This window comes from Myripristis murdjan, chromosome 23 (genome assembly GCF_902150065.1).
Source record: "Myripristis murdjan chromosome 23, fMyrMur1.1, whole genome shotgun sequence".
Taxonomy (NCBI): Eukaryota; Metazoa; Chordata; class Actinopteri; order Holocentriformes; family Holocentridae; genus Myripristis; species Myripristis murdjan.
In genome coordinates, this window is record NC_044002.1 from 14,472,745 (window position 1) to 14,616,923 (window position 144,179).

At 41.7% G+C, this 144,179-nt stretch overlaps 6 protein-coding genes across 13 annotated transcripts; 5 read left to right on the forward strand and 1 right to left on the reverse strand.

The window, feature by feature from the left end:
- Nucleotides 1–3,777: 3,777 nt before the first annotated feature.
- On the forward strand, nt 3,778–41,814 carry prickle1b (prickle homolog 1b). Of its 2 annotated transcripts, none has more exons than XM_030045536.1 (8): nt 3,778–4,004; nt 29,617–29,814; nt 32,687–32,800; nt 34,409–34,546; nt 37,220–37,423; nt 37,777–37,963; nt 38,250–39,242; nt 39,366–41,814. In XM_030045536.1, exons 2-8 carry the CDS (start codon nt 29,629–29,631, stop codon nt 40,361–40,363), a joined length of 2,820 nt encoding a protein of 939 aa, XP_029901396.1. In that variant the 5' UTR covers nt 3,778–4,004; nt 29,617–29,628; the 3' UTR covers nt 40,364–41,814. The 2 variants fall into 2 exon arrangements, with proteins under 2 accessions (XP_029901396.1, XP_029901395.1); XM_030045535.1 differs by lacking the exon at nt 3,778–4,004 and adding an exon at nt 24,754–25,022.
- Nucleotides 41,815–42,391: 577 nt separating this feature from the next.
- Nucleotides 42,392–71,135, reverse strand: pphln1 (periphilin 1). Of its 6 annotated transcripts, none has more exons than XM_030045538.1 (12): nt 70,722–70,827; nt 70,117–70,169; nt 69,910–69,975; nt 69,209–69,273; nt 66,517–66,735; nt 64,796–64,857; nt 62,623–62,739; nt 61,853–62,025; nt 60,804–60,890; nt 57,327–57,382; nt 51,179–51,316; nt 42,392–43,434 (listed from the first exon to the last, which is right to left on the reverse strand). In XM_030045538.1, coding segments are annotated over exons 3-12 (1,113 nt in total). In that variant the 5' UTR covers nt 69,911–69,975; nt 70,117–70,169; nt 70,722–70,827; the 3' UTR covers nt 42,392–43,239. The 6 variants fall into 6 exon arrangements, with proteins under 6 accessions (XP_029901398.1, XP_029901399.1, XP_029901397.1 ...); XM_030045542.1 differs by lacking the exons at nt 70,117–70,169; nt 70,722–70,827 and adding exons at nt 58,391–58,467; nt 71,015–71,135 and having other exon boundaries at nt 43,298–43,434; XM_030045539.1 differs by lacking the exons at nt 70,117–70,169; nt 70,722–70,827 and adding an exon at nt 71,015–71,135 and having other exon boundaries at nt 61,859–62,025.
- On the forward strand, nt 70,683–74,694 carry zcrb1 (zinc finger CCHC-type and RNA binding motif 1). The gene is made up of 8 exons (XM_030045543.1): nt 70,683–71,148; nt 71,334–71,445; nt 72,043–72,071; nt 72,251–72,362; nt 72,526–72,633; nt 72,893–73,002; nt 73,104–73,176; nt 73,840–74,694. Exons 2-8 carry the CDS (start codon nt 71,362–71,364, stop codon nt 73,987–73,989), a joined length of 666 nt encoding a protein of 221 aa, XP_029901403.1. The 5' UTR covers nt 70,683–71,148; nt 71,334–71,361; the 3' UTR covers nt 73,990–74,694.
- A 1,339-nt stretch (nt 74,695–76,033) lies between these two features.
- yaf2 (YY1 associated factor 2) lies at nt 76,034–95,585 on the forward strand. The gene is made up of 4 exons (XM_030046128.1): nt 76,034–76,201; nt 76,600–76,725; nt 92,335–92,490; nt 92,929–95,585. The coding sequence occupies exons 1-4, from the start codon at nt 76,176–76,178 to the stop codon at nt 93,182–93,184; spliced, it is 564 nt and encodes a 187-aa protein (XP_029901988.1). The 5' UTR covers nt 76,034–76,175; the 3' UTR covers nt 93,185–95,585.
- A 1,301-nt stretch (nt 95,586–96,886) lies between these two features.
- gxylt1b (glucoside xylosyltransferase 1b) lies at nt 96,887–110,553 on the forward strand. 2 transcript variants are annotated; one of them, XM_030046354.1, is made up of 7 exons: nt 96,887–96,988; nt 99,266–99,470; nt 101,893–102,024; nt 102,540–102,791; nt 103,347–103,470; nt 103,656–103,828; nt 109,132–110,553. In XM_030046354.1, exons 1-7 carry the CDS (start codon nt 96,984–96,986, stop codon nt 109,291–109,293), a joined length of 1,053 nt encoding a protein of 350 aa, XP_029902214.1. In that variant the 5' UTR covers nt 96,887–96,983; the 3' UTR covers nt 109,294–110,553. The 2 variants fall into 2 exon arrangements, with proteins under 2 accessions (XP_029902214.1, XP_029902213.1); XM_030046353.1 differs by lacking the exon at nt 96,887–96,988 and adding an exon at nt 97,361–97,613.
- Nucleotides 110,554–135,353: 24,800 nt separating this feature from the next.
- On the forward strand, nt 135,354–138,568 carry LOC115355283 (uncharacterized). The gene is made up of 7 exons (XM_030046023.1): nt 135,354–135,531; nt 136,034–136,194; nt 136,307–136,403; nt 136,712–137,047; nt 137,190–137,343; nt 137,603–137,712; nt 138,206–138,568. The coding sequence occupies exons 1-7, from the start codon at nt 135,475–135,477 to the stop codon at nt 138,530–138,532; spliced, it is 1,242 nt and encodes a 413-aa protein (XP_029901883.1). The 5' UTR covers nt 135,354–135,474; the 3' UTR covers nt 138,533–138,568.
- Nucleotides 138,569–144,179: the final 5,611 nt, after the last annotated feature.

Genomic DNA, 144,179 nt, shown 5'->3' on the forward strand with positions numbered 1-144,179 from the left:
ATAAAAACTACAAGGGGTTATATCAAATGCTTGGTATCATTAGTTTCAAAACACCCTGATTTTCAATACTAGGGGTTTTGATCCAGCGTGAGTCTGTTGTTGAAATAAAATCAATGTTGTCTACCAGCTCAAGTTAAGGTAAATTTGTGTGAAATAAAAAAAAAATAAAAAAAAAATGGATTTTGTCATGTGTAGCCACATGTCTTGACAGTTTCCACAACAAAATTTTGTGTCTCCATCTCTAACAGAAAAAAAAAATTTCTTCAGGGCTTTTCCTTAACACTAAATATAATATTACTAAATATAGTCGTTGGTCACAGCTTTTTTGCAGCATGCTGCAGGGCTGATTTGTCCTCAATAGTTCCCTGTTTAAATTTGCATTTACATTTTTGGCATTTGGTTGAGAAAATAAGCTCCAATTCCAAGATCACAGACTAAAGTCAAGAGGACAGGTTAAATTCAAAGACCAAGTCATGATGATAGATGATAATAATTCCATTTGTGAAGTCCAAATCATTCATTTTCATATTTATTTTCGCCAGTTAGGTCCAACAAATATAATAAACATGGGATATCTAACCAAGTTGGATCATAACAAATGAGCTCAGTGGACACGAGATAAGCTGAGTAAAGAAGTGCTCGAGATTTTATTGTTTCCAGTGATCAGATACTCTGATTTTGCAGATAACAAACTTCTCCTCCACGCGGTGTGCGGCCATTCATAACTCACATCCTCCACAAAGCAAACAATCCCACAAGGGTTGCTTTCAAAACATCATTTCCAAAGAAAAGAGAAGAAAAGGAGCGCGGAGTGAGATAAACGACAGGCTCAGCAGTGACAATGTGATGTATGAGGTGCTGTTTCTCTGACACTTTCATCAACCGCGCAGCATTCCCTTGCACCATAAGGTGACAGGGGTAGGATTTACTGACCCAGAGGCCCTTTTTTTATGCTCTCCATGCTGCACTGATCCTCGCTTCCTCCCGGGCTGCATGTGCAGGCCTATAGGCTTACCTTTTATACCCCCTCTCTCTCTCTGCTGTAAATAGGCTTAATGTTACAGATGTCTGCGAGTGTGCACAAAGACGCGAGGCAAAGCACAGAGACGGGCTCTATTCTGCACACAGGCGAATAGAACAGGTGGAAAGAGAGCAATCGGGACACAGAAGATGATCAGATTTCTCGTTAGAAGTGCAGCGGTGTGTGTATGTGTGTGTGTGTGTGTGTGTGAGCATGTGTGTATGTGATGTGGTGCACAACAGGTGAATTCACGGTGAGATTAGCTGCTCAATCAAAGAGGTGACGGCAACAGAAAGGAGAGAGACAAATTTTGATGTTGTCTCTTTATTTTTCTCCATGCCTTCTTTTATTAACCTTAACATCTTTTCCACATCTTTTTTGTCACATCTTTTGTCATGGCCCTGGCCCTTGTTTTGTTTCTTTTTATGTTGGTGATCGACAAACTGAAGGTGATTCCACTGCCGCACTCATAGCAAGTCTCCCCGAATATGAACATCAGCGAAATGTCTCAAGTGTGAAGTGTAAATGTAAGCTGTAAATCATGCTGTCAGGATGTCAGAGCAGCAGCCAGCAGGGTGAACGGGGGCGTGCAGGGGTCCCTCACTGTGTGGGCTGCCTGGCTGGCAGGGAGGCACAATAAGCCATACTGTTTGACCTGCCCTGTCACACTGCCAGGCTCACAGACATTTCAAATGGCCCTCTTCACTTCAACTCCACAGCGCAGCCTGACAGATCCAATTTTTGAAACAAAATATTACTTTAGCTTTATCAATCGATATGTTTAAAGTGTGGACTGCCCTGTATGAAGCTGATGCTAACCAAGAACTCAGGTCACCTACTCTCCTTTCCAGTTGTGGCATGATTTGTTTTCAGTAATGTAGTGAAAGTAGGCATCACATTTCTTTTCATTTGGCAGATGTTTTACTCTGAATTGAAACCTTAAATTGAAAGCCACCTTCTTCAGAGAGTGCATGAAGTAATACAAGACTCCGCTTTTCAAGTAGTATACACTGATCTAAACCATGAGTCGGGACTCCGATTTAGTTTTATGCCCATTCTGGTTTGATCACAACAGCAACATTAATATAGCATATGCTGTTTAATGAACGCCTTTATCTAATGCCATGCAATACTCTGTTGCAACACCATCAGTGCATATACAGTATGGTCAAGCAAAGGTGGCTTAAGAGATTATCAGATCTCTAATTCTCCCATTGTTAGAATTATGCACTACCTATTGAGACTGAATGGTTTGTAGAAGCCACGGGACCAATGGATCCGGTGAATATGCTACATCTATTGTTCCTCTAAAGATCATGGCAGATTAGAAAGTAATAAAACAGGTCTGAACGCTTTAAGTGTATCATGGTTTATTGTATATGAGGAGCATCTGGGCAACATGTCAAGAGATAAAATGATTTCTTTGGGTCACTGGCAAAGACGTTAAACCCCCGCTGAGAAGCAGCCAGCACAAGAGGAAACTATTTTGCAACTTTTATTTATACAGGAAAGGACCTGCAGAATACCGATGCTGCTTTTCTCCTTTGCCCTGTTTCATATTCATACAGCTACACACCGTTACACCAGGGAGCTGTCCACTGCAACCATTTTGGTGCTGTCGTCTGAAATGTCACATTGGAGCGGCTGGTTGTTGAGTGTACCGCTCAGTGACTCCCATCAGTAGATGCTGAGGGGGGGTGACCTTGGTCTGAATATGGCAGCTGGTGAACGTGTGTTTATACGCCTGTATTCCCAGCCTCTGAACTACTGTCACCAAGTAAAGGAAGCTGTTTTGGACTATTGAGATACATCCATGGTATCCAGTGTCAGGCATGGCTTGGAAACACATGCCTGATACTTCCACGCAGCTTCACAACCTATCAGGTTTGAGTCTCAGAAGGCCTTGGGGTGATGCCTGCACATGTGAACATGTGTTACTTCACAGCCAGGAGAGAAAAGAAGCCTTTTTCTTCACTAGCCACAGTGGCCGGTGCTTTCCAAATTTCACAAGCCACTTTAATGGTTTACCCAGTGGGTTTGATCACTGGATGTTGTACATCTCTTTATTTCCTATGATGGCCTCCATACAGCAACTCTGATCTTGCCATTGGGTGTCCGATTTTTACTCATCATACCAATATTGCTATTGTACTCTTATAGTGTTTATAGTGGTACTAAATGGTGACTTTTTGATCACTTTTTTCTAATTCAACCTATGTTTTTTTTTTTTTTTTAACCCACTATAATGTCCCTATAGTTTTCAAATTAGGACTTGATGGTCTGTAGTAGGTTACAGTGACCTTTATCTTACATCCAATGGAATACCACTGTTATTACTGCAAAATTCCCGTCTGGGGTTATGCAGTATATTTATATGACGTCCCTTTTTAAAGTTTATTATAGCTTTACATTTTGTTTTATTCGTTGGAGAACTGTGACAATTAATAGCACAACAGGCTACTTGTGCTTTCTGACGCCTCTGAAATGTATCCAAAATGTCACGGTGCTGATGTGCACAGTATGCCGTCCATGTGTAAGTGAGAAGGAAAGGCAGACAAGTCGTGTTTTCTAGACTGCCAAGAATGTGTGTGTGTGTGTGTGTGTGTGTGTGTGTGTGTGTGTGTGTGTGTGTGTGTGTGTGTGTGTGTGTGTGTGTGTGGGGGGGAGGGGGGTGCTTGTTTAAGCCAATAGGCAAAGAGCAGCGCTAATGTCATTTCTAGGCGCTTTAACTTGCTCCCAGAGCTGCGCAGCGCTCAGCACTGGTGCGCGTCTTTCTCGCTCTCTCTCCCTCTCTCTCTCTCTCTCTCTCCATGACCATGCACTGAAAGACCGTCAACTGATTCGATATCGGACTTGCAACGCCATTTGATGGTATCTGATGATCTGACGATTGCAGCCTGCCCGGATGCCTTCACAGTCGTGATTTTATTCTAATAAAGGGAATATTCAACCCGACCCCGGACCAGCTTACTGCGTGTGAGAGGTCAGTTACAAGTTTTTAAAACAGACCCATCGTTATCTTTGCTGAATGTTAAGGCTATTTTAATATTTGTTTTTACTATTTTTCATTTTCCGAATGTTGCTCCCACGCCTTTGGCTATGTAGTACCTATAATGCACATCGGAACGTATGCATTTAGCAATTTGCATTGTCTGACTGTGCTAAGTGTATTCAGAATGGCAACAAACTGCAGTGTGCCTGGTTCAAAGGAGTTTGTTTGTCTTCATCTTGCAAAGACAAAAACTTCATTTATTGCAGCAGTCAGAATAAGTAGGGATGGGAAATGAGTCTCGCCGTGAATTAATGGCAGCGGTTGAATTCTGCAAGGCGAAAGCGGACAGAAAGAGTCAGTTGTTCGGCCTGTGACATTCATTGCCCGGCGAGCACCGAAGGAGAGAAAAAAGTGAAATCGGGGCTGCGTTGAGGGGCTTTGGGCTTGGAAAGTGTGTGCGTAAAGACGCACTAATGGAGGGTTACATTTTGGTTTCCAGATGTGTGGACTCAGCTGTTGCCTGTCACTCAGGTGGTCTCTCTCTCTCTCTCTCTCTCTCTCTCTCTCTCTCTCTCTCTCTCTCTCTCGTCTCACCTTTTCTGCCTTTAAAGACCCCTTTGAGCGTCTTTCAGGCAGCTCTTTAACTCTTCAAAAATACGCTTTTATCAGTGTTGACAGACCGTAGGCCATATACACAGAAACATGACAGAGTCAAGCCACATCACTTGAACCACACGGGTCAGTTGAAGGGAACTATAAGCACACTGAAAAAAAAAAAAAATCATCTCACCAACTCATTTTAGTCTCGAATTCAGCCATCAAGTCGTACATTTTCTAAAACAACTGAAAGAAATATGCGATACAACATTTCATGTTTCCAAGTGTATTAAAATTCTGTCAAATGTTCTTCAAAATGTGTGTTTAATCATTAGTTGCCTTGTTCTGACGACACTTCCCATTGAAAATATTAATATTCCATCAGCAAGAAGTTGAATCAGTCCCGCCTATGGCATTTTTTCTGTTGCATTAAGAAAAAAAAAAGATTTGGAGACTGAAAATGAGACTAAATGACGTGTTAGGATGGACATTTTTGCAGTGCAGTGCGATCTGTACTGAGGCCAGTGGTGTCACCTAGCGGTGGGAGAGATTTATGAAGATGCCCCAGTGAGAGCAACAGAACAGTTACAAATTAATGCATCGCCTTAATGTTATACTCTGTAATCTTTCCACCTCTTATAGCTCCACTTCATGAAAAACTGAAATTTGAAAATCGTCCCAGATGAGAACACTGTACAAAAGTCAGTTTTAGATATAGTTTTGGGTGAAAAAAGGTGAAGAAAGCTGCACCTGGAATGAGAAATGTTCACTTTTTGTAAATTATTTCACAAATTCTCTTGAAAAACATATCGACATCACCCTGTCAGTATGGACATTCTTATATACTGTACGTTTTGCAATCAAGAGAAACTATCTCACCATATGAGTGGTGTTTTTTTTTTTTTTTTTTTCTTAAAGCTAAATTTTCATACTCATACTTGGCAACCTGCTAAGATGGAGCTAGTTGGAGGTGTGTTTTCCCTGGCAGTGTTCTCTATCAGCTATTTGTCATTAGCTTGAGCTTTCATCTGAATGCCATGCAGTCTCCCTCTCTGTGGAAATGAATGACAAGCTGCTGTGTAGTTAGCTGATCCAGGGCAGCAGAGGATCAGGTGACTGGTGTGTCTTCCCCTCCGTGGGGGGCCAAGCGGGCAGCCAGCCAGACTATGCTGCACTTTGCTGGGGGCATACACACTGCAGTGCTAAGCTCTTGTTAATGAGTATGTATAAGTGTGTGTGTGTGTGTGTGTGTGTGTGTGTGTCCTTGTCTATCCTGTGTATGGTTTTGGATGCATGTCTGCTTTTATATCTGTATATTGTTTTCTTTGGATGCCTGTGTGTGCATGGGCATGTATGTTTTTGTGTCTCTGAGTGCTTGTGTGTGAGTGTGTGCAGCTGTACATGTCCGTGTGTGTGTGTGTGTGTGTGTGTGTGTGTGTGTGTGTGTGTCAGCTAGGTGTTTGAGTGGCCTACCAAGTTAAGCTGCTGTTAATTGGTCAGCCATTCGAGCCACATGGGAGAGTAATGTCTACTGGTGTTGCACATAACATTGATTTAGATGATTATTCTTTGACTGGCTGCAAAACACAGTGTCTCTGTTTGCATCACATTTCACATTACATTGCATTTTAAGCATTTAGCTGATGCTCTTATCCATAGTGACTTGCATTGGGTACAGCAGTAGAATAAAACAGCTCTTTCACACCAAGCAGCTAGTCATAAAAAAAAGTGCAGGGAAGATGTAACAAAGGAGAGAAGTGGGGAGGTTGAACAGCTATTTCTTTGCTCCCAGAATGGAAAATCTGATGAAGTTAATACTTACAAGGTGAGGCAATATGAACCAAGGTGAAAAGGTTCCTTTTTTAAAACAAATCAAAGCAAGACGAGGAGGAAAATGTTACAGAGGAGGAGGATGTGATTCAGAGGATGTGAAGTATTTACTGAAGAGATGAGTTTTCATGTTGCAGCTAAAGAGAGGGAGTGACTCCTCATGCAAAGGCAAACGGTTGTGAGTCCAGCGTTGGCAGAATAATGCAATGCAAATGTGTCTGCATATTAAGAGCACTATAATAAAAACATCCCTGGCTCTTTGTTTGGTTGCATTTGAGAGCGCCCCGCTGACTTCCAGGGAAACCTGTTTTGTGCATCGACAACTTCTACATCAACACAGACGCAGTTTTAGATCGGTGTCGCTACATTAGAAGCATGAGGTTACATCCTCCAGGCCTTCGTTTTCTCATATGCAGCCCAGATTCTCATTCTGCAGTGGGGTTTTAGTGCCAGAGAGGAAATCCAGCCTGGAGATTGTTTTGATATTGTTGGACTCCCTCCTGGAAAACCTTTTTGCTCAGCGACTTAGGGTGTTCTGGATTTAGAGCCATTGGCCCTGCGCGTGAGTCCTCAGCTAAAACACCTCATCTGATTACAGCAGTAAAACTGTGAAGGGCTCAGGATGTACAGTGTTTCAAATGTTTTTGCCTCGAGTTGAAGAGTTTGATTCCAAAAAAAGATACCAGCTCGAAACAAATGACACCTCCCGTTAGAACATGAGCAACAGCTGAGAATGAAAACAAATTATAGACATTTAAAATGAAGCTTAAATCCCTGGTTGACAGTTATTTTTAGTTAAAGATTTATTTATTTATTTATTTGCAGGAGTGTTTTCCATTTACAGCACATGTACCAGTGTTTCATTTTTCAGTTGCAGTTAGTAGGGGTTGGAAACATGAATTGCTGATACATTTGGGACGGGTTGCTTCTGGTCAAATAAGACACTCTGTTTCAGGGAAGTTATGCAGCATCCATGGATTTCTTGTGTCCAGTTGTTTGGGTTGGAGCAAGGATTGGCATGACATTAAATAAGTGGAACCAATATGAAACATAAACATGAATATGAAGTGTGTGTGTGTGTTTGTATTTGCATGGCTGTATGAACGTGTCCGCATATATATACAGTATGTGTATTAGAAAGTGTGTGTGTGTGTGTGTGTGTGTGTGTGTGTGTGTGACCATCCATCCATTAGTGAGTCAACACTGTTCTGTCTGTATTCCTCTGTCAGTCTGCTACCTCCGACCAATATGCGTACACACAGGCATGTTTGTGCTGTCATACAGGAATTAATGGAGCACGGGGCCGTGTAAATCACTCCAAACCTCCGAAAACACACAAACACGCATGCCCACACACTTGCCAAGCGGCCTGTAGTTGTGCATCAGGGCTGAGTCGTGATGGGCCAAACAAGGATTGGGATACACGGTAAGCAATAAGAAAAAAAACAGACAAGCATTTTGAAATCCTCAACATCAGGCTCATACAGCCAAAAGCTGTGGGTGTTGATTTGATGCAGCCAAAAAATGAATAAAATATGATGAAATGTAAACTTGGAAACATATTTTCTTACTCTTATTCATCCATGGAAGGCCTATTGAGCATGCATGCTTTTTTCAGCAACTCCCTGCTTCACATTCATCCAGTCACTGAATTTCACCCAGCTTTATGCAAGTTCCATTGTAAGCTCGCTGTAACATTAACCTGAAAAGCAAATGTATTTATCTACATGTATACACACAAAACATAGTAATACATACCTTTAACAATGAAGATGCAGGTTATTGTAGCTGGATGTGACTGTTATTCTCGAAGTGATGAACCTCATGATGTTGCCATGACTTATGTGTTAAAGTTTTTATGCTTTTCATTGGACTCAGCTACATGTATACCAAGTTATGGCCATATCATTCTAGTTGTAAATACTCAGAGCGATTGTTCATGTCTTCTCCCTTGTGGTATTTACTACTTGGAAACTGCGGATTTGCTACTTCCGCATGATTTCTTCCGCTTAACCACCCAACGTCGTTAACACGGAAGATTGTGAAAGCCACAGAGCTCATCATGGAATTGTCCTCGGTACAATACTCATCATGGGTTGCTGAACATTTTATATGAGCTTCTCTACACTTTCACGCACATTTATTCAGTTCATTCAGTATGATATCATTACCTGTGACAATCCCACAACAGCAAACACGTGAACACTCTGAAGTTGTCAAGACGAGTTAACTTGGATCTCCAACCTTTCCAATTTGGTGTGAATTCAGTATTAGTAACTTATGTGCCTGACACAAGGCTTTACAAGTTCAGACAGTCCCTAGCTTTAAGTAGAACAATTTAATTTTTAGTTTAAATCGAAATTAGTATGATCTTTACATGCAAACATAACAGATTTATAAGCAGCTAAAGCAATTCTACCCTGGAAACCACCCAGTGCTACCACAGTTTTAGCAGCATCACATCGCTGGAGCAACTGAAAGTTAAATGCCTCACTCAAGGGCACTAAGGATAGTAAGGTAGCGAACTGTGAATTCAAACAAGCAACCCTTCGGCTCGCAGCGGCCATAAATTGTGGCCACAAGCTGAGGTGAGGTTGAGGGGTCGGGGGGGGGCAGCAGAGACGGGACCCACTGATCTAAGACAGAACCCTAATCATGATCCCTGCGCTCATTGCGTGGTTAAAGACCAAACCCAGCAGCCCGCATTGGCTCACCAAGCCTGGTATTATGGTCAGCTTGCGGAGAGGAAAAGTAATCCAAGGCTTAGAAATATATCAGACACTGAATAATGGACTCTGGATGGGAGTTCCTCTGAATTCTGTGTCAAAACTTGTAGCAGGGCTTAGCCGAAGTTGCCCGCAGCACTTGCTAAGCGATGCACGGCGGAGATGTTTTTGAGAGTTCCTGACTCGTGCCTGTGAGTGAGAGTCGATTTGGCACCACCTTAATTACCTGTACACACAGCTCTATTTGATGATGATTAAAGCCACACACATGCACATACACACATACATACACCTGCCCAGACACTGCCAGTCGCCAGCCACAGTGGTTGTGGAGACATTAAAGATGATGATTATTAGAGGATAATAATTAAAAGGCTCTAAAGCTGGTGCTAAGGTAAACAGTATAGATAGACACACTGTCTCATAAGGGAAGACACGCTCGCTGTATGACAAACCACGTAATTATTCTCAGTCAAATGACCACCCTGAGGCAGAGGGAACAAAGTAGCATAAATGATAGCTTCTTGGGTTTTTCTTTTGATAGGGCAAAACATGAAAGGTCTCCCTATCGAGTAAGATTGGTATCTGTATTTATCTGTTGGGTGTAATTTCTATACATCACTCATACAATTTGCCTTGTTTATCCCTGTTGTGATGTGAGCTCCTTGTAGCTCCAGTTATGTCAATTCATGTTTTCACTTCAAATGAAAGATTACACGTCCCTCCGAGGCTGAGAAAATTCTCCAACTTCCCGGGCTTGTGAAAAGCTTTTCGGGACCCACCAACGTTACATGGGAGACTCTTTCACACGACAAGATTGTGTGCAGCTGAGATTGCAACTGCACCGTGTGTCACCCCTTGTAATTACCTGAAACCTTTTCGTGAAACTAAGTTGCATCGAGCTGAAACTTGTTTGAACTTTCTGCAACAAGGTTCATGCAACAACCAATCAGAGTGCAGAGTGCATGTGACATCACTCCTTAGTTTGACAGCTCTGGCCTCTTATGTTTGGTTTTCCAAACAACAATGGACTTGCCAACATGGGCCTTGAACAAGGAAGACTATTCACCAACTGTGTTTATTACCATGTAACATTAATTAACAGTAATTGTGGACAGTTAAGTGTGTTTTAAGGTTAAGGTAACTTCATAGCCTGCAATTTAAAGTAACATTGACTTGCACTTTTAAAGAAAGAACATATTGTCATCAAGCCAGAAACAATCCAGTTCGTTGAAGTTCCTCTGAAGGTCGAGGCAGATGGCCGCCCACCCAGAGCCGTGTTTCTCAAGCTTCTTGCCTTGTTAAAAGGACTTTCTCCTCCCCACTGTCACCAAGTACCTGCTCAAGGGGGAGATTCTGGTTCATGGAAGGAGCCAAAATCTGTTTAGTCTCCGTAAAGCTCCTTGACATCACCTATGATATGATGCTATACAAATAAAATTGAACTGAGGGTAAACATTAATATAAATTGAGATAAAACAAGTGACTATGTGCAAAGCGCCATCTTGCCTGACCAGAACAGCTAAAGTTGTTACTGTTTGCCTCATACCAAAAGGATGTGTTGAAAATGTTCTTTGTGAAACAATCGTGCAAAAAAAGCTACTCTTACAAAGTTAATTCTGGCATGAAAGCAAACCATATCATGGGGTTAAAATAAGTTATGACCTACTTTAAATCATTTGCTCACACACTATGTGTTTAGGGACATATATGTGTGTTTAAAATACTGCATACTGCCTAAAGACTCGTAATGGTTTAGAAATGTCCAAACTAGAATGAAGCCCTTATTTCCAAGTTAGTGTTGACCATGTGCATGAGGAAAACATGACTTAGCTTCTGCTGCCTTCTCTCCTGAAATTGGTCTCATGTGGTCGACGTGACGCTCCTGAGGCTAAAGAGAGCTCAAGAGCTGCGTGTCTCAACTCAGGCCTAATCAGGGACATTCTGCTCTTTTTCTTTTTCTTCCTCTTCCTCCTCCTCCTCCTCTCAGTGAGCACGTTTACATGCACACCTTATTCCTGTATTAACCGGAATATTCGCAATATTCCGGTTGCGCACGTGTCATGTAAACACGCACCGAACCCGATTAAGGTCATATTCCGGTTGGAGAGAATTCCGAATAAGCCCCCTGGAATATTCCTGTTCCAACCGGAATATTGGGGCATGTAACCACCTTAGTCGGAAAACTCCCCGAACCGGAATATTCAGTCACGACTGCGCATGCTCGACTCACAAGGCGTCTTTGTTGCTATGGTTACCTGCAAGCGGGGAAAACGGCAGGGCGAACAGCAGCAAGAGCCAGGAGACTGCAGTCCACCTTCAGCTGGTCAGAGACTGAAAATATCACGGAGTATATCGATGGGAAAAAACATAGAAATAGCGACAGAAGAAGAAAAAGAAGAAGAAGACGAGGAAGAAGACTTCTTCGTCTGTTTTTGCCGGCAGACCAGACGCCTACACGCGCACTGCTGCCCCCCGCGGCTGAGTGTCGCATTACGTCAGAGAGTGGAATACACCGAAACACGGGGGCATGCCAAGTAACATGTAAACGGAATATTCCAGTTGCCGCGGCGCAGTTACCTTAACCGGAATATTGAGCCGAACCGGAATATGGTGTGCATGTAAACGTACTCACTGTGTTTCCCTCTCTCCCACATGCTAACACATCTCCCTGTCTCCCTGACACGCATGCATGAATCCTCAGATGACATCTTTTGCACCACACGTTCTCATGTGTCTGCCTCTGTTTTTCCTGTCCCAGTCTCTCCCAGCTTGATTTTTTCCTCTCTGAAATCCACGCATCTGCAAAAATCAGTGGCTCCAGAAACGAAGAAAGGAATGGGCAACTTGTTGATGCCCTTATATGTTTGACGTTTGTACAAAATATCAGGCGTTGACATTTTCAGGTACACCGATGAGGTCGATCCAGGTCAAAGCTACTTTCTTATTTATTTTCTTATTAATTCCTCAGTGAATTTGATTGATCAGTTCTTATTGAATTTCCTTATTAAACCTGTTTGCTTATTGATTTATGCTATTACATTAGACAAGGATAAAGAGAAGCAGATGAGTTAGAGAGGAATTTCTAAGCTTTGGGACAACTGAGACGTGGACTGTAGAAAAAGGGGTTTCATGTTGGGAATGTGTCCCTGATAATTTACATTCAGCAAACATGGAGACAGTCAAGTAAGAGTCACAAATTACAGATTCATTCTTATCTGCTCTTCTTCTCGTTTTCTCTCACCCTCGACCATTTTGCCTCTCCTCACCCCATGGCTGTTGGGTGGTCCTCGGTCTCGGCCCGGTGGTCATTGGGGAGATGCCCTATCTGTCACTGTATCTCCATGATGTCTCAGATTTTCCCAGCGGAGCCACAGCCTCTGATTCATCCACAGGGGAAATGACCCCATCCAATCTGATGCCACTCAGACTCAGGAAATGGCTTGTTGCGATAAATTTTGGCGATACACGGGAGGGTGGAGGGGAGAGCGCAGGATTCTCACCGCTCTCCAAATTCACTAAAAACTCCCGAGCGTCTCCGTGTTTTGCATTTCACAGCGGATTTCAAACTTTTGCCGTCGCCTGAGCATTAAGGGAAGGCCTGCTTTGAGTACAAGACACGCTTTGTGCTGAAACGCCATCGTCACTGGATAACAATTTCCAGCAAAATTCAATTTGGGCGTACCCAGCTGAACCGTGTCAGGCACTTCACGGCGATATGTTTGCTGTTAGAGAGGTATTTCTCAAAGCGAAAGCCACTCTTTGTAATGAGAGGTATAGCCGCTTCTTATATAACCCCCTCCCCCCTCCTCCTCCCCCCTCCTTTAAACAAGCTCCAACTGCCTTTTGTGCTCTGTGGTTTGTAATCAAGTACCAGCGTATCCTTCAGCTAGGACAATTTTATCTCCGAGCAGAGGGAGAATGTAAAAGATATTCACTCGTAGTGGTTAGCTGATGAAAGCTCGGGGCTTTCCAAGCGCTCTTCGAAAAAACCAATACAAACAGTGATTTGACTGTCGTCTTGGTTTCGGGTGGCGCTATGAGATCCGCTGTTCATTTTTTTTTTTTTTTTTTTTCGTGAGAGGGAGCTTAAATTGCCACTTGCATTAATGAGGTAGTAAATAAATGTCTTTTGTGTTTACACTAATGACCTCAAAAACCAGACAGTAAACTGGGGGCTAAATTGCATCAGGGAGGCTTTCATTATCTTCATGCAGCCACCCGTGAAATCCAACATGTGAGGGCTTGCATGTGTGTGTGTGTGTGTGTCCATGCATTGCGTGCATTTGTTTGTATGCATGTTTTTATGCATACAAGACCTTTCGTTGGGGTGTGTTTGCTAGTGTGTGTGTGTGTGTGTGTGTGTGTGTGTGTGTGTGTGTGTATAAGCAAAGGGTGTGCGCATTTCCTCCAGAGAAAGAGCGAAAGCCCTGCTGGAATCCCCCTCGGGGCCTTTCAGACATCTGGTTGCGGATGGAGAGCTTATATCTCCCAGTAATATGTCCCGTTAAGCCCTTGGGAGCCGCCGCAGCGCACATCATTACAACCCTCCCGTGGCTCTGCTCGGAACTGCGATGAAACCCTATCGTTTTGTTCAGAGGGCTACAAATATGCTGTGTATCCTTTATACCACTTCCTCCTCCATCCCGTCTCCCATCTGTTGCAGATTAGTCTTCAGTGTGTTTAGAGAGCTGAGCCCGTCGCCGAGCGGGACTGATAGTAAACTCAGAAGGTTAGGCAGAGCTGTCAGGTAGGTCTGAATTAACAGAGAGGCCAACTGAGGATATGGCTGGCTGCAAGGAAGGAGGGCAGGAGAGAAAGAGAGAGAAAGGGAGAGAGGCCTGAAATTAGACAGCAAGCCCACCAAACGGTTTATCTGTTTACCCATGAACCTCAGGCCCGCTACTCGAGGGTCAGTGTGGAATGCCGCAGCGGTGGCCCGGCCAAATTCAGCTGCAGCCTCTGAGGAGAGGAGGGTCCCAAACGCCCGGCGAAACAGCCAATCACGCCGCTGTCGCCGTGATAGCGAGTGCATTTGAGTATCGAGCTACATGCCTCGTTTCAAAGCAGCGTTCATATAACACACAGGCTCGATATCTGCCGCCCATGTGCCATCCAAACCCGCCACCAAAAAGTTACGATCACTGTGCTGAGCTAAGATATCACTGCACCGTTTTATTAACTCTCTCTCTCTCTCTCTCTGAGCTGGTTTCCCAGTGTATCCCGCCATTCGACATCTTTACAAGTCATTTAGTCTCAAATTCAGCGTTAAAATCATTTTTCTTCAATCAAGTGAAGAAAAAAATATGCACAGGATGAGATAATCCCACTTGTTTCCAACGCTAATCAACCTGTTTCTGTAAAATTATTGAATCAAGTCTCAGTGTCTTGATGCGAGTTGTTGGCTCTGCCTCATTCTGCCTTGTTTCAACATATTTATATACACAACAAGTCAAACTGCACCGGAAACAAGTACAATATCTCATCCCAGTGGCAAAGAGTTTAACACAGACTACATGATTAAATTACATTTTTTTTTTTTTTTTTTGGGTTTTGCACTTTTCCCTGTCAGTCCTAGGCTCAGTAACCCATATAGAACCAAACAAAACAAAACGCTTGGGGAATTGTCTCTGACACTGAGGGCTATATGGTTTCACACACACACCCTGCTGCAACATTAGTTCACCTTGAGAATTGTGCCAGCCCATGTAGGCCAAACTCCAGCCCGAGTGTGACAAAGCGCCTGGAGCAGCGAGCTGGGTTAGACCTACCGTTCCCTGCTCTTGTTGTGTTTCCAGCCGTAAATTGTGGGAAAGCGATTCTGGTTGTTGTGTAATATGCAAGCAGTGTTTGTATATTTGGTGTGTGTGTGTGTGTGTGTGTGTGTGTGGAGGTTGTTCCGCTTGACTGATATGCCATCTCCCCGGGGGGCTGTCATTAAGCCCCTGTACACACAACCCCATTCCCAGGCCTACATCTATCTTTTACACAAAATACATATGGGAATTACACATAAACACACACACACATATCATCATAACCAGCAAACTCACTTTCCCATATTGAGTGTGATGCAACCCAAACCTTCCTCTTGCACGATATGTCATCAGATCTCCAACATTAGGTTTCTCACATACTCTCAGTTTCTCATTCACAGGTGACACTTATATTTACAAAGTTGGAATGGCACATCTCATTAAATGCCCTAACCTACTGTTTCTTTTGGCTTGAACATGTGACACACTGTAAATCACTTTTGAGTCATTCGGATAGCTCGGTAGATAAATAGACAAAGAGAGAGCGTGGGATGCCATCAACAGTGGCGCAACTTTTCCCCAGTCCTCTTATCAGTCAGCAACAACATCCAATGAATGCCTTCGCTGCAGCTGCAGTGTGTCATTTTTATTTTCCTGTTAACATGAACAAGACCGACTGGTTTCTTATCTTTACTTTTATTAAAGTCTCATGGGCTCTCCATCACTGGCCTTAATAATAAAGGTCTAATATCGCTTCAAACAGAACAGCTGGAGGAAGCCACTATTTTTCCTCTTAACAAGCACACAAGCTGGTTCTGCTCCTTTGTGAAAATTATTATTGTTTGTCGGACTTCCATCTGTGCCCCGATCGTAAATAATTAATGCAATCTCTTCCTGTCTTGCGATTCCAGCAAAGACTTTTTCTTGTCAACAAGAGCAAGATAAACAGGTTCCTGACTGTTTTTGTGGTTTCTGTCTATCCGCCTTTCATCTCTGAGTCAACCGGAAATATCTAATAAGTCTGCTCTTTCTCTGCTCTAGAAGAAGAGTTTGTCCATTAAGGCAACAAGCGCGCACACACACACACACACACACACACACACACACACACACACACACACATATGAGCTCACCTTTCACAGTGGTGGTTACAGTGACCTCTGGGTTTTATTAAAGAAGGAATGCATCACTTAACAATGTCAAATTAGTGTGTGTGTGTGTGTGTGTGTGTGTGTGTGTGGGAGGGTGCACAAGGCACTCTAACTCTCTCTCTGTCTCTCTCTCTCTCTCTCTCTCTGTCTCTCTCTCTCTCTCTCTCACTCACACACACACACACACACACACACACACACACACACACACACACTGTATTGTAGCTACAACAGGACTCTATTGTTTCCTAATAGGTATTAGAGCAGTGTGATGGTGTGTTTCCCACCTATAGTCCAGGTTCTCAATGAGGCGGTGAGCGAGTGTGAAATTTCTCCCTCAATCCATCCTAATTCCTGTTATTATAAAGGTTTTTCGAGGAAGTGTTAAAAGAGGTCTTGTTTCCTGCGGCCTCAAGATTTCAGTATTCACATTCATTTCGTTTTGCCACGTTAAGTGGATATGCTTGAATCTGTCTTGGCATTGGAGCAGGAAGTAATTATCTCATTATTTGGCAAGTAAAACATTGGAGTTTGCTGTGCTAATGTAGGTGTAGATGCATATCAGTGACTAATGTAGTTATCTAAGTACATGCAAACACATGCCTGTATGCATATAGTGGAGGAATAATAAGGGAGAGTGACAGACACATATTGTACAGGGAAATGTGCATGCTGAATATTACTCCACATAATGTCCACCATCAGCAGTAACAGATGATTTGCAAAATGATCCATTAAGCACTCGGGAAAAAAAAAAAAACAGCTTTGCATAATGACTTGAAAATGACAGGGCATTTAACTTCATGTTACGATCTGTTACCTCAAGATACGTGATCTGATACTGATACTTAATCCGATCAGCAATGGTTTTGAAATACTTATGCATTTTAACATTGCAATATAATCCCTCAATTGCCTGTTGGGAGGCTGAAATAGCATCACAGCAGCCAAGAGGATATGTTACCTTTAGCCTACAGGGACAGGTAGGAGACGTGTGCACTTGGATTCGGGTGGAGACAAGTATAAGTAGTCTAAAGTGTCGTTCACCAGGCCAAATCATGACAGATGTTAAAGATGGCCTACCTCTGGACACGTGCAAAAGAAGCCTCTGTACTATTTTGACAAGCCTTTTATGCTCAAAATAGCATAATTCTTCAACATACTCTAATCTGCTTGTAAGTAGTCAAGGGATTTATGGAAAATCCAGTTGAAGCTCAGAATAATTCCCTGCATATCCAGGGACAGAGGCGGAGCCAAAAGCAGGACGAAGATTGACAGATACGCATGTGCGGCAGAATGGCAACTTATCATTTTCAATTTGAGATGGTTTGCTCCAAATTAAGTTACCCAAAATTTGAAAAAAAAAAAAAAAAAAATCACACGTACTATTTCCACTTTGACATCTTGAATGTTGGTCTAGTGGTAATGGCTGCAAAATAGATTCATGGATTCATGGCATTTTCGAGAAGAATGCTTAAATGAAATGAGAAAGCAGCTTTTTATTATTGCATTTACTCCGTTAAGGCTGTGTCCGTGAAATATGCACATTAATATACCCCAAGACAAGCCCTGGATGGTTTTCACTGTTGGCATCCACTATTTCATTCAAGTAACAGAAAATCAGCTGAAACCAATTTCTTTGAAACCAATTTCTTTGAGTTAAAGGCAGCTCTTTTCTAAAGAGAGGTATGGAAAATCCCAATCCCCGTGCACTTACTGCTGAGAAGTCTTCCAAGGAGCACGGGCTACAAAAAAGGTGATTTCAGTATTTTGGAAGCACAATAGTAAGACTTAATCACCTATGGAGTCCAAGTCTGCAGATGGGTAAAAGTTCCCACAGAGGTTTTTGCCTCATCTGAGGAACATTCTCATGACGTAAGTGCAGCTGTAGCATCCAAACTCTTAACAAACCCAGATAACCTCTTAGTCCTTCAATAAATGACAAAAAAACTAGAATTTAGGATGCATGTTTCATGTCCAAAGGTTATTAGTCTATGCGGGGAGGACTCTTGTAAAAGCAGGGTCAGTTAAAGGTGACACTGAGAAAAGCTATACATGTGGCACATCCCATGAATCCCACATCCCGGAGCTGAGCACAGTGTTGTGATGTCAAGATCATTGTCTCTGGATGTTATGTGCACCTCTGCTAGTTTACAATTGCCTTCTCCTCCGTGTAAGCCCTACTTTGTCTCTGTATTCCTACTGTTTTAATAAAGGAAAAAAAATCAAAGTGAAAGGGCTGCCCATTGTTCTCTTAAGGAAAACAGGCTAATATCACAGGCTATGTCCATGTGACGCAGGGTGAATTTGAGAACACATAATTTTTCTACATTTTGTCTTCCTGTCCATACTAAACAAGTGCTTTCCAGAGAGTGTGGAAATTTGGAAACACTCTCCCAGTGTGATAAACGATGATCTGATTGTCATGTGATCTAGGCGGTAGTCTAATATCGAGCATGCACATCAGGTGTGCTTGCTGAATAGTGGGCAGGGGCGTTTCAATATGGACGATGAGCATTTGAAGAATGATCTGGAAATACTATGAACATGCTAGTGAGGATGAAACAGCAAAACTTCATTAGTCAACAGCATGGGTAAAGTTTAGGGAATGCGCACCGTTGACAAGAATAACAAGGACAAGAATAATCTGCACTGAGGGCAGTGCTTCCCAGCCTAATCCCCACCAAGAATCTCATCACAGGTAGTTGACAATTTCCTGCTTTTTATAGCACTTTTATTGCGGCTCCTATTGTTCCAGAGGTGTGTAGGTGACACCCTGTGGCGGTTAACAAACTTTGGCACAGGGCTTTTTTATGACTAGAAACCTCAATCACACCCGGCCTGGAAGTGTCGAGGAATATTAACGCTGAACTGGTAAGACTACCGAGCAACACTTCTGAGGCCCTGATATGCAGCAGCGAGGCTTTAGAAATTGGCGGTCGGCGGGTCTTGTTAGTGAGGCCTAGAGATCCATTTCCTGGTGTGAATGGCTGCTGAGAGGCGTCTGTCAGTGTGTGAATGGGGCAGAATGAGGAATCGTAATGGATGTGAATTGAGATACGGATCTGTGGCCTTGCTGTGAGGTGGGCTGGTGTGTGTGTGTGTGTGTGTGTGTGTGTGTGTGTGTGTGTGTGTGTGTGTGTGTGTAGAAAGAGTTGTTTGTGACTTTGCATGCAAGCAAGCATCTGTTCAGGTGGGTTTGGACCTATGTACATTTGCGTGTGTGTGTGTGTGTGTGTGAGAGAGAGAGAGAGAGAGAGAGAGAGAGCTGCTTTGATAGTCTGCACTGCAAGAGAATCCAAAGTTATTATCATATTCAGTGAATTTTGTTTTGGGAAAAATCTGCCAGTTGGATGAGATAACCGAACTTGTTTCCAAGGCTAATCAACGTGTTTCCAGAATCTTCTTGAGTCAAGAGTAATTTTCTTGATCCTAGTGGGCTTATCTCCTTGTCTCAGCATAAGTATACTTACTCTCAGGAAAAAAATGACACAAGTCAAGTCAAAATGCATTGGAAAGAAATGTGATTTTTCCCATTGGTTTGAGAAGAGAAAAGCATGATTTTAAAATAGAATACACGCATTAATTTGGAGAATTTTTCACTGTTTCCCATTGCCATTACAGTTAAAAAGAACTTTGCGGATCAGAATCTGAACTGAACACAGTAAAACACATCCATGCATGCATAGAGACAACAGGACCTCACAATAAGTGTAACACAAACAGCCGACAGTGGAGCAGAGGTAACAGAGGTGTTGGTTCACTGCAGTAAGAGGTGAAAAATAAGTGATTTGAAATATCATCTGCATCACAAAGTAACTCCTGGAAGGCGGCGCTTGTTAGGGAAATATCAGGGTTAAGTAGTTCTGTCAGGTCATGGCTCTGGCAGGGAGCCAAGCAACTGTTTGAAATACCCCCATGGTACATTATTTGTCTGGGCTTGTCAGCTTGAGCTCAGCAGTGCTTTTTTTTTTTTTTTTTAGGTTAGTAAGTGTGCTTTTTTGCATTTCACTTTTGGCTGATGCTCTTCTCCATGGTGATTTACAGTGGGTGTGCAGGTCGGGGTTAAGTGCCTTGCTAAAAGACGTTGCAACAGGACACATGACTGTTGATGCGGCTGTTGAGAGATCAAACCTGTGGCCTTCAGGATGCGTGACGCCGTCGCCTCTGGGTCACTGCTGCCCACCGTACCAATTGTAATCAGAGTTCTTTAATTTTGGGTTCCTGGAACTGTTTAAACTACAGAAGGGCTATTGTAGCTGCAAACCTGGGTAAAGAGGATGTTTGCACAATCTCGCACTACTCATCTTGTCTGCCAAGGGCTTTGTACTCTACGCTACTTTAACATCAGGAATTATGTCCACGCTCCACTTAGGTTTGGTTTTACTATGATGAGCTGTCCCGCTAGATGCAGCAAGTTGGGACATGCCCTTGTCGTTGCTGATTTGCCATTTGAAAAACCAGCAGGATGTTTCCTCTGACATTTGCATTCTAAGGGAAGACAGAGGGATCGTTCAATTCCAAATGGCCCGGGGATCAATCAGTCAAGCGGTCTGTCTGTCTGCCTCTCTGTGTCAGAAAACGATGATTGCACTGGTAGCCCCTAAGTGCCAATTTGTGTTAGAAATGAATATAAAGCAGGGAATTGCTGAAAGAAGAGCATGCGCGCTTAGCAAACAGTCCCGTCACAATAAAGGTTAAGAAAAGGCCACATTGCCACTTTAGTTCTGTTTGAGTGCACTGGCAAAATATTCTGCCAGAAGGAGAGAGTAAGTGTGCCGAGGTGTGTGTATGTGTGTGTGCACCCAGTGTCTAGTCTAGACTTGGTCTAGAATTTCAAGTACAGAGAAGGCCACTAGTTCTTGGCTGGATCCCTGTCCAAAGCTTTTGCCAAGGAAAAATAACTCTGTAAAGAAAGTCCCTTTAGCGACTTGATCAAAAGGTTGCTGTCCAAATTACTTTGGACTACCGAGACCGGAGCTAGACTGAAGTGTGGTGTTGATATTGGCCTTTTATGAAGTATCAGGTGTCACACAGTCATTTCTCCCTTTGCTGATATGACAGAGTGTGGAGTGTAGAGAGCTCCATTGAGATTACAAAACACTGTAATGAAATGTTGTTTTCATTGCACACTTTGCTGAAATATTTAAGTGTTTAACTGTTTTGCTGTTGATTAGTTCCCAGTTATAAGCATTAATGTTTCCTTCCATCGTTGTATAGGTGTGGTGGGTCACCTTGTTGACTAGCCACTAGGAATTTCATGGGTGAGTTTTAGTGTCCAGTGGTGGTCTAAATGCTGTTTCAGAGGCAAAGCATTTGAATACCTGATGTTTTCTGGCATTAAAAAGGTAAAAGACATTTCAACTATATATGAAACTATTAAGATCTACACATGTGTGTCTGTGCACTTGCGTGATGTGTGCATCAAGTGTTTGTATTTGTAAGCAATGGGGTCAAAGGTCACTGCATAAACCCTCCATTAGTTAGTTCCTGCTCATCAGCCTTGGACATGTGAATGCACCCGGGGCACCTTCCATTCAGCAGATGTCCAGTGGACTGGCAGAGTGCTGAAATATTACGTCTTACCCTCACAATGGCTGCTCTGAGGAAGGGACCAGCCCACTTTAAAAATGGGAAGGAAGGAAACTGCAGGAAATGCAACCTAGGTGTTTCTCGCATAGCTTCCTGATGTTACGTGGAAGGCAATAAGGCGCTCGTCTTTGTGTCTGGTACAGAGAGTCCTAGTCTCCTGAGGACGGAAGAAAGGTGTTGACATTATCACTGGAGTATTAAGTTTTCTCATATTATTTTTAATTTACAGGGCCATTTTAAAGTACTTTACCACTAACCTATAAGTAAATGAACAAGGATAATAAAAAAGGTTGGTTTTCATCGTGGCTTTTGGGCTTTAAAGGATAAACAAAGTGACACCAACAACATCAACACTATACAACCTAAAAAAAAAGGATATTTACAAGTTTAATTTAATGAGCACTGAGTGCATAGACACTTCAGTGACTCTACACACTTTTGCGCAGTCTCCCTCTCTGTCTTTCTCTTCTGGGAGGAAGCAGAGGAGACGGCAAGGTCAACTGTCCTCTGTGTTTTCTAAAGGACCCTGGGTCCCTGGCCACAAGCCCAGGCCCTATCTGAAAAGCCGATATCTGCCTATTGTCTGGGAGAAAGCCACTCGTCCTAGGACCTGTCTTCTATTCACGCAAGTGCATTTCTCACCCAGTCATTGTCTCTTTACCCATGTGAATCAAGTGCTCGCCTCTTTTCTATCCTGGTCACGAAAAGGGCTTTTTTTTTTTTTTTTTTTTTTTTTTTTTTTTGCTGCAGGTTGTCCTCTCTAGCCTTCTACCTGAAATAAGATTTCCAGAGCTTTAGAAATGCATATCCAGATAAATATCTTCAGTAGGAAACTCAATGCACATCAATCTAAGAGTGAAACACAAAGTGGCTTTTGCGAAGCGGTGCCAAGACCCCCGGAAAACTTGAGAGCTTTTCTGAAAGGTTTACCCTCCAACAGGGTTGCCAAGCTCTCTCCCTCTCTCTATTTCAAATATGCTTTGGCATGCAAGGAAAGAAGCCCATGTTGGCGAAGCACATGGAGATTCTCATCTCTATGCACACAGGGGAATCTCTTGCTCTCTCTCGCCTATATAGCTTTCAGTTTCCGTCCCCTGCTCTTGCTCTGTCCCTCTTCCTCTCTGTGAGCTAGTTAGCTAACCAAATCATGACCATTTCTCATTTGTAACAGGTAATTTGGCATGTGACAAACAGTTCTGTTGCCGTCTCTGCAAGTCACTTCGTGGGGTTGTCAGGGGAGAGCGCGCCTTTGTCTGGCGGACAATTGCGTAAACTCATTTGTCATTTAGACTCCTTAAATGAAGCCGTCGCAGCTTTTCAGCCTTTCACAATGACGGATGGTGCAGACCTTGTCCAAATAAATCACATCAAGCCTCCCCCGGCATGTCATGTGGATTTGTTGTATGTTGTCCACTCCTGTGTTGGAGGTGGACTGGTTTCTGTGCTGGCCTCACAAACTGAATCACATTCTACAATTTGATGTCAACCTGTTAAAAAAATATAACAGCTGATTTAGATAAGAAAGCGGTTGTTTTTGTTGTGTTTCTTGTTTTTTGGTTTGTTTCTCAAGCCCAAAATGACACAAGAATACTATAATTTAAAAGTCTGTTTCTTAGGGTTTTATATTCGATTCTACATAATAAATTGCTAAATTTCTATATATATTTTAATTACATAAATGGAGGTGTTAGTAATTTTAATTTTGTCATATAAGACATAGGTGTCACATTTTCCCAAGTGGTGGATATCTCATTGTGGAACAAAAACGTTCACGTCTCGTTGTGACTTATTGTCAGGAGTTTCCTGAGGTGAAGTGTTCTTTGACAATAACAGCATTGTGATCGGCTAAAGTGAGAGATGAGAGCTGAAGACCCCTCTCCCCTCACTCATTCAGATCTGCAAAATAGGAAGAGGTGGGGGGAGAAAGGAGGGGAGAGTTAGCAGACAGATCCCTCCCCGTGAGAAGTTCCTGACACGGATGATGTGATATGGATTACATTAACATTTGCATACATCACTGCATTTTGAATAGAAAGATCATGACTGCCTCTTATTCAAATAGTGGATCCAGGTGGGATTAAATTACCTGCTATCCTTTCCAAACTACCAGCAGTGTCCTAACATTTTGGAAAAGGTGGCTTGACTTTTAAAAACTAAATCTGCCAAATACTACAATTTTTTTTTTCAGTCCATTTTAAACCATCTGTTTTGCCATTTTGAAAACAGAGCAGCGGGGGCCAAGAACATTTGTGTCCACTCGGTGATCGAGTCAACGCTCGGACAGAAATTAATCTGACGTTATTAGGACAGACGGTATGAGATGACATGTGAGACTGGATAACCTCAGGAACCACTTGAAGACAGAGATGTGGACAGAAAGAGAGAGAGAGAGACAGGACAGTCATCAGGATTATAGATAGATCCGTTTTTTACCGCAGGGAAAGAGCGCGCGAGAGAGAGGGAAATAGAACAAAAAGGAGCAGTGAAGTAGAACGAAACTGTGACCTCCAAATTGTGATCATCATGAGACGAACCACCATGAAATAAACAAAAAAAAAAGTCATAGTTTGCATTTTGCACATTATCTGTTAATTGTTGTTATAACAGCCTCAAGAGAGATGTGAACTCTCCCCCAACTAAAAAATAGAGTTAACTGAGATTAGTTTAATATTGTGGTGTGTGGGGGGAAGAAAGAAAGAAAGAGGAGAGTGGACAGTCATCTGGCTTTTAGGAATCCTGCACCCAAGTTGGGGGATGGGGTGGTGTGACTCTGGAGGAGGAAGGAGAGATGGGGGGTGGATTGTTGACTGTGAAATGTGTGTGTGCGTGTGTGTGTGTGTGTGTGTATTTGAAGTGCAGTGACATGGCATGGTGGTGGTGGTGGGGAGGGGGTTGAGGGAGGGGCCAGGCCTGCCCCAAGAGAGCACACGCACACCCTCGCAGACACCACAAAACACACTCACACACTCTTGCTCATCCACTCACACACACACTCACTCACACACTCACTCACTCCCTCCCACACACTCCCTGGGATTGGAGACGCTCAAGATAGAGACGTCACCTCTCTCCGGCACCCCTCCACCCCTCCTTCGCTCTTTGGACTGCGTGAGGAGCTCCAAGTCATTTCGCTCAGGCTCCCTCACAGCTGACTTTGACTTTCAAAGGCCGAGACACATCACAGGAGCTGCGGAGGGACATTTCCTGCGCGCTATCTGGATCTGATTAGGGCGTGGATTTTAGGACCCTTGTTGTGGACATGTAGCCAGAGTTTGAGCGCTGTGACCAGGGGGGATTGGTGAACAGATTAAGAGCCTTATGTGGAGGTGGCAAGAGACGAACATGCTTTTCCTGGAGGTAAGAGGCAAATCAGACAGTCGAGGGCTGCTTAAAAAGAAATTATTTTAGTCTGATGTTCAGTGTTAAAATCTTATTTTTTTTTAGACAAGGAGGAAGAATGTTACAATCCCACTTTTTTCTCATAACTTGTTTCCATACCTCTCTTGAATCAAGTGTCACCTTGATACCAGTGGACTGATCTGCCTTAATCTGTGTTATTTGTTTCAATATACTTTATTTAAGCTTGTTAATTTCTGCACTGGACTGGAAACGAGTGGGATTATCTCATCCCACTGTTGAGATGCTGTTTTTTTTGCAGTGTATTTAATGCAGCAGGACAGTCTTGAGTGAAGAGCAGCGCGGTTGGTTTGGCTGTTGAAAATAGACGGCTTGCGGTTCCGCCGCAGCTTAGGTCTGTTGATGAGAAGGCATGCGGAGGATTGTGGGAGGTTTCCTCGGCTTTTGTAAAGCAACACATGAAGTGTTGAAAGAGAGCTGAAGAGAGTGAATGGCTAAGCTTAGTTTAAGATTACAGAGCTGTGTGTGAGTGGTGGACAGAAGTGAGTTGATACTGCGTGTGTGTGTGTGTGTGTGTGTGTGTGTGTGTGTGTGTGTGTGTGTGTGTTTGTCTGTGTGCACTTGCTTTGTGTTTGTGTGTCTAGTGATATGAGTGTAGGTGCATGGCTGGGTCTTACTGTTTGTGTTTGTGTGTGTGTGGATAGCAGTGAGGTAATGTGTGTGTGTGTGTGCGTGTGCGTGCAGGTGGTCTTATTCAAGCTGGGTTAATTCTCCTGTGCACCCCCTGACACCCATTTGGCCTTAAAATAACACTCCTCACCAGTCAAGGAGTGATGACCTCGGCCTTTGAACTCCACAATTTAATGGTTTTCCTGAAGCAACTCCCATGACATTTAGGAAAAAACACCACTTTTTTTTTTTTTTTTTATTTAGTCCATTTTATATCAAATTAACTGTTTTGGTGGCCGCAGTGTCTCAGAGTCTACCCCAGAATTCATTACAGGTCACTAAACCTGTAAGTATTTCACCGTTTGTGTTTTTTGTGATTATCCTCTCACACGGAGAATATGATACACTTTGACACAATCTGGAAAAGTCATATCTCTGGCTACATTACGATGCATTGAGTTTGTTAGCTCCAGGCTGTGTTCATTTGAAAACGCCATTTATTTGACTAACTAATTCCTTCGGCCTCAGCCAGCCAAGGAAAGCCCCCTCAGACATGTCAGTTAACTGGGGGCACACACAGTTATCCGTTAGCTGGCTACATCTGGCCCATGTTTACACAGACCCAATATTGTGACTCCTTAAATGCCTTTTTCAAAAACTTTCCCCTTTTTTTAACCCCCTCCGCCTCACCGCTCATGTCTCCGCCGTGGCCTGGCCTTACCGGGGGGAGCGGGTGGACATTTTGTTTTTGTTTTTGACAAAGACAGACATTGTGTTATTGCCAAGGGGTGACATGGTGTAATGTGAGTTGCTGTGTATATTGGCTCAGGAATCCACGGTCGCCTTTTCCCCGCAAATTCTGAGATGAGAGGCAGGAAAGTCAGAGGACAGGCAGGGTTGGACTCCAGGAGAGTTCGTTAGCGAGGCAAAAGCAGGAATGGTAGTAGCAGAGAATTTAATTACCCCTCAAGGGGAAATTAACATCAACAAAAACCAGTACATGAAAACATGAGACACATGAAACAAAATTTACAGCCAACATTAAAAAAAAAGTGATTGATGCATTGCACATAGTGTAGTGCATACAGCAGGCAGTGTAGCTTTAAAAGTATGAGTGTAGGTTTAAAAAATAAAAATTAAAGGTAGCTTCCGTAGGCTATTTTCTACTTTAAATCAGCCATTCGTTTGACCCCTGTGTCAGTGTGTATAGTCACAACCACAGCACCATGGATATAGTGGCACAGCATATATAAAATGACCTAATTCACCAAACCACACCACCTACTTGCCCTAACCGGGTTACATGAGATAAAGTTAGAAAAGCTTCCGAGTGATAACATTATCCATCCTGCCATAAAACCTGATAGATTAGTCACTTAACAACAAAGCAACACCCAAACAGCCCGTGATAAGAGCTTTGGTTTGAGTTTCAACAGCATTCATAATCTATAAATTCAGTGTTTTGAGGCCCTGGGCCCTATTTAAGTGGATTTCAACTGTATGCTAATTGGGGCATCCAATCTCATCACCGGGGTTCAGCTGAAGAGTGAGCTGTGGCAAACCTTGAGGATGAGTGGGGCGGAGAGACTCAGTGTGACTATGGAGTTGCTCACTCACAACATTTGGATTCTGCATCAGGACACGTTAGTCAAGTTCAGCAGCAGGGTGGCGCAGTGAGTATGCAGAATATCCTTCAACTGGGTTTAAACCCCAAGCAAGCATCTGCCCTGCTGAAGTGTCTTTGAGCACAAGCCCTTAAATCCCTACCAGATCCTGGGATGTTGCTATGCAGCTGAACCTGACATTTAACCTTCCTTTTCCATATTGCACAACGATGTCACATGTATATTCTGCATCTGCCGGTAGCACTGCTGCATTAAAGCTACGTCATGTTTATATTGAGTGAAATATTCAGTCCCATATGCCATTGTTTTATGGCTGCACTATTCCATCTAACAGAAAATATCTAGATGTCTCGTGTTTTTTTTTTTTTTTTTACACATTTCCCTGCAATTCAGCACAGCATATTTAGGATTGCCAGTAGAAGTTAAATAAACTCCTGGGTCCCAACAAACCTCGGGGGTGCACAGCAATGATGAACCCGCCCATGGGAGCAGCAGAGTTGAAGAGGTTAAAGTATAAAATGATAAAAACAGGGTTAAAAAACAATATTTCACCTGATAAGCGATTGGCCAAAGTCTGTTTTAATGCACCTTGGCTGGCTGATTGCCTCTCAGTTTAGGCTGCACTAAATGAGTTTGGAATGAAGCATGCATAATGTACCTTTTATTTTTGTCAATAGACGCCATCAAGACCTTAATGAGTCTGAGGGCGGCTCTTTTGTCCGAAGATCAAACGTGCGTGTGGAGTTAGGAGGGGCTGTAAGGAGCTTCCGCCTGTTTTTACCTAAACAGGGTCTATTCTGGTCACAATTTGCACGTCAAAGGGGCAGAACAGAGCGAGGCGAAGGAGAAGTGGCTTTTTCAACACCTTGAGACCAAAGCGTTGTTATCAGGCTGAGGGGGCTCTGAAGAACATGGCTGGTGAGATAAGAGGGCTACTGCCGAAGGCGGGAGACACACAACGAGGAGACTGATTAATCCCTATTCATGTACAGACCAGCTCTTATCAGCTGGTAAAAAGAAGGCTCAGCTTTAAATGTTTTTGAAAATACTTAGTGATCCTAAAAATCTGCACACATCTCCTAAAACCATAGCATACATCTAAACCTGTTTCTTTTTATATACTACCGTGTAATTCATGCACACCAAGATTTATCTCTTCTGTGCATCTCCCTCTTTGATGTTTTTTTTTTTTTTTTATCACATCCCATGATGTGGGCAAACACTCCTCCACTTACATAGCACCTATTCTTATGCACTCGACTTGCACAGAGACATCCACTGTTCTAGAAAACCTGATAAACTACTTCTAAAAGCAATTTCAATATCATGCTCAGCTCTTTATAGGACAGTGAATACGAGTGACAGATGTCAGGTGGCTAACAGGTGATGGAAATTCCCGTTGCATGATATGATGTCAGGGTATTATAAACGTATTCGTATGAAACGGCTGAAGGCACCCGATGAACTTTTGAGTGTGCCACAAATTGAAATAGGGAAGTGCTGTCCTAAAAAGGCCAGAGGTCGATATGTAAGACTTTACAATGTAAGCACAGTGAGTGAATGCAGAGATTTGCATCCAACTAGAGATAATGAGATTTGATGGAAGTGCAGCCCTTTCAACCTTCTGTACCGAACAATGCTGCCGTTGTATCAGTTTATGTCCTGTTCATGCAACGTGAGATCCACCCGGTAAGAGGCAGGAAAGCATCGAGTCACAATGAAATGACAAAAAAAAGGCTTCCGTGCCAGGGTATTCATTCATCTAAATGTCAAATAATTTCCTTTATGGTTTAATGTTTTTTTTTTAAAATCAAAATTCCATCACTTCCTCCTGGAAAACAGTGCATCTTCAATGGTTATATCACGCCTAACTAATAGGCATGAACTAAAATTTCAGCCAATAAAAATATCATATCTTTCAACAATCACACTCACCCTCTTAAATAAATCTGAATCTCTCTCTTCCTAACTGATCTCCCGCTGGTTTACGCTTTGAAACATGCCTCTCTGTCAAGCTGCTCCTCAACAATTTCTTTCAAGAGGAAAGAATCAAATTAAGGAATCTCAAAATGATTTTTCATCATGACTTTGATGTTTACATCACCAGGATGCATTAAAGGGAAACCTAATCATCTTTTGACTATTTTGATTTTCTCCAGGGGACAAGTGCTATCTGATTCATATTTGTCATTTAGATTTAGAAGAAAGTCATAAGCAAACAAGTAAGAACCAGAGAGTAAAAGAAAGAAAAGGCCTCCTCCTCCTCTGAAGTTAAAATGACTCCTTCCTCTTCCCCACAGCGCCCGTGTGTGATGAACCTGGAGCGCGCCGACAGAGGGGAGCGTCCTTCGCCACGAGGCCTGGAGATGGAGCCTCGTACTGGGGGGAAGATGGGGAAGATATCCCTGGGCTTCCAGAGGAGCTCCACCTCAGATGACGACTCTGGCTGTGCGCTGGAGGAGTACGCGTGGGTGCCGCCGGGACTCAGGCCTGAGCAGGTACGACTATGGCTTGTCACATAACCAGGCACAAGACACAGAGGCAAAAACATGCACCCGACTGCTACTTTCTCTTCACTGAAAACGCACATTCTTTTGATTTTACTGCCACTATCTTACGCTTTTTCTACCTACAAATGGTTCTCTTGGGGCAGTAGAAAGCCATTTTGGGACATGCAGGAACTCCTTAGCAGCGGTAAATAAGGTCAGGGGAAGGTGACCTCGTGAAAATGTTTTGGTTTTCATATGTTAACGTGAAATTAGCCATTTCCCAAGGCTATCCACATGAGAGACATCAGACAGGGGTGGCTTCCAAACTGGCTCAATATAGAATTTGAAATGAATGCAGAAGAATGGAAGCACCTTGAAAAAAAATGCAAACATTGGCTTGGTGCTCTCCGTGCATTTTTCCTGTATGTGCTAATGGAGCTGAAATAGATATTTTGTGAGATGTTGCCGTTCTTCTTGTCATCAATTTCCTATACAAATGCATTTTCACATATCTTGAAAGCACCTGTGCTTGTCGCGACTTATTTGTAAATGATAAATTACGACCCATTTTTACAAGATAACATGCATTAAACATCACGGGCTGAAGACACATGACATTGTAGGAGTATCTGGACGGATGAGACAAGCAACCTGCCTGCTAACATCACGGGTTCAGCTCAGGTTATGCACATACTGTTCCTCACGCCACGCTAACAGATTAGTAGTACAGAGTGTTTCCCTGTGGTGAAACCCAGCCTCTGTCTATAATTTTGTTTCCACTTTCACTAGTGTGTGTTTTAAGACGCACGTCCTACACAGCTCACTCAGGATGACCGTCTGACGTCCCACATATTTCACATATTTCAGGGCAAAGAAAATTCTGTCCATGTTTTCTCTGACCTGTCAGGGGGAATCAGCCTGAGCAAACATTAACATTTTCAGTCCCTTGCTGTCTCTTGCGTGTTGTGTTGCGATTTCACAGTCAGGCGCCTGTGACTGGATTGGGATTGACGGTATTTGCCCCACAGTGACACAAAATGAGGACACACACAGCAACAGTTATGCTTCATGATATCCATGCTGCCCGTCAATGCTGATGGGCAGCATGGAAAAGCCTCTTCTCTTCTCCTTTCTTCTCTTCTCTTCTCTTCTTCTCTTCTCCTTTCTTCTCTTCTCTTCTCCTTTCTTCTCTTCTCTTCTCTTCTCTTCTCTTCTCTTCTCCTTTCTTGTCCTTTCCACATCTATGTCAGTGTACCTGTCTGTCTCTGTCTCTCTATCTGTCTGTCTCTGTCTCTCTGTCTATTTTGGGCCTCTGTGTCTCTTGATTTCTCTCCCCCTCCACCCCTCCTTCCTTCCCCCCAAGCCCCGTCCAGCCTCTCCCAACAGTGCTACTGGTATTTTGGGATGTTGATCTGGCCATCTGTGGTGAGGCCATAAAACTAACTGGAGGAAAAGCCTTTCATCTTTAGTGACTGATTTGAATATATACAATCACTTTTACATGTGGATGTTTGGTTAGGACTTCTCACACACACCAATGCATACACATATTGGAATGCACACACACACACATGTGAACATTAGGGGTGTCGGCTTAACTGTAATTCAGTTCAATTTATGACTCACTTGTTGGCAATTCATTTTCAAAATGATTTTTTTTTTTTTTTTTTTTTTTTTTTTTTGGGAATGAGTCAATTCCTGACATGAAAAACTCAGACAAAGGACTTAATTAAACATTATTGATTTTTAAAAGTTGAAATTCACAGCATTCTGTTAGATCTTTTGTGAGAATTGTGAAAGAATCAATTCAAAGCATCTCAAATCGATTCAGTCAAGTCAGAGCAATTCACTCTGTATTTCTTTCAGCAGATCAGTGCAGTTGAATCAGCAGAGTTTATAATCAGTGCATGCATTGAATGAATTATTGCACCTCTAATAAACACATGTCTCAGGGCTTGTATAGAATGTCTTTGACATGTAGATTTAAGGCAATATTTCTCCATATTAAAATGACAAAACACCTCACCGCACGGTATCACATTACATCCACTGTTTAACCACAAATGGAAGTCTTACAGGGTCGGAGCAAGTTGTTTTCTCCAGCATGACAGGATAGGAACTGCACATTAACTTAATTCTCCATCTTAACTGTCTCATCTTGCAACCTCAGCAGAACATTACTTTTGACTTTTAGCCTTGGGACAGTGTACTTTTCTGTTTTGTGTGTCTGTGTCTGTGTGTCTGTGTGTGTGAGTTTGTGTGTGTGTGCAGAACCATTATGCATCTCCTCCTCTTTTTACTGCTCAGTTCCCTCTGTCTGCAAACAGACTTGGCCTCTTGTCTGCAGGCTATGTGGCACTTTCCCAATTTTCTCTCTCTCTCTCTCTCTCTCTCTCTCTCTCTCTCTCTCTCTCTCTCTCTCTCTCCATCCCTCCCTCCATCTGCCTCAGTGTGTGGCAGTCAAGCACGGTGGTTAATTCTTTATCTGCTTTGAACTTCACAAAAAAAAAATATGGTCATATGTTCTTCAAGCTTTGGGTCCGACTTTCACAGTTATTGAAATAAATAAAGAAATAAATAAGCCTGTGTTATGTGGTCTGAGCTGACTGTACAAAAAAAAAGGACAATAGAGTCCTTTCAAACTCAGTTTTAAAGTCAAACATCATGAGAGTCTGGCACAAATTAGATTTCTCTCTGCTTTTCCAACAACAGCCAGTCTAATATCTTCTCCGTGTTTCTCTTTCTTCTCGTCCATCTATGCTGCCAAACATGTCCTTCTTTTCTACTTAAACCAAAAAAAAAAAAAAATCCCAGTGGGTAGAGGGATTCTTTTTCACTTGTTTCTGTCTTTTGAAGTGCATTTGTCTGTCTCCATCCTCAGGTCCAGATGTATTTCTCCTGTCTACCGGAGGACAAGGTGCCGTACGTCAACAGCCCAGGAGAGAAATACAGGATCCGACAGCTCCTCTACCAGCTGCCCCCGCACGACAACGAGGTAGACAGAGAGAGAGACTGATACTCAGACAAGCTTCAGACACATTCAACAATTCCAAATCATCACGTTACAAAAGACAAATTGAGAAAAGTTAAAAGTTAGTGAGAGACATGGGGGAAATTAAAGCAAACTACACAATAAGAGAAGGAAAGAGAGAGAGTTGCTACAGAGATGAGATGTGCAAAAACCTCGAGTTCGCCTCCATATCTTATTCCACTGACATGGAGATAAGATTTAAGTGAAACATGCAAGCGAGACAGATGGTAAAAATATCAGTAACCAACTAAATATGTACACTTACACTCAGATCTAGCTGACCTTCTCAACCAGTGAGCCCACAGCGACTGCAACAGTAGAAAAAGCTTCCATTGAACCACTGAGACAATCATGCAAGTAATCAAAAAATAGCCAGGTGCAGAGACAAAATGGATTTGATTTTGCCGAATTGAACCAAACGGAACTATGGTAACTAAATCATGCAGCAGTAAACGAGGGAACTTACATGTTGTCTTGCTTTAACTTGAAATGGTAAGCTATTTTTGGGACAATCTTTGAATTTTAAAAATACAAGAATGCAGCAGCAACATGCGTCAAGTTTAATCAAAATCCAATGCTGATTTTTTTTTTTTTTTTTTTTTTTGGAGTTGAAAACAGCAAGATACTGTGAATGAGGTGCACCATTCTTCTATATTTAATCAAAATCTGACCACTGGTCCCTAAGATATGGATGCATAAAAACTAAACTTAACTAAACTAATACTAAAGCATGTAGCTGGGGCACTAGTCCCTTTTGTTCGCTAAAGCTTGACGTCAGGACAATCTGCAGGCCTTTTCTATTAAAGGCCAAAACAATTGCCTCACATTCCCTCGGTCCTCTAACAGTAAAGCCCATGCCAGCTCCTCCTCCTGTATAATAGCTTTATGGTGTGTAAACCAGCACTCCTTTTGCATCTTTGTTAGCGTAGTTTACATTAGGAGATATGGCTGAGGGGTTATCACCAGAGGGGTACTGTCTTGACTGAGGTGGTCTGCGCACACACACACACACACACACACACACACACACGAAAGGTACACAACATGTACACTCAACACGTACGCAGCGTTTGACTGAGCAGTTTTATGATGTTTGTTGGCAGACCTGGCGGCTGAGGAAGCAAACTGCTGCAGGATTCCTTGCATGACTGTGGTTAACTAGGATAAGCGCTCTGTGTGTGTGTGTGTGTGTGTGTGAGAGAGAGAGAGAGAGAGAGAGAGAATGTGTGTGTGAGAGTATCGTTTACTGTTGTTTAGAGAACAACTGAGCTGGTTGTTAGGATACTCCTCATCTTTTATCTGTGCCTTCACCATCTCTAAACACAGGGGAAACATTTGTGTATCGCTCACGCCATCCTTTCAACGCAGCCTTGAGGGGAATTAGCCTAAATTAAACCCTTTTCTCACCATATAAGGACTGTGCGGGGTCGATTCGCCCAGAGTCGCATGCAAAGATGAAAGCCTATCCATTAATGGCTATGGAGGCATGCTTTTTGATTGCTTCCTCTCTACTCTGCCTCTCCTCTCTTGCTCTCTCCTCACCATAAATTGGTCTCTCTCCCCTTGTCCCAGGTGCGCTATTGCCAGTCTCTAACCGAGGAGGAGAAGAGGGAGCTCCACATGTTCAGTGCCCAGAGGAAGAGGGAGGCGCTGGGGAGAGGAACACCCAAGATCTTGCCTCGGGCCTTGCAACACTCCCGCTGTGAAAACGTAGGTGCCACACACAATTACACAAGCACATACACACACACACACACACACACACACACACAGGGAGAGACGCACTGGTGCACACACAGCACACAGTCCAACAAGCATGCATGCACACTCATGCCTCACATGCACACAGGCGCTCATTTAGTGCTCACATAGCCATGAGGTAAGCTACCAGTTACAAGGAAACCAACTGCTGGGTCTTAAGTTATTTATATCACGAATAGCTGACACCCACTAACCCATCCCGATGTGCGGCAGCCCAAGGCATGATCTTGATTGGCTAACGCGATGGTTTTAATCATCGACATAAATTTCCTCATTAGGGGAAGAGAGGAAGTGGGGAAATTGGGAGGCTCACGCTCAAGCCGAGCGGAGAAGTCAGTTCCCCACGAGGAATGTGGCTAATTTCCTGCCATCCATCCACATCTCAGCATGGTACACTGCAAATAACGTCCAGTTTAACAAGCAGTTCTTGCATTCAGTCTTCAAATCCCATTTTTCCTGAACGTCCTGGAAGAAGTGAACATATCTGCCAATTGGGTGAGATAATTTCACTTCTCTCAGTAAAAATAAGCTCGTTAGAATTGTCTGGAAATAAGTAGTAGCTCAGAATTGCATAGGTTGACACAGCTTTTTGAGATAATAATTGTACCAAACGAATTAATTTGGTAAGATAGAGCTTTTTGCAGTCCATGTGAATGCAACATGTAAGAATTTCCAAGGTGTACGTTACTGTCAGAAATCATTACTTGGCCTGCAAACAAATTTGTGCACAACATTGGAACTTGTTCAGTATATGTCACAAGATTCTCTTATGATTGGCTCACCTGAAAGGAAATTATTTTCTAACCTTTTTTGAGCATCTTTTTGTAGTTTTTTTTTTTTTTTTTGAGATGCATGCTACATTTCAGGATTGCCCCACTTTACATTCATACAGCTACACATATTCACACTTAGGAGCTGCTTGGTGCCACCACTGTCTCCTGCTGTTGGCCACTGAGCAGCTCCACTGGAGCAGTTCGGGGTTAAGCAGCTCGCTGAAGGGCATCTTGACTTGAGCTGCTGTGGAAGGACAAATTTGGGCCCCATCTTTGCCCGCTGGCGTTCCATGTAGTGAACACAAATATTAGTGCTACATTGCTTTCGGAAACCCCAGCCCTGAGCAGTGACTAAACCACATCCTCTGAGCTGCTGGCCTGTCCCTGCCAGGCATCCAGGAATAACAGGCAAGCCATGGTAATCCCCTTGGACAGCAGATGTGGTCTGTCACCACTCAAACACAGAGGATGCATGGTTACACATATGTCAACTTTACGCATAGGAACACACAAGCGTACACACAGGCTCACACATGTGCATGCACACACATATCCTGCATACACATGCATATTCACGTAGATACATCCTGCATGCGCATGTGCAGGCTAATACAAACACACATTCACGCATTTACTTTGTACACCCACCCATCCATCCACACACCCACACACACATACATTCACACACACACTTTGTCAGGCTCCAGTTTCCTGGTGCCGTAACTCCAGGGGACATACGACACCCCTATATCCAAGGCCCCTGTCCACCCTGGTAATAATGGTTAACAGCTGGGTATGGTATCCCATGGCTGCTTTTGGTGTCTCATGGCTCCGCTAGATTATATAAAGACTTGTGATTGCATGTTCAGACACGCTCTGCCAATCTCTGTCAAGTCATACAATCTTTGGACTTGGGACCAAGGCTGTGTATTCCATTTAAACCTACAGCAAGACAACATAAATGCTCTCGAGAGACAAACACCCAAGCTGCTGAATAACCTAAGTATTTCATTTCATAGTAAGATGCCTGGCAGCAGAAAGCAGAAGTGATGCTTACACTTCCAAGTAACTGCTGAGAGAATAGAAAAGTACATTAAGGGTTGCAATAAAAGTTACAATTTGTCTGAAAGATTGACAGAATAGTTGTGCTTGGAAAGATAGACTTATTTGTCTTTTAAATATTGACAGATGTTGTTGATTGACTCACTTTGCATCTCGTCCCACGTTGATAGGAAAAGTCCTAATCCTAGTTAATAATCCAATCTGTCAGATATAGAGGATCCAATTGTAACACTATTATCATTTCATCAACTGAGGCTTTAAGTTAGCAAATCACTGAAGTGAAATCACTGGATTCCACTGTGGCCATGTAATTATCAACTGTTGTTTATATTGTGTTTCTGGAATGGCAGTCATCACTGAAGGAATCACTAATGTTTTGAATAGATCATATTCCACTGGCACTGGTATGGTCACCTGTTGTTTAGCCTTCTTTGTTTTAGCCTGTGTAACATCAACAGTGAGATTATGGATACATTTTGACTAGATATCCACATAATCTCTCTTAAATTATGTTGCATTCCTCATGTGTCACAGGCATCAGCATCGCTAGTATTTCATTTAAGGTTCATTCTCAAGGTAGCATACCCGTCAGCAGATTATCCCAGCTCAGTATTGCACAAGCATCTGTTCTGCCCCAGTGTCCTTGAGCAAGACATCAATCCTCCACTGGTTTAATCATTAGTCATTTTAAACTTCTCTGAATGGGAGCACTGACAAAATGCCTAAAATGTAATTATGAATAGTGGTTTATGTTTTTTTTTTTTTTTTTTTTTTATTTGACTCCTAGTGTAGTGGAGGTATCAACGGAGGAGAGATGGCCATCTTTGCATCCAGGGCAGGACCAGTACCCTCATGGCATCCATCATGCTTTGTGTGCGCCACATGCCATGAGCTGCTCGTGGATCTGATCTACTTCTATCAGAATGGCAAAATCCACTGTGGAAGACATCATGCCGAACTGCTGAAACCACGATGCTCCGCGTGTGACGAGGTACCAAATAGCTGCCATGGCCTACCTTTACAGTGAATAGTAGATAGATAGATAGATAGATAGATAGATACTTTATTCATCCCGCAGGAAATTCACAGTTTTTCAGCAGTATCCACAGATTACGGATTAAATAAATCAATAAAAAAAGATTAAAAAATAAAGAATAAGATCTAAGTACAATAGAATAAGATCTGAGTACAACAGAATACACATAACCACATAACCATGGAACCATGGAAAAATCAATACTAAGGTCTACCAAAATAATTATGCCGGGAATTATCCCACTAACTCAGTCAATGCCTCAGACCTCCACAGGACTAATATCAGCACTTGTATGCGTTTCTCCTCAGATTATCTTTGCGGATGAGTGCACAGAGGCAGAGGGTCGTCACTGGCACATGAAGCATTTTGCCTGTTTTGAGTGTGAGACGATGCTGGGGGGCCAGCGATACATCATGAAAGATGGCCGGCCCTACTGCTGTGGCTGCTTTGAGTCACTCTATGCCGAGTACTGTGAGGCCTGTGGTGAGAACATTGGTGAGTTACTTTTGTGTTTTGGGAATAACTAATGTTTTAAATGAATAGTTCTGTCTCAGAACTGGCTTTATAAAAACATGCTATAAAGATATTTTACTTTACTTTTTTTGTTTCTTTTTCTCCGTCTTTGGCATTGGAAAAACGTGCTACTTTCTTTTGGAGTCCAGTGCACAAGATTGAACACAAGATCTTGATTTTAACTCCTAGATTTCTTTGTTGAATTCTATCAACTTTGCTTTCACCCAAAACACCCTTTTCTTACAAATTTCATCCCATCATTGTATAGGTGTGGACCATGCCCAGATGACTTACGAAGGTGTACACTGGCACGCGACTGACCAATGCTTCTGTTGTGCCCAGTGTAAGACCTCTCTGCTGGGTTGTCCCTTCCTGCCGAAGCAGGGTCGCATCTATTGCTCAAAAGCCTGCAGCCAAGGGGAAGATATCCATGCCTCTGACTCGTCTGATTCTGCCTTCCAGTCCGCCCGTTCACGTGAATCAAGACGCAGCATCCGCATGGGGAAGAGCAGTAGGCCTGGTGACCAGTGGAGGCAGTCACAGCTGTTTAACCCCACTGCCACTGTCCCCTCATTGGAGTACAAGTATGGCGATGGAGAGGGTGATGGAGATGTGGATGGGGACATTGATATTGTGGGTCGTAAGCTGGCAGGTCTAGGTCTGGATGAAGAGAGGTTCTGGAGGGAGAGGGAAGAGCAGGAAGCCGGGGCAGAGGAGGATCCAGAGGAGTGGGCCCAGCATGAGGACTATATGACGCAGCTCCTGCTCAAGTTTGGCGACCGTGCAATGTTACATCAACCCCAGCAGCAATCCCTAGAAGCTCCCAGCCCCAACAATGACAGAAATAGGCTGATAGGTGTGTCTGATCCCTGGCTTAAACCTGACACTGCATCCATGGGTGTTACTGCCTCCTCTCCAAGCCCTGCCAGCCCCACCCAGAGTCAGGCTTACAATCAATCCCAAAGCAACAGCCTTAGTCCTGGACTGATTAGCAAGAAGCACCTCCCTGAAATGTATTGGGCCCAGTCCCAAGATGGGCTGGGAGACTCAGCCTATGGGAGCCACCCAGGACCTGCTAGTGCCAGGAAAATCCAAGAACTGGACCAGGACCATGAGCAATCTGAGCCAGGAAGACAAGCATTCTGGCAGGACCGTGGGCGTTGGTATGAAGACTCCCTGGAGTGTATCGCTGATGAGCTACGAAAAGCTGAGCAGGGTGTTGGAGATTCTATGGACTCACTGGCTCTGTCCAACATTACTGGTAAGGACACAACTGTTGTATATGAATGTATTGGAAACAATTGCTTTTTTTTTTTTTTTTTTTTTTTAATATGTGTAGCAGTTATTCAAACAACATATTTGTCTCTTTCTCTTGCCCTACTAGGTGCATCTGTGGATGGAGATGGTAAAGACAGATCTGTACTCTACTCCCTTCATGGCCTGCAGGATCCCTCTGAGCCTGCTGATGACTGTGAGAAGATGAGCAACATGGGAACCCTTAACTCATCCCAGCTTCACCACAGCACCAACTCACTAAATCTCAACTCAGAGCTGGACCACCAGAGGGTGGTCATTGATGAGGAGGAAGAGGATGGTGATGAGGAGGTATCAATGGCAGTGAGGAGAAGCACAGCAGGAGGGCCTCTCTCATTGCCCCCCCACCAGGATGGCCTCCCTCCTTCGTTCCTCCATGCTCCAGCTCTGAGAAGGAGCAAGTCTCAGTCTAGGCCACCGCAGATGGTCAAGTTCTCTGAAGACACTGTTGACAATGGATATAATGGTGACATGGAGGTGAACATCAGACAGCACCCCATGAGTGAGAAGCCACAGAGAAGGATGTATTGCCCAGATGAGCTGGGACGAGAACGAAGCCGGCCAGCGAGCCACCACGGGCGCAGCGGGCAGCACCACCAAGGGAGACATCACAGGAGACGCAAAGCCCGCTCAGACAACGCTCTTCACATGGTGCCTTTGGAGAGGGCACAGAGGCCCTATGAGCCCCAGCAGCAGAGTCTGATAAATCCTCAGGGTGGTGCCCTGCTCAGCCAACCTGCCCCACACAGGCTGCCGCTGGCCTACTCCCAAACACGATCTGACTATGCCCTCCAGAGCTCAGTGCAAGGAGACCCACGGGTTGCACATTTCAGGGGCCTCTACAGAGATGAGGATGACTGGTGCTCCACCTGCTCCTCCTCTTCCTCGGACTCTGAGGAGGAGGGTTTTTTCCTGGGTCAGCCAATCCCTAAGCCTAGGGCTGCTGGCCATTACCAGTACTATGCAGAGGACTACCCCACTAGGGTCACAGCTCTCTCATCCCATGGCCACAGCTCACGGACTGCTCGCCGAAAGAGCCACCGAGCCAAAAACTGTATCATCTCTTAACAGCCCAAACTGATAACTAGGGCTGTATGTGCTGCACTACACTAAGTGATAAAATCTGATTTTCTGATCATATTTGGCACAGATCAAATTTGTTTGGTCAGACAGGCATGTTGAAATGACTCACATGCGCACAGACCGTCAGCTGGTGCCTCATTCAAAATAAGCCTAATTGGATTTTATCCTTGACTCTCAAGTAGCCAAGGCATTTTTATTTTCTGAACCTGTGAAATAAGCCTTGCAAGCTTTTATATATTATGGGCTACACAGTAATTAGGAATAAGGGTGTAATTTTTCTATACATTCACACTAAGCTTGAAAAATGTAGAGAAATCCAGACAAATTGATATTTATCAACCACTGATATTTATCCAACAGCCCCTATCTCTATGCTAGTTCAGCCCAAGAGACCTATTTATAGCATAAAGAGTACACTTTTATATGCTGTAACTGCATGTCCAAAGAGAAAAAAATACATTATGTTGTGAATAAATTACCAATCTTATCTTTGGCCCTACTTCTCCCTTTAAGGCTAAATACGTCTTATCTAACCTCTCAAACATAAATTTCATGGCTAAATGTCAAGGTACATATCAGAGTTGACACACATACAAAACTGATTCAGGACATATTTGATTCAGACAGCAATGTAAAGGTCAGATCAGTGCAACATATTGTCAGAAAATCATTTTTTTAATGAGTGTGTGTGTCTACGCGAATCTGGTCCAGCTTCTGGGACTTTGTTTTTAGCACTAATATGATGTGTGAGGACTGGTGAACTTGGAAGCCCTACCCCCTGACCAGTAATGGACATTGATTATTGGTTGGAATTTTCATATTTCTGGACAATGGACATCTAAATTATGCACAGACATTTGTGAAGACATTTACTTGTAAACTTTTTTCTCATTTCAGCATTTGTCAATATTTTTTTTTTTTCCTGTTAAGTTGAAAGCAATACCATTGTGTACATTAAAATGGCAACACTATTGTAAACTCAAAGGTTGATAATTAAAGTAGCATCTAGAAACTAACCAAATAATTATTTAATACATGATAGTAAAATGATAATGTATATACTAAGTTAAGATTTTAATACTGGTATTTTTATATCCTTGGTTTAAATAAATTTCTTTTGAAGTGTATGATGGAAAAAAGCAGTTGCAATCATTGACAAACTGACCTCATCAATGGTTTATGAGAAAAAGAAAGTGCCACTCCACAAACCGTATTCTTTACAGTAAAGTGCCATGTTACCTAGTAACAGTGTCTATTCTAACATGTATTCTCCACAATACTGACTTTTGGTGTGCAAAATATAAAATGTCATGGCAGAGATGCCCCCACCCCCCCCTTTTACCATATTCAGCCCAACTAATTCACTACCCTTGCTCTGTCATAACCAGTTAATGCTTTGTAATGTAAAGAAGCCTTTAATAAATACTCTCTCCAAAGCTTCAAGAATGATTGTTATCTCTTGTGGTTTTGTTTGATTTAAAAAAGATATATATTTGTTTAAACCGAAATGTCTATATTGTCCAGAATCACTTCAAGCTTTTACAATGAGCCAGTAATAGTATTAATGCTTACATTTCTCTCTCAGGGACAAAAAAATTTAAAGTGCAGTGGCGATTTTCCAGACAGGCGCTGCAAATACCTTTTGGGGTTTTGCCTGCTTTCAATGACCTAGACGTTTTTCTATAATCTTCCATTCTGAAAAGTCCGTCCTAGGAGGACCTGTTTGTTTTTTTATGTAATCCCTGCTGGAGGTTTGGGTTGAACTGTAAATTTCAGTTGTGAAAAAAAAGGTAGCATGGTAACCTTGTGGTTAGAGACTATCCTGACTGCCCACATTGTGATACCTTAAATGAAAGACCAGTAGGGGATATGAAATTAAACAAACCCTTACTTCATGTTCAATACTGCCATTAAAGTGTTCTTTAAAAGGCATCTCAGAATAATCCCTAATGGGATACAATTTCCAGTGAAAATATACTATAGATTATGGTAAAACTGTTAATTCTTCAAACATCAGTTTTGTGCAAATTTATTTTTAATCTAATCAAGCTTTGTACAGTATAGAATCAGGGCAGGATGCCAGCAAAATGAGAAAACAATGAAAACAACAGATCTAACGTTTTCAGAGTGTTCAGACTTTATACAAAAATGTAGCACTGTTCTGCATTTAGCAGCACCAACTCATACATCTGAATGCTACAAAAAATTTACATCGCTGAACATATCACAAAACAGTACTTTGTTTCTTATCTGGCTTTCTTTAGCTGTGAATGGAAAACTATGATCACACCGGAGGGCTGGCAGTTTATTCTCTCAACAACAGTTTTTTTCTTGTGAGAGGCCAATGAAACCCATGTTTGACCATTCCCCATGGCGAGACAAGATCGGCAGCTTATCAAACGTTGCTCTCAGTCCAACTACATTTCTTTGAGTAAGACAAAAAAACAAAACAAAAAAAAAAACTCAAAGGACATTTTGCAATTAATACCCTTCAATAGTGAATGACAAGATGAAAATGCCTGTATTTAGAGTAAAAGATCCATTCAAAACTAACACTGTTCATCTCAAGATTGAGTGCAACAATATATTTCCTCTCCATGCTGAGTTCTTCCCTGTGTTGCTGTGCTGTAAGAGCAGGTTCTGTCCAAGCGTGACTCTATACAGAAATCCAGCAATCCAGAGTCTGTCCAGATATTTGTCATATCCAACCATCAGCATCCTATACTGACAACTGATCCACGCTCAATCTCACTTAACAGTCCAGATCTGGCAAATGTATCAGTGAGATGAGCTATGGTTAGCCCATGGTTTCGTAAGAAAGTTTGTGATTGGACAGGGATGAAGAGGGGAGCGGGTGCATCTCAGACAGAAGATTCCGGCTGCCGTGCCACTTGGTCCAACTCGTTGATGAAGTGTCTGAGGTCCTCCAGGCAACGTTCGCGGATTTCACCAAGATTCTCCCTGAGAGGAACTTGCAGCTGCTTCTCCAAGTTGGGGTCCTTAGCCACCAGCATCTTCACCACCATGCCAAAGGTCTCGCAGTCCTGGCGGTACACCTGGACACGTGAAGGGAAGGAGAAAATTATATAGAATAAATTTAAACCCATTAGAGCCTTGAGGTGCATTACTCAAAAACTAGAAAAAAAGATTTACAGTGAGTATGTTTCAGCTATAAATGTTGATGACAGCTGCAAAACCATGACAGTGACAGCTACAGGTGGAAAAGACAATTCTGTTTGAAAAGAATAGCGTGTATTGCATAACTGCCAGAGCGTCATGGCCAACAAGCTAGTCATTTATAGGCAGAATCGGTCAAAATGTACCAAAAGACAAAGGTCATGAGCTCTGAGAGAGAAGGTCTTACATTAAGTGAAGAGATGAAAAGTTGTTTCCTTCCTGCCTTACCTGGCGTCTAGGTGTAAATACACCACCATCACTGAGCCAGAACTGATCACTCTGGTGTTAACACACAGCATTGTCAAAAGATAAACACTTCACCCCTTAAGTTCAATAAGGGCCCTTTCTACTGGCGAGGCTGGCCCAAGGACCAATAAAACCCCATTTTAGAGGCGGCTCTGAGGCTTATAGCAGGTGTTAAAGGGACAATAAGGAAGAGGAATCTTGTTTGGGAGCTGCTATTTCACACCAAGCCTCCAATGTCTCATGAAACAGTTGAGAAAGGCCATTGCTCACACACAAAGCAGCTGGATTCTGCTTGTTAACTTTATCTTGGGTTTGTCGAATACCCAACAGAGAATTTACTGTGTTTCTAACTCATTATCCTTCAACAGGAGCGAGAAACACACACGGACAAGGAAAAGGGTGAAAATGGCGCAGGGGGGAAAAGTATCCGGGTGAATAATAGCCCGGCACAAGTTAACGTTTTTGCAGCAATTTCCATGTTAAGAAGTGAAACAGAAATCTGGCAGCCAGCATTCCCAGGACGCTCAGGATAAATTCCCATACAGAAGACAGTGACTCCACCATCTACTTCTCTCCAAGTAACTGACTTTCCTCCACAGCGTCAAACTCTGTGCATATGAGTGTCCAAATCATATTAGAACAACATTTTAGGAGTTTTGTGATTTCAGGTGCAGAGCTTTGAGGGGCACGGTAAGAAATAAGAGCTGCCCTTCAGCAAGGCACTTAACCTACTGCTGTCAATCTCAAGTCCACTGCAGTAGAGCTGCTCAGCTGTACATTTTCTCTGACGTTCAACCCTGGTGGTCTCTCATTACAACTACATAATGAACGTAAATCAGAATCCAATCCAAAACACGGTGATTTATTAGCCTTTATCATATTAAAGGGGCTAATGTTACCCTGAGCATAGGACAGCGTTCCTAATATGTAGAGCGTGTATCCTTGCACCTATGCAGGTTGGAAATAAACAGGTGGCCTATTTACACCTCTGTCGATCAGAACTGTGGAGCAAGGTTCAAAATGTGCAAGTGAGATGTCAGATTAGCCTACCTACACAGGATTTAAGGCCAGTGTTAACGGGGCATAAGTCTGGTCAAGCTGGGCAGCTACAAGATGTATAAAAATGTGAGGGGTGAAGTCAACCTTCACTGCATGAATAACTGTTAAAAAAGCAACACAAAAAGGAGATAATTCAATATTCTTCCTTTGCAAATGAAGGGAGATGTATACCCAAAACTGGAGACACATCTCCACCCCCCATAAATGTTTGATGAAATGCAAGTTGCTGTATTTAACAGTGAAAATAATGTGCTCACTTTGTCCCCACGGACAGACTGTGATGCCCCATTTTTCTATATAAATACTGAACTCTTAATCATCTCTCATCAGGACATGACTCACTGATTGCGGACCTAAGCGACCCCATCCATTTCTCTCTGGGACACCGCTCTCCCTTTTTCTCCATCAGTCGCTGTATTGCTTCATTAACATCTTTCACCCTCTAGTTTGTTTCACTATTCCTCTAACTCTCTTCCTCTCTATTTCTTTGTCCAAGACTTTCTTTCCTGAGTCAACGTAAGGGAATTAACTCACTGATACTGCTGCTCATTAAGTCAGGCATCAAGCCTTCATCAAGTGACTCAAGATGACATGCCGCAGGCAAAGACAACAGCAGAGTCCGGTTTCAGAGGCAAGGGATACGTGTGCGTATGTGAGCTTTTGCCCAGCTGTGGGTGTGTGCTATATGTGTGTCCCGTGTGTGTAAAATAAGGACAGCCAATGGCGAGTTTGAAGCATTCATCAGATACAAACCTTGACTACTGTGCTGCGGGGCGTTCTAAGTCCCAGGATTATTTATAGCTACTCAAAATGTTGCTAGGACATAAGGCATGCTTTGAGTACTGGAGAGCTCAAAAAGCAGCCTGCCATCATACGAAGTTAATACAGCTGCAACAACTGATGGCAAATTTCCAAAAGCTGCATTACACAGAGATAATAGTTCTGCTCTTAAATAAAAGCCACACACCTGCAAAGAGCAAGTGAGGTCGGAATGAAAAAAGCTTTTTTTTTTTTTTTTTTTTTTTTTAAATTGTATTTCCAGAACTTTCACAATGGATTTTTAACACATCTGAAGGGTCAAAGGTTGGCGAAACTCACTTAACATTTAAATGACTATGCTTGTAAATCAAATCAAAGAAAAACAAAAGAAAACTGCAAAACAATCTCTGTGACAGCTACATTTTTTTTTTTGTCAGAGCAGCACTACATTATAAAGAGAGCTTAGAACAAACACAGAGCCAAGACCTATCCTCCTGATAACTAAGAGACTGAAGAGGATGTCTGGTGATGGAATGAGAACAGTCTTCCTTTCCTTATGCAACTTTGTCACATACTTCCAAATAAAAAAGTTTAAGCAGAGTTGTTGCCTTTGAATGTTCACCGCCTAGATGTCAGGCTGCTCGTTCTTAATAATTATTGGTACTGTGTGCAGTGACCCAAGTTTGTAACTCTTCCTTAAGTCAATCTAACACTGAACTAAATCCACAGGCAGGAAATCTGAGATGATCATAATGCTGAAAATAGTTATACATAGTCTCCTAAGTGTTTCTACAGCAGATGTACATTCCTGAGGTACTTCTTACGGTAAATTTACCCAAGGCGGAAGATGTTACACAAGAGCTAGACCAACCCGTCTGTCCGACAAACCAAAACACTGGCAGCCACCGACACTATCTCTAGGGCTGAATCTAGCAGCAAAGAACTGTCTTGTCCATCTTTCATGAACGTTGTATGTTCTTCATCAACAGCTGATAACTGATGACAATGAATTTATTTTATCAACTTTTCTGAGGAAATATCCAATCATGTGCCCATAACAACTACTACAAATCCAGGGAAGGGGTTCCTAGATAACAATGTGCTGAAACTGTACTTCCTGTATTCAAAAACGCACTTCCTGAAGCCCCTCCCCTGTTATCCAATCAGGAAGGAAAGGACATGTTCTTGACCCTGGGCGGGGGTCGGTGTTGAGTGTGTGCCTGTCTCAGGGCTCCACCAAAGTTACTGCTTCAAAGTTTCTTTCTTTTTCCAAACGATCACAAGGAGGAGTGTGGTTCTGCTCAGCGTCTGAAAGGCAGCTAGTGAAAGAGAGGGAGGGCAAGGTAGCTGGAAACCACGGTCCAACTGTGCCATCTTTTTACTAGAGCAGTAAGGGTCTGTAGAGCAGATCAAAAACTAATGCTCCTGACAAATATATTTAGATTACTTCACAAAAGAAATAAAATTCCCTTTGTATCACAGACTGGTCTATAAGGAGAAGAACTTAATACCTTTTATTGCCTTGTCACTCACTGCAAACGGTTACTCTGTACTGCAGCCAAAGTCAACTCTGACAATGAGAATGGGCTCAGGTTGAATTTCAGCAGGCCAATTTCACTTAGCTAAAAAAAACACACACTGAGGCACCGCCACAGCAGAGCCCAGTACGTTGGCTCAGGGAAAGTTCGGCTTGTGATCTAAAAGTATAGAGACAACTAGTGTGCTGTGAAGGAGATACTGAGACTAGGCTGTGTGTGTGAATGTGTATAAAAGAGATGGCTAGACCAGATTGGGGGCAGAAAGTTAAACATCTGGCTGACACTTGTCAAGCGGCTAAACACGAGCGACTACCACAACAGAAACACTGCAGCAACTTCACAGACCACATGTGAAAGCTACTGAAGAAAGGCCGCAACTGTTGTTTAACTATGTGTGGTGGGCACGTTGGAAATTAATGTCAACCACCAGCCAAATGGTTGTAAATATTCAGTTTACTGGTAGGTTTCCCTCTCTGTCACCCACTTTGGCAGGTAACCACATATGATTTGAAGGTCTTATTATAAAATTATTTTTATTTGATAAACATTTTTATTTCTTTCCTGCATCCAAGTATTCACTGTAGTCTATGCTAGGGCTGAACAACTAAGTGAAATATTATCAAACCTGCAATCTAGCAAAGTGCAATATCCAAATCACAATTTTTTTGATATGTTATTAAAATGAGAAAATTTGATTATACATGAAGATGGCTCATATACATAATAATGGCTCTTTTCCAGAGATAAGAAAACACGTCATCATTCTATAGCTTTTTCTGTGAAAATGAAAATTAGGATGCAAAAAAAGCATTCATACTAAAATCGTGAATCATATAAAAATTGTACTATTTGTTAAAATAATTGCAAATTACTGATGATTTTTTTTTTTTTTTACAATATAGGTCAGCTGTGGTCTATGATAATAGAGACTACCTAATGATTATTAACAAGATACACACAGAAAAGATTACCATTATTCTGCACAACAGCAAATATCATAACTTGCAATAGGACTGTGGTGTCTAACAGCAGAAAATGTGACATGAATATATTCTGTAACTGAAGAACATTTCTCCAGACTTCTGTGCAATTGTCAAACTTATCAAGATGCAGAAATTATTAAATTCATCTTTCAGTGTTTTTCCAGGCCTGCAGAGTAACCTCAAAAGATGGAAAGAGGCTCATTGGTTTCAGATTCAAGTTATGTTCTTGACTTTGTTGACTGACACACAAAAAGGCTAACTCAGACTCCCTCATATTTCTATGTCTTCAGGGAATGAAGACAAAACAATTCAGTCTTTCATTAAGGACATGGTGAGGAGTGCTATATAACAAAGATTGAAAAATGCGATCAGCACAACACAAAAAACAAAAGGGGAAGCAGGGAAGAGCTGGAATTGTCATTAAAAATGAATGGGAGTTGGGTATCTAAAAAACGGAAATCCTGGAAAGAAAATCTGAAATACGACAACCCCATGAATATGGAATACATTGCTCCTACCCATTTTCCATTTTAAACTTCCATATTTTTTCCAGATCTGACCTTAGGGACTACATTTGATGATAGCAGCTGTTCAATACGTTGAATGTTGACAACGACAAAGCAGCACCAGAGCCAACAAGGTCATACTCAAATATCTTAGGATCATTCATCATTAAGTGGGTTTCTGTTTCTAAAATGTGTAGTCGTGTAAATTTTTCTGCACAACGCCAAACTTTTAAAACTGTTCCTAATACCTGAGATCATAAAATACACCACAACATTACAGCCCTGCACATTATATGGTGTGTCTTATAAAATGAGAGTGACTGAGAAGACAGACACAGATGGGGGAGAAAGAGACAGGCTATAAAACAGGCCAGAAGCTGCAGCGTCAGCAATGGCATTATAACAGCTTATAGGCTCTGGGGTGCAGCTCCAGTGGGTTCTGTGGCGCAGCTCGATGTGAGGGCCCAGTGTGTGCTCCAGGGGCAGAGCTGGCTCAGGTTTAATGGTCCCAGTAAAGCAGCGGTAGTGCCCAGTGGTGCACGAATGGCCTTCATTAGATCACTGAGCAGAGCTGAAACCTCGAGCCTGAGGTGGTTTCAGCCCTGTTTAGTGCCTCGCCAATTTACTGTATGCCGAATTTATGCCCTGCCCAAACTATGCTTTTATCCGCAAATTGTGTATGAGTATGTTTTTGTGTGTTTCTACACTGTGTGTGCCTGTATATATCTATGTTAAGTATGCTAATAGTCTGTGTGCGACACTGTACCAATGTCACTGAAAAAAATTCCTGTGAATTTCCTGTGATTTTTTAAAATTTACAAATCTGATCAGTTTATCCAGATATTTGCAAAAGCCTGTGTGCATGCATGTGCATGTGTGCCGGTGCATTTGTAAAGACAAATGAAGCACTGGGGGATAACTGCAGTGTGTGAGCATTGTGGGATAATAAGCTGGTTTAAGGACATAATTGGCAGTTGTTCCAGTCAGGGAGTCAGGGTGAAAGATTAACAACAGCCACCAGGAGGCAAATTGTGTTAAATTTGTCAAGATTCACTTTTGCACCATCTTCTCTGAAAGGTACCCTACCATTATTTGTAGGTTCTATTCTACCAAATAACATCTGGCTGCTACAGTAATGAAAGTCACTGGTAAGGTTTGGGATGAACCCACTACTTGGACAAGTGGCCAGAGAAGTTAATTTCCTGCCTTGTTAGTAACATAATGGGTGGCTGTTCCACTAATGCCTGTCCAATACAGTAATCCATCTGTGAGTCAGAGAGCCCAAGCGCAGCATATGTATGGGAACGAATGCCAGGGAAATGTGCTACACATGCCCCAAATTGACATTCATAGAAATTCCCTTGGTTGGAGACAGAAGATTGTAAATGTCAAAACATAGTTTTCCAAGGAGAAAAACTGAAAATCTGACAACCTTTAAAGCTATCAGAATCTGAATATATGTTATTCATTGCAAGACACACCAGTCCTTGACATCTATTAAAAAAAAGTGATCCTATATACTTAAGCTTGGAGCAATGAGATATTTTAACAAGAGTTGTGTAAGCTGAACTACAAGAACTATTCTGTTAAATGGATGATCATGAGATGGTTGAAAAAAACAAGCAAAAAACAAAAACATGCAGTACATTTGATTATAACTGCATTTTACCATTATTTGCAACATACATATAATACAAAGCGCAAATGTAAAAGAAGTGGCAGCAACTACATCGATGTTTTGGTACTTCTGCACTGATCTGCCTGTTAATCACATGCACACACAACACATACTGCTATTATTTCTAAGATATTCCTAAGGTAACTCAGCAGATACCATAGATCGGTTAGGTTGGTTAAGGTTTGGGTTAGCCAATCAGAAGCAGAGTAAGGGCAGGTCCTCCCAGAAGCCGTGTGGGGAAAAAAATAACAATGAACAATAAAACAGGTTAAATAACCTGACGCAGCACAACTGCTTTGATTGACTCTGACTCTTTTTTAATTGAAGCCTTACAGCATTCAACGATACTCAGCTATTGGAAACAAGAAAAGTATGTTTAAAATTTTTTTTACAGGATTTGGGAGAGCAAGGCATCGAGAACACAGCCAAATAGTGCCGTGAAAAAAGCAGAACTACAAAATCATTAAAACTATATTTTTTTTGAAAAAGCACTTCATACCCTTCAAATAGAAAAGGAAACAAAAGGCAGAACCAAGACATCTTGGCTTCTGTCAAGTCCCAGGTTATGGGTTTCCCTTAGTTTTTGAAAAGGGGCCATTACTTACAGTTATCGAAGACAAATGGATACAGATGGGAGCTGGAGTGTCAGTGCCAGAGGATTTAGAACTGATCAAAATTCCTCTCAGCCAATCAAAATGCGAGATTGGAACTGACTGTGGTATAATATGTTATTTAGATACTGAACCTGCTTGCTCACTCATTTTAAAATCACCCTGAATGAAAACATCAGTTTAACATAAATTTTAGAATGCAAAGTTGGGATAAGTTGGAAAGAAAATGTGCTGACACGGCACCTTTTCTATCTCCCGGGCTTTGACTGCGATGGCCTGGGCTCGACGCTCCTGGAAGTCGTCTGCGGACTTGTGGCTTTCCTCCACGACAGGAGCCGCCACTGGCTCCTCTTTCTCTCCTTCTGGAGGATGGGCCTCCTCCTAAAGGGAGAGTAGGAGGGAGATGTGAGTCATGGCTATAGATCTGTAAGAAAAATGGATTTTCATAGTATGACAAATGAGAAAAATAAATTAAAAAAAAAACACTCTGGCACCCAGAGTAGGACCAAAAACTAAGAAAATAATCCACAAGATTGTAGTGAAAATAACAGAAAAATAAAATTGTACAAATACTTTGCCTAAAAATTCTAATTAAACACTCAGCTATAACACAGGGAAGACTGATTCCATTAGTCCCCCTTCAAGTGCAAGCAAATTACAAGATAAAGTGCTAATACTTTTTGGTTAGAGGACACCTGTTAGAAAATGTGAGAGGACACAGGCTAGCAACTTAAGACAAAGTCAGCACCAACTTATGACCTGACCTACTATTGTGGTCCGGAACACTGTTAACTTTATAGGACGCACGGTGAATCGGGAAGACGTGGGAGATGAGGCATATGAATGAATAAAGCGCAGATATACTGCTACTAGCAGCCCAGGCTGAACAGTGAGGCTGGGAAACCAGAATATGCCCTGTGGAAGTTGGGTGCTGTGGATTTGCAGCTGTATTCATTACTGGTTCTCTCAAGGATTTAGAGATTTGTGATCAGGGATTACAGCAACCCACAGAGGCAGCTTCTGAAGCATCCAAAAGGTACAGCAAGGCGCTCTGGCTTACAAGACAGGATTCCAGTTGGGACTCAAAGCGTGGAAATCTCTCTTAAGACTATGATAGGAGCTGTATATCTTTTGCTGCTCTCAGCTCCTGGTATTGTTAAACCTATCTTAACATTCTAAGTAGGTTTCTGGACAGGTTTTCGTTACAGTAGTCCATGGAAAGCCATGTAGGATCCTGCCAATTGATAAATACGAAGTTATCAGTTAAATGCAAAGTTAAAGTGATGTTTCAGCTGTGTTTTCACTTCAGCTCACAGGGACTGTATGCAGTGCTACAGGAGAGAATGGGCAGGATAGCAAAGGAAGCCATGAGCCAACTGGAGCGAGTGGACAAGAGGATCTAGTGCTCATAAGTATTACTGGGAATGCCGAAAGAAAGAGCAAGGGGAGAAATGAGGCCAACTTGGTTCAGCGCTCAATTTCAATCGCTCATTTCCTGATGAAACTATTAGGACTTGATGGCTAGGGAGCGGAGCTGGCCAGCCATGACTAAAATCCACTCATACATGAGGGGAAACAGGCCACGGACTAAGTCATATCAAATCTCCAGACGGCTGAGGGGAGGGAAAGAAAAAAAAAAAAACTATGGGAGATGATAGACCACAAAGCCTTGTGTGGTCTAAAATAAAAATGCAACTCATAAGGCATCATCCAATTATTTCTCCTTCGATTTCTTAGCCTGAGGCTATTGTTGGGAGAGGTCCAGTGTGTGTCAGTGCACGTATGCTAGATTGACTGTCAGTCTCCAGCCTCCTTGGTCAATGTGAAAAAATATCCCTGTCTGAGCCTTTCATTTCAACTCACAGGGTGCGGTAAAACCTGAAGGGGACGTTCTACTCCCAATGCAAAATTTGGCAGATAAGCTTGGCAAAAATGGATGAAAAATGAAATGAAATGATGTCAGTCTGGAGGCATGGGCAATCTTTCCTCAATGTAACACTTAAATGAGGCTGTTAGACCGATATTTTTCTTTCATTTGGTATTGAGAAAAAGCCTGCTTCTGCCAGGTTGCTCTTTGAACCATAAAATGACATCCAAATTCAAGATGGGTCTACATGGGAAGTATTTTGAATCCAAATTATTCTGGGAAATAAAGGAAATCACTCACTCAACCTGAAAATCAGGCAATTTGGGTGAACTTAAAAAGTAAACTACAATACTTCATGGCAAAGTAACTCCTGGAAAGCATTAAACATCAAATATTTGACATCCAACAGTGTAAAATTATAAAAGGTTGGAATTTTTTGGACCATTTAAAGTATGCATTCTACTTTAAGACATAAGCAATAACAGGGGTAGAAACTAGTAAGGCAAGCTCGCATTTTCATCAAAGGCATTCAGCTGATTCCTTAATCCAGAGCCTCATAGCAAGTAGATAGTCAAGGGTACAACAGCTTCCTCAGCTCATGCAACAGCTGATTGAACCATTGTGTCTTGCAAGGATGAAACCTTCTGGTGACCTTTTGGTTACATGACGGTTTCTCCAACCACTAGGCCAACCAGGCTCTAAGCCAGAGCTGGAGTTGCTCTCTAGGTGGCCTCTCTTTGTTCTGTTCTGTCTGAGATGGCTCCAGAAAGCCTGTGTGTGTGTTTGTTGAACCTCCGCAGCAGGCAGGCAAGGAGGCAGTGGCCAGGGCCATTACAGAAAGCTTTACTGGGGGCACAGCACAGGCCTTTCATCTTGGCCAAGGTTATGGGTCTGTGCCCCGAGAGCAGAGAACAACACCACGGCACCGTGGGTTAGATCAAACAAAGAGGCAGCCACAGTGTGTATGTGTGTGTGATGGAGGGGTGGTGAACTTACTACAACTCAACTTTCATCACAGCAGTTGATTGGGAGGTGGGGAGCTGGTGGTTCTTTGGAAAATGCACATTAGGATGGGAGGAAAGGCCTGTGTGTGTATATGTGTGTGTGTATGTATGTATGCCTGTTTGTGGTCTATCTTGTGGTCTGCCATTTTTCTGAACTCAGCCACATTTTATGTCCAAGTGCTCTCTAAATAACTCCAAAGGATGATCCAGTGAACATACAACAAATATATGTAAACACAAGAAGTATTACAAACTTGGCAATTTTAAAATTACTCCCAGGATGTTTTGAGTAGGATCTGAAAGCTGCTAATAGCATGTGAGCCTTTTCCCTTTAAGTGAAAACAGTAAATAAATAAATAATAACATAAATAAAGCACTACACTAATTTATAGTTTGCTTTATGCCAAATAAAGTTAAATGCAGTTCTTTCTCACACTTTTAAGTCAACACAGTTTATGTCTAGCTAGTGCAAAAGTAAGATATGGGGCCCTATCTTGTGCCACCCGCTATCCGCTGCCACTACCCGCTACCCGCAAATTGCGGATTTAGGAGCTTCCGCTATCCCTAAACGGTATCTTGCGCCACCCGCTACCCGCTATCCTTATCCCGACTCCGTCATTTGCGCCTGGAGGTGTGTTCGTGGGCGTGTTTCATGTGCTTTCCCTAAAGTTGCTATCTTGCGCACACACTTTAGGGATAGCGGATAGCGGGTGGTCAGGACCACCCGCTATCCGCTATCCCTAAAGTTTGGGCTGTTACGAGAGCGCGCCCAGGCAGCTTCAATGCGCGCCCCGACGGAGCCTCGCCACGCACACGGTCGGACTGATACCGGGACGCCGCCGGAATGGACTGAGTATATTACTCATATAGACTGTTTAGAGGAAAGACTGTTTTAACTTGGACACTTACGCTAGCACGTTTTATTGTTTTATCATAAGCCAGCAGCTGTGCTATATTTTTATTTTTAATATTTTATTTGCCCAATCTACCTTGTCAATAAATTAGTTTACACATAGTTCCACCTCTGCCTCTTGTGTGTCTGTGGTGTGGCCCGGGGATTTTACTCAATCAGTACAACCTTGTGACACGTCCACTTGGACACATGTGGCTCCACCTCCCGAATTAACTCGCCTATAATATAATATATCATATGTATATAAAGCCAACTTGCTTTAGCCTCAGTATAGAAGCCCTGAGAAATCTACCTCCCTCTCTCCATCGCGGGTTTAGGATTTAGGATTTAGGATAGCGCATCCTGCCCTTAAAGGCAATGGCACCTGGCACACTGATTGGTTTAACTGGCATAACGCCCAAAACACGCCTATTCATAATATAGCGGGTAGCGGAGGTGTTTTGCGGATGGCGGGAGGTGCACAAGATAGCAACTTTTACGGGGGAACGCCTCTTCCTAAATCCTAAATCCGCAAATAGCGGGTTTAGGGAGTCTGGCGCAAGATAGGGCCCACAGAGTTATGTTGATTGCTCCATGTACAGTTTAAGAGCCTGTCATACGGTGAGGGAGCGGGTGGGGTTCAGTGTCTCGCTCAATGACTCTAAACAAAGAAACAGCTCAAATCATGCAACATGGCTGGTCAATTGCTATGTTATAATAATGGTGTACCACTGATAATGACTTTTGTATAATTCTATTATGTTTTGACTTTGTCTTGCAAACTGTAAAAAAAAAATGATACAAACTAACAATGATCCAAGAACAATCAGCCTTAAAAATTACTTGTGAGGTTAACTTTGATCTCAGGTGCTACATTACTGACACGAGGGTCTCTTTTCTTCTAGAATTTACTCTTGCAAAGAATTTATTATTTAAAAAACTGTTTTGATTGCAATGTCACCATAATTGTTATACTGTTCTACACTCAGTGGCCACTTTATCAGGTCCACCGGTACAATCTAATGAAGTTCAGTGCAACAGCTCTGCAATAAATTCTACCTTTTAAGAAAGTTTATAATGTTCAGTGTTTGTTGAGGAGGATGAAGGAGAATGAAGGAGTTGTTTTTGTAATGGAGAATATGTAAATTTAACTGTATGTTCATTACTGAGGTTGTAGTTTGCAGAGGTCTTATACTGGGCTACATTATATTGAGAGATGTTTCTAATTTTTTGTAATCCCTATTTATATGCATGAGGGGAACAGAATAGTAGAAACAGCTCTCAATAAAATGCTGTCCAGTACAACAGCACCACTAACTATGAGCTCAATGCCAAACATGGAATTGAATGAACACCTCTATTACTGTGACAAAAAGAAAACCTGGGCATTATAGGCAGCAGAAAAGTAAACTTTATGGCAGAACAGTTGTATCGGATTGTATTAGATTGTGCAGGTGTACCTAATAAAGCGGCCACTGAGTGTATTTGATAATGGTTTTATAAAAGCAAGAACTCCCCTCAGGTATATCATTATTATACCACAGCTAAGGGTGTTGTGCGGTCCGAAGAGAAATACACACTGGGTCCTCTGGGGGTTAAACCTGAGACCTTTCTGCTCAAAAAGTCCATCAAACCACTAGGCCTCTGTACTGCTGTATTTGGCCAACAGTAGTGACAACCAAACACAGCCAGTCATATACTGCAAGAAAAAAAAGGAAGTGATTGTTCATTTTAAAAGATCTAAACACATCCCGATGAGTTCCTCAGGGAATTCCAGCATTTTGTGGCTTAGATCCTGTGATAAAGCTGTGACTTGGGCTAATGAGTTAGCCCCTTCACATACAGTCTGGGTGGCCCTAGCCTAGACTCACTGGCCCTCGCCAAATCGTAGCCCAGAGCACTTTCCGATTCTGTTTACATTGCTCCACCAAGATGGAGACATCTCAGCATAGTAAGCGTGTATCCGTAAAAGCTGGTGAGAGAAATCTAAATGCAATGCTTAATTCACCCAAAAACAATTAAAACAAACTCTTCAAAAAGATGAAAACAAGACTATGACGGGGGGTCTTTTCGGGAGGCACAACTTCTACTAGTGTCGAAAATTACGCTTGTTCCCTCTACCGTTACAAGGCTCTGTGTGATTGAAGTCTGCTTACACCACAGGTAAACAAAGCACAGCCCTGATGCCTTTCATGCTCTGCGTGAGGGCCACTTTAAAACCCATTAACATACTTCAATGGGGACTAAACACTTAGAGAAGTATAACAAGGACAGAATTTAAGTAGTTCCAGATGCATTCAGCTGTACAGTGACAGAGGTCAAATCCACACTATCCATTAAATAAATGAAGAGTCCTTACATGGCTGGACATTTGGAAAAGATTATTATTTTTTATTTTAAGACAAAAACCATGTATCTACAAAGGGTAATGCTTCCATTTCCATGGATGGCCATGGTTTTTCTCTGAAATTACTGAAATAATTTTCTAATTGGCTTTAGCAGCTAACGGTAATAAAAACCACTCACCACATGCCTGACCATGTAACCATTTAATAAACACTAGTCAAGTGTTTTTTTTCTTTGATAGCGCTGATATTTATTTTAGCCTTTTCAATTATTATAGCTTACCTTGTTTGAGGTTGTGCTCTGTGGAGAGCCATCTCTTGACAGGCCAGGAACTTTGTCTGAAGAAATGAGATAGGACAAGAAAATGGACAATGTGAAATTTGAGTGAATGAGGGCATAAGGTGCAGAGGGAAAAAGGGGAAAAGACAAAGAAAGGTAAACTAGAGGGAGAGAGACAGACAAAGAGGATGAATTGCAGGAAGCTGCAGGATTTCAGTCCCACACCTGGCAAGTAAATGTAATTGTGTGTGTGTGTGTGTGTGTGTGTGTGGTTATTGGGGCGCACTAAAGGTGTTGATGTAGTGCTCAAGGATCAAGACAGGTACCTGGGCTAGAACATCTGGAACAATCTTAGAAACAGATGGCTCACCATCAAGCTACAAACTCCTCAAGCAACTCCTCCAATCTCTACAGATTTCCAGTCGCTCATTGGACACCACATCCTCTATCTTCTCTCAGTTACTCACTTTCTATTTGTCTTTCTAGCGGCCTTTTCCTCACAGGCCTGTGACAGAGTAGAAGCCGAAGCACCACGCAAGGCTTTGTAGCCAATCATCATAGTCTATGACCATATGAGAACTCTAAAGCCCTAGCCATAATAATAAAACACCCCACTGTGGAAACTGTGGCTTCAGGAATATCCATCAGACACCCTACACCCTTCCCCTCTTCTTCCACACACAAACCGGTGGCATCTTTATGAGGCCTGACAAAGTGGCAGATGGAGTGGGGGAGAAAGCTGGCTGCTGGGCACATTAGCAATGTTCACTCTCTAAGGTTACCCAAACTGGGAATGGGTGAAGTTCAGTGGTGATAATAACTTTGGTATATTTCAGATCCAATGTATCTGTATGTCATCTTTCTTCCATTAATGTAAGCAAAGGGAATGCAATATGGCATATACCATGTATAATGTGCCCTTGGTCTAGTTGAAGCACATGAATGCAGCACTGCTCAAAACAATAGAGTCTCTACAAACTCAACTCAATATTAACCACATATTTTCACCACTTCCCTACCCAACAACATTTTTAGAACAAAATGACATCTACATGATGTTTGGTTACCTGCATAAGTGGTTGGTAGAGAAATAATGTATCATGCACTGCCAAAATCAGATGGCGGCTGAGGTTACTTTCCTGACCTGTCTATAAGAGAAAAAGTTTTGTCATATGTTACAGGAAAACCAAACCACAAAGTCATTAAGTAAATCACAACTACATCTGATGGCCTTCCTGCAATCCAGCCAACACAATTATTGCTGTGATGCTTTACCTACTGATGCAGGTTGCTGCTTCAAGTAACATGGTGTTTAATGATGCCAGGATCGGTGCCCCGGTAACTCATATGGTAGAGCGCATTTCATGTATCAAGGCTAAGGCCCTACTGCAGCGGGGTTCAAATCCAGCCTGGGCCCTTTGCTGCATGTCATCCTCTCCCTCTGTCTCTCTCTCTCTCTGTCTCCAATGCCTCTCCTGTCTCTCTACTGTCACTGAAGAAATTCTATAACTATATCTTAAAAAAAAAATGATCCCAGTATCTACTTCCAAGAGGCTACGATCATGCATTTAATTTGAAAAAAAATTATCATCACGTCATCTGTCTGTCACACTGCCACTTCAACAGGATGACCACTTGTTATTCTAAGGTCCACTGGGCATACTCAATGAGAACACACACCAATATAATGGAAAGTTAAAGACAAGATGACCCACACTGGAGAGGGTAAAAGACCTACATGAAATTGTACTAGTGGTGGAGACAAGGGCCTTTGGAGGTTGAGCTCTACAGAGCCTTCGAACAACGTGCAGCAAAGAGGGAGGCACCCCAGCACTTGCTTATTTTACAGTCCAGTAAATTTATTGTCAGCCTGCCCAGATGTTAGTTATGTCAACTTTGGCTGTCTCCACTGTCAAAAGACTGTCACTGGAAAAAAATAATAACTTAAAGCGCTTTCACTCTCACATTTTAAACCTGGGGCGACCTTGGGGTAAGCTTACAAGCAGTTTCACATTCATTTTCAGCCTGGTACAGAAATTTCACCGCAGGGCAAATTCAACCCTGCTTCGGTCCAGGGTGGATATTTTTCAGCCTGGGGAGAGGCAATTCCTCTGGGGCCAAAAGTGTAAACAACAGGGTTGAGATCTCCCAGCACTGGCAGCATTCAGAGCAGTAACAACTGATGCTACCATGACAACAATTAAACTGGTATTATTCTCCCAGGATAACAGCATCAGCTGGCAAAAAATAAACAAATAAATAAAATACAACTAAATTGTCACAAGAAATGTAAGATGAAAATCACCAACTAAAATATATCTGGAGAAGTAAAATATTTAAGGACAGGCTTAGTTTCTACACCTGTGATATACCATTTCTGGTTCACTATGGTGGCACTGTTTTCCATACTAACTTAAATATATGACAAATTATCTTTAAAAAATGTGTGTCTCTTCAACCTGGGTTTAAAATAGTAAGTGTGAAAACACCCTCTCAGACCTGGGGTGAGATGCTTGATTGTGAAAGCGCTTTTGGCGATGCAGAGGCACATCAAGACTTTTAGCATCACTAGTGGTTTGACTGTGTGCTGAGAGTGCAGGCATGTACCTATGGGCTTAGTACAGAACAGCACAGAAAGTTTATGACAAGCCTAACACAAGACACTGGGGGACTACATTATTTTTTTTTATACACAGGGTCTTTTAAAAGTACACTGTTTTGTACCTTGCTTGAACGACCTTGATCCGGACTGTAAAATCCACAGTTCCTGCACATTTTCCTTTTCAAAATACCACACTTTTTCAAAGGCACACATTATATTTAACAAATTTAGTTGTTTGCAAATGTGATGAAAGTTAAAAATGCCAACAATATGGAGGCTAGAATTACAACTACATAAACAGTGTAGCTGTACATCTTCCCTGAAAAATAACCTGTTAGAAATTAAAATTAACACATTTTTAGGAAATGATCAGAATTCATGTATTTCTGGACATGTGCAGGAATCATGGAAATTAAGTGCTACTGTACCTCCACGAAGAGGGCGGGGGGTTGGGGCAGATAGTAGGGATAGAATATAAAAGGGACTCTACACAGTGAAGCTGCCTTTACTTATTAATTAGGAATCAAAATTCACAAGGCAACTTCACTCTACTAAAGACCTGGGTCAAATATAGTCACTGTGGTTAGAATTAAAGTATATATGAAGAATGCTTATTTTAATTGACTATTGAGCATAATATGGTCAAACTTGATTACATTTTTTTTCATTTGCTTTTTAAATCTTTTAAGTAACACATGGCTTTTGATTTGTTTCCGCCATCCTTGCATCCATCTCAAATCTCGTCAGTAGAGATGTATGGGGTGTGGGATGATTCCCTCTGATGTGTTCTGACATGAGAAGGAGGCAAAGAGATGTGAGGAACCGACAGCCTTTTGCGACCCAGGTCCAACATTGTCCACACGGCTCAGTGTACAGACCCAGAGTGTCATGTCCGCTCTGTTGGGAAAAGAGCGCCCCCCAGAGGTGCTCAGAAATACCAGCATGTCCCTCTGGACCGTCCACACCTGCAAAGCCAGTCAGTCATATATCAGTCATAAGCAGAAGTGTTATCACTGCAGCTAGATGGCAAATTAGTAAAAAGAGGAGAGAAAATGAGGACTGCTGTTCCAAAACAATACATATACATTGTTAAACCGTCATACCTCTAAAATGATGTAATATGTGAATTTACATTTGTAATTTTCAAATGTGCTGTCGATCATATTGTATAAAATCATGATGTTTTTCATATGCCTGATATTTCCTTTGCCTTTGACGAGCTTAAAGTCGTAGTTGGAGACAGCAGGTGTCAAATGTTTGAATGATTTAGTTCAAATTGTGGACTGTTATATAGATTTATACTGACTGAATGCTGCTTGTGAGACATGGTGGAAACCTAAAACCAACCTCTGGCCAAATGCTGTCCAATTTAAAACTGGCCACATAGTTGTTTTGAAATCACCATCGTGACACACAGACACACCCTTGAACACGGTCCCAACAATATACTCCCAATGTGAGCTTCAATAAAGGAATTGTGACATTAGGAAAGGATGGTGTGTGGGGGCTTCATAGTCTTTGGAACACTCATAATTGTCAATATGGCCTGTGAAATGTGCTACACCCACAGTTGTCTGCTGCCAAAAAGTGGAGTATGCATATGCTCTATAGCATTCCAGCACAGTATTGAAATACATTATGGGCCACAATTTCACTTTGGTCATCAACATGCATTACCACAATGACCAGGGGAATTGCAGGCAACAAATAAATGACTTGTTTTGCAAGGACTTTGATTTGACTGTGACGTTACTAATGTGTGGACCAATAGCTGACAGGCCACTGCTCTGTCACGACCCCCCTCCTCTAATTCAAAATTAATAAAAAAGACAGAGGGAGAGTTGTTCCCAAGCACAATGTCAAGTGTAGAGACCCCCACTACACCAGGCTAAGGGAAGTTTTAAGGATTTCTTATTATTGTACGCACTCTTGCCTTGCTGTGAAGGGAAGGGCAAGTTCTTGGTCCTGTCTGGTGAGTAGCCTCTGCTGCTGACACTGGAGCCGGAGCGACTGTGGGGGGAGCGGGCCACCTCTCTGCGTACAGGGGAACGTTCTCTGATGGGAGGGAACGGTGCTGCCTTTCTCCTGTAGTGATCTTCTCTGAGAAAACAAAGGGAGTGTGCGTGTGTGGTAAATACGGGACAAAACAATCATATCTACACAAAATCAGACGTGATTAAGAGCAGATTTTTGGTGCTGCTGCTCTTTATGGACTCAACAAAGTACAGAAAGTATGTTGGACTCGATGTAAACAAATGAGCAATAGCAGAGTAAGAGGTGGGGGTGGAAGAGTGGGAGGATAGATTGAAAAAAGAAAAACAAATTGCAACAGCGAACCAGAGGGAAGGAGGGACAGACAAAGAAACAAGGAAATTATGTCAAAGTGACATCTGCAACAACAAGCACAGACCAAACATCTCTTTCACTTTCCTTCTTTATCTGGGCTTAGACCAATTGTCGTCAACCATGTGCCACTGAGACCCACAAGCAAGAAGGTTTTCATTCCAACTGATGACTACACCAGTTGATTTCACTGAGTATTTCCTCCTCTCTGGTTGACAGTGATGTAATGTTTAACTAAAGTGACAAAACTTGGAGCCTTGATAGCACTTGGTTGACAAAGGCTGGCTTACACCATAGTGAATATTACCATAATGGTCCCCTAAGGACTGATTTAAAACATTCATTCATTTGTACCCTCTGTCCAAGTTGAGGATGGCTTGCACTAGTGTGTCTTCTCCGCTTTCTGGGAGGGATCTGGGTGCTGGGTAGATGCCCTGGCTTCGCACACTGTGAGGAGGTGGGGCTCGAGTGCTGAGGGAAGAAGAACAGATGTGGCTCAGTTATAAACACACACACACACACACACACACACACACACAGAAAAACATCTAGCATAACAAATACCACTTGATTGGATGCTTTTATTCAAAGAGCCTTAGCAATTCAATAGCCGTGCACATTTTTAGTACAAGAGTCCTCAGTGGAATGTCTTCTAACAATGGCAGTTTTAGTGCTACATTGTATCCATTGAGTTATATACCAGTTATGCCAAATGCAACGTATACACACAGTACATTAAAACATAATGAAACAGCACAGGCATCTTCCTAAACAAGATCTAGAAATTAATAGGAATATGTTGCCAAAGAAAAAAAAAAAAAAACACTTGAGGGTGATTAACTCATACTTGCCAAATATGGTTACAACTCAGCACAAAGGCCTACTGTAAACAGACAGACCAAATGTACAAGGTGGAACTCGTCCAACTGCCAGATAATGGTCTGAAAATGTGGGCAAACTGCTTCTGCCCTTGTAGTTTGTCAGGAACCTGACATGACTCCAAACAGTTATTCAGTAATTGGCGTGCAAGAGATTCCAGCCACAAGGTGATCATGAAAAAGTGCAAGAAGCATCAATGCCATGGCATTCAAATAGTACTTCTGCAGTCTCCTGTACGTCCAGCCATGCATGATTTTTTTTAGGGAGTCCCTGCCCCCTATGCTCTGCCTCTCAACTGACCTCTGACCTCTCCCTGCACCAATCCCACCAATCAGGAGCCCAGAGGTGACCTCGGTGCCCTTAAGCAGCCAGAGTTGTGTTTGAAGTGAAAACCTACGTAGCCCTGTCTGGCATGCTGAGCTGTGAAACTAGTCAGTAAAAGTCTGAAACGTGATGCCAATTTTCCATTCCGATTTTCAATGTTGCTGCCACTACCATTTAAGGGGTAACAAAGTGCTTCAAAATACTGTGATCACGTCTCTACTTTGCAACTAGTTCCTGCACATTTTAATTTAGAGAATAAGATGTTTCAATGTGGCAACGTATATGGCATATAACATGTAACACACAATAATGCAATCAATCACATGATAAAATATGCTTCCATTCAACCTCAGATGGTACTGAATAAAGTACCATTTTAAAGCTTGTGATGGTAAGCTGAAAGTGTTTCCAACAACTGGCAGTTCCAGTCCGCCTTCAAAACGAGTCTGTTTGTGTTGGGCCCTACACTACCGGCACAGCAATATGATTAAATGAGTTTGGGTCTCTGGAAGAGACTGCATTTACTCAATATGATTTCCTGGATGAAAATAGCCTCAGAACCCAAAAGTAAAGCTTTACTAAGAAGAGACAGGAGTCTGGCTTGCCATGCCATTTACATTTTAGCCTTTCAGCTGAAGCTCATATCTGCAGTGACGGACAACAGTAAGATAAGCTACAACGCTTAGATTGTCAAATTTAAAGGGATGCAATAGTAAAGTCTGCAGGGGTCAAAGCAAAAAGTGCTGACAACAGATGACATTACCATACTATGGCATAAAATTATTTAAATAACAGCAGGATTAGAGCTATGGATTTTGAATAAACACAGTAAACCAATCTGTAGCCTAATGTTCTGAAACCCCCTGCAGCCTAAAGGTGGACGCTGTTCAGAAATTAAACCACTGTTGGACAGAAAAGTTGTCTAAACTCTAACAGTGCAGAGCTGAGCGAGCCTTGAGGCTGGTGCTGCAGGAGATCTGAATAAGCTGAGACAGGCCAATATGGGTCAGAGCCGACCATGATTTATGCTCAGTGCTATGTAAACAAACATTTCACACAGGGAGGGATACTGAAAGCAGAGGCCTACTGCTGTGAAGACCCCCCCCATTCCCCCTCAGGCCAATCCAAGAGAATAAACACAGTGGACTTGTTCACGACTCAGATGGGTGGAAATAGACTGTCCCCTGCTGTTCAAGATTAGAACACTCCTGAAATATAACTTGACAGACGAGACAGAAAAACACTGCATCCCCTTAAAAAAATAACAAAATGAAACAAACAAAAACATTTCAGCATAGCAGGCACTAGAGGAGAAACAGTTTACCCGAACTCCATGGGGCGTCCTGTATGTGGGTCTTCTCTGGGAACTCTGTAAGGATAGTCCTCCTGCAAGACACAATACACAGAACAAACCACTGAAACCTTTAAGATAAAATGATACAAAACAGGGGAAAAACACTGTTTGAAGAAATAAACCCACAGGTGAAAGAAACTACAACTTGTGATAAAATAATTAAAAATCCATCTGGATGGATGTGAATAATCCAAAGAGCAAACTTTGAAAGCAGATATACCTGGATGTGTGTATAAAAATAACAATCATTCAAGACAAACTGTATGGGAGAAAGAGTCTGTAAATTTTCACACCTAAATCGAAAGCCTTTCACCTATAGAAGCCCTATCTAGACAAAGATGTCCTTTTGGGTGTGAGGCTAAAAAAAAAAAATCAGTGCCTTGATTAGGTTGCAAGTTCATGGTTTTTAGTGCAAGAATCTCAGGTTTGTGAATTTTAATAGCTGTCAACTAGGCAACATCACTCAGAGACTAAAGACTGCTCTTTACAACAACACCTCACATAATATGAAATTTCAGTTTGTCCGCAGGCATACAGTATACATACTGTATGTACTGTTTATTTGAAAAAACGTCCCAAAACCTGGGAATAATCAAACTCAGTTCCCATATTTTTACAGACTTTCCAGACCCGCAGTGCAGTGAAACATCACAGAATGCAGGATGATTTTGGGGTGAGAAAAATAACAAACTGCCAGGAAAACAGAGTTTTAGCCCCATGGGTTTGAATTTCTAATTACTGCTTGGAAATAAAATTCTTCAAAGTATAACTGTTGTGAAGCCAACACTAGAGGGTATTAGATAAAATATTAGTAATCTACTGACACCCTCTTATTTTAATGTGTCTGTTACCACTTCCTCGCACACACCAAGAGCATTAATGTATGCTGAACCATGTCCATCCCACGTAGGAGATAATTTACACCATATCCTGCATAGGGGAATATCATATTCTATTGCCGTATGATGTCCTCTGCCCCACAGCTTCTCATATGCTGTTTATACAAATAACAATTGTGTAAACAATCTATTGCATGCCTTGTGCTGTCTTGTTGCTCTAAATGTGATGTCCTGTTGTCCCTGCATGTTGAGGATCAGTTAGTTACTCTACATGGAAATAAACTAATAGTTAACTACATTGTGGAGAAGTTTGAGAGTTCAACTAAATTAAACTATAGATGTGTTGCTTTTGGTTTAGCAAAAGAAGGGAACCGACTTCTCTCCAATTTATTTATTCATTTTACAGTTTTTATTTGAAAAGCTTATATTAACTATTTTCCATTGTCCCACAGCACAAGACATACTGTATTGCCTGGTTTTGATCAGGGCTGTGATACTCAAAGACTCAACAATTACTTTGCCAGTTGCTGAGATTTTTGGCTTTTACAAGTCACTTTCCAGCCCATACTGTTTTGGAACGGCTTTGCCGAATTTCCTCCAGTGTGTTTGTAACTGTATGCCTTTGTATATTTTCCAATTCGCTGTAATTTAGTTATCCACTTCAGGTGTGCTTAACTCAGCATCTTTCGCTTATGACTGCTTGTTCAAACTTCAGTTTTTTTTTTTTTTTTTTATTTAATCTTACCTGCACACAATTTGTATTCTGTTACTTTTTTTCCCCATCGAGTATATGGACAAAAAAAACTAAAACAAAAATAGTATTATAATTCTGCACAACAGTAATCCTCTCACCCTCCTTGATGGTGGGACAGCTCTGCGTTCAGCTGGGAAGTGAAGGTTGTCGCCATGGTACCCCCTCTGATCCTCGCCATGGTAACTGCGTGGGCCACCTCCATTTGGGAAAAAGCGGGGACCCCCATCGTATTCATACCCACCACGGCCATAGTCATCCTCTGGTCTGCCAAAAGGCCCCCTCCTCTCCCCCGCCCCGGCTGCTCGTGGGTACGGCCCCTACCGTGATGGGAGCATTTCGTTATTAACCATTTTTAGTTAAACTGTGTTCATTATTTTCAATTATTTGATCACTTCTCATTCTGGGGAATTCCTCAGATTCAAAATTCAAAGCAGTTTCAACAAAGCTGAGGGGAATCTCACATGCAATACATCCTCACTCATCAAACAATGCATGTGAAGTCCATAAAAAATATGAAATTAGTAAACAGCATAGCACTTAGTCCCTAAATCCTCCCCAGTCTAAGTTTTCATATGGTGCACACTTTCAATAGAAAATAAGAGTAGATTCATAATGAAATGAAAAATAAATAAAATCGTCTAAATGTTCTTTCAACTAATCAAACCAAGATTCAAGCGCTCAACAAGAGGCAGTGTGTCTGAGGTAGTGGGATTCTGGATGCTGTGTGAGAAAAACAAAACAAAAAACAAACACCTCACTAAAAGGGCAGTGATGCTTCAATACCACACTGTCTCCTCCTAGACATTTTCCACTTGAAATATTCAGACTATTTTGGGTGATTTAACAGTAAAAATTCTCAAGACTGATGGCACAATTATGTTTACACATCCAGGGTTTCCCCCAGGATTTTTTGAAACTGTGGTGCTGAGGTGGACGGAACCCCCCCCCGCCCCCCCAACCATAATGTCCCCACCGGGGGGGGGGGGCAAGCAAGCCAACAGGACCAAATGTGTTAGCATGTAACAGAAACACATTTATTTACATTGCTATATATTGCAAGACTGTATTATTGGCAGTGTGCAGCCTGGCTGAGAGCACTTCATCTTTCTTTTTTTTTTTTTTTTTTAAAAGAGCTCTTAGGCTCTATTGTAGTTCAACTCTGCCAGAGGTGGCCCATTGATGCTGAGAAAAACCAAACCTGGGTGGGGCTTGGGGTTTACTTGGTGCTGACTGGATTTACTCACGGCGCGATGTGGTGTCAACAGAAAGCAAACAGCCGGGCACTAGGCGTCCCTAGCAACACGACCAACACTACCAAGCTAACGCTAACGTGCTAGGTAACGCTAACAACACACTTTTTAGCCGGCATTTTTAGGGACGCTAACATTAGCTTTAGCGGACGTTAGCTAACGCTAACAACAGGCTTTTTTAACAACACGCATTTTGATGCCCCGGTCATGGTCGCGCAACCGCCCGGTAACTTTACAGGAACGTCCTCTCACTCGGCCTCTCAGTGGAGTCATGGCAGGTGAGAGGGCCGAGCCAGAGGACGTTCCTGTAGCAGCTCCTGCCCCCCAAATACTACCAGGAACACTGCAGAAGCCCCAGCCACAAGCCATCCACAATCCGAAAAAGCGCGCAGCAGTAGGACAAAGCAGGGGGGTGATAACTCCGGTGCGTTTTCAAAATAAAATTAATTGCGGCGTAGTGTAACATGTCGTGATATTTAATGTATCATTTAAAACTCTGATCATAGTAAGTATATGTGCGCAAATATATGCTATGTGTGTATGTAGGGTCGTTTTCACAGGTCATTCATACAATATACTTTAAATTGTGTTAACACCCGAAAAAAAAAAAAAAAAATCATCATTCCCAAGCCGTGGCGGCTTTTATTTAGCCGTGGCGGTGCGCCACGATCAATTACATGTGGCGGAAACCCTGCACATCTAAACAAGTTGTTGTGGCTGAGAACGTTAATCCAACTTCTTCACTGGATTTGAAGACTTTGGTCAGTGTACAACACAAAGTAAGCCACAGTGGATAGTTAATAGGATTATGAACTACAACACACTACAACACTACTAACTCCATTATAGATTGTGTAGCTATGCAGTTATGTGTATTAGAACACAAGAATAATGTCTTTCCAAACTTTTTCAGGCATTTTTGTGCAATTCTCATGCGTATCAAAAAAACTGGAATTCACTAAATCCACTCTATTCTTCTCCAAACCCTCCAGACCTGTGTCAAAACTGTCTATAGAGGCCATTCATGGTTTCCTGGCAAGCTCAAGACCTCTACAGCTAATGTAGAAAATCATCTCTGATGTTTTTTTTAAGTGTGCACCCACAACGTTTTATTTCCCCACTTCACTGCATGGTAGATGGCTGCATCAAGAAACTTGACTCGCAACCTAGATGTTACCAGGCTGTCGATTACCAATGGTGGCAGCTAAGACTTTACAGCTCTCTAAAGTCCTACCCCTAAGCTTCAAGTTGTTAGCCCAACATCATTTTATCGCTTAGTGACCTCTATAATACGCTCTTTAATCATGGTTTCCCTACTTTCAGGAATATTAAGATCGTGTAGCGGACATTGTGATTGTGAATGACCCACAAACTGCCAGAACCCAAACACAGCAATTCTGTAACCTGAAGTCACTCTCACCTACTACTGAATGTGATACTACTGTATAAAAACTAATAGAGGAAGAGGAAGATGAAAAAGAGAGAAAAAAAGACTGACAAGACTTTCAAAACAAAATACTGCGCTCTATCAGACACTCACCGGTCTCTCCTGTAAAAAGCGTTCCTCATATATTTCTCGTATATTCCTTTCTCTCCTGTATGTCACTGCAAAGGGCAGAACAGGAATTAGACGTACAGGGATAGTGCAAAACAATAAGCAGGCTCACAAGTTCCTCTCTCTGTTTCCTCTTTGTGATTTACATGTTTCCCATAGATTTATCACTTTGAAGTTGATAGTGACGGAGCAACTGGCTGTCAATAAGGCCACAACACTTTTGTTGAGGATGAGAGAATGGAAATTTGACAGTTTATTCAATCTGCAGGTTGGGAGGCAATGTTTGACGGCTGCCAACATAAACGCCACAGCATGCAGAACATCAGTGTGTTTAAAATGAGATTAAATATATAGTCATAATGCAGCATGTATCAGAAGAGAACAGCTACTAAGATGTTAACAGTTAGAACAACAATTGCACTTTTCAAGACTTTTCATCCAATCATTTACCAAAACCTAAAAAAATGCCTGGTTGAACTCCTCACTTTTATAGATTTTCCTGTGGAGAAATTTCACAATTTTTGGTTTTAGCCATCTGTGTACATTTTGGTCCCGCTTTTAGTTCTATTACAGGCCACTGTACCAAAGTTATTGTTGTTTAGATACTTAAACACAGTTTCTTTGCTTTGGCGATGAACTGCTGAGGAGAAAACGTAGAGAAAATACAAAGCTGATCACCAACTTACTTGTCAACTCGAGGACTGCTGTGAAACAGTGTTACAAAGGAAACTAAGCTAGATCTTCAACATAACCTGTGAAAAGACAAAAGATTAGTGTGAGACTGTGTGTACAGAGTATTAGGATGTGAGAGCATCTCAGTAGTTCCATCACTGTAGGGGTGGCTAGAAAAAAAAATCACTTAAGTATCTCATTTTTTCCCCTTTATTACTAACCTTAATGTGACCTTTAGGATAATCACAGCCTCGTGGAACTTTACATCCACAAACTTGAGGATAATTCAAAACAGAAAAAACGCAATAAATCATATCAAACCGCAATACATATCAAATCAACATCCAAGTATCATGACAGCTTCAAATCAAGAGATAAGTATATCTTCCCAGCCCTACATCTCTGCCTTTAGGTTTTCTCAGTGTAGTGTACCTTAACTTAAAACATTTAAAAATATACCTTCAGCTCAATTCATCCTTTTTTCAGTAACATGGGAAACAAAATACACTGTTTTTTTTGCCACAAGCTGGACAACACTGATGTGAAAGCCAAACAGTAAGCTCCCTCAAACTACATACACAGGACATTATGTGGAGGAGTTAAAGAAAACAGAGAAACTGGCGTCATTTGAGAGGTAAAATGAAAGGTGGAATAAGCACAAGCAGGGAAGCCAAAGGATTTTCTCCCCCTTTTTTCTTAAAGCAAGTTGACAGGAGAGAACTCGCTGACCCCATTCAACATTTACCAACACGCCTGCTGTACGAGCATGGAAATGTCCCTGTGACAACACATTGCTCCACACAACGCCGCAGGACAGCCAGCTAACCTCTGACAAACTGGAAAACTCCTCGACATTTCACCCGTGTGGGGAAATTAGTTTATAACAGCCAGCTACGGTCATGGAAACCAACATAAACGGTTAGCGTTGCTAATTAGCTAGCCTCCGTCTGTTGCTAACATTTTAGTTCACCCGAGAGCGTGCTAGCAGGCCGTTACTATCACGCCTGTATTCACAAATAAATATGTACAACGACTCGTAGCGCACAATAGGGCGACATGCACCAACTAACATGCGAAAAAGCCACATTTGGACAATGCAATATATGAAAATAATCTTACCATCCACTAGCCTTTCCCGGTAGCTACACGAAATGCGTCTTTTCATTGGTGGAGACAAGCTGCGTCGTCATTATCGTGCGACTTCACCGGACCCTGCTGGCTGTTTGTTTGCTAAATGAACATCCCTCACACATGTAGGTTGATGTTTCTGTTTCAAATTGTGCTTTAGGAGACGACTGTGTGTTTTAACTCGGTGGTGGTTTACTGGTGAAGTTTGTTTCTCATTGAGCTCGGTGATTTAAGATGAATTGGTGTGCTTGACGTTTCGTGGCTTGCTTGTGTTGTTGTTGTTGTTGATGTTAAATCGTGTGTTTGACAGTGTCAGTCCCTCGTCAGATAAAAGCAGGATGAGTGGGGGTTTGGCACCGAGCAAAAGCACCGTGTACGTGTCCAACCTGCCTTTCTCTTTGACCAACAATGACCTGCACAAGGTATTGTGTTTCTTAATTTGGTAGAAAGTGCCTAAGATGCGTTGTAACGTTGGTGTTGTGTCTCTGCTATATAAACTGCGTGTTCATCAGTACTTTTCAATGATAGTCTGTTTTTGCAGGTTTAAATCTTAAAAAATACTTGGGTTGAGTCTTGTTGTCCAGTGCATTAACTGATAGGAGGCTGGGCTGTTTATTTACAGGCCCTGTGTAAAGCTCAATGTGTCATTTCACTTTTAAGACCAAGATCATTCTTTGTTTCCTAAATTCTGTGTCCTTCTCTTTGGCTCCTGGTGGAGATTACCAACAAGCACTCTAGGATTTACTGTGATTTTTGTATTTTGAATTATCCTCTAGGTTGTGGATGTAAAGTTTCATGAGGCTGTGATCATCCTAAAGGGCACAGTGGGTCATTTTATACAGTGATGTCATGTTTAAAAAATGTTCTTACTACAGTGAAATGGCCACTATTAAATAACGCCTGAACTGAATTAAGAATGATCCAAAATGAAACTGAAACAAACTTGAGTCTTGTGTATCTATTGTTGTATGTGTGTCCATGCTACTTCCTTACTGAACACCTCTTTTTTCTCATTTCAGCTTTTCACTAAATATGGAAAAGTTGTGAAGTGAGTAATGGCTCTGTCACTATTTGTAGTTTTATAGCATCAGCAATGCAGAGTGGCTTAAGAAATCATAAACCATCATGTACAAGTCAGATGAAAACACTGAATAATGTTCTATGACAATGTAATATTATGTTTTTTAAATAAAAAAAATATATATATATCTGCCATACTTTTCTCAGGGTTACGATTGTGAAGGATAAAGACACTCGCAGGAGTAAAGGAGTGGCGTTTGTTCTGTTCTTGGACAAAGAATCAGCCCATAACTGTGCAAGATCACTGAACAACAAACAGGTGGGTCCAGTTTCACACTGTTGGTGGATTACAAATAATCTAAAAGTCTGAGCTTCAGTCAGTGTAATCTATATTTTTGGCAATGATTCTTTAGGGGTCATTTGCTTGTGAGTTGTTAGATAATTAAATAGGCCTCTATGTGTCTGTTGTGGTTGGTCAAAAGTTGTTTGGCAGAACAGTGAAGGTGAGCATTGCCATCGACAACGGGCGAGCAGCTGAGTTTATAAGGAGACGCAACTACACAGACAAGACGAAATGTTACGAGTGTGGGGTGAGTCCATATTAAACATGCTTTTCTCCAGTGAGATGGTTTTAGGACTCTATTTGCAAGTATTTCCTTTTGTTTGTGCTTTTACTGTGAAAAAATAACTACAGAATGAAAGATAATGACACTGTTTGTATGGGGCAAAATAACACTACACCCTCATTTTGCGCCCCACCCCCCCACCCCCCACAACTTACAGACCGTTGCCAGGTGTTTGAAGGTCATTTCATGATCATTTTGTGTGTTAACAATTTACACTAAACAGGATGTGGGGCACCTCAGCTATGCGTGTCCCAAAAACATGCTGGGAGAGAGGGAACCTCCTAAGAAGAAAGAAAAGAAAAAGAAGAAAATGGCTCAACAACCTGAGCAGGTGTAAGTGCTCCATATTGCTACAATTAATATCTATGCTGATCAGATATTTATGGGATGTACACCGAGTAATTTTTCTAATCCCTACCTATTTTCCCTAACAGTGAGGAGGAAGAAAGTGAAGAGGAGGGGGAGGACCCAGCCCTTGATAGTCTTAGCCAAGCCATAGCCTTTCAGGTTAGTATTCTCATATGGAAAGCAAAGAGAAAACACAAATAGACAATATATATTTTAAAAATGGATTAAAATTAAGGATGGACAATAATATCAGCACATCATTAAATTTCTGCTGCTATGACATGCTGATATGTAATCTTTTTGTTTTGTTTTGTTTGTAAGTAAATGTTATATAAAAGAAGCAGAAGAAATTGATATAAAGTTGTTGTTTTTTTGCCCAGTGAATGTGTACATTTTGGAAAGGACTGTATTTTATGTCTGCATCTGCCAGTGGGCCATCACAATAATAGCATAATATGTTCTGTGGAATTAGGTGGAAAAAATATGTTCCTATATTAATCCGCCAAAAGAGATGGAAAATTTCAGCATATCAGATCTCTAAAAAACCTTCATCATGCATCCCTAATTCAAATTAATGTATCCAATTTGGCAAGTTAATCAGAAAATGTGTGTCCTATGACCAATTTGTCACTTGTTACATTAACACTGGGATTCAGCATACCTGTTTGAACTAGTCCTCTTAGTCGTTATTAAGCATTAACTTCCTAAGTCTTCCTGAACTTGTAGCTCTGGTAATTGAAAACAAAAAAAAACTTTGCCACAAACTTTTGCGGTTAGATTATAGTGTCTTCATATTTCCTGTGTCTTTTATGCCCATCCCAGCAAGCCCGAATTGAGGAAGAGGAACATCGGAGGAAGCAGACTGCCTCAGATCAAGAGGGCAGCGCTCGGGCGTCGACATCCGACGACTCAAAGAAACCCAGGATCAAAAAGAGTGCCTACTTCAGTGACGAGGAGGAACTCAGCGACTAATCATGGCGACATACTGTACATATAGTTTTGCACAGAACTAAAACGTGCAGAACAAATAGCGAATTTGTAAATATAATTTTTCAGTTTTCTATTTCCAATTTAAGTCATTTTACGTGGTGTTAAAGCGTGGGAAAACATGCTTTAGATAAGGCAGCAAAGTATTTTTTTAAGTGAGACATTGTGTTTCTAAACTCACTGGCACAGTAAATGCAACATTGGGGTAATCACGTGTTATCTTATTGGTGTGATTTTTACAGTATAGTTTTATGGGAATGACAATAATCCACATATTAGATTATAAATTAGACCTACTGGGCTTGTGATCAGTTGGTTCACAATGGAAACTGCAGCAAAATGGAGGTTGCTGTGGTAAATCTACACAGAGATTTAAGGCTTTTTCCTAGTGATTACAGTGCAGAAATTGTTAAAAACTAAGGGTAAATTCAAGTATCCTCTAACAGAATGGGTCTTATTTATGATTTTATAGCCTTACTGTGCATCTTTCTTATTCCCATAATACTGCATGATGGGTGAGAATATGAAAAACTGTTCATTCACACCAGAATAAAAACAAGTCGAGTTGAAGAAAGGATGTTAATGCACATATTGTTCCTATATTGTTTGCATTATGTGACAGTTTAAGAGGAGGATACCATGCTGTCATAAAAAGATTAAGACCCCAAATAAAACCATGTTGTGCAACTTGCATGTGCATTTTTTTTTTTTTTCCTGTGCGTTTGCATTATTCATATATCTGGCTCAAGCTCTGCCCTGGATGCTACTAGAGCAATTTCTGTTCATGTGCAGCTCCTCTGCTGGGGTTTTTAGCTCACATTTTGTAGTTTGACTTAAATAAAGCGCCCCGGAGGTGTCCTGCTTTCTGGCGTCATGCTGGTGACCACCCCACATCTGCTTAGTATTACTTACATCTCTCCATTTTTAAGCTTCAGGATGTTGCAATGCTTTTATTTTTGTGTTTTGTGCCATTGGGGTGATAAACACACATAACAGGCGGTTTAATATTCCCATACAATTAATGTGATAGTTTTGTATATCAACTGTTAATCAAACTTTCTCTCCTAATGGCTCAAGAAGACATACATACTACATTGTTTGTGATGGCCCACTGGTACATGATTAATAGGCTGTTTCATGCCTTATAAATGAACACTAAGAATGTAAGAATGGCTCTTAACTCTTCCCACTCATATTTGATATCACCAACCTGCTGTGTCAGTCTGCCCTGTGTAGGCCTGCTGATCAAATGAATGGGGGTGCGCTCAGATGGGATTCCTTGGTATAAAATCTTATTGTCGGTGGTTTAATGCGGATCTGTTTGGGTGCTTTGGTATTAAAAGCTTTGGCTGGCTTTATCTACCTAATTGCTTGGGAGTCTTAACACCGTGTGCTGGATGCTCGCTCACTGCGTCAGCAGCCAAATAAAAGCGAGGGATTCCCCGATGTTACACTGCGACTGTTATCTAACCGGCGCGCTATTTCTGCAGGCTACAAGGCAGCAGATGCAAGACATCAAAGCAGTCCAAGTACAGTGAGCTGATGATTGTTACCATTGTAACAACATATTCCTACAGACACAACATTATGGCTTGTGCTGCGTTTAGGTGCTGCCGGAAATAACATCAAAGTCATTAACGTCTGTGTGAGATGTGACATTTAAGGGAAGGGCAGCATTGGACGATAGTAAAAGCAACACATTTTGACATGACGAGCCTAAACTGTGTGAATAATACTATCAACGTGTCTTTTCATGTTTACTCTCACTATCAACGTTTATTTTGTGCAGGCTGCTTCAGTTTTGTGCACCCTGATATGTGGCTTTAAATGACTGCATAATTAGATTAGCATGTATCAGTGGAAATGGTCTGCAGGGTGCCATTGTTTGCAAGTATCACCGGGTACGCGCGGCGAGGACTGCGGCTCTCTACTTGGAGGTAAGAGCTCACAGGGAGCACGTGAAGGCAGCACAGATTCATCATGAGGAATGTCAGCCTCAGGAAGTGACTGTCCCTCTGATTGGGCAAAGCCGGTCATGTGACCATTTCCCAAGCGGAGTTTCCACGACAGCTGGAAGCCGAGCGGCAGAGACACATCGCTTCTTTGCAAAATAATAAGAAATAGCAGGGACTATCCTCGTTTCGGCGCCTCTAAATAAACCCTGGTCTGGCATGGGCGACAAGAGGAGTCCTACAAGGTAACGACCGACATAGAGCGTCCTAGATATTCAGGCTGGGAGAGCGGACATCGGCGAGCGCACGGGGAAAAAAATGGGATTTCTCTCTCTCTCCCTCTCTCTCTCTCTCTCCCTCTCCCTCTCTCTCTCCCTCTCTCGCTCTCTCTCTCCACTGTGTGTGTATGCGTGCGTGCGCGTGTGCTTAAAATCCTATCGCCAATTACAGTGTCGGATCACGGCGCTTGCAGATGATTTCCCAAATCCGATAGGCTTACCCAGATGTTTGCCATCGATAGCCTTGCAATCATCTGTCGCGGATGTGAACTCACTCTCTCTCTCCTGCTCTCCTCTCTCCCCTCCTCTCCTCTCCTCATTTTTTCTCGCTTTGTTTTTGTTGTTTTATTATTTTTTTTTAAAAGGCCGAAGCGTCAACCGAAGCCCTCCTCCGACGAGGGGTATTGGGACTGCAGCGTGTGCACGTACAAGAACACGGCGGAGGCTTTTAAGTGCATGATGTGCGATGTCAGGAAAGGGACATCAACAAGGTAGGATGATGTATGGATTGTTCAGTGTCTGCAAGTCCTATTTAGCCTGATGGTCCTGTAAATGAGTGTTTCTGATTCCCACGGTGGGGTCCGGGCACCTTGAGGGGTCTAGAGGGGCCCTCCTGGCAGAATGAGGAATAGTGCACTTTGACTCACTCCCTATAGATCCTTGCACAGCGAGGGAATAGATAAGGATGACTATTTTTGTCAGAGATTTCATTCCTCCCGCTGCTACCATCCCAACTAGTGACAGTAAACAAACACTTCCTTTCTAGGTCATATCCAGCAACAGACTTCTTCTCTGATTGCAAGAAAATATATCTGGGGGTTATTGGCCTGAAAAAGTTTGGGAACCCCTGCTATTGGCTGTTGTGTTGCCATAAGTGCTACAAATGACTTGCAACCCTGGTTAGGTGTTAAGTGTTCATAGGGTCTGCATATTTAAGCAACCAGTCCCAGTCACAATGCAGAGAGCACACTGAATAGACTGTTTGTTATGAGTATTACACTGAGTGTATGCAAATAGTTAGAGCAGAGCCGAAAGAGAGTCAATAGAGTTTTCTTCAAGCTCAATATGTCGATCAATTTGTCATATAGGCTAGATATATTTTCTTTTCATGCTACATACACACACACACACACACACCCTTTTGCACACCCCTCTAAGCAGTGCATTAGTCTCCCATGTTCTTGCCAGGGTGTTGACACTGACCTCAGTGAAACGAGGAAGAGGTATGGCTCGCTCTTTAAGCACACACATCCATCTTGTTGCCCTGGAGATATTTGTTGCAGATGGGGAAATGCCTCTTACACGGCACGCACGCACACACTCATGCACAGGTGGCTTACGAATACATGGACGGGCACGCAGAGTTGCAAGTGCACTGCAAGAGCACACACACACACACAAAGGTCTCTGTGCTGGGGCTAATATTTGTCCTAACGTCAGTGATTTTAAGCCAATGAGTAGCAGGAAATGGCAGTGTTGTCCCTGAGTGGCACTCACTATCAGGATGAAAACGCAACAAAGAGAGGAAGTGTAGCTCTTAGCTTTGACTGTGTAGTGTGTGTTGTTGTAGCAGCGGGCGAACATGATACCCCTCTTAAATGCAAAGCCAATTATCCCTTCCTCCATTACCACAAACTGCAACCTTCCCAATGAGCCATTTAACTACAACTGTGTATGGGGGCAGTTGTCTGCTTTGATGCCTTTTTGGTAATGTGGCGTGCCTTGTGTTTGTATGTGCGTGGACACTCACTATGCTTGTGTGTGTGTGTGTGTGTGTGTGTGTGTGTATGTGTGTGGGAGGGCTAGTTGTGAAAAGAGGTTGTCAGACCAGCTGCCAGACAGACAGCCGTGGCTCATTACTATGCAATGGCTTAATCAGCCTGCTGTCATCACACGCACACGCATGCATGGACACACACACAGACACACACACACAACATGCAAATTTTGCACATGACCGCATATATTCCTGCACACACATTCTCACACATGCACGCTCACGAACATACTAGTGCACACGTGCACACAGGCACACAGTTGGTACTCACTCCAACAAATAGAGCGACAAAAGGAGCTGCTGTTCATGTTGCCATCAAGCCCGGCTTATTGTTACTTAGTGCTGATTGTTGAGGACACTCGGGCGGCTCTCTGTGCACTCCTGTGAAAACAAGCTGCCTGCCTCTGAGCCAAGAACCTGTCTGAATCTTCACATCTCATGAAGCCTTGACATCCTCTGTCTCTCCCATCTGGGCATTTTGGGAAAGGTGGCAAGGACAGAGGAAGGATCAGCGCACGCACATTCACATTTGGATCAAATTGCACCGGAGGATCTTTTCTTATTTGAGGTCAAAAACCCATTGCCTTCAGAATTGTAGCGCTGTGGAAAGTGTGGGAGTAGTTTTTGGCGTCCTGCTACAGTGCATGCACAAACACACACAGCTTGATACTGCAGCAAAATGGCCACACAGGTGGTCACAGCTGTTAACAAGGGGACAAAATAGACAGAATTGGATCTGCGAGAGGGCAATTAGAAGGTGCTGCGCTAAAGGGCAAATGGCACACAGAATATAAATGTGGGTAAACAGCAAATTCAGTGTTGTTTAGTAGGTAAAATATTATGAGCTGTGGCGGTGAGGATAAATGTTTGACACAGAGGAATCCAGTGGGTAGCGACTGTTCTGGAGCTTGAAGGTTACAAGTTCGATTGTCACAACAGCTGGTGTTTGTCCTGGTTAAGTAGCCTTGAGCAAGACACTGAAACCCATAGCTAAATGCATAAAATGTGAAAATAAACTTTTACAGACAGCCATATTGTTATTCCAGGAAGTAGGGGTGAGAAAGGTAACATTTTAGGTAGAGAACAGTTTCTAAGGAAGAGAATTAGGAAGAGAGGACCAGACAGAGGCAGACAGAGATGTTTGCATGCAGATAGCCGCGAGGAGATGAAGATGAATGTTTTATGAAGCTGGGGTTTAGCAGATTTTGCTGCTTAGTTCCCTCTGACACGGCAAGATGATCTACAGCAGGGACCCAAAGCCGCCGGCTGATTGAAAGCACATTGTTGAGACTGTGAGTTTAACTGAAGATAGGGATACATCAGCAGAATTGGACTAGCTTATCGGTAAAAGAAAGTGAATGGGAAGACAGGGAGAAAGAGAGGGAATTGGCTGATGTTCTGCTGATTCTGTCAGGGGCTCTGAAACTTTTTTTCAGCTCAATGAAACCAAATTGGAGCACAAACCCGAGAACCAGCGTGCATTAAGACGTGACACTCCTCTTTTCATATGGGCAGTTAACAAAATCAGGACGGCAACGCCACTTTTGGTCAAAGAGCTACAATCTTAGAGATGGAAACCACTTCATTGAAATGGGGCCATTCCCTGTAATGAGATAAACTCCACTGATTGCTATTTTTTCAGTTAAGTCTACCTGTATTAGAGGATACCATAGAGGAGGGAGTAATACTTGTGTTGCAAGGTTTGTTCAGTTTCAATAAAATGAAAGATAGGATAATTGATATTCAGCTTTATTTGTAGTGCAGGGATTATACACAGCCACACATTTCCCTGTGCAACATAATCACAGCATATTACAATTCGGAAATTACAGTCATCAACGTTGTGAATCCAATATTAATTCGCATACTATTATGCTCTATTACAGTGTTTTTGTAACATTCCCTCTACATCCACATCTTCAGAATTATTGCTCTAAATCGAATGCAGAAATTTGCGCAGGCTAATGACTAAGTATCCTCTTAAGCTTGTCATATATATTGCACAGACTTTGGAGAGCTTTGGCAACACAATATAGCACGCAGCCTCATTATGTTAAGACTTTCTCCCGAATAATTGGGGGGAGCCATTTTAATCTTCCTGCAGCTCGTCTTTGGGCTCAGTCCCAGCACTTTGCAAAGCACCACTCTCCAGTATCATAGATGAAGGTCAAGGCGTGGATGTAGAGGGCTGTTTCATTACTGGAAGGTCACAGGTTTGATCCCCATAAGCAGCCACAGCGCTGTCAGAGTGTCCTTGAGCAAGACACTGAAACTCTCCCAGCTCGCCCATTATGAGTAAGAGTGTCAGGTCAGTGTTTAAAATGTATGAGGAAGGAACAGAGACATTTCAGAGTTATAGCTCCAGCCTTAGACACCCTCTGTCTGGTGTTTAAAAAAAAGCCAAAATGTTAAAGAGTAAAATGTCTTGTGGGAGTGGTGCTGACAGCCAGACATTAGACATTGTTGGCTAATCAAACATCCACAGTGAAATATTACCGGGGGTAGGAGAGCGGTTTCTGTGTAACCTTCTGTAGTGTCGAGGCTACAACACTCGCACCTGCTCACTGAGCTTAGCTGAGCTGAACGCTCAGACACGTCAGGCCCACAAGGGACACACTCCCTCTGCATACTCTAAAGAGCTCAGGAGCTGGTGTGGCCGTATTGCATTTCCACAAGTCAAGACAGAGAGCTTGATCATGTTCCTATCGCTGCCTGTCTCTCTCGCACACAGCCTCGTTGGCCCTCTTGTTCACGTTTGCTTTATTCTCTCTCTCTCTTACTCCCAGGCACTCCCGTTTGCTCTCTCTCTCTCTCTCTCTTTCGCTCTCTCACCAGCAGTTGAACTTAACCTGGGGCGTCTTCTGGTGACAGATTGACTGATGCACGGCTCTCGTCAGCTCCCCCTAAACAAGCACAAACTACTCTGCCTGGCTGAGAAGCTGTCAGCATCAGCGTGTTTAGATGTTGTTTTATCATCCTTTGGACGTGTTCACCCCTCACAGTTGACATACAGTGCGCACTGTGGCAATTTGGCATGTTATTATGCGCTTTGCTCAATTGCGGGTTATCATTTCTGCTCACCATGACAACATGTAGTACAGGAATTCCATAGTCTTAGCCGGCACAGTTTTACTTACGTTGGTTTTAGGGCTGTACCTGACTCACAGTTTCTGGACTGACTGGAGAGTCAGCCTTTCAATGTGACAAATCTATTGCAGTATAAGCTCAATGCATTTTTAGGAATGCCCTCATTTTAATATTTTATTTGCAATGCTCAGTAACTATAAAAAAAAAACAAAAAAAAAAAAACAGCCAAAACAAAACTCTTTGATTCTTTGGCTCCATCTTCTAAGTCAACTGCAGGGGTTTATGACAGAACACTTGACTCGACAACTCTCAGGCAGCAGCTGTAGTTTGTTTCCATATACAAATAATACAACGAGTAACAAAGAATTCCTAAGGGACTCACAGTATGAAAACGTGCATACTGCCTACACCTATGCATATGCGTGCTCCAGAAGCAAACACAAATGGTACAACAGCAAAACACATGAATAACAGAGAACAGAATTCAAACAAATCACCGTGTCATTTCCAATCTGCTGGGTAGGCATTATGAATTCTGCCACTGATTGGTTTGAGTAGATAACCACTGTAAATATGAGATAATGGTGGGCCTTCAGGGCGCTGCATGATTTTGTGAGACAGAAACAGTGGGCAGTGAGCACGAGAGCAGCGTGATGCATCAAACTAAAGCCCTTTTCACACATGCAACCTGCACAATTGCGGTGTTTACTATGCCAGCTGTGCTACTGGTTTCCTCTTTTCACACTGTTAGCAATGCCTCCATACATATTATGATGGTTATAGATAGGTGAGAAAAAGCCAGAAGTTACATTAAAAGTACTAATATTAATGTGCATAACCACTAGCCACTTGAATGGCTAGTGTCTTGGGAGTGTGTTCATCACGCACGTTTTTGGCTTATTTTGCCTTTTTCAAACTGTTTGTCTCTAAACAAAAGAAGACGTGAGCAAGTTGCCGAATTAACTGTACCGCCCCAGAATCTGGTTCACTTACTCTGCATGAAAGTGAATTATGTAAGACTGTCATAACCTTTTGCAGGCTTGACCCAGGAATCGTGCGGCTTTTGTTCACACTGGCATAGCAGAGGAATAGAGCATGTTTTTACTAGCCCCTGAGATGGGGAACCTTTCCAGAATATTCGCTCAAATTTGCAGAGGGTTTCTGGGTAAAGCTGCATATGTGAAATGGAAAAATTCAGGGCTCGGAATCGCTTATAATGCGAAAAGGAAACTATTTATTCACACTAACAGTCAAGGCAGAAGTGTGTGCAGTGGCCATGAAACGGTAAACAGGGCTACACAACATATGCACACATTAGCAGTGCTCACCTGAGGAAAAATGTATCCATTTGAAATGCGTTGCCTAAAGCGTGAATTTTACTCTATTGCTATATTTATTGCTCTACTGCCTTTGCACACACATCCATATGACTTTCAGCCTGAATAAAGAGTTTCCTTAGTGCGTTTACTATTGTCGCGCTCTCTTTGTTTATCGCCTGTTTTTGCCTTTTTGGGAATCCCTTGCTCACCTTCCACACCCCTCACAGATTCCAAACTTTAACAGACAGCTTTACACCGGTCAAATCACTTTGCAACACAGAATGATTGTTAGCCTACCTAAGTGTGTGGGAGAAAAGGCAAGTTCCAGCAGTCACAACTGAAATTGACCACGTTTGGCTCCTGGCTGGTGTTAATTTGCCACCCTGATAACACGGGACACACCACGAGCAGATTGCATCTCACTCGGCTGTCAGTGTGGAAATATGCTCATTCACTCCGTTAACCTCCTCAACTCCACCACTCCCACTGGTGTTGTCATTGTTGGGCGGCTGAACTTTGTTCAAACCCACAGAAATGTATTTTTAATTCTAGCGGAGATCCCACAGAGTCCAAAGACACCAAATATGTCCCTCTGAATCACACAGAAATGTGTATAAATGATGCATAATGATGTAATGGTGCAGCCATAAAACACTGGCATCTTGGGTTTGAATGTTTAACTCAATACCAGCGTGATGTAGATTCAATGAAGCATTGCAATAATATGTGTGTTATTGTCATACAGTATGAAAAAAACATATAATTCTAACTTTGAAACTACTGAAAGGAGACATTTATGGAAAATTAGAGATCACAGTATAAAGTGGCAATATACAAAATCCCCTTTTTGTGGCATCTTTGGCACCATGTAATCGTTCCCTGGCACTTCCCAAAGATCATTTCATAAACAATGAGTGCAGCCAGCATTGTGATGTCTTTTTCCTCGGATTCCCTGTAAATGAACACAGTCCTTCTGTGTAGCCCAAAACAAGCCGCTGTTGCTGCTGCTCAAAACATAAATGCGACAAAAAAAAATACAACGCATCACTTCCTGTTCATCAGATGATTATTCCTAGGAGAGACTTACCAGCCCTGGTTTTAGGACAGTGAAAGTAAAGGCTCCTGTGCACTGGCTAAGCTGAATCACTTTTTTTTTTTTTTGTAGGCTATATCAGTAGATCAGAGCTTTATTTATAGGAAAGGAATTCAGATCATGACTTGTACCCGTTGTGATTTTATTTGAACGGGAAGAACTTTGATTTGAGTAAAAGCTCTCTAAATAAAACCAATCCAGAGTCGCCTATTTTCCACTTGAAACAGACTGCGCCTCAGCCATCAGTGTTGGATCAAACTGCTTTAATTGTTATAATATCTTCTAAGTCAGGCGGTCGGCTCAATTGTGTGGGTAACCAGTTTTAGTGCTCATCCAGCGTACAAACAGTGAGTGTACGCCAGGGACAATGAAGCTGGCTGTTATCATGTCACTGCGGCTCAAGATTATGGCTACGTGATAAGCCTGTAATTACTGTGGGTGACACTGATGCATGACACACTGATCGGTGTGTGCGCGCGTCCGTGTGTTTGTATGTGTGAGCGAGTGGTGAGCGTGGTACAGTGTGGTGAGTGGGCTGTAGAAGGTGTCATAAACCACAGGACATGGAGTGCCATCTGTCTCTCTCTCTCTCTCTCTCTCTCTCTCTCTCTCTCTCTCTCCTCCACACATCCACATCCACACGCACACGCACGGACACACACACACACACACATACACACACACTGTGGTAGCATGTTCAGGCGGGGAGAGACATTAATCATCGGGTTGGATGAGCTCCCACGAGCAACACTCTGTCTACAACCTGCTGATAGAAAACCTGACACACACACACACACCTGGAGTGAGCTTCTCGAGGTTGTTCAACGGGGCATAAAATAAGCTATTTCACAATGATCTTACAATCATCACTGAATAGTGATATGAGATTTTTTGGTTTATAGCAGGACACTCCAGTGCTTATTTACAGTCTGTTGGCACTCCTGTGGGATGTTTGCTCATCACACAGCGTACCCTATAAATGTTAGCAAGCAGTCCAGCCATCTGCAGGAGTCTATGTTAACCAAGTTACCGACTGTCTTTTTGGGGGTTTAATATGTTACCAGTTTAATATTTTGACACGCAAATGCCTGGAGACGTAGGCAGAATGGTCCAGCGTTGCTACAGACACACATTTGTATCCATACTGTGACATGAAACTAGATATCATCTGGGATTTTGAATAGCGTAATGTAATATGGCATAACTGTTGTCTTTTTCCTGGTTTTGAAAATGGTTCTGAATGGTTCAGACTGTTCATGTCATTTGTGATGTAAATGTGGTTGAATATCTTATGAAAGTGCCAATAATCATCCCCACAGTCTCAATAGGAAGATATCTGGGTCAAATCTGTTATGATGTTTGATTTCGTCAGTATCACCCAGCTTCACTGAGAGCACTGAGGATGATAACATGACGCGTCTCAACTTTGTGTCATCATTCATAGTAGGTGTAGCTGGCACATTTTTCAAAAAGGTGGTTATGTCATTTTAGCCTTGAAAGTGCTTGGTTTGTTTTTGAAACTTAAATCACAGCACCCGGATTCATCAGCTCAGCTCTCTGGTCTTCCTTCAGTCCTAGTATTAAGACAGATCATCCTGTGATGGACATGAACAGACAGCGCTGATGCTGCAGCAGTTTGAAAATCAGTTTCACCATGTTTTTTTTCTGACTTGTCAAGATGATGAGTAACAAGTAAATGAGGTTTCTGTGTCTAACTGTGACTAACTATTGTCATGTTTTTATCCCAAAACGTGCCAATTTTGAGCCCTTGAATTTCACCAGACAAGACATTGGGAAGACATTGTGTGGGACTCTTATTCACATAGTACAAACTGTAACAGACTAGCTGATTCTGGTATTAAAAATAACAATTTGGCCAACAGCTGATACCGTTAATGGTTTTAAAGTTTTAGGCCTTCATTACATTATCTTTGAATGAGCACAAATTCAGTCGTGCAAATTTATCAAACAGTCTTTAGAAAAGATCCTGGTTCGAAAGCCTTTTTAGCCTGTTATACAGCTACCTATTCGCACAAATCTATCCTTCAAAATAAGTAGCCTAATCTGCTTTCTCACCCCAATTAAAATTTAGCAAGTCTATATTTGAGCACATCATAATGACACCATTTATCTTTGCCCAATGCTCATTTTTACTGAATAGACCTAGAACACATCTTAATGTAATTCAGTGCAACCTCTGATGATAATGAGGAGTTGACAGCAGTGTGGGTAAGGATGCAGCGTAGTGAGACCCGGGTCTCACTCCCTCCCTGTTTTCCCTTCTCCTGGTAGGTGAAAAAGTGGTGGTTTTTCACCGAAGTCGACACAGCGCAGCGGGGGAGATATAGGGGAGATACAGGGGAGATACGGAGGTACAGCCTCATATCTCCCCTTCTGTGATGCTCAGTCTTATTCTAAAAAACCAGCTGAGGAGTTGCACAAGAGATCCTTGGTCATATAGTCATAGTTGTGCACAAAAAATATGACACTGACAGGCCCAGTGTTATGCGAGATTAGCAGTAGACAGATACACACGACTGAGCACAAAATCCCCTCAAGGCTGATGCCTAGTGGAGATAACTACCAGGAAATAACACTTTGCTATATTGTGGGATTATGATATTCAAAACCTCAGAGTGTATCTGCCGTCGTATCGTGATGCCGATATGATATCAGCATAACACCCAGCCGTACTTTACGTAAAGGTTATTAATGTCATGGTAGTCTGTCAGCTGCCACACTGACTGTGTCATCTGCCGAGTCATGGTGAGCAACGGTGTCGATGACTCATTTGTCCACCGCGACAGAAAGGTGACAGTCAAGCCAAGTCTCACCTTTACCGTCTGCTGAATCTGTTTCGAACACGCGTTTACCATCAGACCATTTTGTCTCGTTAAGGGCTCAAGCAGATATTTTCTGGCAGTGTTGATGCAGCAAGTGTTTTTTTTTTTTTCCTGTTTCTGAGCACAGGCTCCGAGATGAAAGAGTGTGAGGTCAACGAGTGCATCAGAGGCAGGCAGAGAGAGTGAGTGAGAGGGAGAGGGAGAGGGAGAGGGAGAGGGAAGGGGAGAGAGAAGGAGAAGGACTGCACGTGTGCGAGTGTGTATGTCATGTGTAAGTGTTGGGACAGGGTCGGCCAGAGTTTCCTTCCCCTTTCAGTGAGGTGTGTGTTTGTGTGTGTTTGTGAGGGATCAGTGGCAGCATTCAAGCTTTCTACCCTCCTCAAGGCTTCAAGAGTCTGTTTAAGTTGAGGTTAAAAGTGAGAGCCAGGGAAGCTGGAGGGACTGAGAGAGTGTGAGGCTTTAGTATGCATGTGTTTGCTTGTTTGTCCAGTCTCAGATTAGTTGGAAGAAGTGCTGTGTTTATACCATCCTTCAAAAAAATCTACTTATTTGATTTTAACCATTATTTTTTCTTCTAAAACCTCCTGAATGAAATGCATTGTGTACTTGAGTTGCACCTTAATCAAGACTGTTGTGTGTAATCAGTTACCTGCATGGTATTAGTTACTCTGTGCGTTTGTTGGAGGCAACTTGCCACCAGCTGCAGAGCCGGCAGTGCAACTTTTTAAGAAAACAGAAATAAAAACTGAAACAAAAGTGTGCATCAAAGAAGTACTTAAATGAAAAGACTGCAAAAACAGCTAAGTTATCCTATCATTAGATTTTGAAAAATAAAATTAAAAAAAAAAAAAAAACTTCCATCACCATCAAAATAAGGAGGCTCAGTGGTGAAGACAGCTATGGAAACTAGAAAAGTAGACCTAGAAAATGTGTCAAATGTAATTGTTATTAATGTTATGTATGTCATTATCTGCAAACATCTCAATATTATATTTCAGCATTTAATATTTGGCTATCAGCCCAATCCTAGTATGATGTTAAGAATTAACAATGTATTGTTGTGTGTCTCAGATGTGATTTTATATTTGTCGCGTGCCCAGCTCCTCATTTATTTTTCCAACAGGCGATAAATATTTTCCTAATCACGTTTCCCAAATTCTATCATCAGAAATAAAGAGATCTTGAGATCTTGATTAATATCTGTTGTTTTCGTTCCTCCCCCCCCATGCCAAGGAAATAAAATTCAGTGTGTTTAAGCCGTGCTCATAACGTCCTAATTTCCCAGTGTGGGACTCCATTAGCCGCTGTAGAATGGATGGCGTGAGTGGGGTGAATATTGATTGGAACAACAGTTTCAACACGCAGTATTAATGTCAGAAAGAATAGGCTGCTACATTAGGCACAGAGAAATTCCTGTTGGAATCAATAGATGTGTACGCACACACACACGCACACACACTCACACACATAGAACTACCACAGGCAGATGGAGGGCAATGTGAAGGCCTAAGTGCTGAGATAATAACCGTTTGATTGGGTTAACAGAAGCAGCTCTGTTTAGGTCTACTGCTTTACCTCACCCTAATATCATATTGTCTGTCTTCTTTTTCAGCTCCAGGCCATTGAGCTGGCTCTATTAGTGAATATCTACTTCATTGTAATACTTGAGCAAGATAGAATGCACAAAATCTGTTTACAGTTTCCCCCACATTGCTCTCCGACACAGCCAGCCCTTTGGTTTTAAATAGAATAGAATGGATCATAATTAGCCCCAGGCGAGATTTTTTTTATTTTACATCAAGAGATCCCGTAGAGCACAAAAAAATAGCAGCACAGAGCACTCATTCATTCCATAAATGAGACGATAATTCATCCTTTCATTGCATTACATACAATAAATTATACAGAAACCACAAAATTGGAAGGTTGTAATGACATCCTGAACAGAAATCATCAGTCAGAGGCTAACCGAATGAGGTTATGAATGAGGTGGTGATTTTCTCTTTTTTTTCTTTTTTTTTTTTCCTTTCATTTTGGGGAGCTGGCAATGTTTGGCCTGAAGGCAGGACAGTTGATTCTGGATGTGGCTGTCAGTGTTGTGGGCGCAGGCTTCAGTGAAGGGAATTCAGAGAAGAAGACAGGGCTTTGTTACCGCAGAGAAAGTATCGGGGTAAGGATGTCAGGGCGAGCAGCAAATTACTTCAGCTGGGAACAGAGGATTTTTGAGAGGCCTCTGCCTTTATTTAAAAGGTGTCAGCAGTTCTGCGGCGTCGCGCTGACAAGACAGACATATTAGAGGATCTGTACGTCTCCTCCCTATCAGACGGCTATGTAGGCCAAGAGACCAATTTGCATTTCAGTCTGGCCTTGCGAGCATCTCTGCATGTACTGTAAAGGGAATGATAACTCTTAAAAAAAAAAAAAAAAAAAGACTCTTTGAAGCTGGGCTCCAATTTAGGTCATCACAGAATTGTTAAACAATAGCATTGGCCTTACAAGAAGACAGCAGACCAACTCGTATGTTTCCTATTCGAAAATGAGATGAGTCTCCAGGATCAAATTAAATAGGCCGATAAGACTTTATCTGGGGAGAACATTGGCACATTGCACAGCAACACTTACACCAGGTGCTGGAACTCCTTTTTTTTTTTGTAAGGACTTATTTTGGGACAGTACATGCGTACACTTTGTACTTGCAGTGTGTGGCACTCTTGTCAGAGCACAGCAAATTTTTCATGAGGCACTTACAGCAACATTCTGTAATTGCAATGCTTTTTCATAGACGACAAACACAGGTCGGTGCACTGTTCTCCAGTTTCAAACAGCACTATAACTGATCAATTTTAAAATACAAATGCCTGCACTGCAACAAATCTCCATCTTAAAGGACCACACCAGTGAATGTTGCATCATTTTTCTACAACAACAAATCATGCAACATATAATCAAAATCCCTAGATTTGTATATTTGTGTATCCCTAGATACATGAAATTTCTACTGTAGATTTTATTTTAAATCATCTTTATGGTGAATAAACCATTCATGAAAATGTCCAGAGAAAAAAAAAATCTTGTATCACTCAAGCCCTGATGCACCTGCCACACCTGGGCAGAGGAGATCTGTTGTTCTCATCCAGGTTAAATAAGTTGGTTCGCCTTTAGTGCTGTAAATCAGGCACAACAAGCTATTACAACAATGACATTAAACCCCTCCTTCGTTTTTGTGGTTTCTGGCACAACTTAAAATACATACTTACCAACTCTAAAAAGCTAAATGTTTGTAACCTGAATGTCCACTTTCAGTTGCGCTCAGCAGATCAACCCACTTGGATCAAGAAAGTGACACTCCATTCCAGAAAATTCAGAAAACTGATCTATATTTTCACCTCTTTCAAGAAAAATATTTTAACACTGAATATGAGACCTAAATAACTTTTTTTTTTTTTTTTTTTTTTTTTTTTTTGCAGGGTAAGGTACACTGATAGTGTGGTGTAGTAATACCTTGTGACTATGGTAGGATGGCTGCAAATGGTATGGCAAATTAAGAATAGCCTGCAGGCAGATGCCGGTAAGCCAAATGCTGCACGGTGGTTGGTGAGTTAGTCCACTCCTCCAGCTACTTTGACAGGCAGCCAGCCATTATTCAGAGGGCCTATTCTATTATTAACATCTCACATAACTGGCAAAATGGAGAAAGTGGCTGATGAATTTTGGAATTAGCTTTGTTCCCGGCCATGATTACACACAGGACCTGCCAATAGGACTCAGAAAAGCTTGTTCAGGAAAGTTTGTGTGGCCCAGGAGGAGCAACAATGTTTCCTCCTCAGCTCGTTGTGGTGGTGAAATCAGCACACAGTGTTCCTCTGCTGGTCTCATCATGCCCCCAGGCTTCATCTGCTCCCTGACTGCTGTGTGTGTGTGTGTGTGCGTTCTCACATGTTCATATGTGCCTATGATTCCTGTGTGTGTGTGTGTGTGTGTGGGTGGGTACACTATCTGCATGGTGTGTGCATGTGTGTGTGTATATACATGCATCCTTTTTCACACATGCACATGTGAGTTTGTGTGAGCAGTTTTGTGTACATGTTAATTTGCATGCATGTGCTTGGTTGTTGGCATGCTCCCTATATGTTGTGGTGTGCATATGTGTGAGTGTGGGTGTATGTGTGTGTGTGTGTGTTTGTGCATAGTTAGGCACTAGATATGTAGGCTTCCTCAACAGATGGCCTTTTCAACACACACGCTACAGCTCTTGCCAGCCCCAAAACACAGGCAGGGGAACACACACATGCACACACATACACACACACACAGATAATGCTCTCAGCCTTCATGTGAGCAAACTAGTGCCAGAACAATTGCATAATGCATAATTTCTGAGACAACAGACGCTCATGGAGGATGAAAATGTGACTGTAAGGAACACTTAGTTAACCATGTTACAGTGTGGTAAATTTGGTGCTGGGCCTATCTTTAGCAAACTGTGAAACCCACGTTTCAAGGTGCGTCATCCTCAGTCATTTGTATTGTCATCAGCAAACATTGTATCTGTTTTCACCAAAAAAGAAAAAAAAAAAAAAAAAAAAAAAGACCAGCATTAAGTTTTGATTTCAGCCCTGAAACAAGACTGGGCAGGAAAACCACATCGCATCACATTATTCACGTTACTCAAGTGCACTCACTGTGTCATCTCTGATGTAGACATCAGTTGGTGTGAAGTATGAACAAACAAAAACAGTTGGCACACCATGGAGCTTCATTTAGAAGTCGGTGCACCAGGGTGATGCTTCAAACACACCTGCTCTTAATCAGACAGTATTCACAATGCGACGTGCCATCTTAAAGGAATATCTCACTCAAAATACAAATAATTGTTGAAATTATGTACCAACTAGGTAGCCCATTTGCACCACTCGCTCTCTTTTGCAGCTGTTGCCGTGCTCATTTTTTCTGATTATATGCTCCTGTTCCACAATCGATTTCATTAAAACTTCCAGTTGAAAATGTAATATGACACGCTGGTTTGGAGAATCCTTTTATTTGCGCTCCACTGATGCTGGCTTTTTAAGTTCACCGTGAACACACCTCATCCAGCTCCAACTTGACTGAACTTGAATTGTTCTGAATCTAAAACTCAGGGTATGTCGTATTGGATTTGTTCAACTAAGAGGTCAGGGTTACATTAAGGTGTGTTCAAACACCTTCCTGAAACACCCCACAGCAAACTGTATCCATCCTCCTCTAATTTGTAGTCACTGGAGGCAGATCAATATGGTTTGCCAGTGTTCTTCACCAGGAAATAGTTCCCAGTGAAACTCTTTGCACCCAGGGCCTGTGGATTATGCCAGTTATCTGTGTCATCTGTGTAAAAAAAAAAAAAATACCCATCTATCCCCATTGTACTGCAGAAAACTTGAAAACCTGCCAAATCATACAAAAATTATCTGTATAGATAGATTGCACTAGGGATAACTGCAGTAAAGTATATCTTTAAACCTATGACCAGTAACACTGCATGTACTCGTATGATCAAAACTCAGAATTTCAGCACCTGCTTTCATGCTCTCATGCATGTTTTTTTTAGTGAGTTAGTCAACAGCTTTTGGCACCCAACTAGAAAACCACAGGAAAATGCTCACCTGTAAAACATTCTGCACTTAAGCGTATTTTTTGCACACTCACAACTAGTGTTGTATCTGTTTTCACCAAAACAGATGTTGTTGCATCAGTGTGTGTTAATGCGAGGGCTGAGACAAGCCCGTGCAGGGACACCGAATACCTCAGTTGACTGGATACTGAGTTTCATCCTGAATGTTTTGCCCATGGCTACCACTGTTCTGTCCGTCTAACCAACACTGGCAGTGATTATTGGCTGCTTCGTTATGCTTATACACCGGCACAAAGCCATGTTCTTGGTGATTTCCCCTCCTATTAATTAACCTGCCTTACTTTCTCTCTGTCCCCTCCCCTCCCTCGATCAGGAAGCCTCGTCCCGTCTCCCAACTGGTCTCCCAGCAGCAGGTGACACAGCAGTTTGCATCACCCACGCAGCCCAAGAAGGAGAAGAAGGAGCGAGTGGAGAGGGAGAAGAGCGACAGAGAGCCGGCACTCAAGAAGAACAGTCATAAGAAGATGAGGTAAACAAACTGACAGCGGGAGGGGGGGGCGAGGAATGAAAAGGAATGGGATATTACAGGGACGCATGAATAAACAGGAGATCTAGCTTGCGTTGCCACCTGAACTGAGGTTGATGTTGTGTTGTCATATTTCATAAAGGGCTTGAATTTTCAAAAGATGGAAGTGAAGAAACAGGGAGAGACGTGAAATCAAGTTTCAAAGGTGCTCTGTGGGGTTTCCAGTGGAATTGCTCTTACTTTGCTTTTTACTTTTGAATAAAAATGCCTTCATCAGAGCTGCAGGAGTTGACTGTGGTTCTAATTGAAGAGAGCATATTGCACTGGTTTGTCAGTGAGATAGTCAGCAGTGCCACTGTAAATGTCATGCAGGCACTCCGTTTGTTCTCACAGCTTTTATTTGTCTCTCTCTCCCCAACCTCTTTCCAATCTGCCCATCAGGCCGAGGTTAAAAAACATCGACCGGAGCAGCGCCCAGCACCTGGAGGTGACGGTGGGCGACCTGACAGTCATCATAACGGACTTTAAGGAGAAGGCCAAGCCCTCGTCCACCTCGGCCACGTCCTCCAGCGCTGCGTCAATGGCAGCAGACCACCACAGCCAGAACGGCTCCAGCTCAGAAAACACAGAGAAGGGGCTCTCCCGCTCCTCCTCGCCCCGAGGGGAGGGGACCTCTGTGAATGGAGAGTCCCACTGAACCGCCCCGCTCCAACCCCCACCCCACCCACACACACCCCACACACCCCGCCCTGTCTCCTCTGCACTCTCCAGGCCCTGAACCGCTGGAGGACTCACTCATCCCTGCCAGAGGGCTGCACGCAGTTGACAAAAACAAAACATTCAGATCCCATTTTTATTTTTATTTTTTTTCTGCATATTGATTGCAATAAGAGTTGTGATACATTTGAACAGATTTGTCATTCATCAGAGTCTTAAAACGTCTGGGAATGTGTTGTTTGGTACACAGAAAACAACATGTCAGTGCTTATGATTTGGCCCGTTCGAAGGTTTTCCACAGCACTGGTATTCCTCATTTCGAAAGCTTTCTGAATCGCCTTTCCCTTTGGAAAAGAAAATGCACCACCATGGAAGCTGATCCATACTTTCATTTTGAAATGAATAATGAAATTACATGACATAATAATGAAATGTGCAGCCCTGCCCTTCTTAGCATCATCGACTGCCAGCAGAGTGAGCTGTCCTTCCTCCATGTTGAGTTTTCAGCCTCCATCTGGAATCTTCACCTCCCCGTTTTCATCCCGCAACACCCTCTAACCGCACTCCCAGTGATTCTACGCTGAACTTTGAACTCCCAAATACCTCCAGCAAACCTTCACTCCTGACCCTGATACTCTAAGCATTAAGTTCTGGACTGATTGAGCTATAGAACTTAGAGCAATTATTACGTTTTTATTTTGATTGTTTTTTCCGCTGCATTAGCGCTGTATCCATACTGGCATCGTTTTGTGTTTTTCTATTATTTTTTTGTGCAGTTCGGCTTGGTGCAGGTAGGTGAGTGTGCTGGTAAGACACCTGAACATACTTGGAACCAGCTCACCATTGGTTTACAGGATAATATCGGTGTTTATTTGTTTGTTTTTTAAGTTTGTGCCAATCATGCAAGTGGCCCCTCTCCTTGACATTATTCCTGGTGGTGTCTGCACACAGTTAGCACAGTTGGATATATCAGCGTTTGTTTTTCCTGCTGTTAAAAGAAGTCATTAATTTTTGTACAGTACAATTAACAGCCTTCACAGGCTCACAGGACACATTTTTTTCTCAGTGTTTTTGCTTTATCTTTATTTTATTGCACTCAAGGTGACGGTTTCCATGTCAGTGCATGCATTCCAAAGTCTCTTACTGGACCAGAGCTTATGTCAGCCTCTCTGATTGGATGAGCAAGGCTAGAGGAAGTGCATGCCGCGATGTAAACATGATGTAAACAAACCTTTTCATCATCCTTTGTGATTAACTTAGGATCAGCTCACTGCCAGTCGACACCTGCAGGGAGAAATGGAAAATGGAAAGAGAATGGAAATAATCCCTCCGAAACATGCCGCCTCGCAGACTTAAAAGTCACATCCATGTCTTTGCATTTGTGGCATCTTTGTTATCTGGGACAGCGGCTAACGAGTGAATGTTTTGAAAAATGTAATTACATATAGCGTCGCAAAACGCTCGGGGAAATGTAAACTAGATCCAGACAGCAGGAAAGGGGCCGCAGCTCTAAAAACGACACCGATATTCTCCTTTTAATCTGTTTCTCCTGCACAAACGGAGCCACACCTGCTCAGCGTCCCAACGGGAGAACAAAAGGGTGCTGATGTTGCACTGCACTCACAGAGGGCCCAGTATGAGTACAGCACCGCGCTAATGCAATGGAAAAAAAGAAAAAAAAAAACAAAAAGAAAAACTAATTGTCTTGAAGCAAAGTTTTGACTTCCGGACATGCACATTTAGTAGCTGTATAGGTTATGGCTTGCAATACGATGGACTTCAGAAACTGTTGATATTCCTCCACTTCAGTGTAGAGCAGAGGAGGAGCTTTTGGAATACACTAAACTCCTGGCAGAGCAACTTTAGATCAGCCTAACTAAACAACGACTTTTAAAAACCTGTAGAATAATACAAATGTTAGACAAACAGGATATTTCTCGATCTATTGTACTAAAATGTTTTAATGTGGTTGTATTATACATCAAACCAGTGTTATTGTCAAGATTTTTACTTTATAACAGTTTAGGACAGTTCCTGAGGGCTGTCATGGCATGATAATATATGGTCCTGATATATGTATTGTGGGACAGGCTGTGTCTCTTAGTTTGTAAGTATCATTAAATGTGTTAGAGACATTATTCTCATAGGTTCACTATGCTAGCTGGGACTAGGTGTGTGGACTCACGAGAGCTGTTTGGAGAGACGTTTGTTATCGGTTGTGTCATAAATGGAGAGACACTGTTATTATTGGTTGACAATGCATCAGCATCACTTGTTCATAAAGGTTTGCATCTTTTGTTTTGATTCGCCATGCGCTCTTGTTTCAACTGTGTGGATTGGTTTATAACATGAATAAGAAAATAATGAAATTATGGCTTTCAGACCGTCTCCCTCTCTTTCCCCCTGCCTCTCTCTCTCTCACACACACACACATACACGTGATTCTCTGCAAGCTACAATGTCGGTGTGCATGTTGACATACATACTCACTTTAGCACAATATTAAGATTTACTTTTCAGAGTATTACCGATCTCATCTAAATCTTGTCCTGTGCAAACAAGCAAAGGGGAATTGTTTTTGTTTTTGTAATATTGTTACTGACCAGTTTCTGTATTTTAGCTCCATCTGGTGAGTGCCATAAATGACTGCTGCTTGACAGCTCCCCCTCTCCACTAAACATGTTATTGCTCACAGCTCTTCATCTGGTGGAGTGCATTGACCTAGTGGAAGATAAACATTTTATTTTATTTTTTTCAATCTGTGGGACAGACATGAGACACCTTACCACCGTCACAAAGATTTTCATATCTAGTATAACTGCAACTAGTAAATATTGTCATTGTCGATTTGTATGTCGACCATCATATCGATGAATCTTTTCATCTGTAAAATGCCAATAATAATGACAAATGCTCATTGAAAGTTACTATAGGCCAAAGTGATGTCTTAAATTAAAATCACTTTCTTTAGTCTATCTTGCAGCCAACATAAATCCTTTGAGATATTTTTTATGCCTTTGAATGATTATAAACAAACAAACAAACAAACAAAAAAACACATAGCTTTGCATGCATTTGTGAAGCTGTAAAAAGAAAATACCTGATATTTCAACAATGCATTTTCTGTAAATTGATCAACTGTTCAGTAGGCCAATATTTCCTTTATTGACCTGTTGCACAACTACACAGCAGCAACTGTGGAGCTGACAGGAAAAAAAAAAAAAAAAAAAAATCCAATTCCCAGTTCCATGTTATGATCATCACCGACTCGACTCTCTTTTAATTTACCCACAACATCACTGTCAACAACTCCCACTTTGCCTCAGCAAATGCAGCTGAAGGTCATATGTGTTTGTCTAGTGGAGCTGCCTCGGTGAAGAGGAGTGGGCCTGCATCACTCAGGCCGTGAATGGGCCTTTTCACTAGTGAAATCAACTGGAAGCTGCAAAGACACAGACCCAGCTGGGGGAGGGAGAGAGAGGGGGAGGAAGCAACTTTGTTTATTGCTCCCACCCTTCCCCCCAGGTCCACTCCGCTGCACTCCTTTGATTAGTCGAGCTGCGCCAAGCTGGACAGAGAGACCGGAGAGTGAGACCGGAAACACGGCTTGTCAACCTTCAAAATAAAGACATAAAACTGCCATTTCCGATTCTCTGCGTGGTATAAATTTAGGACTTAAATAATTACAGAAAAAAACTCAACCACAAAACTCCGAAACAAACACCAAAAATGTACCAGAAAACCTAGAAGGAGTGTATGGATGTAGGTCAACTGAGTAAATGCTGTAAGTAGTCTCCAACTTTATATTTACACAGTAAATTGTCTTGTTCAAGGCCAAATTGTAGCTCAAATAGTTGCATGCTAATTTAGCAAAGCAACCAAATTCATCAGGATTATTAGGATTCAACAATCCTGTGAATCTTAGATCATCCTATAATCTTAAGGAATGAGCAGTAATAATATTACTAGCTCCCAATAAATAAATTAATTAATAAACAGCACAGGAATCATCCATTTAATAAAGATTTATGCCGAGATGACCAGGTATGACCGCTAGAGGGAGTACTACAACCATGATGTCATGTTTAAGAGTTTTATTTTGAAATTAAAAAAAAAATACTACCGGAAATGCTTCTCTCATTCGGGTTAACTTAACATTTATTATCATCCGTGTGTGTGTCATGACTTCAGCTCTGATTTGCGATTTAAAATTGCACAATGCGGCGTTACATTCGTGCACTGGCGCTGTGCACGGTGTTTGCCGTGTTTTCGGGCCTTTATGTTTACAATAAGCTCTTTTACTCGGACGTGTCGGCCGGAGGAGCCGGTGCAAGGAGGGTTTTCGTCCCCGGAGTCAGACGAGGGGCCGTGGGCAAAACTGGGCCCCAAACTACACACTGGTATAATAGGTAGGACTGCTGCTTCAGGTGTTTATTGTTTTCAAAAGGTTCAACTGAAAAAAGTGCATTACAGGCCATAAGTGTGTGTGCACATGCAGTTATCTAGTTGGCTAGTGTAACATAGAGATGTATAGGAATGTCAGACAGGAAGACCCCATGCGGAAAAAAACAAAACAAAAAAAACCCCACACATTTCACAATGTTTGGAGATCAGTTCATTTGTATTAAATATGTGCTTTGTCATAAGGACATGTATTTCCGGTGTCAGAAATATATTCTGAATTCAAATGTACCTTGACATTTTTGTAAAATCTCTGCACAGTAGCAGTGAGTTACACCTGAAAGGTGTGATAGTTGAGTACGTTTACTTTTTTTGTCATGTGCAAATCATGTCACCCTCTGACACTGTGCAAAATTAGAGGCAAAAAAAAAACTCACAACCACATTAATTAGATTGAGATGGTTTGAGCTGAGATGCATTGTGTCTATGGTGCATACATTATCCATACTTTAAAAGGCCATTCATTTGCTTGGGTAGCTTCAGAGAAGTCACCTATATCTTGATTTAATTTTAAATGCACGGTGTGTGTGTGTGTGTGTGTGTGTGTGTGTGTGTGTGTGTGTGTGTGTGTGTATGTTTTCACAGTTGATTGTCTGTTTTTCTGTCAGACCTTTTAAGTGTGACCCAGGGTTTGCAGTTGGGGCTTGATGGGAGGAGCAGGGAGCACATAAACTTCAAAGGAGGGTGGCAGCTCCTTTTTCTAATGCCTAAAAAATCACAAAAAATCACTGTCCAAGTTAATGCCAAGACCAGGTTCAGTCGAGTTTGACTCAGGTCCATAGGAGGTGGCAACCAAGACAAACAGCAAACAAGCAATACACTAAGGCTGAGCAGTATGTCTTTATTTTATCAATATTATGATACCAAGCTAGATCTTGTCTGGGATTTTGAATATCATAGTGTTGTGATATCAAATAAGTGTTGTCTTTGTCCTTGAGTAACAGCCACCCTTACAAAACAAAAACAAAAGGAGGTCAGAGTTGAGTCAGCGTCCAGTATTGTCCAAAATCAAGGCCACTTTCAGCCAAATTAGGCACAACAGACAAGCCTAAGACAGTAGAGGATTCATATTTAGATGGGACTCGGAACAGTCTTGCAGTCATCCATTAGAGATGTTCATAACTAGAGTTCATAACTTCTCTCCAGTAGCATCATAATAATGCCCTTGAATGGATGTGTTACGGTTTAACATTTGTGCGTTATCTGTCATGTTTATTATAAAGTAAGTTACTGTGGTTCACTCACAGAAGGGATGGTATATAAAAAAAAAAGATGCCACTAAATTTACTGTAGGACCTGTATTTGCAGTTACTATCACACACTGTCACCTCATCACAGTAGTTGAGAGTAATGACATAATTTAAGTCATAATTGAACTTTTTAACTCCTATGAATTCTTGGAAGTCATATTGATGTATCGAGAAACTAAAGCATATAGGCACACCGTACAAGGAAACCAATTTTCAGCTTCATTGATGGCATGATCCTGATGAAAGAGCATCCTCTGGTGGCTTGAAATGGGTCGTGGACATTGTGTGTGCCATTGTTTATTATAACATCTCTCCATCACTCTCTCTCTTGCTCTCACTCTCTCTCTCAGGTACATCATGCGTCAGCGGGCCCAGGTGGAGAGCGGCGGCAGCCAGCGCAGGCCTGAGCCTCCCATGCATTTGGCGGTGGTGGCCTGTGGCCCGAGGCTGGAGGAGACTCTCACCATGATCAAGTCTGCTGTCCTCCTCAGCATCAGACACCTCTGCCTGCACATCTTCGCTGAAGATCAGCTACACGCCAGCTTCATGGAAGCTGTGAGTAGGGCTGTTGGGGTGTCAGCAGTGTAGTCGTGGTCAGTGTAAGGCCAGAACCTGCAAGAAAATAGGAGTAGCACACAGAAAAGTGGTGATCATGGTTCCTAAAAAGGCCAAAAGCAACCACATAAGTGATGGGGAGGGAAACCACTCCAGTGTGCAGAGCACTTTCTTATTACAGCCTTAAAATATGCATCTTTCACATTGTTGTAGGCTTATGCAAATAACACAATGCAGGCCACTTACATAGCAATGCATTTCAAGTTGTACTCTTCTTTAAGCAGCAAAACAGAAATTAGGAGTTTCATTCTCTGCAACACGACTGAGCTCTCAGGACTGACAGCTCAATACATTTTAATTACGAATCCTATATATATATATATATATCTATATATATAGATAGATAGATAGATAGATAGATATATCTATAGATAGATATATATAGATATATATATATCTATATATAGATATATATATGTATATAGATATCTATATAGATATATATATATAGATATAGATATATATATCTATATAGATATCTATATAGATAGATAGATAGATAGATATACAGTACAGGCCAAGAGTTTGGACACACCTTCTCATTCAATGCGTTTTCTTTATTTTCATGACTATTTACATTGTAGATTCTAACTGAAGGAATCAAAACTATGAATGAACACATGTGGAGTTATGTACTTAACAAAAAAAGGTGAAATAACTGAAAACATGTTTTATATTCTAGTTTCTTCAAAATAGCCACTCTTTGCTCTGATTACTGCTTTGCACACTCTTGGCATTCTCTCGATGAGCTTCAAGAGGTAGTCATCTGAAATGGTTTTCCAACAGTCTTGAAGGAGTTCCCAGAGGTGTTTAGCACTTGTTGGCCCCTTTGCCTTCACTCTGCGGTCCAGCTCACCCCAAACCATCTCGATTGGGTTCAGGTCCGGTGACTGTGGAGGCCAGGTCATCTGCCGCAGCACTCCATCACTCTCCTTCTTGGTCAAATAGCCCTTACACAGCCTGGAGGTGTGTTTGGAGTCATTGTCCTGTTGAAAAATAAATGATCATCCAACTAAACGCAAACCGGATGGGATGGCATGTCGCTGCAGGATGCTGTGGTAGCCATGCTGGTTCAGTGTGCCTTCAATTTTGAATAAATCCCCAACAGTGTCACCAGCAAAACACCCCCACACCATCACACCTCCTCCTCCATGCTTCACAGTGGGAACCAGGCATGTGGAATCCATCCGTTCACCTTTTCTGCGTCTCACAAAGACACGGCGGTTGGAACCAAAGATCTCAAATTTGGACTCATCAGACCAAAGCACAGATTTCCACTGGTCTAATGTCCATTCCTTGTGTTTCTTGGCCCAAACAAATCTCTTCTGCTTGTTGCCTCTCCTTAGCAGTGGTTTCCTAGCAGCTATTTGACCATGAAGGCCTGATTGGCGCAGTCTCCTCTTAACAGTTGTTCTAGAGATGGGTCTGCTGCTAGAACTCTGTGTGGCATTTATCTGGTCTCTGATCTGAGCTGCTGTTAACTTGCGATTTCTGAGGCAGGTGACTCGGATGAACTTGTCCTCAGAAGCAGAGGTGACTCTTGGTCTTCCTTTCCTGGGTCGGTCCTCATGTGTGCCAGTTTCGTTGTAGCGCTTGATGGTTTTTGCGACTCCACTTGGGGACACATTTAAAGTTTTTGCAATTTTCCGGACTGACTGACCTTCATTTCTTAAAGTAATGATGGCTACTCGTTTTTCTTTAGTTAGCTGATTGGTTCTTGCTATAATATGAATTTTAACAGTTGTCCAATAGGGCTGTCGGCTGTGTAGTAACCTGACTTCTGCACAACACAACTGATGGTCCCAACCCCATTGATAAAGCAAGAAATTCCACTAATTAACCCTGATAAGGCACACCTGTGAAGTGAAAACCATTTCAGGTGACTACCTCTTGAAGCTCATCGAGAGAATGCCAAGAGTGTGCAAAGCAGTAATCAGAGCAAAGGGTGGCTATTTTGAAGAAACTAGAATATAAAACATGTTTTCAGTTATTTCAACTTTTTTTGTTAGGGTTAGGGTTAGTAAGTACATAACTCCACATGTGTTCATTCATAGTTTTGATTCCTTCAGTTAGAATCTACAGTGTAAATAGTCATGAAAATAAAGAAAACGCATTGAATGAGAAGGTGTGTCCAAACTTTTGGCCTGTACTGTATATATGCATAAGTTTTAAAATACGATGGTGATACATATTCAGACATGTCGGCATTGTTTAAATATTAAGGTCTTGAAAAATATGTAATTTTCAGATGGAAATGTGTAGTAACCCTGTTTTTGTGTGTGTGTGTGTGTGTTTCATCCCTACCCCATACTGTTTATTTTTCTACTAATAAATAATGAATGTGTCTGTATCTTTTGTCCAGTTGGAGTCGTGGCCTGGCTTTATTCGCTCCAGGTTCAACTACACAGTCTACTCCATCAGCTTCCCCAGTGAGAACGCAGCCGAGTGGAAGAAACTCTTCAAACCGTGCGCTTCTCAGCGGCTTTTCCTACCTGTGAGTTTGTGATGCAGAGACATCTCTTTACATCATGAGGACCACAATGAAGTTATTTGTGACCTCACCATGACGTCCTCACTGATGTACATTACACCTCAAGTCACAAAACACAGACAAAAGTTCTCAAATACAGGAAGGAAATCAAGGTCTGGTAAACACTGAGTTTTGAAATGGAGAATGAGTAAAATGTCTGTTATGATGTTTGGTGAAGAAGAGCTCGAAAATGCCACAAGTTTCATTGTCAATGATTCTAACATTGAGAATTCAGAGTCACTATGTACAATATAATATCTCTAATAATTGAAAAATAGCAGTTTGATAATAAAATTGTGTTTTGCCATTATTATATGTCCGAAAGCGCTAGTTTGTGTGTTGAAATGTAATGTTCAAAATCATTCAGTTTCGTCTTTAAACCTTACATTTTATTACTCTGAGTAAAATTTGACTTGCAAGGCCAATTCAGAAAATGTTTTACCAAACACTGTATACATCTTACCTCTCTTCTTCTCCAGCTGATCCTAAAGAAAGTGGACTCTGTAGTTTACGTCGACTCAGACATCCTCTTCCTACAGCCCGTGGACCGGCTGTGGGCGCTCCTCTCTCAGTTTAACTCCTCCCAGCTGGCAGCCGTGGCCCCGGAGCACGAGGAACCTCGCATCGCCTGGTACAACCGCTTCGCCCGCCACCCCTTTTATGGAAGAACAGGCATCAACTCAGGTGTCATGTTGATGAACATGACCAGGATAAGGAACACATACTTTAAGGTATGGGTGAAAGCTAACGTGCCATTTTCCAGGACAGATTTGTTCAACTCTTGTTTGGTTTACTGTGAAACTGTGCCTACCCATGTTGGCCACAAGAGGTCCCCCTTCTGCTACATTTGTGTTGCACTATCCAAGGTCCTGTCAATGCTTCCCAGCACAGAGGCAGGAGTTGTGGCTGGTTAAATATCATTAGATATTGCCTCTCAAAATGTGCAAAAAAAAAACAAATCTCCATCTTAAAAAGTAATTTAGTCCCACATTCAGCGTTAAAATCTTGTTTCCCATAAAGCAAAAATGAGATAATCCCACTTGTTTCCAACGCTTAACAATTAGTTTCAAGAATTTTCTTGAATCAAGTGTCATTTTCTTGATACTAGCAGGCTGATCTGCTTTATTCTGCCTTGTTTCAACAGATTTTTTTTCACTTGAATATGAGGCTCAATGACTCGGCAAGTGGTGATTTTTTGCAGTGCATTTGAACATCTGTGAACACTACAGTAAACATAATTTCATCTTTGTCACTGTGTGTGTGTGTGTGTGTGTGTGTGTGGACAGAATGACATGACGACGGTGGGGCTGCGTTGGGAGGAGCTGCTGATGCCTCTACTGCAGAAATACAAACTCAACATAACCTGGGGAGACCAAGACCTTCTCAATATCATCTTCCACCACAACCCTGGTATGAAATACACGTGCACATACTCATGGACATATTCAAAAATATCTGCATTCGCCTGTACAAACACAGCAACACAAACAAGTCCATGCACACACACTCAGAGGCAATGGTTAAAAATACATTTGTAATGAAATGTTAATGTGATTTGTTGTTTGGTGGTTGTGTATGTGCCTCCCCATTTTTAGAGTGTCTGCTGGAGTTCCCGTGCAAGTGGAACTACCGTCCTGACCACTGTATCTACGGCAGTAACTGTGCCTCAGCTGAGGAAAGCGGCATCTACATACTCCATGGAAACAGAGGGGTTTACCACGACCACAAACAGCCTGCCTTCAGAGCTGTTTACGAGGCCATAAGAAAGGTGCGAGTATCTGGGTGTGGGATGCCTCTGCAGTTTACTCTGTGTTTCAGTCAGGTGAATTCAGTTCAGTCTACCGTTTCTCAAAAGTATGGATCCGGACACAATAAGGAATCAAGGCCACTTTCTCTTCTGCTCCCATGTGTGTTAAGGGCTGAGCAGACATTACACAACGCTGGTAGTGTGCCATTCATTTTCTCTGACAAGGTGGAGCTGAATGGATTTTTGCTGGCTCTGCCCAGGTGGAATGAAGCTCGTTCCTGTGAAACTGCTGGCTCGTGCATTAAAGGTGAACATGCAGCCTCAGCACGGTTCGCCAGAGTTTAAGTCAGTTTAACTTGTGTAAGATTTCACTTTTGGTGCTGCGGAGGAACCTGCCTCCCTAAACACAGTGATTGAAGTGGTTTGCAAATACTGGTGGCCTGCTCGGTTGGTGTTTGTTCAGGGCCAGAAGGTTAGATAATTGGGCTTTTGAACTCAAGATCAGTGGTTCATATTCCTGTAGAGGCTTTGATTGTATGGACAAAAGAAGGGAAGACATTCTTGACATGCTTTTACCACACTACCTATCACTGTTGCTCTTTTCACCGACACATACTGAATGCTTCAAGTTCAGGAATGTTTTCTGGGTTGTGCAGAGGTATTCTGGGAAATGTGGGAAAATCACATGAGCCCCTTTTCCACCAAAAAGAACCTGGTGCTAGTTCGGTACTGGTGCTAGAGCCAGTGCTTAACTGGTTCCAACAAAGAACCGGTTTGCTTTTCCATCAATCAAGAGCCAAGCGGAGCCAAGTCAGACCCACGTCATTTGTCAGCGTAAAACGTGATCATGTGGGTGTGAGTGTGCGAGACACTTGCTTGGAATCACAATAACAAATATGGACAACAAATGGACGACCCATCGTAGCGATGCAAATACCGCTCGTGTCTTTACAAGCCTACGGTGCGATCCAGAGGCGAAAAGTGCAATTATTGCTGGCTACCCGTCATATTCGTGGTCGGAATGAACGCAGACTACGTTTAGCTATACGTTTATAGCGTTCGCTGTTCCCGTTTGGGTCTGTAACCCCGCCCACTAATGACGTGGTGGGTCGCGTCATCGGTTCTTTCTCTGGCCCCTGTTTAGCCCCTGCTCGAAGTTTGCCTGGAACCGATTTGGAACCAGTTTGGCCGGTGCTTGGGCGGTGGAAAAACAAAGAACCGGTGCTAAGTCAGGCACTGGTTCCCAACCAGCCCTGGAACCTCTTTGGTGGAAAAGGGATATTAGTGAAGTAAAAGTAGGCGAGGCGGGTTGAGGGCAAGCAGGTAGCCTGCACATAAGACTATCTAAAAGTGATTTTTTTCTCTACCCACTTTAACTACCAGCTGTGACCAACAGAAGAAGACTATGATTGCTGAAAGGCCTTAAGCGGAGCGATTTCCATGTCCATGGTGCATATCAAGCGCTATAATGACATCCTGTTTGACTTTCAGTATGCCATAATGTCTGCAATGCCTGAATGTAACGCTGAGCCTTCTGAAAGTACAAAACGTCTTTGACATGAACGGCCCTTTTCAAAACCCCAATGACGTACTTTTCTGTATCATCCAAGGAAGGAGTCTACATTAGTGGTCTCCCTAAATACCACAAGGGTTAGTCACATGCTATGTATTGATAAATACAAATCTCCATCATTTGTAGAAGGTCAGAGGGAATCGTAATTTCCCTCACGAGGATGTTTATGGGTTGTTTACCAGCAGTCTAATGATATCGACGATAGGAGTGGCATTTACTTAATGAAGCCATCAACATCCAGCATCTCATCGCTTTCCTATTAACGAAGCATTGAACATAGATCAGGGCGAAGGCTGATCAATACCTTATCCTTTGCCCACGGTTAAGACTGTGTGTTTATAGGACAGGATCAATTACAACAGTAGACAGAGAAACACATGATATGCCTGCAAGTGAACTCAAATGCTCACACACCACACCGCAACATAGCATGCATGAAAACACACAAACGTACAGACATACACACTAGACTGTTTGTTCCTGCAAGTTCAATAGCCTATTTGGTATTGGTTCTTTTAAAGTGTGTGATTACATCTGGCTTGCCGGGAGGATGGAGAAGCACGCATTGATCCTCTGTGTGTTTAATCACAGCGGACAAAGCATTTCATCAGTCTCCGCCTGTTCCTCTGCAACAGAATCTGAGGCCCTCGGTGTAGCATTGTGGACACAAATTACTAAAAGGACGCAAATACACACATCTTGTCGACTCAGTAAGATCAGCATCCCTTCTCTCTGTCAATATTCATAGTAACTATCTTAGTTGCTGATGTGTCTCCAAGTCGGTGTCACCAAGCCCAAATCACGAAGATTCGTCGTAGGCTACTATTTTCATAATTCTCTATTGAATGCCTGAAGAAGAAATCTGTCTCTGGCCTTCCTTCACTGTACATGTCAGAGGGCCGGCAGCACGCATGAAGCTGGTAGGGAGCTGAATGAAGTCATGGAGGCTTTAATCCAGGCTTTCAACTTTAATGATCGCCTTTTCCATGCATGGCCTCTTGGCAATTAAAGCTCCAAAATACACCTTTTTGCCTTGAGGCAGGCAGTCGCCAGTCGCCTTCTTCCCTTTCAGTTGGTCGAGTTTACGCCACAGCACTTGTCACTCATCTTGATGATCTGCCATGTAATACCACTTTAACACCAAGCAGGCGGGTTTACACAGGACTAAATTTACCGCCAGCAATGTTTATGTTGTCAGAGACTCTAAATGTATCTATGTTACAATCTTCCAAACTGAACGAAGCATGTTTTTTTAGATGTTCCACCCAGTGGTTTTGACATTACAACTACACCATGACCACAAGTCAGAGTCTATTCCAAAAGATGGTGATTTAGTTGCAATTTTTCATATTACATAGGTTGAAGTTACACCAAGGTTAGATTGCTAACCCAAAATGTCCTGTATCATTGCACCTACGTGAGCGGGTAACCTGCTTACACCTCTGGCGATATTCCCTATAATTACCCAGGACTGTCGCATGGTTCAGTAAAACTAAATGCCAGTTAATCTATTGACACTGAGCTCAAGCCCTGCATGGTGGTGAGATTATATGGCAGTGTAAAAAAAAAAAAAAAGAAAGAAAAATGAGCATCACAGAGAAACCAGTGTGCAAGCGATGTCATAGGCAGACAATTGCTGATTCTGTATAATATAAGCTATAATATAAACAATGTGTTTATTGGTAATATAATGCCAGAAAGTTGCATATTGCTGCTCTAAAGTTATTGTCACTCGAATGGCTGTTAATGATCTTAATTAGCTGCCTGCTAATGTGGCAGATGGCTGGGCTCTGTGTCCTCATACAAAGAAAATGGGGAAAGAAAACACCACTGTTCCTCCCTGTCTGTCTGCCAGTCTGTGTCTCTCCCCTCAAACAGACCACAGTGGTCTGTCCGTCATAAAGCGTCCCATCCCTCCCTTCGCTGGAAAAGCCGAGCTCAGGAAGCAGCAGTTAAATTTTACTGCTGATGGTACGTTTAGGGTTTTGAGTCTGCACACGAACGGCTCCCCATCAGCCACACAAAATCAATACACAGACTGTAAATGCAACTTTATGACCGGCGGGATGTATTTGTGTGTTTGGACGGGTGTGTGTGTGTGAGAGAACGTGCTCATAAAAACGCCATTCTTTTTGTGACCCAATATCAGGGACTCAACTGCAAGCAAATGAGCTGGCATAAAAAATGTTAATTCCCCTTTGATTTCCTCGGAGCATTGTAAAGACTCCTTTATTATTGGGAAGACATGAAAATTCTTCTGCAATCCCGCATATCACTGGACAGCAAGCCTGTAGCCTAAAACTTCTGCAACGCACGCTGCTTGATGTTATGACCGGCTCAGATTTCCACCTGAGCTCAGCAAGCTTACCGTGTTCAGTTTTTAATTTATCCAGAGGAAGAATTTGCAGAGTCCAAACAATCTTTTTCAGCTTTGTTTTGCTCTACGTAAATAATTTTACACAAATTCACACCGTGCAGCTGCTCAGTACAACAGCATGCAATTCCACTTGAGCAATGGGGAGTTAAGTGTCTTGCTCAAGGGCGTTTTGACAGTAATTTGTGACGTCGACCGGTGATTTTCTGGTCTCAAGCCAACTTCTCCAACCTTTATGCCACCTTAAGGCACCAAACCCCATTTGTCAGCTTTTTGAAGAAACATGAAGAGGTAGGAAGATATTTAATGATACATTTTCATCTGCTACAATGAGATCAGTTTTATCTTTCCAGAAGTTAAAACACCATGGTGAAAAATTTGATAATCATGAGTGTTAAGTTCGATTCCTAGATGTGCTCATCTAGGACTGAGCAGTATATCGATATATCAGTATTGTGATATGAGACTCAGTATCATCAGGGATTGTGGATATTATAATATTGTTCCTCAATTGTTGTCTTTTCTTGGTTTAAAACAAAAATAATGATGATAATGGCTTACATTTATATAGCGCTTTATCTTGACACCCAAAGTGCTTCACAGTGAAGGGGGGGGGGACTCACCTCAGCCACCAGTGTGTAGCACCCATCCGGGTGATGTACGGCAGCCATTTGGCGGCACAACACTCACCACACATCAGCTTGAGGTGGAGAGCGAGGGAACCATTAAGCCAATTACACTGGGGAATGATTTGGTGGCCAGATGGAGAGATCCAGGTTGGGAATTTTGCCAGGACACCGGGGAACCCCCTACTCCTTGCAATAAGTGCCATGGGATGTTTAGTGACCATAGTGAGTCGGGACGGAGGCTGCATTAAAGTAAAAGACATGCTTGTGAACTCATCAGGATGTTGTAGCTATTCTGTTGTTGCTCTGTTGCCTCTACCTGCTCGATCGTGTTGTGTGTAAATATCTCATTAAAGCACCTACAATATCGTCGCTAATTCAATTTAGAGGCATTTAGTTTTCAAGATACTGTATCTGTTTTTTTCATTATTGTCAAGCTCCAGCTGCATTTGACAGTGTCACTATGCTCTGCTGGTCTGAGGTACCATGAAAAGCATTCCACCTTAACGCTTACGGTACGTTTCAAAACAGAATAGGTAACTCTTGACCTCTTTTACAGCCTGGAATCTGTATATTTTAGACTAATTCATGTTTTAATATTTTAGATAAACTTAAGGTCTGGATTTTATCCCCAGATATAATGTTTTCGAATTTAACTCTTCAAATTCTGAGCAAATGTCAACACAAAACGTTGCCTCAAATCTAACACAGTACTTTTTTTTGTTTTGTTTTGTTTTGTTTGTCATTCCAGTACTCATTTGGTGCAGACGCAGCGAATTCTCTGCTGGCTCCTTTAGAAGAAGAGCTTTTGAAGACGACGCATACCTACTGCGGCAAATCCCACACCCTCTTCACAAAGAGACTGGCTCAGAGTCTGTCCAACATCAACAGGAACGCCACACGTGGACGGTGACCACAGTGGATGACCGCAACTGGACGGAGGTGTTGTGAGGTTATGACAGTGGTTCGAGAGGCCGCTCCATAAACCTCACTCTTGTTTGCTTGCTTCCTCTGGATAATGATGTCATCTAAATGCCCAAACTGTAATTGCCATGTAGCGTGGGCCAGCTGGTCTTGCAGCTGAGTATTGAACTAAGTGGAGAAGAAGATTTGGTACAGACCATACAGAAGGCTTTTGCAGGTGTTGGCTGAAGTCTGTCACAGACTGAAATGTATTTATAGCTTACCAGCAACGGGAGGATTGTTTTCTAAACCAACACTCGTCTAAGCTCTTCCATGTGATGGTTTTCTGCCTCCCACACCTTCTGTTACTGACTACAGAAAACTCCTCATGATGCAAGAGATCTGAAAAACTTTGGAAGAGCAGCTCTTGACTTTCCATTTTGGAGAATGTACTGGACCCGATGAAACAGTAAAAATAGACAAACTGTATCAGAACTGGAGAAAGGCTTCCTGCAGAGCCTGTTTGACATGTACGCACTGGACCACTTTGTTAACTAGTGAAAATGAAAATATTCTTTGGATGTTCAGACAACAAATACTGTAAAATGATATGGTATGACTGATTAAATCTGCTGTTCTTCATGAGTTATTTCTACAGTGGCAGGGGCAGAGTAAGTGGCATCTGTCATATCCTATAGAGTATACAATTAACACAGTTGTATAAGTTATACAAAAAATATTTTGATTCAAAAATAAGCTAAACAAGATTAACAGGGTGATTCAAAAGCTGTTCTTGTCCACTAGGTTTAACATATTTTGATGCCACACTCAATGTTAAAAGGCGGTGCCTCCAATATGTTTGTACTTTCTGTGTTTAATTTGTTTTTCTTTGTCAGTAAAAAAATTCCACGTTTCTATAATGTGTTTTTGCACTGAACGTTGCCCAAACAGAAAGAGATACACATGTGCTGTGTCAAGCTAGATGAACAGCCTATAGTCATCCTGAAAAAAATTACTGTAAACATGTGAATAAGTACAGCTTCCCAGCTACAATGTGGTGATTTTTTTTTTATTTTTATTATTATTATTATTATTTTTTTTTGGCACAGTTGAATGTATTTTGAATGCCAGTAGTGGAAATCCAAACGTTATAAATGTATGGTTCATGTTTTTGTGGTTGTAATACACCGATAGCTTTGAGTGTTTATTTTTTTATCATGTAAAGAAATGAAATTGCCTTTTTTTTCTTACATTAAAGGTCATTTTAATTTTTGTAGAATGTGTCCACCAATTTATTCTGTTTAACCACCAGAGGGAAGCATTTTTTCACATGTATAGTGGTCATACCGGGAGAAGCTGAGGCATTTTGTTGGTACTTTTATGAAATGCAATATTTGTTCTAAACAAAGGAAAACTACTCTGTAGGAAGCAAACCTGTCATCATTTTATTTGTTTTAGATTCCTTTAGGCTAAAACTGCGGTTGTTCTGACCGCATTTCATTGTAAGAAGGCTTTTGCCACTGTTGACACACACTTGAGTGTCCCTATTTAGATGGGCCTGAATCAGCCACATGCAAACAACATTTCATCTTTTGATTTTTATATTTTTACCAATACAAGACACCTTTGTTAATTTATTCCATGAGGATCTAACTTGAGGGGAGATTGATGCCATGTTTCCATCGCCTCTGTGGATAGATCAATGACCCAGGCAGTAATCTATGACCAGGCTTCCTGAGGTACTAAACCATTTTTGCCAATGTTCTGAGGTGCTCATAAAGTGTAAGTGATGGACCAATAATGCAACCATATAGGTGCCTGTCAGTGGCACTGTATGGCACTGACTACTGGGAATGGTTTTACGCTTATTCCCATTAGGTGGGGGATACAACCATCCATTTATAGCTCCGGAGGTAGTGTGATCCATTGCGCCAGAAACATCCTTCATTCATCACTATATATCTGTATGAGAGCTTATCAATTACCTTTATTGACCCGTTTGCTTAAATGCAACATGTAACAGGCCAAGTCCCAAGGGAGGGAAAGACAATGGCTTGAATTGAGCACCATGTTGAAAAATTCAATATGAGTCGTCCTCCAAGGTTTCATTTTCCTGAAACTACAAATTTTATATCCCAATAAATAACTCTCATTTTATTTCTTTTGTGCCGTCACGGCTGGGAGTAGAACTATTTCAAATAAATACGTGACCTCCGGCGATCAGAGCGGGTCAGTGCTACAGTGGAAAATGAGGAAACAATGAGGACATCACAGAGTAATTCAGTGTGTGTACATTTGTGATAGAGGGATGGACAAAGACTGAAATGGGAAGAGGGAAACCACAGAAAGAGACAGATTAAAAGAAATATTTTGTCATCACCCTCTATGCATGGCATTGTTTGCCTGAAATACATTTCCTATTGTACAAGGTTACAAACTTGTTCAGTGAAACCCTGGGTTTGTTCCAGGGAAGCCGGGCTATTTTTTCTCCTATTTTCACACAAAGAAACGTTGAAAAAGAGAGATGAGTGGAAAGGTGGGTGGGTGGGTGGGGTGGAGGAGTACGGACAGAAAAAAAGGGCTGCTGGAGAGACCACGAGTGTGTTAGTGATGAAAGAAAACAACAAGGTTGTGATAGCCAATATAGTAATCACTGCACTTTGTTGCATCAGCGCTGTCTCTTGTGGATATTGCTTTCCTGAGAAATAGTTGAAGAAATCTCAGAGTGATACAATCAAAAGACAAAAGACAGATACCTCAAAAGAGCAGACATTTGGATAACATGACCATTTGATGAAGCTCTCATACAGCGTGCTTTACAGTCGGTGATATAATGGTAAAGAAAAAGGAGGGTTAATTGCCAGTGAGCTACACAAGACGACCTTTTCCCATGTCTCCTTTTCTATCAAATGTGTCACGTTTCACACACATACATATTTTCTATTTATATTTTAGGCATCGAGCAGACTTTTGTCTAGTGCAGTTTATAATGAGTGAGTGGCAGGGATTCAATGACATGCTCAAGGGCATTTCTACAGGATACATGGCTGGTTTAACACGCTGTCTGTGGCTAGAATCAAACCCGTGACCTCCCAGTCACAGGACAGCCTGTCTTACCATCCACCCATTTTGTTGCAACATTTCGCTGCCTGTCGGTTAACACTGTTTTTTGCAGCTGCTGTGACAGGATAATTAATTTCAGCATAGATGGGCTGTTGCCTGTGTCAGTTAAAGGCACAGCTCACTCAAAAAGATATTTCCCCACTCACCACTAGTGCAATCTGTCCATTCATTTAGTTTCTGTGTGGTTTGGCAAGGTTTCCAGACGGCTGTAGTCTCCCTTGTCCCCCATGTACCACTGGAGTGGTGTGAATATTTGTTTGTGGAGTTCAAACTGTCAAAACTTTACAGCAACAGCTCTTTCCAGAAACAATGACTTGGATGCATAACATAATCCACAGCCTTAAGGGGTTTAATAGTTTTGTTGGAAACAATTTCCTGCCTAAGAACACCTGCAAAATGTATCTATGCACCCCCCAAATACAAATTAAACTGGATAGATACAGTTTTCCAGTGTTCTTTGGCAGGAAATAGTCCCCAATGAAACTCTTCCAAACTGTCTGGATGAGTGCATTCCACTTTTTTTTTTTTTTTTTTTTTTTTTAATTTGGGTGAAGTTCCTTTAAGATGCACCGGTGTGGCTATGCTTATTAATAGTTGTCATTCAAAGTGTACACTTTGATGTGAGGTAGAAATCTCTCGACTTAATGTATGGAGGGACAAGACAGCATCTACTGTAATTGGGACAAGATAAATATGATGCACACACACATACACTCACACACATGCATACATATAGACACAGCCACAGAGAGCAGGGGTATGATGGAGCCTCACACACATACTACATACACACACGCACACGCACTCGCTCATATTCCACATACAACTTATGCTGTGACTGAGTGTTGTGTGTCACATAGCAGTCCTAGATTGCACAGCGGGGGGTAATTTACATGTTGTAATAGGGGCTACATATCACTGCTGTAGGAGATTAGAGGGAGAGGCACACAGGCCTGAGCGATCCCCCACAAACCCACTGTAATGTTCTGCGCTTCTTATTTACATGTGTACGACTCCAGGGCACGTTTGATGCCCAGTAAGATGGAATATGACTTCTTATCTCACACTGACACTGGATTTGTTACAGTAATCAACTGGATGTATTGGAGAGAGAGAGAGGGAGGGAGAGAGAAAGAGAGAGATGGTATATCAGTAGATTGCTTTATTTAGCTCACGTCATTTTTTGTGTGTGTGTTGGTCAGATTTGTCGCTGACAGCTCCACAGAGCAAAGCTCTCTATGAAATCTCACTGCCTTCATGAGAGCCAGCTTTACCAGTCTGTCGGTCCAAATGCAGCCCACAGGTTTGTTTTTATGTCCTGTCCTTCCTTCTTCCTTGTCATCCTCCTTTCATTTAACCCTCCCATCCTCTGCCTCGCTTCCTTCCTCACCTCCTTGCTTCTTCCCTTCTCCCTTCCTTCCTGAATTCCTGTCTTCTCACATTATTTCTAAAAGAATCCCTGTTTGAAATCCACCTCAGAGTTTGACCCAGTTTCTTATGGCTGATGTGCACTTCACTTTTTTCCGGCACCCATCAGAGGGCACAACCGCTTCCAAAGACAAACCGCGCTTCGAATACAAAAATACCCAATGTGTGCATCAAATGTGCTCATATTTCTCTGGCACTCCAGAAAAGGCGTATGAACATTTTCAAAGGGCAATTGTGTGTTGCGGAAGTTCTCAACTCAAAACGTTTAAAGAACGCCAGCGTGAGTCTGCGCTTTGCAACTCTAGCCTTGGGATATGAACTCCTTGCTTTTGTACTAAACCGCAGGCAGAGACGAGAGCCAAAAAAAAAAAAAAAAAAAAAAAAAAAGGGTCCCATTTTGCCAGGAAAGAAGACTAAAGTATCCAAGGACAATAGGAGGACGTGATTATTGTCTTTTCACATCACATTATGTTGTTAACTTTCTGCTTGCTACTCCCAGCAAAATAAGATGTTCAGTGGATTTTTGAAGTGTTTTTTTCACGAGCTGAATTTGCAAAGCATAAGCTTGCAACCGTTTCAAAAACATGCAACTCCACAATCCCCATTTTAGTCCACAGAGATTTAATTAACAGTGCCTCAACAATGTCTAAACATGTGTTGGTTCTTTACACTGACGTGATCCAAAGTGGCAGGCAGCGGCGAACACAGCATTGTGTGGGCCTATTCTGAATGCAAAGCTAATCAAAATACATTTTCTGCAGAGAAAAGTTGTAATGGGGGACCTACACTCCATTAAACACACACATATACCCAGGGTAGGAACACAAAGACATGCACATTTGCATGCCCACACAGACTCACTCAGTCACACATAGGCAATGTGTGCCCGGACACACCAACACACACATGTACCGTCCGCTCTCATCTCTGTATAGATCCCATATAAAACTCAAAGCAGAGGCAGAGGGCCGTCGTGAAAGAGGAGCTGACATCAGAAATGAGAGTGACCTCGCTGCTTTTATATCCCAATGTTCCCTGACCCCTCTCCTCTTTTCTCTGCCGCCTCCTCATCACACAACAATACATTTCCCATTACCGCTCCCTCCTTCACTCCATCCCTCTGTCACAGCTCGACAATATTTACCCCTGAAGTGATCTGATTCAGGGCAAAAAAAAAAAAAAAAAACCCTCAGTGTATGCTTGTGTGTATTAGTGCATGAACCATATCAGCAAGTGTGAGAATTTGTGCACGAGCATCTTTGTGTAAGCATACAGTCTGTGTGTGTGTGTGTGTGTGTGTGTATGTGTTCATATATGCAAGAGTGCATGTGAGGTATGACGTGTTTAGCGTGAATGTCTTTGAAAGCCCCGCTCACCTCGCTCCCTACCTTTCTATCCCATTCTCCTCGATCCCTTACCTCCGTTCTCTCTCTCTCTCCCATTCCCTCTATCTCTCACTCTCTCCTGTGAGCTTTTCAATTAGGTAATTACAGTGGCAGTGAATAGAGCCTGCCTGGACACTGGCGCCCTATTGTAGAAACACCTGTCCTCCCATAGACAGCAATTACCTGCCAGGCTGGAAGGGGGTTGCAGGCCATTGTCTGTGTGGATATAAGTGTGTGAGGGTGTCTGTATATGCGTGTGCAGATACATGTGTGTGTCTGCATGTTCCCTCCCCGCCTGTATGCATGTGTCTGAGTGTGTGTATGTGTGTGTATGTGCACTGATATTTCCACTAAGGAGTCCTTTGTGTGTGTGTGTTACCAGAGCTGACAGTGCGCAGGGGAGAGAGCATTCAAAAGCGCCGGCTCTGAGCTCGCACACGTGGTCTGGCAAAGAAAAGAGGTGCCGGGAGGAACTGAGTAACCTGGTGGGTATGCTGTAAACAAACTTCCTCTGTAATGTGTTTATACTGCCGTAGACTCCAGGAGGTGGACAAAATAATAGAAATACTTAACAATGTAAGAATATCAAGGAATAGTGCCATGCTGTGGGAGATTGGACTATTCTTCAAAAAAGGGAAATCCTCCAGGTTATTGGAGGGCTGAAGGAGGCGGATGGAGGGTCCTGATGTCGTATACCCTGTGTAAAGTCTGAAAGGATGATCTGAGCTTTTTGTTTCATAGAGATTGGACAAACTCCTGTTTTTGACTTCAGTTGATGCTAAGACTATAAAACTAGCGTACCATAAAGAAGCATAAAAAAGGAGAATAATTTCCCTAGCAAATAAATGTGCTGCTGCCCCTTTTTGCACAAATCCTCTGTGTTTACACGAAAATGCAACTTATCATGAGTAATGGTGCCCTGGTGTGTATAAATCATCTTAATATGGGACGATCATAAGGGTCGGTTTCATATTCCGTCGCTGCTGCGTGACCTTGCGGAACAATTGTGATTGACAGGCCTTTTTTTTTTTTAAAGCCAACACAAACTAATTGGCCTTCAACATAATGTGACTCATCTGTGGAACTTTAAAACTACGAGTTTATTGACTTCTAAGTTGAAGTCATTTTTCACATGGTTGTTATTTTGTCACATACCGCCCCTGTGGGTTCAGATTTCTCTTTAGTTTCATGTTATTTGAACATTAATTAGACATATTTCTGTCGTTTTTGCCATGTCGCTGATGGTCCCGTCCAATGCAATTTACAATACAGTGTAAAATCTATACATTCATACAGTAGATCACTGAAATCGCCAGCAATCAACAGTAACAAACAACACAACAGCACCCTGAAGACATATGTGACAAATATTGTATCTGAGAAAAATCTTTCACTGCATGGTAATGGACTTTTTGATTATTATTTAGTTATTTAATTATAAGCTGGCACAGCTGGGAAATGCTGGTTCCATAATGATTATGTTTAACATGCACAAAACCTGTGTAAAAAAGCTCTGACAGTCCATCATAAATATAAATACTACATAGTACCGTGCATTTTCAGCTATTTGTAAACTCAGGTAGCAGCGGTTTGCATTTAAATCAGAGTGCATTATCCCAGACGTGCTCCTTCTCTTGTTTTGAGTGTGTATTTGTCTAAATTATGCCCTGGTGGATCTTACAGTGGTGGCTTGCTCTGGCACCTCCCTGGTGTGTTAATTTACACCTGGGTCCCTTTTAATGTGAGCTCCTATTGATCAACTTGAACACACATGTAAGGGTCTACAGCTTTGTTAAGACAAAGCAAACATCGGCTACAAACAGAAGGAGTAAGGTGTGTGTGTGTGTGTGTTTGCGTGTGTGCGCTTCACACCAGATAATTCTCGTAGCTCTTAAGGTGGGAAAGTGCATCAATAACACCCTATCACGTCTGTTCCCATGACAATGAGGATCTTCTCCATTAATTAAAGCCCTTTACTTTCTGGTTGTGGCTTGTGATGGACAGGTTAAAGTGTGAACGTCACCATTAAGCGCAGCGCATCCACACACTCATTTACACACACACACACACACACACACACACACACACACACATTTAAACATAAATAGCACTATTCAATAATGTGACGTACTAAATGTAAGACACTGAATGCTCCATTGTCCCTCAATCTGTTTACAGCTCTATTATTTTCTCAAGCTGGGCAAAAGCAGTGAAGCATGAAGATGATTCGTGTTATGCATACATTCAGTCTCCTGCTGTGTGCCTCCTAAACGATGTCAATGACTAAAATGCATATCGACTAATGGCTCGGCGACTTGGCAGAGCTCCAAGTCACATTGCGCAATCATGCGCACTCAGAGAATATATCAGTGATGTTTATCAGGCTTTGTGCTCTTAATGTTCTGGGTGGAGGAAGTGAGCGAGGATATGACGCTGACGTTGGCGATCAATCACTGATAGTCGCATGGGACTAACGAGGTCTCTTAATGATGGGACATGGAGAATAGGATGTAATTGGGAAAACACATGATTATCTAGCTCAAAGACGGATACATACCGTCTGGAGGGACACATGTTGCTTGGGAAAGGGAGAGTTGGAAAGACAAAGTGAGAGAGGAGAAGATAGCAAGGTAGTGAAGTGGATAGAGAGAGATTATTCTGACAGAAAAGTCACAGATGTAATTCCTGCATGTTGCCAATGTGTGACCATCAATAATCATACAGCTTATCTGCCCACCTACCTACCTCACCTATCTGCTTTCTCATTATAAGTCATTCTTGTGTGAATTATAGGTCTGTCCCAAACACCATTTTTGGCCTCCAGAGCTTTGGTAGTGATCTGCAGCTAATCTGGGGAACCACTGGCCCCATCAGGTTTAATTTGTTTGTGCACGGTTCCTCACTCCACTTCACTGTCTGCTTTGCCTGACCACGCTGCTCTCTTCCTCTCTCTGGCTTCTCACACTGCTGGCTCGCTATGTCACTTTCCTACCTCATTCTCTGTGTCGCTTGCTCATTTTTTTTTAATCCTGTTGTGGCTGTGCTTGCTCTGATCACGCAGCGAGGACGGCAAGACAACAGCCTACAGATCTGACACAAGAGAAACACAACAATGTAAGAATGTCTGAGCCTTACACTTCAACACTGTAAAAACTGACATAACAGTATTGGCTATTTTTAGTTAGTGGAGAGCAGACTACTGTTAAAAAAAAATAAAATAAAATCCAAATTCCAAAGTTGAAAAACACATAACCATTCCAACAAAAGAATATCTGAATAGTTGAATTCAGGTCCAGCCCTACTAAATTCATGTAAGATTTTGGACAAAAGAGGTTCCTAATAATGAACACTCCTAACTATAGTTACCGAAGGTAGGAAATTATGGGTCTGCAAGTGAGACAGACCCATAATTTCATCCATTTTCAAGCTGAACCCTCCTTTCCCCATACATTTCCCATCATAATAATCAGTTCTGGCCAAAATCCCATCAACTGTCAAACCTCAAAAAGTATCCAAAGCATGTTTGATACAATGCAATGAGCTTGTTTATATTCAATTTTCCGTTTATGCATGACCTGACAACTTTTTTCTTTTTTTTTTTCTTTTGCACTGCTTTTTAAACAGTAGCACATGCAGCCTTTCATACTGCAGCCCATGCAGACATCCTGCAGGCCATGAGTTAACGAGAAAGTGCTGAGGCATGGTGGTGTCAAAACAGCATGAGGACATGAATTTTCATTCACATCTTTTTACCAACCTGTCTCACCATGGAAGCAATCAATGTGTTAAAAAATATACAGGCTCTGGGTGCTTTAGAGGTCGATTTTGACACATCCACTGGCCCTGTGTAGCTGTATAGGAAGGTCATGCACCCTGGCAAGCAATATGTTAGTGGCTCTATAGTTCACTGTAGTATCTGACAACATTTTGGTCTGTATTGAATACAAAATTTTATAGCTAACTCACAGCTCAAAAAGTTTTCTAAGGCATGACGCAGTGCGGTCAGGTCATGCTTCACTCACATCTTCATTGTACTAAAAGCCTGCGATGCTGGCTCTGCTTTTAATAACAGTAAATTATTATTGGTAGGAGATTGCTATATAAGAAAGGTAGATCCATCTCAAAACTGGAATTAAATTGAATCCTCATAGATTTTATATGCTTTTTATATGGGCATAAGACCGCAAATTACCTATTTACAAGGCAGTCACGGAATTACCTTTCCAGGAGCTTTAATCTTCCGCTCTTGAGATTCCGAAAAATGTCTCTTTTCTCCGAGTCACGAACCAGCAGCGAGGAACCAGTCTGCGGATCCTCCTGCTGAGGTGAACAGATTAAGGACACTTCAGCTGCTCAGACAGGCCTCACTTTGATCTGGGAATACTCAGAGTCCTCAGCGCTGACAGCTTATGTAAGCAGCAGAACCCAGCCTGTCTCCACCACTTTGGGGAAACAAACGGCCAACGCTTTTGGGAGAAGATGTAGAGACATACTGGGAAGAAAAGAAGGGGTAAAAAAAAAAAGCAAAAGACACCGACAGATGAAACAAAAAACAACAAAATGGAACGTCTCCATTAAAGAGGAGTAGTGGACAGGGGTTGGGGGATATAAAACGTGACACCGCAGTCCCATTGCTGTCAAGGTCACCATGTAATGGCTCCCAAATCCCTCTGTATGTCTCCCCTGTGATGGGGAAATGGAAGTGAAGTCAAAACCCTGAATGCTGTAGCTGTCCAAGGGAGCGGCTCCACACTCTGAGGACTCATTCATTAGGAGGCTAATGACTCAATTTTTAAAATTAATTTAACATCCAGCGGAACAATCCAATAGAAGTGAGTATTGGCCTGACAAAATATGGGAGGAAAGGATAGACTGCACTCAACCAAAGCCATCAACCTAATGTTCTTCAAAGTCAAGATGAATGGGAACACCCTTCCCCATTCAACTCCATCTCTCTCGCACCAATCATAGATATGGGCTGTTGCTTTTTCATGACCAGATTCAATTTATAGTTTAATTAACATTTTGCTGCCAGAAAGACACTCTCACGTCTTCAATAGCACAGCTGGCCCCGGGTGCTATTATGGATATGGTGGATTGAAAATGGAAAAACACTAAGATTTTGACTCAGAGATCATTATTTTATTTAACTGAGCCAAACATGTTCTCACACTCGACAGCTGGTAGAAGACTTACTCACTCTCGGTGTACTGTTAAGTGAAAAAAAAAAAAAAAAAAATCCATTCCCTCTGTCACAAGGGGGCAATAAAAACAGATGGCACCAAAAATGATCCATGTACGCAGCATGATGATGATTTCTAATCATAATTTACCTTGGGCTCATCACAGTAATGTTGTGTTTGCAAAGTGGTTAATTCCTTTTTGATTCAGTGCCATCATAAAAAGATACTCTCTTTGTAGAAGCGAACACTATTTCAGTTGTCAGACTGACTACAGGCCTACTGTCAGCATAATATCGCCCAATGGTGATTAAAGCTTTCAATTTTGGTCATCGGTGATTCAGGCTCTCAATATTGGCCGGTGGTAATTAAGCTGTCACTTTAGGCGAAGGTCATTTCCACTTCCTGGATATAGTAGTACAGGCTGCTTCTCATTGGTTGCTGCCGTCAAAGCGTGTTCAATACCTCATGCAAATTCATCGTGGGAAGTCAAAGAAACAAACTTGAGCCAAAGATATAAGCTGAACGAACAAAGTATGAACAGCATCTTCCTCATGCTGAGTCGCAGCACCTTTTGCACAATCCATATCTCTCCAGCTCATCAGTTTCTCTTTATTGAAATGGAAATCTTCTCTTTATTAAAAAAAAAAAAAAAAAAAACTAAATACACAATCAAACTAACAACCTTGGAGACAGCCATGCCCCGAAACATGTTGGTGTAATAAAATCTAAAATCAAGATGAAATGAAAATGCCTTTCTAGCCCTTTTATGTCATATCCCTGATCATGTTGTGCATCTATTTAATGATATATGCCAAAAAAAAAAACACACACACACACACAAAAAATCAATGTCTTTGTATTCTTATATCAAAATGCAATCATTTTTATCTCACGTAAAACAAAATATGACATGTGCTGACATACACATAAGCCAAACAGTTTCATCCAATATCATTACATCCATCCCTCAATCTTCTACTTTTAGCAGCACAAAGCTGAGATTTATTAATCAGCTAACTAACAACAGTATTACATCGGTGTGTTTTCGGTTGTTCACCACCTCATATCTTGTTTTGTCTTCAGGCTGGCATCCAACTCTGAGTTGCTCCATGTTTCTTAGGACACGTCCACTTTTCAGTGTGCAAAACGAATTATGTTTCGCCTGTCTATCCTGTTTCACGTCACCATACGGACGCTGATTTGGAGCAGCTGGATACTCTCAAAACTTTCATTTCTCCTCCAATTCTACAAGCTAGTGTTGAGAAACCCATTTTTGTTTTTCTGCGTTTGGTCATTTGAGCACGTAGGTGAGCGGTGAAGTAGTGGCTGTTCATTTTTACAAAAGGATTTAATAAGAGAATTAAATACATGCCTTTTTTTTTTTTTTTTTTTTTTTTTAACCAGTTATGACACTGCAGTAGAAACAGGTTGCCACAACTTTCACACAACTCCACACAACACATAAACATAATTTAATTTAATGGTAAGGTACAGCACTATCAAGTTTATAGTGCATATAATTGGTAATTGGTACAGTTCATGTAATGGTTTTGTAATTGTTTTAGTTTGTACTTCAGGAACTTATAGGCCATTTCCATGCAGCAGAGAGAGCAGTAATCTGTGTTTGCTTCAAGCTCATTGAGGGACAGATATAGATTATTCAGATTTACAGCAGTGCAGAGGAATAATTACATCTTCTAATTGTGCTGGGTCTGAACTCCCATGGGAACGACACAGCTCAAAACAAAGAGAGATTAATAATGAAATGATGAGAAATGACCTATCAGAAGATAATGCACTGGGAGGGGAAAACTGTGACTCAAAGATTCAAAGACAAGCTAAGACATAATCATTTTATTTTTATCTGATTGGGATTTGAATCCATGAATCTCAATTAGCGAGCATTAGGGCCCTTTTTAGTTCGGCAGAGTCCATTTCCATGATTGGCCCAGACTGCTTGTCAGCCCGAGTCAATATACAGCCGGAGATACTGTAAAAACCGCTAATTGGAGTTTCACTTTGAAATAAAGTACCCATCACTTTGAAAGTAGGAAGTATGCATGAAACATGATGTTTAGGATCTTTGCACAAAAAACATTTAATATTTTACGTGACATATCAGCTGCTCACCGTTCAGCGTTTTTCCCACAGCTGATTTATTACCTTTTGGAATAAGATTAATTCATGTTTGAAATGTGAGAGTGGACCTAGAGGCTACTGACTCAATTGATAGTAAATCATCTTGTATTTTTCTATAGCCTTTCACCTCTACTGTTTAAGACAGTACTTGTTTTTATTTATTTATTTATGTATTTCTTTCTTTCTTTATTTATTTACTGTTCCTGTTGTTGCCTTTTTGTCTTATAATTAATGATTTCCTATCTTGGCTGCTTTGTCTCAGGCCCTTTGTTTTTCCACACTACAGCCACTGTGTACTGTATCCCAGTGTCTTTGTCCACATTAATTATGGCTGAAAAAGAGACAATGGGCCTTATAACTGATAGGCCCTCCTTTCTGCTTCCACCGTCTCTGTCTTTATCATTCCTCGCCACAGGTTCCCAAAATGGCTGCCTTTGTACCTGCAACCTCCCCGCCTCAATTATTTACCAAACCAAACGGTCGTCCTGGTTACCAGCAGATAAGCGGCTCGCCTAATTCAGTTAGCTTGTTATCTCATCAGTGGAGGGAGGTAAAATGAAAGACGCTGGGAAATCTCCTAATTAGCCACTTTAATGTATTGTCCCTTTGTAAGTGTGCGATCAGCAAAAAGATCAGCCTGCTTACTTTGCTGTAGAAAATCAGGATTGAAAATATGCTTTTGAGCTTTTTTCTGCATGGAATATTCAAATTCTGATCTCCCAATTTTTTTTTTTTTTTACTCTCCAGGCGCGGAAGATATTCAGCGGCCTTTGCCACGGAATGTCTTTAGCATTACCTGAGGTAATTTAGCGGGAATGCTAATCTGTGATTCAGTTTGATAAAGTGAGTATAAAATATTCACATCGCTCCGCCGCCCTCCCTCTCTCGCCGTTCACTTGTGCATCCTCCAGGAAGCTGCGAGCCCGCTCTTTGTGGCAGCATGAGTCTGATATTGGCAGAGGCACACGGGGAGACGTGTGCGGGTGACATGGGGGAATCATTCGGATGAGTATTCTACTTGACAGTTGCTCACTGCCATCCGATGCCTCTCACCTGAGGCACAGTCGCTGACGTCCTTCAAAACCATCTGCCTGTCTTTCACTGCTAATTGATTTGTCCTTGGATGGAGGTGTCTGCGAATGCTTCGGGGAGAATATCTATTTTGACAGATGCTCTGCATGAGAATGTGTACAATACACAGAAAAGGGCGGGGCCTTGTCTAAAAGATGGTTGCGGCGCCTTGAGGTGAATTAATCGTCTTTGTGATACGTTGAGTTGTTTAAACAAAGCAGCAGGGAGCTTAATGGCGAGGCGTTCGAGGAATTTTACAGCAGCAATTTCGTTTGTTTTCCCCGTGCTTCAAAGTGCATTAAACTCTCTCTCTCTCTCTCTGTCTCTCTCTCTTTCTATTTCTCCCGTGCCCCCTGGTAGCCCCTTAACTAAGCCAGCAATTTTCACAGTCTTGAGGGATTCAAGCCCACGTGCAACAAACACGATCGCAGGAGGGGTGTGCTTCCCCGCTTCCTTGATACCACTTCAGAAGCTGTTTTCCCATGTCATCAACAGTCAAAGCCCTGAAGCACTGAAATCAATAACTTATGTTTTTGTGATACAATAATGGCATTAGGAAAGTCCACCCCGTCTGATTTATTTTCATAGCTAGATTGTGAAAGCAAGAATTAATTCAGGAAGTGAGGAATTACTCCAAAAGAGATGGCTGCAAGCCACAAGTCTACTGTGATAGCCCTTTCTTTGACTTCAGTGTTCACAAGGGATTTTTGCTGAATGGTATTTCTATCTTCGTTTTTTTTTTTTTTTTCTTTTTTTTTTTTTTCTGCATAATTGCACAGCAACTCACCACCCACTCCAACACACCCCACCCCCAACTAGCCAAAGATTTTCTGGAAGAAATGTAGGTTATCATTGGCAAGATGTGCGTTTAACAAGAAACTTTATAGGCCAAGTCAGACTCTGCTGAAGGAAATGCAGCTGTAGGAGATCTGTGATCACCACAGATCTTCTCTAATGGGATTTTAGTGATTGGAAATATGCAGTGATGCAGTTATTCATCTCCTAACAGGCCACAGCACAGTTTCAGAGTAAACCACAAGGCATGATCCATCATTGTCACGATGCATCTGCTAAAATACTAAGGACATAAAATATTTATAGGCCGTGGATTCATCGTGGTTTAGTCCAGCGTAATGGAAAACACTTTTAACGAGCACTGAATGCACATATTTAAGGTTAAACATCAGGAAGCTGTTACCTCAGATATCATCTGTGATTTGATATCAAATAAAACCAAAAGCAAACGCTGCTGTTGCATGCTGCCCTCCTGATTATCATGTATGTGAGACTTGCTTTCCTCTCTTTTCTCACAATGTGGAAGTAAGTGCAGCAGTAATTGGCCTGGGTGTGTGGTAGGGGATCTATTCCCTGCTGCCTAAACTGAACAATGAGAGCAGCTAATGTATTGGTGTCAGGAAAGGTCAAATGCTTACATTGGATTTAAAATGTAATTAAGCTTTTTTTCTGCAGCATGGAAAAAGAGAGGTACCACATAAAAGTGTATTGAAGACTAGTTTAGTAACAACAAGGGTTTAAACAGTTTGCTTTTAATTTTTAAGAATCCCTATACACTTGAGAAGCTTGGTTTCCTTTCAAGTTTTTATATTACATGTCAGTCATTTAATTAATGTTCTTGTTCAGTCTGACTTACAGTGTGCAGTTTGGGGTTTGGATTCTCCACTAGAGCAATTTGACAGGACAGGACACATGTCTGATGATGGACACTCTGGCTATTGTAGGAATTAAAGATGAGATATTTCAGACACAAGATGATCTCTCTTGTGCACTAAGTTGTCCCGGTTCTCCATCTGTCTCACAGTATATCTAGTTATGGAGATAAAATAACATGAAATAATATAAAATAAAAATCCACACGATCTGCAGAAAAGTCATCTTAACAAGTCATTTAGTCTCATATTCTGTGTTAAAATCTTGTTTTTCTTAAGGAAGGAAATTGCCAGTGGGATGAGATAATTCATTTTTTATCATCCATCCAAGCTATGTTTCCATGACTAATCATCTGGTATCCAGACATTTCTTGAATCAAGTGTCATTTTCTTGATGTCTGTGGGCTGATCTGCTTTATTCTGCTTTGTTTCAGCACATTTAGACTTGTTCCCAGGGAAATTCCTGAAACCTAAGTTAAACGACACTGGAAACAAGTGTGATTATCTCATCACAGTGTCAGATTTTTTTCACTTGCTTTATGTAAAATACAATTTTAAGACTGAATCTGACACCAAAAAAAAAAAAAAAAAAAAAAACACAGTCATTACATAAACATAAACATAAATATGCTTAGACACCAGAATGTTTGTATTACAAATGTGACCTCAAAAATAATGACCGTTGCACAGCAACATCCCTCGTTGGAGGCAAACTCTATGCAGAAATGCAGTAAACGTGTCCCCTGGCTATTTGGAGGTGAGGTACAGCAATAAAAGCTTTTTTTTTTAAATGCAGGTTTAATTATTTGATCGTACCTGTGATCGCATTCTGACTAACCCAGTAATGTCGGGGGAGCGTGTTGACTCCTGGGGGGCTGTGGGAACCAGAAGAGATGAAGCCATGGGGACCTGAGACGATTAACTATTTGCATTTAGATTGTGTGTTGACATACAATAAAGACATATGGCCCCGTGCGTCAGACATGGGGGGGAGAGCGAGAGAGTGAGACAGATACAAGTTGTGTGTGCTGTTTGTGTGCGTGTTTACATGCACATGTGGATGTTTGTGCATCCTGACACGGCTGTGTTTGTCTGTACGTGTGCATGACCGAGGTGGTTTACTGTTAATAACCACGTCTATCTCTCTTCCCCACGGCTTTCCTCAGGTCTTTCCCCTATCAGTGATAAAGGATTGGAGGATTCATAGCATTACCACCACCGTAGCCTATTGCTTATTAGGAGGCCTCAACACCCCGAGGAGAGCACAGAGGTAAATATAAGGGGGATTTAAGGAGGTTCCATCTAGTGAATGGATGGATTACATGATTATGAAGAGCCCTGCAGGAAGGCCTCAATTTTACTAGAGGTAACCAACTGGGAAAATGGAAGAGGATGGAAAAGTCTGGAAAATACAGTAAGCAAGGGAGGAAAGATAGTCGAATCTGTTTGAACCTGCACTGATGTAAAAGAAACATTACTGTAGGCATGCTATATATGAGTCGATGTTATTGAATTGTAGGTAGAAGTATTGTCAGTATACTACAGGTAGAGATGACAGTACCATAATAGTAAACTGTTCCTGTTACAAGTGAGCGGTGAGCAGAGTCGTTGTTATCATACTAACTCAGTTTTAGGTCGACTCAAGCTCATAGCTCATGCATAAAACGCCCATGTTAAAAAGGCTACTGTGGCATGGAAGCATCCTTACTCCTTTATACCAGGATCAGATTACACAATATATCTGTTGGTCATAATCATCACCATGTCAGATTAGATGCTCTGAGTGACATTAAATGCTTAAGGACTAGAGAGCAACACACATACAATCCTTGCTTTGTCTCTTCTGCGATGTAGGGAATCAAAGTCCCTGAAGATCCATTTCCAAAGAAAGCAGTCACCTCCCCTCACCACGACGTCACCTGCAGAGGTGAAAAAGTGGGTGCAGGAATTGGCATTCAATGTCACTTCTTTGGAAATGACAGGGACGGTGATCATGGGAAAGGTGTAACAGTGAAGTGCACATGAGAAAGGGGTTGTCTCAAAAAAAAAAAAAAAAAAAAGTCTAGAGAGAAAAAAAAAAGAAGGAAGGAGGGTGACCAACCCTTTTAGTTTATTGAATGGTAGTTTATCCTGTAAGATGGTAACACTCAGTGTTGCCACTCTGTTGACAAAGTCCAAGTTAAAACTGCATTTGTACATGCAGCAGCTGCTCTTACTACAGAGTTTTAGCATCAGTGAGCAGATAAAGGTTTGTTATCGTGCTCAAGGACACTTGAGCAGAGCACATGGCCACTGTTAGGCACCAGACCCCAGACTTTGGTCTCATTTACCATTCAGCTTCCCCCCCAAACCTCAATTTGTCAAAACAGCAATTACTTCTGGGACTGTTTCTCCATGTCATCATAAGAGGGCCTACTCCAGCAATAACCGAACTGTGTCAGTGCAATTACTCTGCAGTTGACTGGCGATGGCTTCTGTGACGAATTTTCCTCACGAGTATAAGAACGACGAGATCGATCTGTGTGGGAGACAAATGTAAGTTTGTTAAGTTGGCAGGGCAGACAAATGCAACAAGTAAAATGTATTGAGTTTGTCTTTATTGACCTGTTTTTCAGTTGATATTTACAGAGTGCCCCTGTGTGAAACGTTAATTAGCTTAATCGATTCCACAGCATATAGTATTTTGTCATGCTGTCAGATAAGCTGCTTTGGTCTGAAGCTGTTATCATTGATATTCCTCTACATTTCTTGTGTTCGCTTGTTTAACTCCGAGTCTCTCCCCCTTTGCTCATGATAAACCTCTTATCGATTTCAATCCTCAGAGCTCTGTCTTTCGTTTGCATCATCTTGAGGTTGATGGCATGAGATGAGGTGATGCCAGAAATGAGATGCGATGAGATGCTAAGAGTTGAGATGAGACGGGATAAGATATAATGAGACACTAAGGGGATTAGATGGGATTATATGACATGAAATGAGATATGAGAAGCTAACAGGATATGAGACTGAACAAGATGAAATATAATGTGATGTGATGAGGTATGATCAAATATGAGACGCAGACACAAACTGCATTTGCCTTTCAATAAAAACCTGAACATTTACCTGGATTAATAGATTTGTCCAAGTCTGTCTTCTAAGTTTCAGAATGCCATTCAGACAAATGAGAGATGAAAAATGTGTCTTTTCAAATGAATTCATAAACAAACACACAAAGCTTTCATGACCCCTCAGCCAGGAAAATGTCATCCATATGAGAAAATGTGAACAGTGTTGCGGGGGATCCTATCCTCTGTACCTCATAAAGCTCTGACAAAGCCTTTCAGTGCGACTTGATGAAGTTTTCCATTTAGTTTTAGGTTTTATTTTGCAGTCGGCTTCAGCACTCCGGAGCACAGTGTGGGCTTTTAATAAAAAAACAAATCTGCCTCCCCCATTAATAAATGTGAAAGTACAGAGGGGTGTACATACTCATTTCACAGCACTATGAATTGGCAAATTACTTTTTCAGTATCAAGTGCCAAATTGGAATGGTCACGTGAATAGAAATATACGTTTACCTTGGATGATAAGTACTTCATGTTCACCCCAATTGTTTTTGACACAAATGATGAAAAGGCTGCGGATATCATTTGGTTTTTACTGCCCCTCTGCCGATTCGCCACACCAGAGCCGCATGTGTGTTGTGCAGCTTTATGCAGCCTTTCACTTGATTTTTCTCAGCGTGATAGTCCCACCGGCACCTCGTGGCTTAACTACAACATCACGAAGCCGCTTCTCATAAAACCTGATCACTCACTCCGAGTGGGACTTGAATTTTGTTCTCATTTCCTGTCTTCATTTTTCACCGCTTCACAGGGACTGTAGAGAGAGAGGGCACCATCTGTGCACCTTTTGCCACAAGAAAAGCAATGCATCCTCTCCGTTTTTAAGATAATCTCATGGAGGCAGTTGTTCGTCGAGCAATCCTCTTGCCACAGAAATCAATTTGCTTTCATCAGGGCTAATGACACTTGGTTAGAGCTCCCATTCCCAGGCAGCCCATTCAGAGAACTATTCATTGAGGATGAAGTAACTCGGTGAAAACACTTGAGCATCGAATGATCCATATGGTCGATAGACTTTGCTGAAAGGATCAAAAGGAGCACACACTGCTGATCGTACCCCTGCTGCTGTTAACATGTACAAACCATGTATCATGGTTTATTTATTTATTCTTTCATTTATCATGCTTTAACTGAAGGTGCAAGTGGTCTTTGGGCCTTAGAACCACAATCTAAACCCACTGCAGATTTTCTGAAATACATCAGCAGTGACAATGAAAACATCAGCTGTTTTTTTTTTTTTTTTTTTTTTTTTTTTTTCTCAGTTTCTTACAGGCTGGCTGTGAGGATATACAGTGCTTTCAACCAACAGCATCACACACTGTTTATGCATTACTGGGAATACTGAAGAATGGGGTAATTTATTTATTCCAGTTGTTTCATTCTTGCTTGATTTGTTTGTTAAAAATAAACAGAATAACTGACAAATTATAGTATTTTTAATGCTTAAATAAAAATGGGTCACTTTTTTGCTATATATTTGAGATAGTGACTGATGCAGTCATTGATTCAGTTTGATATTTTAAGGATATGGATATGGAGCATTCTTCAAATTATGTTATTGTTATAGTTTGTAGAAATGTAGAGAACTCGTTTTGGGGGGCGGCTCCCCTGTGCAGAGTAGGTGGTTTTCCCAACATAACTCTCTAGACCAGTGAGCCCACCAGGGTGCCAGGAGTGAACCAGTAATAACTGAGAAAGATAAGGAGCAGTCAGGCAGATCAATACTGGAGCACATCACTGGCTAATCAAAGCCTCCACCCCCCAGGAGAGACTGAAAGAGAATACGTTTGTATCCCAGGATAAACTGGGTGTCAGCTGGGCCGGATTATGAAATCCACTGCAACCAACCACCATGGCTGCTGTAACAAAAAAAAAAAAACTTGACGTATAATATTACAGAACATTTTGATCATATGTAGGGGAGCGGCGGGGCGGATGACGTGCGGGACGATTGACGTGTTCGCGATTTCTTGAAAACTGTTTGACCTGCAGTCACGTGATTACACATGCTCGTGCACATGAGAGTGAACGAGCTTCATTCAAAATTTGAGCGGGATCGATGCATTTTTCGACAAGCTAGCGAGGAAATCCTTTTTTCAGCCATGTAAGTTAATTATTTTCAGTCCTCCATAATTTGAATAAGAAACTGTGTTCACCTGCCCCAGTTAGCAAACATATATCAGTCTCTTACTACATCTCCTGGCTACACAACAGCATAGGTTTCAAGTTTCGTGCACGCACGCCGTGCACGCTATCCAGGCTGTAATGACAGAAGACACCGGCGGGGCAGTTGACGCACAGCGCGGTGGGACAATTGATGCACTGAGATTGGCTGGAACCAGAGGGATGCACGAGACGATTTTGGGCAGAATGAGTGACATAATAGGCTATGAAGGCTACCGAAGATATCTTACAAAGATATCTTTCTAAAGCTATTAGTTATTTGCCAAATTTTAACCTGAAACGCAGTCAAGACAAATTATTATTGTTATTATTATTATAAGTCATAGAGCTCGCGCAGTGTCAAACTCGGATTTAATTAGGCTATGAAACCTATCTCTGGTTGAGTTCCTGTGAGAAAGACAGCTCATGGGCTGTTAAATTCCAATGAAAATGAGGCAAGGAAATAATGACTAGAGTATTTTAAATGTATTTTCCTGTTGATTAAGGTCATATCGCCAAACAGGCAACATTGCTGTGGTTCTTTTTAACGGATTCTGAACGTATAGCGTGTAATGCTTTGGTATAAATATGGAATAAGGTCTAGAAATACAAGTGTTTAAAGTCTAAACAGAATAACAAGCACAAAAACCTGAAATATGGCACACTTTGTGCTATGCATCAATTGTCCCTCTTGTGTGCGTCAATTGTCCCGCCGGGAGGGACAAATGACGGATTGGCGCTCGGTCTCTTCTCAGCCTGTTTGTGTTGGACTCAAGTATCGTTCAACGAAAAATCCAGTTGTTATTTGTAAAGGACATGTGTAAGTTGGGTGTGTGAATTTTTGGGAGCTCTGTCTCAATAATTTTCGGAGAAAATGGGATCAGACTGAAAACTACGTCAACCGCCCCGCCGCTCCCCTATAAATTTTGCAAAACATACAGAGGATCCAGGAAATTTTGTCAGCCAAGGACAAAAGGTTTCCTGTGATTTATTTAGCCTGGCACTGCCATAGTCATGCTGTTTTGTTTCCTTTGTTGACTACATGAAACACATCTGGGCACTATCAGATTCAAGCTGACTGGAAAGTAAGTGGCAGGGACTGGTGTTTGCAAAAATACATTGCAGGTGATTATATCAACCATCTGTCAATCATCAGCTAACTGCCCGATCAAACAGGCATCATATGTCACAACACCGGAGCTAAAAAAAATTGACAGTTTGACTGTGACAGCAAAAGTGAGAGTCTTGGTAAGCATTTTGCCAGCTTGGTAGCATGCAGGCACACGATTCTTACCATTTTTAAAAAAAAAAAAAAAAATTAACATTGTTGTGCCGTGTTGTTTCAGTGCACCGTAACTTTTTTTTTTGTGATCAAATTTTTATTTTGTTTTTCCTTTTTCAAGAAAAAGCACAATGCATGTATCTTATTTCAGAAAATAAAGAAATCCAAACAAGACACACAATGAATAAATAGAATATGTGCAGACAGGCAAAAAAAACAAAAACAAAAACAAAAAAACAAATCTGTGCTTATATTACAATACGATGAAGAAATAATAACAAATTAATTCAATGTGATAGTACAAAAATAAACAATTATAAATTCAAAGCAAAAAACACAACCCCAGGCAATACCCACCCCCCCACCCCCCCGATCGAAGACATAATCTCTCAGTCAGTATTAGACTAAAAAACTATGGAGATTAGATAAGACAGTAAGCCAATCTTCTATTGCTGACTCCTTTGATCCATGAACTCGAGCAGCTGATAACTCCAAATAAACAACATCCAAATAAGACAGCACCCATGCATGGATGGAGAGAGAGTGAGGAGGTTTCCACTGTGTGGCCACCAATTTCTTTACGGCTGTAAGACCAGCTAACAATCCTCGTTTTTCGTCCAATACCAAGCCTAAGTGCACCGTAACTTCTCATGCTGTCATCACCTAAACCACGTCTATCGTCCCTCAAAATCAAGTGATGAAACATTTTGTGAAAGCAGACATCATTTTCCTTCAGACGGTGGATGTCTCATATCTAGAACCAATTAAAAACATGTAGATTCAGGCTTACTTTACTCATCAAGTGCAACAAATGTACATGAATTTTCCTTGGTTGCATTGGCACAGAAACATTTAAGTAGATTAGTAACCCAACTGCATGCTGGAACCCATATTACAAGACCGTTCATACAGTGCAAACGATACAAATACCATACATATCAGCATCTTAATGGCAGTGTGTCTGTATATAGGCCTACAATTAGCATGTTTTTACATTTTTTATGTTTTTAGATGATAATGTCTCTGAAGAAATCTTTGTATCTGAAAGTGTGTCACCGCTTAATGAGTTGAATAATGAGAGTCCCTCTCCTCCATAACGCCCTCTGAGGAGAGAGTTTTGACTAACAGAAGGATATCAGTCAGTCGGCCAGCACTGATAACCTCATTCCATTCATTTCCATTTATATGGCAATGATCACATACAGTGGTTATATCTCCCTTGTTGAGTGTAAACCTCGTATCTTCAGCTTTTCAGGAAATGAGAAAGCAGCCTTGTTTTTGGCTTTGCATTTTTTAATTTATCCAAGCGATGTTGAAAGGGTTTCATGAGGCCAAGAGCTTGGAGAACTTTCTCAACCCACAAAAGACCATGTTTTCCTGGGATGGGGAACCTCTGGCGCAAAGGCTGCACTGCAAAAACAGATGTGTCAAAAAACAACACACATGGTTGTGTTGATAGTGTTTTGACACATGTTGTGTAGATTTTAGCACACAATGTGTTATTATTTTTTTCATGCCTTTGGAGATATTGACACAGTACATGTGTTATCTCATGGCGGGAGAACAGTTTGTGTTTATGAAAAAAATACTTTACTACATATTACATATTACACTTCATATTTTATATGGTAGTACATGAAAAACCCCTAGAACGAATACAAAATAATAAAATGAATATATATGCATATCAAGTTTAAAAGTTTAACGGCTGCTTTTGTGTCGTCCAATCACGTCACGTCACGCCACTCCTTTTTGAATTCCTGCATTTGTCCGCGCATTTCACTCTTGCTGGAGAGAAGCCAGGATGCAGTCGGACCCGGAGCCAATTGTAAGCTAAGTTTTTTATTTGGTGTTCACATTTATTATCAAGTTAATATGCAAAAATAACCTTGAAATATGTTAAGTAGCCAAACAACGTTTGTAATGACTATAGCCTGCCCTTGGTTAGAGTTAGCTAATGTTATCTAGTTTCGTTCAAGCTACCATTAACGGTCTTGCTACGTCGACTTTTGACCGGGAAAATATAAAGATTTAAGTAAGAGCCATGGTAATAAAATCTATCACCGGGTCAGATAGCTACGTATAGCTAAAACAACGTTGTGTTAGCTATTGTTAAAATCAGATAGTCGCCATAATGTTAGCGACGGTAGCTAACATTAGCAGGCCAGCCGGGTCAAGCTAACTTGTGAACGTAATGTGTAACGTTAACGTCGATGGACGAATGAGCCAGACAAAAGAAAACTGCGCCATTGTCAACAGTGTTGGGCAAGTTACTTTCAAAACGTGTCGGACAAGATTACTGTCTGTGTAGGATTATAGTTCGGTTTTCACAGTACTGCGTTACTTTGCTGTTAAATAACCGCATAAGTAACGTTATAACAAGGCATAATCAAGGCGGAAACACCGGTGATGCTGGTAATTTTCTTTTTTGGGGGGGTAGGGGGGATGTCGCGGTATTTAAAAATCATGTTTTGAGTATAAACAAATTTCATTTAACGTAACATTAAGCTGTTAGTGCTCCTGTGTGTGCGTGCGTGGCTGTGTCTCAAACTGGGCGCTTTAGCACAGGGGTGTCAAACTCGTGCCATGGAGGGCCAAGAGGCTGCAGGTTTTCATTCCAACCAACAACTCCACCAGGTGATTTCACTGATCACCCTACCTCCAAACAGAGAGGCGGGACTAATCAGTGAAATCACCTGGTGGAGTTGTTGGTTGGAATGAAAACCTGCAGCCTCTTGGCCCTCCATGGCACCAGTTTGACACCTGTGGTTTAGCAGCTCTGCGGCTGCTGGGGACGTTTCGAATGTGCTGGGGACACATGACGTGTGTGTGAGAGAGATGGGGTACATTTCAATGTCAGGGATGCAAACAGTGCGCCGAAAAGCGCAACTCGCTTTTTTGGTGGCCATTTGGGTGACTTGTGTGCATCGTGCAGATCCGACAGGGCCGGACTGGGAGACTTTTTCAGGCCACGAATCAGTCAGGTGATCAACTTATCGATCACGGAATCGCGGAATTAGCCAAATAAAACGGAATCTATTTTCGGCTTATTTTTCATATTCAATCTGTGTTATGCATACTACTGCTCATTCATTGGTAGTTGAATTGTTAGGTCTGTTTGATAAGTAATTTACATTTTTAAAACAAATAATACTTTAACTTATTGTTAAATTATTGAAGTCAAGCTTACTGGTAAACATCTACTCCTTCAAGATAATTTATTATGTTCTACAACTGATAAACATACACTAACACTACATACTGAGTGTTTGAGCAACATATCTCCTCTGTGCTACAAAAGATCTTTGGTAAAAAGTCATTAGCTTTGGATTGAGATTAATTTGCAAACTCATCACACTATACAATGAGTGTAAGTAACATTTCCCTCCTCTTCTCTTTTCCCCAGGACCCAGACCTTGAACCTACATCTGTCAAAGTTCTTGCTACTGTCTTTAAAAATGCAAAAGAGTGCTCAAGAAAGATTTATACTGTTCACAGTACTGAACAGCTTATAAATCAAACCACATCAGAGCAACTAGGTTTTGCATTCGACAGAGTTCTGAAATATCATACTGATTTCCAAGAATTTGTTGATGTTGACAGAAACACAGCAGTCAAGAACTTTGACAGATTTCAGATCTTCATGTCAAGCACAGAAGCACTACCCCAAACAAATGCTGGAGAGGCCCATCAAATTCAGGTATTTTGTTTTTTGTAATGCATATGCATTGTTCACGTGAGTATATTAATAATATAATTTTAATGTTGTGTGAGAAATGCTTGAATTTTAGTTTAAGTGCTTGATATTATATAATCTTTATTAACAGACTCAAGGTCCAGATATAAGAGACACACATAATATACAAACAAGCATAAAAGATTACACATAGATATGCATGTGCCTTCAATGGTTAAAATACATACAGATGATGGTTCAATATTTCCAAAGGCTGGAGGAATGTATTGTCTCACTTTTGGTAGGATCAGTTAAAGACATAATAATCCCATTCCTGGACTCTATCAGCCGTAACCTAAATTTGTACATAAAATTCCTGAGTAGTGCTTGGAAAGTGGGAACATGACAATTCACAAACATTTTGCTGGCACTTTCCTAACTTTTCCTAACTAACCCTCTATATATAATAGTATGTCAAAGGTTAAGTTCACCTCCATCATGTCTCCCTATACCTCCAACATTGTAGCATGTTCCAGTGCTAAATGAATCGGGAGGCCTGCAGTCTCTACTTCAAAGCAAAGCACCAGAGATACTTGAAGAACACAAGAAAAGAGGAACACTTAAAATAGAGTCAAGGAGGCTCCTTGTCAAAGTATGCATCAGTCACTTGGTGGAGAAGCATGGATTGTAAGTATATAACCACGAAAAATTATTGAACAACCTTGAATTGTACTTAAAGTAGAAGTAAGTGATAAATTTTTGTTAATATAAGTGATTTTGCTCTTCTCTGTCCCCCCAGTTACCCACCAAATGCTGAAAAACTTGCTCTAGCAAAGAGTATCATCGACAGTTTCCCATCCTTGAAGGTTCAGATCGAAGGAAAAGGAGATGGATTTGTAAGTAATATCTAATGATTTCTATGACCTTAAAAACAGCCAAAGTTGTTTTTTTTTTTTTTTTTTTAAACTCTTAAATACTATATTTTGTTTGTCATTCATTGACTGTTGTCAGGTGGCCTTTTATGCCTCATGATTAGCTCAGTTACTGACTGTTATCATCTGACTGTAGATATTAAAACTTAGTTCATTATTAGTTTAGAACTTTTAGCAGCAAAAGTCTAACTTTTATCTCAGTATGTATTTTCAGGACTTACACTATTCAGTATTCTAAAAAATGTTTTGTTGTTTTGTATTTATAACCTCAGGAGCATTTTTATGATCCATCATCCCATTCTGGATTCTTGGAAATGAGACTGCGTAACATCCGTCGTAAGCTAGAAGCAGGTCAGCGTCGTTACACAAAGCGCAAGGTGAGCTGCGACAACAGACCAGAGTCAGAACAGGAACAGGATGAGAGCAGTGTGACCAGTGAGTGGATCACCCTCATGAAACGGCTAAGGCACTCTTCAGAGAACATTTCTTCAATCAAGTCAGCAATGGAGAAGACATACACTAGGCGTAGATCATGGATATCAAAGGAGACTCCCACAATGGCTGAAATCTTCAGCGAATACCCACGCTTCTTGGATATGCCGAGTCTGGTAGGTCTCTCATTGCAGCTCAGTCATCATTTATAAGTTCCTTTCATTACTCAAGATATTTTAATAGACAATACAAAAGCTTGGATATTGTTAGTAACACTGTTGATTTAGAATATATTCTGAAAATGTCTCTTCATTTTAGCTGGATATCGAGTTTGGCAAAATGATGGATGGAAAGACTGACCTGTTCATCAGACGATGGGAAGCCAGCATCATTCCAAAGTTGAAAGCTGTGGCTGCCATTGAAAGAAGTGATGTTGCATCTCTTACAGAGAGGATGGAAGACCAAACAGATGGTATGTGTATATATTTATTTTTTCTTTACATACACATCTCTGTGTGTAATTGATTCTCCAGGACCTCTAAAATCTTCTCCAGGACCCTTAAAACCTACTCTGGGACCTGTAAAACCTTCTCCAGGACCCCCCCAAGAGATTGAAATTGAGAATTGAGTTTTCAGAGAAAAAAAATCGGGATTTTATTATGGCCAAAATCGTGCCGCCCTACATTCAACACATTTGTTGTACCTCTAATCTGTTCTCATTTAATTTTCAGATGAGAAGTGCTACACAATGCTGGTTGTCCTCACACATCTTCTGCCACCATTACCGGGGAGTCGCTGCAGTGTTAAATCTGCAATTTCATTTCTACTGGATTTTGTACCGGTATGTTTTCTAAGGACTTGTTACTTATACTGATGTTTAACACCTTTTTTATGTGTTTAAAGAATGAATTTCATAATACAAAATGAAAATACAGTATATTAAGCAAATAAAGTGCAACCAGTGCCAAAGTACAAATGATTGATAATGTGCTGTCAGTTCATAAGCCCAGTATATGCCAGGAAACACCTTGAAATTTATCCCTCCTTCTCCTTCTCTGGAGGTCAGAAATGACCTGTTTGATTACTGTATTGCTGTCGATTATAGTCTGCTGTATTACCATGACATCTTCTTTTGCATATTTTTTATCACACAGCACTTAAAATTATTTGTATCTCTTCTGTATGTTGAGATGGCTATTATCTTCCTTCTGTTAATTGTAATGTCTTACACCTTTTACCTAATGCGGTATTGCATGCCAATCTAGGCTTACATTTATTTTTGATGGCGCCTTTTGAAATCCTGAAATGTATCTATTTTTTTCCTCATCTCTAAGCCTGGAACCAGCATTGCATCCCTCTGCAGCGAACCCAAGATGGCATCAAGGACCCAACCACAGCTGATCTGCATCGGCAATCTGAAGAGCACAACACGGCAGTACATCATCGTCGCGAGAAATGATGGAGTGACCATTCCTGTAGATGGAGGCCTGACATGTGCCGTGGACAAGCTATTCAAGCTCTACTGGGTGTGCAACTTGTCCTATCCACCACAACTCAGCTCTGTGTTCACCTTCCTTGAATACATCTACGAAATGACCATCTCAACCAAAAGGAGAGCCAAGGTACTAGAGCTTATCTCTAAGCTTCAGCTTGCACAGTAGATCACAAGAGAATGTACACATGTCCAATGTGCAGACAATCAGTATCTACAGAAGTAAAGAAAGTCATTTGGCATCTACGAGAAATACATGCCTTATCAGATGGACAGGACTTGACTATTACCTGCAGCCAAGATGGTTGCCCAAGGACGTACTATAACTTTAATTCATTTTCCAAACATCTTCACAGAGACCACCGGTCCACAACAACATTCATGGACAATGTGTCTTTTCAAGCTAATGCCCACAGTCCATCAGATACATCTGAGACAGAGTCGACTAATATTGAGGACACACCAGAGTCTGTTCCATTTAAAACTACCATTCCTAGTGACTGTGTTGCTTCTTTTGTGGCAAAAATGTATTCTTCATCAAATACGACTTTAATGGATGTAACAAAAAGTATTACTTGTACACAAGAGGTGCTAGAAAGGACTGTAGAAAGTTTACAACATTCAACAACTACATTGTTGTATAATCTGCAAGTACCACTTGACAATGAGTCTGTCCAGTCATTAATGAGCGAATTTGAAAATGCTAAAACTATGTTTAAAGATGTAGACACGCCTTTCAAAATGAACAAATACTTTTCAGAGAAATTTGGTCTTGTGAAGCCAAAAGAAATATTTCTTGGTCATAGGGCAGACACTGGAAGAAAACAGGGACAAGTAAAACAAGTGTTGGCAGCAGACACATGTCAATATATATCAGTCATTGAGACAGTTAAATTTTTATTCAGTAATGATCAGATGCAAAAACTTTACCGCCAGGGTAAGAAACATACTGAAGGTAAAATGCACAACTACTGTGACGGCTCTCAATTTTCATCTCATCCATTGTTTAAAACATTTCCTCAAGCCCTCCAGATACAGTTGTATTTTGATGACTTAGAAACAACAAACCCCTTGGGCTCCAAAACGAAAATTCATAAAATGGGTGCTGTTTATTTTGCCTTGAGGAATCTGCCACCAGAATACAATTCATCACTTTCAAATATTCACTTGTGCCTTCTGTTTAATTCTTTGGACAGAGAGATATATGGGTTTAGTAAAATTTTGGAACCACTGCTAGAGGACATCAGACTCCTTGAAAGTTCTGGTATACAGGTGGAGATGCAAGGTCAAAATCATACTCTGTATGGAACAATCTGTGTCTTGACTGCAGACAATTTAGCTATACATTCCCTTTGTGGATATGTAGAGAGCTTTTCAGCAAACAAGTTTTGTCACTTTTGCATGGTTGACAAAACTGTGGCTCAGTCTGTTTATGATGAAGATAAACTTGAGAAACGCACCAGAGAAAATTATCAGCAGCATGTCATATTTAATGATCCAAGCTCAACTGGAGTTAAAGAGGACTCTTGTTTAAATAAGCTGCAGTATTTTCATGTTACTGAGAACACATGCGTTGACATTATGCATGATATCCTTGAGGGTGTAGCCCCTTTGGAAGTGAGACTAATGTTACACCACTTAATTTATGAACAAAAGCTTTTCACCCTAGAACTGTTGAATCATAGAATTTCCAGTTTTGACTATGGGTATGGAAATGAGAAAAATAAGCCAAGTGTTATTCTCAATCTGAGAACCGCTGACAATGCAATAAAACAGACTGCATCACAAATGTGGAGCCTTTTGCAGGTGTTACCTTTTTTAGTTGGCGATCTTATTGACATGAGAAGTAAACATTGGCATTTATTCATTTTGCTGAGGGAAATATGCAGCATTGTCTTTGCACCCATTGTTACACACGGGCTTGCTGTATTCCTGAAACAACTCATTATAGAGCACCACACATTATTCAAGAAGCTCTATGATAGAAATTTGGTTCCTAAACACCATTTTATGATTCACTATCCAAGGATGATGGTTACGTTTGGACCTATTTCTCAGCTGTGGTGTATGAGATTTGAGGCAAAGCACAATCCATTAAAAAGACATGCTCATGTGGTTGGAAACTTCAAAAATATTTCTAAAACGCTGAGTTATAAACACCAAGTTCAGCACATGTATAGCTTCAAGTTTGGTGACGCTCTTTCTGAGAAAACGAATGTCACAAATGCATACCCTGTTACCATCAGCTCCTTGAAGAAAGCAGATGTTGTGCTGGACAATCTGAGATCTACCTATGATAATGATGACTTGACTTTGAACAGCTCTGTCTATGTTGCCCACACTGTTAGTGTGCTTGGCCAGACTTACAGAACCGGCTGTGTACTGCCACTTAAAGTAGACAACAATGGAGAGCCTTTGTTTGGTGAAATAATTCATATTATACCACAGGCTGATGTATCCATTCTGATGTTTGTAAGAATTCTTACAGTGAAGTACTTTGATGAGCATTTTTATGCTTACGCTGTACAGAAAACTAAAGAATATGAAATGATCAGTCTGACTGCTGCCGCAGATTTCAGACCTTTGGACATAATGTCTGGTTTCAGTACAGATGAACTATACTTAAACCCAAGGTATAAGATTGTCTAGCTTCTCAAGAATGCTGATTTCAAGACTGCAGATTGTTGCCTGAACATGTAGGAAGCTGAGTTGATGAAACAGAATTTTAAAACATTTTGTTATCTTTAAATTTATAATGCACTTTTGTATTCTCATGCATTGTTCCATGGGCTGTCAACATTTGACCAATTTTAAAACATTTTGTTATCTTTAAATTGAAAATGTACTTTTGTGCACTCATGCATTGTTCCATGGGCTGTCAACATTTGACCAATTTTAAAACATATTGTTGTATTTTGTTGTTATCTTGAAAATGGAAAATGTACTTTTGTGCACTCATGCATTGTTCCATGGGCTGTCAACATTTGACCATTGATTAAATGGCTAACATTTTCACATCTGTCTTTTTGTCCCTTTAATTTTATGCCTCATGTTTAACACATTAGGTTGCAATATTAACACATCAAGTAGTAGATTTTGATAATTTTCAGTTACACATAATCAACATTTAACGTGTTAAAATGACACATTTTGGTGTTAAATTAACTGACACAAATACTGTGTTAAAATGGCTCACACATTGATTGTGTTAAATTTGACACAACATGTGCAGTCCCTGAGCACACTCGCCACATGTGTTAAAATTCTGCACAACATGTGTCATTTTTAACACATCTGTTTTTGCTGTGTGTTTACAACCCGTCTTTACATATGTGGCTCGTTGTGGTTTCCCAGACAGAGAGAGCATTTTTATAATTTATTTTTTAATATGAATGGCAAAAATCAACCATTTGGATACACATTTTGTATTGCACTTAGGCCCAAAAAATTGTACATGCAGACCACTGTAGGCTATAGGTTCAATTAAAATCTTCTTTCCATTTACTTAAAAAAAAAAAAAAATGAAGCCTATACCAATGCCTTGCTTATATTTTGCTTTCAAAAATTTTCCCCATCCCTGAAGTAACTGAAGTTAAAACCAGTATCACAAGATTTCCTCATTAATGAATAACTGGATGATTTATTTAATGTATGAAAGGCCATTGTAATGGTAATAGCCAGAAATGGTGAAAAATATTCTTCCACCTGCTTAATGCAACACTACAAACACTGTGCCTTTTCCTCTCGCTCAGCTGTCCTGCAGAACAACAGCTACAGCTTTGTTTTTTCCCTGCTATCCCACCACTTCCAGCGCTACTCTGATCCAATTATTTCAAGTGTTAACTCGGTATTGGAGCTTGGGCTCTGAATATTTTATACCGCTCATTAAGCAAGACTTGAGCCGCCTTTACTGTTGCTGTTTTACAGCTTCACATGAACTCCCTCTGACTCCCTGTTTTCATGCTAAAATAGCGGCTCTTTATAGGATTAGGCTGCATGGTCTGTGAATACAGAGGCGGTTTTGGAGAGAGGCGATGGCAAAGGAACGCAGCGGCGGCTCAGTTTCTGCTGAGACGACATCATTTTCTCTGTTTGAATGATGCAGTGAGTGGAGACGAGATGGCACCACCGCTCAGTGGTACGACAGACGGCTCTGTTACCTTCGAGTCACAGGGTCGATCCCCTAAACTGTGAGCCGTTTATCCTGTCAGAGTGACATTGAGCAAGCTTAGGTACTTTGGGTAAGTTCAACATATTCAGGGTTATCTTTAGGTAACACTGATAGGTAACACTGACAATCCCGACAACTGGCAATTGCTGCATATAATCCAGCCAGCCAATCCAGCTATGGATCACATTAAAAGGTGTCATATGCCATATGCACAGATCAAGAGCAGTGTATTTAATATAGGATTAAAGTGTTGAAAATGGTTGCTGTGGCAAAATATGGAAAACACAATAGAATAGAAAACACATAGAGGAAAGTGATAGAAGAAGTAATTCTGGAATTATGTAGGCCTAAATGTATAAGGCCGACACTTTCATCATGTTAAGTAGATTGTAAAAGTGACAAATGGGAAAGCAATGGATTATTGACATTTGTGTTGTTCTCAAGAGAAACAATCTATTTTAATGAATACATATGAGTAACACAAATCATTCCAAAAGTGAAAAGTAAAAGAGTAGCTGCTACTAAGATCAGAGAGGATTACTGGAGGTGCACTGCAAATGCGTTGCGGTGTAGAAATTGAATGAGTAGAACCGACACGGGCCATTGTAACACGGCAAATCAGATTAGCAGATTATTTATGGGTGGTGCCCGAATGATGGGTATATGAGTGCCGTCTGCTGTATTAATCACTCTCAGGAATTATATAAAAGCCTAAATTTCGTTCTCTTTTGATAACAATGGACAACAGCTAACACAACCTACCAGCTGTTTGTTCGGTGCCCTCTTTCATAGCCAGCGTGGGCAGTGTGCGAGACATACCACAACATTTATTACATCTCTGATCCGATAAATCACCACAGAAAGCAAAAAAGGTTCTGCTGGCCACTAAACTCTGCTTCCCTGCAAACATTCCCTCTTGCTGTTAATTTATCAGTTATCCCATGTGCAGGTCTTTTTATTACTTCCCACGTTTTGGCTCATTTCAGGATCCTGAACAGTGGCTTTTGAGGACACAGGCCTTTTCTGTGCTTTGATCCAATAGCCTCAACTGAACTTTGGTCGTGCAGCAGGCAGGATGCAGCGGTGATTAACCCTGATTTAAAGTGAGCCACCTTCTTTAGGATGAAAAGTAAGGGTTTGACCCTAAGACACTAACTTTGCTTCATGAGACAGGCTCCTGCTCAGCCAGTCATTAGTACCACTAAATCAGTGCATGTTTCACCTCATCTTGCAAGTACACAACTCCATGGTGTGAGAACACATTTTAGGCTATTAGGACTTATTCTCCTCAAATCAAAGCAATTTACAATGGGTGAGCAAGTCCCGTGTGTTGCTCAAGTCCACTTTAAGAGGATGCCTCTTAAGTTGTGGGAATCAAGAATGTGACCTTTTCACAGAGTGCCTGACCGCTGGTGCACGGATACCCTCGGAGACATCAATACAAATACGCAATCATGAAAAGACAACTTCAGTCTAGACTGTGAGAAGATTATGGGGCAAGGTAGAGAGCGAAAACCTGGATTTATACCTTGTTTATCTGTACAGTATGGCTGGCTTTCAGGATTAGAGAGGCTTAGAATGGAAGTGCACACGTTTCCCTGTGTTTTTTTGACAAGCACAAAGCAGCATGGAGAATTACTTTTTC

Excerpts from the sequence above, each read along its gene's own strand:
- prickle1b (XM_030045535.1), top strand. The coding sequence starts at position 24,984 with ATGTGGAGGTGGCAAGAGACGAACATGCTTTTCCTGGAG. Across the intron at positions 37,424-37,776 it reads GATGCTCCGCGTGTGACGAG|ATTATCTTTGCGGATGAGTG; the intron begins GTACCAAATAGC and ends GTTTCTCCTCAG. Across the intron at positions 37,964-38,249 it reads GGCCTGTGGTGAGAACATTG|GTGTGGACCATGCCCAGATG; the intron begins GTGAGTTACTTT and ends ATCATTGTATAG.
- pphln1 (XM_030045537.1), bottom strand. Across the intron at positions 62,026-62,622 it reads ATCCTCAACTTGGACAGAGG|AGAAGATCACTACAGGAGAA; the intron begins GTACAAATGAAT and ends TTGTTTTCTCAG. Across the intron at positions 43,435-51,178 it reads AAGCCCGGGAGATAGAAAAG|GTGTACCGCCAGGACTGCGA; the intron begins GTGCCGTGTCAG and ends TCACGTGTCCAG.
- zcrb1 (XM_030045543.1), top strand. The coding sequence starts at position 71,362 with ATGAGTGGGGGTTTGGCACCGAGCAAAAGCACCGTGTACGTGTCCAAC. Across the intron at positions 72,363-72,525 it reads GATCACTGAACAACAAACAG|TTGTTTGGCAGAACAGTGAA; the intron begins GTGGGTCCAGTT and ends GTTGGTCAAAAG. Across the intron at positions 73,003-73,103 it reads GCTCAACAACCTGAGCAGGT|TGAGGAGGAAGAAAGTGAAG; the intron begins GTAAGTGCTCCA and ends TTTCCCTAACAG.
- yaf2 (XM_030046128.1), top strand. The coding sequence starts at position 76,176 with ATGGGCGACAAGAGGAGTCCTACAAG. Across the intron at positions 76,726-92,334 it reads AGGAAAGGGACATCAACAAG|GAAGCCTCGTCCCGTCTCCC; the intron begins GTAGGATGATGT and ends TCCCTCGATCAG. Across the intron at positions 92,491-92,928 it reads AACAGTCATAAGAAGATGAG|GCCGAGGTTAAAAAACATCG; the intron begins GTAAACAAACTG and ends TCTGCCCATCAG.
- gxylt1b (XM_030046353.1), top strand. The coding sequence starts at position 97,423 with ATGCGGCGTTACATTCGTGCACTGGCGCTGTGCACGGTGTTTGCCGTG. Across the intron at positions 97,614-99,265 it reads ACTACACACTGGTATAATAG|GTACATCATGCGTCAGCGGG; the intron begins GTAGGACTGCTG and ends TCTCTCTCTCAG. Across the intron at positions 103,829-109,131 it reads TTTACGAGGCCATAAGAAAG|TACTCATTTGGTGCAGACGC; the intron begins GTGCGAGTATCT and ends TTGTCATTCCAG.
- LOC115355283 (XM_030046023.1), top strand. The coding sequence starts at position 135,475 with ATGTCAAGCACAGAAGCACTACCCCAAACAAATGCTGGAGAGGCCCAT. Across the intron at positions 135,532-136,033 it reads GAGAGGCCCATCAAATTCAG|CATGTTCCAGTGCTAAATGA; the intron begins GTATTTTGTTTT and ends CCAACATTGTAG. Across the intron at positions 137,344-137,602 it reads GATGGAAGACCAAACAGATG|ATGAGAAGTGCTACACAATG; the intron begins GTATGTGTATAT and ends TTTAATTTTCAG.